The sequence below is a fragment of the Arabidopsis lyrata genome, assembly GCF_000004255.2.
Source record: "Arabidopsis lyrata subsp. lyrata unplaced genomic scaffold ARALYscaffold_5, whole genome shotgun sequence".
Taxonomy (NCBI): domain Eukaryota; kingdom Viridiplantae; phylum Streptophyta; class Magnoliopsida; order Brassicales; family Brassicaceae; genus Arabidopsis; species Arabidopsis lyrata.
In genome coordinates, this window is record NW_003302551.1 from 10,431,261 (window position 1) to 10,535,698 (window position 104,438).

Below are 104,438 nucleotides of genomic sequence, written 5' to 3' on the forward strand. Positions count from 1 at the left end.
TAGTAGCATATGTATGTTTCTTCCTGGTGTCATTTAAAAGTCTATTAAAAATTAATATATAGTTGGTTAGCAGCATTAAAATATACTGTATTATTTTAAAGACTCTCCTATTATACGAGTCCTATATGCAGCCAAACGCAAGTAAATGATTTAAGTAAAAAAATAATTAATTTGGAAGTTTTCTTTTTGTTGTTGTTACTATAGCAGAGTATGTGCTTGTTGAGCAAACCAAGAACTCTTTTTATGTTAAAAACATGTTCTTTATGTTAAAAAGGACAAAAATTTTTTTTTTTTTTTGAAATTTATGATATATTAATCATTATGATAAACAGTAATGAAAAAAAAAACATTACTTGATTTATTTCTGAAGTTTAGCAGTTCAATAATCTTTCCAAATTTCACTTGCAACATTGTTAATCAACAACATATTTGCGTATATATGTCTTTAAAATATTGCTTTTTCTTTCATATACTGCCGATTATAAGTGGACAAGTCACTTACTGTTAAAAACAGAAAAGAAAAGAGAGAACCACTTGCAAATCATGACGTATCAAACGAAGTTATCTATTGGATTAATATGATATTGATATGAATGTCTCTATGTTCGTTGTCTTCTTTATGGTTTATCTATTTAATGAACCAAGTTTAGTGATAGGACTTTACTTCCCATCACTAAAAAAAAATTAAAAAAAATTTAAATAAAAATCATTATTGAGTGTTTCAATTCCGGAAATTATTAAAAAAGACCCTCTATATGATTTTTTTTTTCTTTTTTTTCTGTCAACTGCCTCTATAAGTTAAGCCATCAAAGGGCTTGATGATCTCCACCAAGTACACTTCACCAAAAGAAAAGTCATTGAAAACCCCCCAAAAAAAAGGTGAAAAAGAAGAAGGTCAAACAAAAAAAAATGTCAGAAGAAGAAGTGGTGGTGTTGAACTTCTGGCCAAGCATGTTCGGAGCAAGAGTGATCATGGCGTTAGAGGAGAAAAAGATCAAGTTCGAGTATAAGGAAGAAGATGTGTTTGGTCAGAAGACTGATCTATTGCTCCAAAGCAACCCCGTTCACAAGAAAATCCCGGTTCTCATCCACAACGGTAAACCTGTATGCGAGTCCAATATCATAGTCGAATATATCGATGAGGTCTGGAAAGACGATAAGACTCTCCGTCTACTACCTTCTGATCCATATCAGAACTCACAGTGTAGATTTTGGGCTGATTTGATTGACAAAAAGGTACTACTATACTTTCTGAATTATTTAGGCACTACAACACTTTTTTAATTATTTGAGTAGTAGGTGGGCCGGATCCGCATATCCGGCTTTTTTAGGATAACCGGATCCGACTTTTCATTATCCGGATCCGGATCCGCTCCACCCAGATATCCGGCGGATATTCTGATCCGGATCCGCTCCACCCGGAAATCCGAATTTAGGATATCCGTAAAAATAGCCGGATATCCGGCGGATATTCGGATCCGGATTTCTTTATATAATTTTTTTTTATTAATATAAAATTAAAGAAAAATATTAAAAAACAAATAATTTAACATAAATAATTAAAAATATTATTAAAAGTATTATTATTATATAAAAGATAATAAAAATTATTAATAAAATTTAAATAATAGTAATAAAATGTTTAAAAATATTATTATAATATAAAATATTCTGGATCCGGATATCCGGCTTTAATTTTTCTATTATCCGGATCCGGTCGGATCCGCTTTTCATTATTCGGATTCGGATCCGTCCCACCCGGATATCCTATTTTTCGGAGCGGATTCCGGATCGGATCCCGGATCCCGGATAATTTGGTCTCAGGGCTAGTACTACATGGTCATCTAATTACTAGATTTATGTGTGGTTGAAACTAGTATCGTCCAAAAATTTAACGTTTTGGTCAAAATTGAACTATGAGAATAACACGAGATATACAAAAGATAAGGAATTTTTAGCGAAGTGTAATTTCTTTGTTGGTAGTAAATTTAACATGGGGGAATAGCATAAGAAATTTTCTGTTAACATTATTTTTTTGGTTTGTGTAACTTCTTCTTGATACTTAAAAATAACAAATACGATCTACTATATACTTCATAATATTAAATGTTATGGTGTGTATATAAAAAGTTCAACGAAAGGAGAGACTAAAAGTTCAATGTCTTTGTGATTAATATATATAAATAAATAAAAACAGGTTTTTGACGCTGGAAGAAGAACATGGACAAAGAGGGGCAAAGAACAAGAAGAAGCGAAACAAGAGTTCATAGAGATCTTAAAAGTGTTAGAAAGAGAGCTTGGAGATAAGGTCTACTTCGGAGGAAACGACAACGTTTCGATGGTGGACTTGGTCCTCATCTCCTACTACCCTTGGTTCCACACGTGGGAGACGATTGGTGGTTTTAGTGTCGAGGATCACACTCCCAAGCTAATGGACTGGATCCGTAAATGCTTAACCCGACCCGCTATCTCGAAATCTTTACCTGACCCGCTAAAGATTTTTGATCGAGTCACTCAGATCATAAAGGTCCATGAGTTCTTCTATGGTTATTGATTCTCCAAATCGTACGCTATATTTATGTGAAGTGGTTGGCGTGAAAAGTTATGTTTCATTTGATATTTTAATTGAAAATAAAATGTGTTTGCATGTTGTTCTTAATACAACTTCCCGACCAGACATTATAACTATTTAACTTTAAGTTATTTTTATAATTTTATATATATTAACTTGGTAGCTTAATTTGTTCTTTCATGAGACTAAACTAAATGGTTTGAATCCAAGTACATAATCGTTAGTACCAATCTTTTCTTTATGCTCATTATGTAGCCTATATATAAGGTTAATCCCTGGATATATACAAGTTCTCTACTATTACCTTCTCCCTTCTCCCTCTTAGTTATTGAAAGGACAGTGAGCTATAGAATTGAGCAAGAATGAGAGCGATGGCAGAGGAGATTCAAACGGCTAGGAACGCGATGCGACTCGGGCTTTGCGGGTTTAAGCTGGATCATTTCTTTCTCATTCTTTTTTGCATTTTCGGTCTTCTTCTTTTTCTTTTTCTTCTTCTTTTTCTTCCTCTTCTTTAGCATTTTACTTGCGCATTCCCAAACATGACTGAGAACAAGAAACAATAAAAAAAAAAAAAAAAAGAGTTGTTGGTTTCTTCTTTTCTTTGGGTTTAGAGATGAGATGAATTGGACAATGCCAATTTTGTTCTGTTTCTTTAGTTCGTCGCCAAAAAAATAATAATAATTCAACCCTATTATACTTCCATTTTATGGAGGACTTTTGACTATATCAAGTGATTGCAGAAAAAGAGTCTTAATTATTACTCTAAAAAGTATGATTGTATAGAATAATTTTCTAAGAAAATAAAACTTAGGGTACTATTAGTATAGTTGATACAAATACTAGAGCTGTGAAAGCCCACAACCTTTTTAACAGCCTTATCAACCATACCCTTGGGCCTTTAGTGGGCGATTGAAATAGACCCCCAAAAAAAAAAAGACATTATTAAAACGAAAAAATGTGTTTAGCTGGAAAAAAAAGTATTTTTATTTGGAAAAGACAAAATTATTTTCCTCTTTCTCTGTTCTGTTGAGTGGTAAATTTACTTGAAGTGGTTTTTGGGGAAAATCATTTTTTCGTTAAATTTTCGTTAGACCTTTTCATCATTCAAGAACTTCTACTATTGTTCTTGCAAAGACACTAAATTTTAAACAATTACAGTTCACGTTTGCAACTTGTAAGCTATTTTTTTTTCACTATAATTTCAGTTTCCAAATAAAGACAATTAGTCATTTCACAATGAACACGAAATATAAAAGAAAAGAGAGAATAATAATATCAAATGGTCAAGAGACTAAAGCAAACTTTGAGTTCAAACTTCACGGACATAACAAAACCGAAGATGAAGGAAGAAGCAATCAAATAAAGAAGAAGCAACGTTACCAAAAAATTACGACCAACAAAACAAACAACGAAGCAAATCTCTCTGTTTCTTTTGGTTCAATAAATTACTTTTCTCAGTTTAAAGACGGAAATAAATAAACAGACTTGGGATTTCGAGGGATAAGAAGATTCTCACTTTGCCATCATGACTTTGACGAACTCCTCATAGTTGATCTGACCATCACCATCGACATCAGCCTCTCGGATCATCTCATCGACTTCCTCATCCGTCAGCTTCTCCCCAAGATTTGTCATCACGTGACGAAGCTCAGCTGCCGAGATGAAACCATTCTGGTCCTTGTCAAAAACCCTGAAGGCTTCCTTAAGTTCCTCCTCTGAATCTGTGTCTTTCATCTTACGTGCCATTAGGTTCAGGAACTCCGGGAAATCTATTGTCCCGTTCCCATCTGCATCTACTTCGTTGATCATGTCCTGAAGCTCAGCTTCTGTTGGGTTCTGCCCAAGTGATCTCATCACAGTCCCAAGCTCCTTTGTAGTGATGCAACCTGCAACCAAACCAAAATTGGACACAACTTCAGATTTTATAATGCAAGAGTTCCGAGCATACATAAGTTTGTGAACTCTAATATTGGCAACAAGATCAGGAAGATGAAGAAACCAAATATCTTGACACAAGTAATAGGTCAAGTTTTCAAATAAAAGCACAACTCAAAATGCTCTTTGTAAAATACTCTTACACTACTAACCCCAATCATAGTATATTTCGGTTAAAAGGACGAAGATACGACAAGTAAAACTGATTCTTCGGGAAACCTCTACCAAGTTAACAAAGACACTTCTTGCATACAATCCATCAAGAAACCTTTAAAACCTCTTTCTAATCAAAGGCCAGGAGATGCACAATGTTCTAAATATGATAGTTTGGCCAATAAGCATCACAAGATGCACCCGGTGCTAAGAAATTCGCAAGTTCTCGACTGATACAAAGCAGAACAACGGAGATGATATTATCAACTTCTTTCTCTATTTTCCATTTGGCAACATCACAGAATAAACGAAATTTCGTTTTTAGATTTTGGGTTGAAACATCTGCAGATCTATCTACATTTTGTGATACAAATCCGCATGATTAAATCACAGGATTGGTCCAGAATCAAAGCAAATCACAGAGAAACAACAAGAAAAATGATCTTCACTGTTCCATTGTACGATTTAAACTGATAATTGCAATTATACAAGGATCTAATAATGTTTAACCTAATTAAACTAGTTTCCATAACTACAAATCTTAGTAATCATCAACAAATATACTAAAGGAGATTCTATATATTCTATAGATCCTTCTATAGAAGCCAAATCAACCCTAAACACTATCGAGATGTGAGCAAGAAAATACTGAACGAATCAAAACGAGATCGTTCTTCAATCACATGAAACAACAAACGAAATGTGCAGAAAATCACGATCTCTCCAAAAAAAAACGAGAAGAGGAAGAGATCTGAGAGCAGGGAAGAAGAAGAGACCATCTCCGTCTTTGTCGAATAGGCTGAAAGCTTCCTTGAACTCGGAGATCTGGTCATCGGTAAGCTGATCCGCCATTTTTTTTTGCTTCGGATTTTCTCGAGAAAATTTTGCTGTGAATTTTTCTTGTTTCTGAGAAAGTTGAAGCGCGTGAGAGTGAATGTTCTTCTTTATAAAATAAGATCTCCCCAGCTACAGGTAGATAATACTTAAATTGACAATTTTGCCCTCCAAAACGTCTTTTTAATTTCTAGTTTTGTTTTGTGAGAAATTTGTTTTTTTTTTTTTTAGTTTTGCAACTTAATTTTACTAATTTAGGCTAATCTATTAACTACTTGTGTCCATATTATGAACTTTCTAATTTTAATAATCGTAAAGCCGGACTCGATTTTTCATTTTGATATGATTTTTGTTTTGGAGACTCACAAAAATGCCCATTTTTTAATACCCTTTTTCAAAAATGCCCCCTTTGCCTGTCCATTTTTAAAAATACATTTTTTTATGTACCAAATGACTAAATTACCCTTCTTTTAATAAAAGATATCACAAATATATAAGGAAATATAACAAAATAAGGTCCACAAAATACAAAATATTTTTTGGCGGGAAAAGTGATCCCGCAATTTTTCCCGCCAAAACACTTGTAAAAACCTTTAAAATACCTTGTAAAATTTTTTCCCGCCAAAAAATTTTTTTTGCGGGAAAAGTGATTCCGCAATTTTTTTGGCGGGAAAAATTTACAAGGTATTTTAAAGGGTTTTTACAGGGTATTTATAAGGTTTTACAATGTATTTTAAAAGGTTTTACAACGTATTTATAAGGTATTTATAAGATTTTACAAGGTATTTTATAAGGTTTTACAAGTTTTTTATAAGGTTTTACAAGTTATAAATACCTTATAAAACCTTATAAGTACCTTGTAAAACCTTTTAAAATACATTGTAAAACCTTACAAAACACTTGTAAATACTTTGTAAAACCTTTAAAATACCTTGTAAATTTTTACCGCCAAAAAAATTTCGCCAAAAAAATTGCGGAATCACTTTTCCCGCAAAAAAAAATTTTTGGCGGGAAAAATTTTTACGGGAAAATTTTACAAGGTATTTTAAAGGTTTTTACAAGTGTTTTGGCGGGAAAATTGCGGGATCACTTTTCTCGCCAAAAAATATTTTGTATTTTGTGGACCTAATTTTGTTTCAAATAAGGGTAAAATTGTCATTAAAAATTAAAAGAGGGCAAACTTAAAAATGGACTCTCAAAGGGGACATTTTTGAAAAGGGTATTGAAAAAGGGGCATTTTTAACTATTTCTTTTTTTTTATATCTTTGTATGCTTATACATTAAAGTATAACCAGATATTGCATATTTTATATGCATATAATCTTTTGAAATTTTATTGTCCAAACATTGGTCTACACGATTTGATAAAATTCGTTCTCTATTTTCTAAGTTTTGTATCACATTTCAAATATAACACAAGAAAGAAAATAGTTGGACAAGAAACATTAGTATACCATTGAAAGCAAACCATAATTAGTCTTGTGAATGTCCAAATCAACGCAATCATGGCCATACTTATCTTGTTCGCATTAAGATTGGTGTTTTGAGGTGGATATCTCAATCCTCTTATTATTTATATTGTTCGAGAGAGAATACAGATTTATGGTTTTTTTTTGCTAATTCTATATCATGCAACTAGATTTTAAACCGCGGTACACCGCGGGATGATTTTTTTTAAGTTAGTATATATAAAATTTTGCAAATTATATCTCTTTATATATTTTATAGTTTACAATTGTTATTAAGTAACGGTATATCACGAGTCTACGGGACAATTGTTAATAAGCTGAGGATTTAATCCGTATTAAAGCGGCATGTTAATGATATTTAAAATTTTTATAAATATTGATTCAAACCCGTCCGCCATATAAAGGCGTTCCGAAATATAACCCGTCCCGTAATTTTTTAATCCGTCTCATGATTTATTTTCTAACAGTAATGATTTTAAAATTTAATGATTATTTATTCTATATAAAAATTTACAAATCATTCTCTAAGACATATATATTTTAATAAAATAAAGATTTAATCTGTATTAAAGCGGTATGTTAATGATATTTTAAAATTTTATAAATATTGATTCAAACTCGTCCACCATATAACCTCGTTCCGAAATATAACACGCCCTGTAATTTCTTAACCCGTCCCGTGATTTGTTTTTTAAAGTAGTAATTAATTGTAGAAATTTAACGATTATTTATTATATATAAAAGTTCTAACCGGTCTCATGTTCAACCGATTGTACTCAATTTGAACCTCATGTTCAACCGGTTTGCCAAGAAGGGCTAACTGGTCAAAGCGAGTTGTCAGACCTTGCATATAGACGTCGATATATTTTTCACCTTTCGAGTAGTGCTTCAATTGGATCCGAAGTTGTTGAATGTGACCCCAGCTTGGATTGGCATATGTTTTGGATATTGTTTTCCACAGATCGGCAGATAACTTGGATTTTGAGACTAGGGATTGAGCTGATGATGAGAGAGTACCAATAAGTCCACTGTAAATGAGCTTATCTTGGCGTCTCCACTTGGTATAGGCTGGATTTGTGGTTGGCTGGTCGTTGACAGTGATTTGTTGATCCGGTGGAACTGACGATCCATCAAGGTACCCAGCAAGGTCATAACCATCGAGAAGAGAGTGCACTTGAACGCTCCAAGTGATGTAGTTGACAGAGGTGAGCTTTGTGATATTCATCATGTTGAGTTGTTGACATTAAGGAGAGAGGTTGTGTGGTGTCAACGGTTTCAGCAGCAGTGGCCATAGTAAGTAGAGATGAGATTTGGAAGAAGAGAGTTGCAGAGATCTGAGATCTGATAGAAGAGAAAGAAGAAAAAGGAGAAAGGTGGGGCGGCGCAGAAAAAAAATTATATGGCTCTTGATACCATGTAAATAATGTTTATTTCACATGTTTTTCAAAGACTTACAATGCTCTGTTTATATACAAAGTACAGAGACTTCTAGGTTGAAGCTAATATAGAATGTTTGTTAAATAAGGTAAGAGGATATCGAGGTAATGAAGTCTGATTCCTCTATATCCTTAACAGTATGTTTCTTGCTTGCTTTCTGTTTTTTATAATAAATGAGACAACAAAGAAAATATGATTAATTTTTTTTTTCTTTTATTTTTGTTTTAAATATTTTTTTTGAAATAGATAAATTAATGAAAATACAAAACTTAAAAATGAAGGGATGCAACGAAGTGTGGGTATTTTATTTGACAATACTTTGGAAAATTTGTCTTTGTAATATTTGTTGTGTCACATATAGTACTTGGATATGAGATATATTTCTTATTTAATGTGAAAATCTAAAAATTACAAGCGATTAACTTAAAAATAATATTAAAATCAAATTCAAAAATTTCAAATAAACACTATATATTTCAAAGGTTAAGGAGACTTATTTTTGATATTATACTCAAGTCATAAAAAATGACACCACAACCAATATCTCTCTTCCTCCTTTCGCTCTTGATACCTTGTAAGACTCGAAGTCTCTCACAAGTATTTTAAGGTTGAACTAAACATTTGTTGGATTTATACATATATAGCATATCTTAGTTTGGACTGATATGTTTCGTTAGATGTATGGATGTGAGGTATACCAACCGCAACAGCTCAGTCTGCTCAAATGTTTGCCCCTTGCCGACAAGAGAAGAAAGCAATCCCACCAATTGTGCAAGCAGGGAAGCTCTATGCATAAGAGAAAAATGCCATTTTATCGGTTCATCAACTTATCTTGCGAAACTTAACCAACTAAGATGGTGGAAGATTTAAACTCGTACGATAGATTGAAGACTTATAGTGATTCTATCTTATGATAGATTGAAATCCATAATATCTTATTTGTGTTTTGATGGACTTTGTTCTACATAATATAGCATATATACATACACGTAGAACTTGGTGTAATTATAGGAAAAAGTAGTTCTAATTGCAATTGTGTTTTGTTTTACAAGATGGAAGACTTTGCATCTATGATAATTGATCATTAAACCTAGTGATTTATATGTTCAACGACAGCTAGCGTCAACCTATATCGATTAATAAGACCAAGTGGGTTTATATCGCAGTGGAATTAATGTTTTTTTCCTTAACTAGATTACACATTTTTTTATATATAGAAATTCTCCTAAATTTAAATATTTTGGATTTCCAACAACAAAGATTTATTTCCAAGTATTCTTAACAAGATAAATATTAATTAGATGATTATACAACCTCTTTCTTGGAAATACCTAAATAATTCCATGTGTTTTTTTTTTTTTTTGATAACCCAGGTATCCCAACGCTTCCCGACATGGCAGGGGTCCACGTGTTAGCTATCGGATATCCGGCAGAGCAGGGGTCCACGTGTTAGACTATCGGTTCGCATCAGACTAGCCACGTGGTTGGCCAAATGGCACTCCACGTCGGCTCCTGGACGCTGTAGCCCGCATATGAATACCGCAGTAGCCGGGGTTCGAATTCGTGATGGCGGGTACCTCAGCTGAAGGTCCTTTACCACCAGAGCTAGAGGCTCCGGTTTCCATGTGTTTTCTTGCAAACACAATTGGCAAATAACTAGATTTTTAACTTATCTAGATTACAATATCAGATCTGTCTTGTAACACCATAGCTTGGGGAATGGGGACTTCGTAACTTAGTGGAAGTTTTATACTTATAAATTTCTCTAAATATAAATCTTTTGGATATATTTCCAACAACAATTATTTTTTTCCATGTATCATTATTGAGACCTTTCTTCTTAAAAACGAAGCTAAAACCAATGAAATCACTTGACGCAACAAATGTTTAGTGAGATATCAAAAGGATCGTCATCATCATCACATATTCACATGTAGTTATTCTTAACTAGATAAATTCCACATATTTGATTGAAATATTTATTCTTAACTATATAAATGTTTAATGGTGCAGATGATAATTAAACGTAAATTCACTATTTTAAATGTGGTGGTAGTATTTTTTTCCCTTTTTTTTAACAAATGTGAGTGACATTTAATATTAAACTAGATCATCACCCGTACTAAAGTACGGGTTGAATTTTATTTATTACAAAATTTATATAATATATATATTAGAACTAAGTTTTAATATATTATAATAGTAAGTGAAAAATATTAATTTTTTTGTCAGTCCCTATATACAATATTAGAATTAGAATAAATATAGATTTTTTTCTATAATACTCAATTGTGGATAATTTGTTTTTTTTTTTTGGTGTGTTGGATAATTTGTTTTTTTAAGATATGAAAACGGAAAATAATTTTATTTTTTAAAAAAGAAATATTTTTTGAACAATGAGTTAATTTATGTTAACAACCACAAAATAGGATTGCATATATTTCAGTTAGATCAAAAATAAAAATATCATAAATGAATCGCATATCAAACATAGATTATTTTGAACTAATTAAGAAAATTAGCTATTATTTTGAATTAATTGAGAAAATTCCTTTTCAATTTATAATTCTTTGGTTGTTGAAATTGAGATTTGTTTGAGCTAATCTAATTACAGAATTTGTTTGAGATTTATAACTACGGAATTTACCAATTATTCGCATAATCGAATATGTTATAAACATATATTTAGTATATAATAATACCAAAATCAACCTATGCGTGGAGTCTATATTTTTATTTTAGAATCTCAATATTTCATTTTAAAATATTGCGTGCACAATCTATTATTCGTTAATTCTAAAATTGCTTGCGGAATCAAATTTTCAAATATTTAGAGGTCTCAAACCATATTTAAATGTTCTACACTATTTTTAAATATTCCAAATTAAAATCTTTAAATTTTTTTTGTAGTTTCTAAAAATTATGAATTTCAAAAAACAAATTATATGAAATTAAATATAACTATTCAAATAGTTATAAGGATCAAAACTCATTTCATCATATAATATATTATATTTAACCCGCTACCTATTATAAATATTTTTAAAAATAATCAAATTAGAGTATTTATAATTTTTAACTTTTTGAACTATTATGTATTGATGATATTCTCTAAAAATATCAAGTAAAACTTATTTTAAATGATGCAAATTAAAATATTTAATTTTTTTATTGTAGTATATAAAATTATACATTTCAAAAAAATAAATGTATGAAATCGAATATAAATATTCAAATTCTGACCCATTGCTCAGTCGGAATTTTTGTTGAATTTATTTTTTTCTAAAAGAAATATATTACTCAAGTCTGAATTTTTGACCCGTTTAATTGTTTCCTTTATAGATTGAACAATTTATATGCGTTTTTAAAAATTCAAATCTTGGCATATGCAGAAAAAAAATTACTTTTTTTTTATTATGTAGATGATATGATGATTTATTTGTTTCATATAAATATAATCATATAAAGATGAGAGGTGAAGTTTAATGATTAATAACAAATTAATATGGTAAGTTAGATATCAAATCTTATATGTTCATTTTGATTGGTCATTTAAAAAAAAAATAACAGATTTTCGTTTTATAATTTAATTAAATTAATTAAATGACATAAATTAGTATTTTACTTGTTTATCCTTAATAAATTGAATGAAATTTGTTCTAAAATAAGATTTTTGTAATGGCATTCTTAAGTAATTTTTTACAAAAGGAAAGGTTAGTTAAGGGTATCTTATAAAGTGTACTCCCCAATTAATAGTATAGGATATTTTTGAAAGTAAAAATTATACAAGAGCGAGTTTGGTTTAGTTAAATTGATGACTCTCTCTTCAAATGGTCATAAGTAAATCGTGGATGCGAAATAGAGATTTTGTGACCGTTTGGATCTCTAAAACCTTGAAATCACCCACTTACTTTAGAGAAATTGAAGAACTCTCTCTTCTCTCTGCCTTAAGTAAGACGGAACGGTCTGATTTCGATTCAAAAAAACTTTTCTTATTTTTGTGTTTCTATCTGGAACGAGAAGATCGTCGGAGAAGATTGTCGATGAAGGATAACGCCGCAATTCAAGACGGAATTGAAAGTCGAAATTCAAAGAAGGTTGTTTCTGATATTTGTGATTCTCTCCTGAAGATGACGGAACTCTTCATTGATGAAGGGAGTGATAGAGGATTGACTCAAGGAGGAATTCGAAACGCATAAGGTGTGGGTGCAAATCTGGAAATTCCCGCAGATTCTTTCTCAATACCATTTCTAACACTACTCGTACATTCCAAAATAATTGTTACTCGAACATCTTTACCCTTGTCCATGAAACCTCCTTTGGATTTTTGATTCACCTCAATCTTCTATTTTAATTTTAGGATTCAGAAAAAACAAGAACCAAAAAATAGAAACCGTTAATTCTGAAATATTTCATTACAATGAATATTTTATTAATTAGTGATTAAATAAAAATAAAATAATTCAAAATCAGAAAGGTCATAGCTACACAAAATTCAAAATTTCGATAATCTAACACAAACCCGTATAAGAAAACACCAACCAAATCAGCCCGAAATTCTCTCATTTATCTTAGTCAGAGTTAGGGCATGTGTTTATTTTAAAGTTTTAGCTCATTTTAACATCCCTAGGTTTTGTTATTGTATATGCAAAAAAAAAATCATAGTGTTATTTTCTTTTTTGAGTTCGATCCAAAAAGTGACAAACGATTATGTGTCATTGGAATAGATATATTTCCAAAATTGATAAATATAATCTTTTTGTTGATCCAAAAGTTTCAGTTTTAATAAATTTTCTTCAGCATTATTATTATAAGTTGATATTTATCGTGATGTCTAATCTCTCTATATGAAAAGAGTAATCAACAAACTAATGAATATAAGTTAGAATTAGTTGGGAAAATTATTTCTTTATACTGATAAATTATCCAGAATTAGACAAGCGATCTAGCTTCACGAATCATATGGAAGACACAGTTTTAGAGTATTTTCCCTCAATGTAAAGTTTAAGGTATTTTTATTTATTTTGTGATTTGTTGCCCATTAGTGCTGTATTTACTTACTCTACAAGACTTTTCTTCAGAAATTGAAATCCTCATTTTCAGATGTTTAAAACACTAGGTTACTAGATTTAGCTTAGGGTTAGATCCACTCTAAATACACTATATTCTTTGGATAGCTATACATTTTTTAAGTTAATGAAGAACACGAGACTTGTTTTAGTAGTTAATTATAATCACACGAATTTAGAAATTAATTTTTTAGTATAAATTCTAAAAACTAATGATATAAAGATCAATGAATTTAATGACAAAGAAATTGAGATTGATTTCCCTAAAAATTTACCGATAATGAAATGAAGGAATATTTAAAAAATTTTATAGAAGGTAATACTCATAGTAAATTTTAATTCTTTGTTTTATAATTTTTTTTTTTAAAAGATCGTGTCCAACAAATCTTAGTGTGGATACGCAGAGCAATAATGATTGACACGTGTGCCAAGAAATCTAACGGTAAAAAAATCTCAGACGAACCTGCTGTAATCTCAGACTCTCTACTCCACCGTTGATAATCATTTATTCACAAATTGGGTTTCATCTCCACCGTCAGATTATGAAATATTATTTTTCTTCTTCTCTTTAAATGGCTTGATCTCTAATTATTATCGTTTGATCTCAATATTGCTTTTGTTAATTCAGACGAGAATTGCTTCTCTAAAACGATCATCATCATCATCATCATCGTTCGTTTCCACTAATCGCATGTTCTCTAAATTGCAATCGCCGTTTTCTAAATTTAAAGGAGAAATTTGCATGTGGTGGTGATTGAAGTTCCTAAGTCACTTGCTGTGACTGATCATCGCTCTCATCTTCCTCAGGAATTACCAAAGCTTTTGGGTTTCTGGTTCTCTTTCTTAATTATGTATTAAATTTGATGTATGATTTTAGGGTTTTCTTTTCGTGTATGTATCTGATTCTACCGGTAAATTGCAGGTGACTGAGTCTAATTGGGTTGCTTCGAGCGGTGATAGATCAAGAGATCAAAGTGAATCGGAAGCATTTTTTTTTATCAGTCATCATCATCGTTATCGTTTTGGGTCTCTTCTTCTTTCTTCCGAAGTAGCTAACAAGTGAATGAATCTTCATAATGTGGAATAGACTTGAAAGGTTTTGTGTGGAGTTTCGTAATAGATAGAATTGTCCTTAGTTTTAATCTTCAGTGTTTCGATGACCTTTCAACGTGTGGTGCTATGTTTTGCAGGTACAGGGGATATCACGTTTTGGTCTCTTTCTTTCTCAAAGTGAGAAACACTTCTACTATAGGTTTTGGCTCTTTCTTCTGTAGATGCAGTGGTTTAGAGTTATGAGGTGTCTGACTTGGCTGCTTGAGCATTGTGTTATGGTTTCATGGGTTTTACTCGTTTCCTACCTTACTTTAGTTTTGGATCTCATTGGGTTATTAACTGTTTTTCTTAAAACATTTTGACAGCAATTGGCAACCCCATGTTATCAAACCATAATTTGTTTGGCAGCAACATGTGATTCTTTTGATTGCATATGATTACTTATCTGGATACCTCAGATTTTGAATCTGAACTGTTATTCTTTTGTAATAATGTTTGTCATTTTTTATTTGGATAACTCCAATGTTGCATCTAAATTGTTATTCTTTTGTTGTAGAAAGAAAGAAGCTAGTGCGTATAGTGTTAAGGATCTTGCTTCAAATAAATCTTTCTATGTGCAATCACCTTGCCATATTTTGCTCTGCATATTGGCCATCTCTCTAGTGAAGCTGGAAAGTTTTTTTTGTTTGGTTGTGCTATTGGTCTTAGCACTGCCTCAAAGAGACGTGCATAGGTTTTTTTCATGTTCTTGGTAAATGTAAGTCAGGATATATATATACGAATCAGTTTTCGAAGGGGTTTAAAAAAGAGAGAGTAATTAGTATATGGTCAGAATCAATATGGTGATTTGATAGCATGTAGGGTGCGCTAGTAATTGTTTTGGTATCATGTTACATTTGCTAACAATCTTGCAGTAATTCTTTCACTAGTTTTTAAGCGACTGTCTTTGGATCAGTTTCTTTGTTTTATAATTTATATCTAAGCTGCTTTAATTAGTTAATTTATGTGTTACATCTCTTGGTTATAGGTTGTCGATGATTCTAGATACATATAGATTTTGATGTTCCAAGATATGGATTTTCAGGTTCCTTCTGTTCTTCAGAGAGATAATGTTATGTTGAAAGTTTTTTTGTGATTAGTTGGCCAAAGTGATTGTATAGATCAGTTTTTTTTCCGGCTCTTGATGTTGTGGGTTCACTTCTTTGTGTTAGGTTCTCTTTATTATAGAGAGTTCATGTTTTCGCTCTTGCTTTAGGTCGCTTAGGAGAATGAGTTTGTGTTAGTTGTTTCCTGAACTCTCTTTGGTTGTTTATGTTCTTTGACTAAACGTTTTCTTAGAATATAAACCATAGTCACATATTCTTGTTGGAGGCTTCTCTTTTTATTTAAATTACTTCTTATTATTATAATTGATTTGTATCAGTTATTTGTTCCTCTTGACTTGTTGTTGTTGGATTCTCTCTTGTATGCTCATGTGTTCCGTTCAGACTTATTTCGCTTTGCCATTATCTGATTAAAATTCTGGTTCTGGAAAACTTTGGGGACTCATGAAAGGCAGAGTGTGTGTTGCTTTCTTTCTTCCCTTTGCTTGTGGATTGAAGAGATAGAGATGTTACGAGACTAGTCCTGGTAAAAGTGATCCTAGATTTGAATTCTGTGTTACTTAATGTTCAATAATTAGTTGCCTAACTTCAATTTTGTTTTTCAGGAGTTGGAAGCATAACTTCATTGTTGTGACTGATCATCGCTCTCATCTTTTTCACTAATTACCAAAGTTTTTTGTGTTTCTCGTTCTCTCGTCTATTCTTGATTCTATGTTATTTGATGTTTGGCTTTTCCAATTACTAACCGCAATTTCAATTTTGACTTTTTAGGAGTTGCAAACATTATGGAAGAAAGAGGAGTCGAAGAAAACTTCCTCTGTTTTTCATTTTGATGGGCCTCAGGTTCTCTGTTGACTTTTTGGTACCTAATTGGTGGCTCAACAGATAGTATGTATCTAAACAATCTCTTTTTGTGACTACTTTTCAGATATAAGCTTGTTATCTCTGTATCAGAGTAGGAAAATTGCATCTCATACCATCAAAAACATTCAGGTAATGCATTGTATTTAATTTCATTCTCAAATTTTCATGACTAGCTTTGATATCTATGAAATGTACTAATGTAGCATAACCTTCTTTGTCGTGTCTTCAATTATTAGCTAATTCAGTATTGGGAACCTCAGTTGTTAATGTCTAAACGGTCTGGTTTGTGGTAGCATGCATTGCCGAAGACTACAGTCCAGTTTCCCTACGATGTATCATTTTTGCTTTCATCATCTCTATAGGAACAATCTAAGCTCTTCCATTTTCCAGCAACAATGAATTTGGTGTACACTTCCCTCATGTTAAATATTATTACTTATCCTAATTTTGATCTGCCCACTCCTTGTTAATTACTCATTGGATCCTTGTTAGTTACTCGTTTATTTTTGATGTGAGACATACAGAAAGCCTGAGAGGATTTGGTTTGTGTGAAGGGATCAAGAGCAGATGGAGATTCCAACCAGCTTCCAGGAATTTCTGTAGTTGCATCCTATGATACCTTCGGAGCAGCTCCGGTATGTAATGTGAGTAGTGGATCATCTTACTATTGTGGTATATCAAGTATGTACCTGACTAACTTGTGTTTGTAGCAGCTGAGGAGGATAAGTCATCTGAGCCTAGTCTTGAGTATTGGTACACGTCTCTTCCCTTCTTCTCTTTTGTCCTTTAGCTGCTTAGCTCACAGTATAACTGAGCCAAAACTTGTGACATATGTGGCCTTCTTGATGAAACGATAATGTTTACCTGAGATTTTGAATTCACTAACCATTAAGAATTACCATTATTTCATGAACATAGAATACCCATATTGAAACTAAAACATATGTCTGGTAGTGATCTGTTGCTCGTTTTTTCATCCAAGATCTCATGAACCTAGAACACTTTCTATTGAACCGCTGGCCTTGACAGCTTTGTGTTTTTTTCCCAATGAAATGCAGTTTTTCATATTCCTGGCTGTTCTGTTTTTTCTTTTCCTTATTCAAAACATCAATTTGTTGAATGACTCTTTCAGATTGAGAACTGCATCTCACTCCAGGATCTGAAAGCATCTAAACTTTCTGAAAATGTTTTCAATATACTTCAACCTGAAGAAATTCATGGCATTTGAAACTCGAGACCCTTTTCTCATTCGCCAGGTAATTCTAGCTTTTCTATAGAGTTCTCCTCCCTTTGGTTATCCAATCTTGGTTTAATAGCTGTTGAAACTTATTACTACTGAATATTTATTTGGTTGCAACATGAGCTGAAATTCATTTGACAACATGAAGGGAAGACCAGTGCAGGTACCTTGTTTTGTTATTGTAAGTAATAGCCACTAGCACTGAAAGATTGTTGAATAACTTGATCTTCTTGCAGGCCCGTATATTTGAGGGTAAAGAACCTCCACAACTTGTTGCACTTTTCAACATATGGTGGTCCTTAAGGTATTTCTTTTGATTGTTATTGATTGTTGCTGCAAGGAAATCTATTCGTAATTGATATAGTTACATTAACTTTTAGGGTGGTTTGAGCTCTGGTTACAAAAATAGAATGACAGAGAAAGGTTCATCAGACGAAACCTACACGATGGAATCAATTGCACTTATTCAAGCATCTGGAACTGGAGGTCACAATAATAAGGCACTACAAGTTGAAGCGGTACTTTTCTACCTTATTTCTCTCTTGCTAAGTGCTTTTTCTACTTTAGACTGTTCAAAAACTTGGCTACCTATTCGTGACCGTGTAATGTTAGAATTTTCAAACGATGCCTGGATGTTGTATAGTTTGTATTAAGAATGACGCATTTTACACCTTGGTTTCAGTATTTAGCACAACAGGAAAAAGTGTTGATAAAGCTTCAGCTCTAATACGTAGCTGGCCCAATAAATATCCTTTATTCCTATCTGCGTGTTCTATTTATTTTATTCATATTTTGGTCCTTCTGGTTGTTTTAGTTCTTAGCTATCCAGTGTTGATTTATGTTGATTTTAATTTCTCTTCACCGATCATATTTGCTGGTTGATTTTTTTCTACTTTTTGATTCCTTATTGCATTCGTTACCTTCATTGACTTGTTGAAATTATTTCTTATGCAGATACATGGGATATCACGTTTGCTAAAGAAAAACTCTTGCTTGGGTGTTTGCAATTTACCCTTCTACTGCAGGATCAGTCTAGCAGTGGGAACCAAGGACCAAGGAAAAGGGCTGCTGCTTTAGCTGCCTTGACTTCTGCATTTAATTCTTCTTCCGAGAAAACAAGCGCTCCGGTAAATAGTATAAGCTCATTTTTGATGTTTCTACTAGATTTTTTCTCATACATATATGAAGATATTGACATATCATGTGAACTTCAATGAAGGCTATGGATCTCATATTCAATGAGGTTCTCTGTAGTGGAAATAATATATGGCTGAAAACTTGTTGTGCTTACTGCTTTTCATCTTAGGCACAAAACGTAAATCTTAATTTCCATTCTCTTGTTTCAGTTGATGGCTGAAAAGATAGGATTGGTGGTTAACGTTGACTGTTTCATAAAAGTCGAGAGAGAAGCAAAGTAAAGATCAAAGAGAGCACAAAGAAATGAGGTCCAATGTTTCTCTCCCTCTGTACTTTTTATTTTTATGGTTAATTGATGCTGCACTAACATGAGACGATGGTCTAAGTTTGAAATTACAGTGTCTATTTACAAATATGCTGATATCAATTTTTTCCTCAGCCATCTGGTATTGGTACATAAACATTGCTCAAACTGCGATTCAGAAACAGCCAACAGATGATCCTTTTGAATGTATGTGGTCACAGGTTTGTCCTTTTTTTGTTTGGATAACTCAGATGTTGCATCTAAATTCTTATTCTTTTGTTGAAGAAAGAAAGCAGCTAGTGCGTATAGTGTTTGAGGATCTTGCTTCAAATAAATCTTTGATGATCCATCCGCAGGCTTTTCTATCGAACTTCGAGATATTTTTAAGAGACTATAGGAGCTCATATTGTCAACAATTTTACTTTTTGTTATACAGTTCATGGTGAAGAAAGGGTGTGGACTTACTCCTCACCAGAGCAACTGTAAGAGAGAACATTCACTTTCGTTTGTTAAGAGAGCAATTATTTTTAGTTCTATTATTTTCTTTCTAGGTCATGGAACTTGTGGTGAAAGAGAACTTCAACTTAGAAGAAAGAAGAATTAGTCTCTCCGAATTCCATATTGCTGATGAGGTTCCTACAGCCTACAAATGATCAGTTTTATCTGTGCCTCCCTCTTCTCTAGAAAGATCTAACATTGGTTTTGTTTTTTAGGTATGGACAACAGAAACTATTGGAGAATTTTGCCTTATATGGTGGTTTCTCAAATTTGGATTCTACTTGTTTTCTTTTTTTGTCATATGTCAAAGGAGTTATGTTAATTAGGATGTTCTTTGCTCTGACCTGTTTGTGTCTTAGAATCCGACTGATCAACACTTCTTTATGTTGTGTCTTGGAGGATAGTAAGCTGTCCCAGTAAATATCCTTTCTTTGTCTCGCTTTCCTTATTGAGTCTATTGGCTTTTCTATTCTTACTTTATAGATTGTGCCTTTCCAAAGATATAAGGTTATACCAAAGGTTCTGTTTAGTTTCTCTTTTTGTTTTATTTTATGTTGTGGCGAAGTCTTTACTCTGCAACATTGGCCTCTTTTTGAATTGTGGCCTACTTGTGGTTTCCATTAGATTTGACTTGGCTATTTATTCTCTTGTTTCAGTTGATAGCTGAAGAGATAGGATTGGTGGTTAACGTTGACTGTTTCAGAAAAGCCGAGAGAGAAGCAAAGTATAGATCAAAGAGTGCACAAAGAAATGAGGTCCAATGTTTCTCTCTCCCTGTACTTTTTATTTTTACGGTTAATTGATGCTACACTCACATGAGAAGATGGTCTAAGTTTGAAATTACAGTATCTATTTACAAATATGCTGGTATCAATTTTTTCTGGCAGCAAGCTGGTATTGGTACATCATTGCTCAAAACTGCAGTTCAGCAACAGCCAACAGATGAATGTATGTGGTTACAGGTTTGTCTTTTTTTTATTGGAGAACTCAGATGTTGCATCTAAATTCTTATTCTTTTGTTGAAGAAAGAAAGAAGCTAGTGCGTATAGTGTTAATGATCTTGCTTTAAATAAATCTTTTGCTCTGCATATTGGCCATCTCTCTAGTGAAACTGGAAAGTTTTTTTTTTTGTTTTGTTGTGCTTTTGGTCTTAGCACTGCACGAAGAAACGTGAATAAGTTTTTTGCATGTTCTTGGTAAATGTAAGTCAGGGTGTATATGTATGAATTGGTTTTCGATGAGGTTTAAAAAGGTCATCTTATTTCATGCCTTTATCAGTATTTGTTCGGAATCAATATTTTGATTTGATAGCATGTAGGTTGGGCTAGTAATAGTTTTGGTATCATATTACATTTGCTAACAATCCTGCAGTAATTCTTTCACTAGTTTTTAAGCGATTGTCTTTGGATCAGTTTCTTTCTTTTATATCTAAGCTGCTTTAATTAGTTAATTTTTGTGTTACATCTCTTGGTTATATAGGTTGTCGATGATTCTAGATACGTATAGATTTTGATGTTCTAAGATATGGATTTTTAGGTTCTGTTCTTCAGAGGGATAATGTTATGTTGAAAGTTTTTTGTGATTAGTTGGCCAAAGTGATTGTACAGATCAGTTTTTTTTCGGCTCTTGATTATGTGGGTTCACTTCTTTGTGTTAGGTTCTCTTTATTATAGAGTGTTCATGTTTTTGCTCTTGCTTTAGGTCGCTTTGGAGGATGGGTTTGTGTTAGTTGTTTCCTGAACTCTCTTTGATTGTTTATGTTCTTTGACTAAACGTTTTCTTAGAGTCTAAATCATAGTCACATATTCTTGTTGGACGCTTCTCTTTTTATTTATATTACTTCTTATTCCTATAAGCAAAAGAAGTTGCTTTCAGACTTGATTATTTGATTTATGATTCTTCCCCATTATTCAAAACTCTTACGTTCTTGCTAAGGATTACAGAGGTTCCAACAGAGAACTGCATTGGGTTTCTGCTTAGTCTCATGAGATGGCTTTATCATCCCGCGGGCTTCATCATTTCCATAGGTTAAGGTTTAAGTTCTAATCATACATGCTTTGATGGTGTCTTTTTTTTTTTTTAATATGATTAACTTACGTCACTATAGGTATGTCAAAGATGCAAAGGATGGATGCGTACCTCTTAGACGGTACCCCTTTCTTTGATTTTAATCCTATCTTAAATTGATGATGTGATGTTGACTTATATATTTACGCAAGCTCTATGCTTTAGAGTATGCCAAAAAAAATTTGTTATAGATAATTGGTTTCTTCAGCATATGACCTTTTCCATTTTTTTCTCTATTCGCTATAGATTGTCGGAAAATCCAACAACCTCATGGAATCAAAAACAGCCTCATGATCGCTGGATTTCTTAGTGTCGATATACAGTGATCTCTGTCAGATGGGAACACCACCAGCAGTCATCAATGCGGATGAGCTTCAGCGAGATTCCGAGGTTTTGTTTCTGTAATATGTAAATTTTAACTAAGATTTATTTTTCTATTACATGTTATGCCATGCATATATACATGCAGACTACACTACTCGGTCTTTGTGATGATTTGAAACTTGTGACCCTTTTTTCATTCGCCATGTAAGTCGAGCTTTTCTATAGAGTTTTCCTCCAATTGGTATTCAATCCTTGGTTTAATAGCTGGTGAAACTTATTACTGCTGGATACTTATTTGGTTGCAACATGAGCTGAAATTCTTTACATGAGTCACTTGGTTAACACATTCAAATAAGTTCCTTGAACCTTTTTTACTCAATTAGTTTGTGTTCCTTTCACCTTTATCACGTCTCTGATGTTCATTATTGTTTCTTTTAACAGGTTTTCTATTAAATGATCCAGGAACCCTCACAACCCCTTCTGTCTTATATTACAAGTGATGGGTTTTATTTTTTCATCGCTCTAACCAAGAAATCACGATGTCCGTTGATGAAATTTTGCACCTTGGAGATTGTAATTCCGTAAAGTCTTGCCCTTTTTGGGGATTCTTATAGTTACACAACTTTTGTCTATCTGCTCTTTTTTTTTTGACAGTTTCTTTGGAAGTATAGGTTCACTTAAGGCCTTAAACATTCTGGAGAGGAATATGGTAGACAAGCTAAATACTGACCAGTGTTCTCCATGATCAGGTAAATAATATATGATATTATGTTAAGATTTTACAGGACACGATAAGCAGTTGCCCTTTTGTGTAATGCTTTTTCTGCAAGTTCGTGTGGGTTTTAACACAGAATAATTTTTGGCTCCTAATTGGTTGACTTGAGCGACAACTTCCTTATCTCTTTCTTCTGATGGTCTTCCGGTTTCGTCTGTTTTTTGCTGATAATGGTTTAGACTTTAGAGTAACTTTTACTTGATTTAGATTTTTGATAGTTTCTCAGAGTGAAAAATACTGTCAAGAAGGTACTATATTATATTTTTTCTTCTTCTGATTACATTGCATCTTATCACCTTTTTCTTACATAGTAGATGGTTGACTTCATTTTTCAACCAAATATAATTTATCCTCATGTCTTGTTGCGTGTTTTTCAGATTTTTTTCAACACTCACTTCACGTTGATTCTCTTGTTTCAGTTGATGGCTGAAGAGATTGGATTGGTGGTTCGTTTATTGTTTCAGCAAAGCGAAGAGAGAAACAAAGTAAAGATCATAGAGTGCCCTGTGCCAAGCCAAATTTGTTCCAACGTTTCTCTCTAATGTAAAATTCGTTGAAGGGAAGACCAGTGCAGGTAAACATTTTGCCTTATTTTGGATTTTACTTGTATAACTTTTCTTTATCTTGTCTAATGTGTGCAGGTTAACTATGAGAGACGTAAACCCATCGCTAACAATCAGACATGCACACATCTGTTGAATTTTTCCCTGAAGGTATGTATATTTTCTGTTTGCTTTAATTTTTACTACGAAACCTTAAAATTATGTCTTGAAAATAGAGATAAATTTGATTTTTCCTGAAAAATTACAATTTGACTTTTTCCATGGCAAGCTGGTTGATCCTGAATGTTAGAGAAATATCGATTAGGACAATCTGGATGTGTTTTTCAAGAATGAAGGGTCTAAGAGCAGGGCTTGCTGAATCCAAACGCTAAGAGAATCATAAGGGGAAGTAAACTTTTAAATTCATTCTCTTACTATCCATTTTTAGCTTGAGTTCTACTAAATTGTACAGGTTTTTCTGTTTAATGCTTATTACTTATGTTTTTTGTAATATATTATTGATGTTTGCATCGGAGAGAGGAAAGCATTGGTCCTCTTAGGGTATGGCTTTAGGGGTTCCTATTTTCTTAAGCGTCATTATTTCCTAGGATTAAGTTCTTATGAGATAGGTGTGTTTTCATCAGTATCTTATTATTTGTTTTTTGTCAGATTCAAATAGGTCCCGACTTCTTTACATAATATTTTGTATGTGATCAATACTTATGCTTGTTACAACCATGGAGAGTGAAATCTCTGCCCTGTTCTATTTCTCACTCTATATGTTTGTGCTTTCCTTTGTTTTCTTCTCTTCTAGATTGTGTGTTTATAAATCGTTGAAGTTCCAAGAAAAACATTTTAGATTAATCTTATGTTTACATCAAAAAAATTGTTAGGTCAAAGGAATTATGTTAATTAGGATGTTCTCTGCTCCGACCTATTTGTGTCTGAGAACCCGACTACGATAAAACTCTCATCGTTGTTTTTTCTCTATTTACTCAGAATGTAAATTTCTAAACTAATGAGTGATTGATGCATGTTAGAATTTTTTTCTTTCTAAAAATTATGTGTTCTTTCTTAATTTGCATTCCCTGTTCTATGGTACTGATTCCCATGGAATTGTTGTACAGTTTTGGAGATGACAATAGGCTGTTTAAGAATATACAGAGAGTAGTGTCTTACAAATTCTGCCGACTATCAAATTTTCAGTTGATGCAGCTATCTTGACGAAGTAGGAGTGACATGCTATATCACAACCGCTTCTAATATTGGTTATACAGTTATTTATTTCTCTTTGTACACTGACTTCTTCTTGTTGGAGGCTTCGCTGACTCTTTTTGATGTTTGTGATGGTGGCTCTTTTTGTATAGGTATGTGGGAAATGGGGAAGATGAGGATTTGACTTGCGGGATATATAGCTTTGATCTGTGTTTGTTCCCCGTTATTGTTTTGATGGTATATTATTGCATTAAGGTTAAGGTGTTTGCGTTCTCATCGTATAATATCATAGATTTTCTGTTTGTTATTGATCATTTTGTCCTTCGTGGGTTCATATGTTTAATTTTTAAATTTCTTTTTCTCTCAATTGTGTTTGAGATTGCCTCTGGTTTTATATGAATTTCTTGTCTATGTATAGGTCTGTGGAATTTACAGTAGCAAGTCTTGTTCGGGTTGCATCTATATGCTTTTTTTTTTGTTGTGATTGGGTGCCTCGAGGAATGTTTTCGGGCTATACGAAACTGCTTCTTTCACAGGGGTTAAGTTTTCGTTGCTAGCAAATTTTATGAACTAGCTTTCTTTATCACCGGTATGTAGACGACGCTGAAGCAGTTCTTTTCAGACTTGTTCGTCTTCATGCTTTTTTACTAATCATTGTTTCTAGTTATTTCCTATTGCGTTTGCTTTTTCATCATATATATCATAGAGCTTTGTTTGGGCCTTTATTATCTCTTGATATCTTCTTGTTTTATATTGTCTGGGTATAGGTAAAAATTGGTTCTTTCTTGAACATCACCAAAGGTCACTTTATTTATGGCCGTAGTTTTTTAAGGATGAAACATGACTTCAATGTTGGCTTGCTTTATAGGAATCTAAGAGAAGTGCTTGCTGAATATTTTGTATTTTTCAAGAATGAAGGGTCTAGGAGAAGTGCTTGCAGAGAGGAATAAAATTGTTTTTTCTGTTTAATGCTAATTTCTTATGGTTTTTCCGTAGATTGTTTGAGGTTCGCATCGCAGAGAGGAAAGCACTGGTCCTCTTAGGTTATGGCTTTAGGGGCGTTCATAGTTTGTTAAGCTTCATCATGAAGTTCTTATGAGATAGTTATGTTTTCATTTGTATCCTTTTATTTGTTTTTTTGTTAGATTCAGATAGGTTCCTACTTCTCTAGGTAATTTTTTGTATTTGTGCTTGTTGCAATTATGGAAAGTGAAAGCTCTGCCCTGCTCTATATTGCACTATATGTTGTGTTTTCCTCTGTTTTCTTATCTTCTCGATTGTGTGTTTATAAATCTTTGAAGTTCCAAGGAATTATGTTAATTAGGATGTTCTCTGTTCTGATCTGTTTGTGTCTGAGAAACCCTGAGGAGTGAGGATGAAGTTCTCATCGTTGTTTATTCTCTGTTTATGAAAAATGTATATTTCTAAACTAATGAGTGATTAATAATGTGTGTGGCGATTTTTTTTGTTTGCAGGCACAAAAAGTTCAGAGAATTGCAAGAACACACGCCAGAGTAGATTATTTCGAACTAGTAAAAGGGCCAAAGTTTTGATCACGTTGGAAATTCTATTCGTCACTTTTGGTATCCATCTTTCATTCATCGATTAGATTTTTACTATGAAATTTCATTCATCGATTAGATTTCCAAAACCTCTACAATGAAGAAAGCACAGAGGATTTCTCTCATCATGACTGGTTTTCAAGTGATTCCGTTTTCGTAGAATACTAGATTGGTAACTTCATTATGTTTAATCAGTCACTTCACTTGGTCCCTTGAACACATTCATATACATTCCAAACGTCTCAAACTTTGTTATGTAACTTTTCTGTTTATTTCTTGTCTGCCATTCATGTTCACTACTTTTCGTTCTATAGATTATCTGTATCTGATCAACACTTCTTCAAGGGATAGCAAGCTGGCCCAATAAATATCCTTTCATACCGTAAGTTTAGATATGAAATGTTTTTCTTTCTTTGTCTCGTTTTCCTTGCTGCTTCTATTGGCTTTTCTATTCTCACTTTAAATATTGTGCCTTTCTAGGGATATAAGGTGATACCAAAGGTTCTCTTTAGTTTCTCGTTTGTAATTTGTTGCAGCGAAGTCCTTATTCTGTAACATTGGCCTCTTTTGAATTGTGGCCTACATATGGTTTTCATTAGATTTGACTTGGCTATTTATTTTATTCGCCGTTGTTTCTCTGGTTTTTAAGCGATTGTCTTTGGATAAGTTTCATTAGTTTGATATGTAAGCTGTTTTGGTTGATTTCTGTGTTACATCTCTTGGTCATAGGGTGTCGATGATTCTAGATACTTGTAGATTTAATGTTACAAAATACTCTTTAAGAATTTTTAACATTTCTCAGTGTTCTTCAGCGAGATAATGTGATGTTGAAGGTCTTTGTGATTAGTTGGCCAAAGTAGTTGTAAATCAGTTTCTTCTCCTCTTGATTATATGGGTTCACTTCTTTGTGTTAGGTTATCATTAATATTTTGGCTCTTGCTTTAGGTTGCTTTGGAGGATTGTTTTGCAATAGTTGTTGTTTCCTGAACTCACTCTGGTTGTTTAGGTTCTTTGACTAAATGTTTTATTAGGGTCTAAGTCATAGTCACATATTCTTGTTGGAGGCTTATCTTTTTATTTAAATTACTACTCATTATTATAAGTATGTGGTAGACGCAAAAGAAGTTGCTTTCAGACTTGCTAGCCTTGATTTCTTTCAGACTTGCTAACCTTTTTCGTCTACTTTCAATCCATAGAGCTTCTTTTTGCTATGGATGATTATGTCCTTCGTGATTTCATAGGTTTAATTCTAGATACCTCTTGGTTATGTGTTACATCTCTTGGTTATAGCCTTATAGGGTGTAAGATCATTCTGTCCTTCGTGGGTTCATAGGTTTAATTTTAAAATTTCTTTTTCTCTCAGTTGTGTTTGAGATTGCCTCTGGTTTTATAGGAATTTCTTATTTTGTCTTTCCTTATTTTCGATTATATGAGGCTGCTTTTTTTGCAGGGTTTAAGTTGATTTTGTTGGCATATATTATGAACTAGCTTTCTTTATCACCCGTATGTGGAGGACGCTGAAACAGTTCCTTTCAGATTTTTTCGTCTTCATGCTTTTAATAATCATTGTTTCTAGTTATTTCCTAGTGTTGTTGGCTTTCTCTGTTTAATGCAAAATACTTAGTTTAAGTTTTTTGAGGTTTCAAGAGAAAAGCATTGGTCTCGTCGTCGTCGAGGATGGCTTTATATGTTAGGCATTTTTTATTTCCGAATCTTTAATCATACATGCTTGTGATGCTGGCTTCTCTTTTTTATATGGTTGACTTCCCCTTCATTATACGTATGTTGAAGATCCAGAGGGATGCAACCTCCATTGTGACCTTTTCGAGTCGAAGGAGGGCTTTGATCTATCCTTATTCGTCCCTTTCCCTGTTTTAAGTCCTATATTATTATCTCTCGATTTCGTGTGGATCAATATGTTCTTTCTTAATGGATGGATAAATTAAAACGCAGGACATTGAACATCATCGGAGATCGTACATTTCTGGCCATAGGGATCATAGGGTAGTTATAGAAGGCTGAGAAGGGACTTTAATATTGACTTGTTAGATCATTATCTTCGTATTCTACTTGTTTAAGGATACAAAGTAACATGACATTAGTATTTCTTGTTAGATTATTATTTCAGGCATTGCCTCTCATGGAAATGTGACACTGTTCCAAGAGTTGGTCAGACTTGTACGGTTTCAGCTAGATCCACCTTAACATTGGTCTGATTCCTTTATACTTTTGAGTATAAGGAGTCAAAAATTTGATTTGATCGATCATCTTTTCTTCTTGGTGTAACATATTACTTCTTCTCTACTGTTTAGTTCCTACTTGCATTGGTTATCTTTTTTACTTATTGAGTTTTGGTTTCCTAATTAGTTGATTCGAGCGGATACTTACCCGTTATCTTTTGTTTAAATACATATTATTACTTGATGGCTGTGTAGAGTAACTTTAACTAGTATTTAGAGCTTCTAAGAGTGAGATGCATTGTTGGGAGGTACAAAGGAAATTTCTGACTACATTATTATACGTCTTTCTTTTTGAAACTTCTTATATTTTAATATTGAAATACACCATTTTCTATTATTTAACCAAAAAAAGTTTAACATGGAGTTAAATTCTATAAGAATGAGCAAACAAATTTTTGTTTGCCTTGTGTACTTTCATGTTCAAAACTTGGTTTTTTGAAAATGAAGTTATGTAATTGTAACACATTTGGCTATATTTAACATTTGAATTGTAGATTGGCTGCTTGAGAAGTTTTAACTTTCATGGTTTTCACTTCTGCTGAATCTCGATGAATGATTTTGATTTTGCTGATATAGGTTGTGAACTTGCTGTACTAGTTTGGTAGTGTTTTTTCACTTTCAGTTATTCTAATAAGCTGTTTTTGTTGAGAGTCTATAGTTTGGTTCTTTGCATTTGACGTGTTTTGAATGCGCTGTTCTACCAAGTTCATTTTTAAATTATGATACTCCATCGCCAATGGACTAACATCCTCGATAACCGGTCCGAAAGGTATCCAACTCTTTCTTTCTTTGTTTTCGTTAGTGCGGCTTTGCCTATGGGGATTGGTCGGATAGATCAGATCATCAGAATAGTAGTGATTAGAGGGTATTTCTCTTGCCGATCTTTCTGAAATGTTTGTTTTTTACGATTTGATGCAACCTTGAGTAGTATACATTTGCGTATATAAGAACAATATTACAGTGGCTAGGGATGATATGATATTTTGGCCAAACTAGAAGAATCCCAAAGCTGTCTTATGTAGTTATGCATGTGTTTCAAATTTGGCAACAGTACGATTCAACAACTTCTTGCATGTGTAGATTCATGTAAGGAGGAAGTTCGAACATTATTTTCCATTGACTTGGTTGCTGAAAAAGATAATTGAAAATGGAATTTGTAGTTAAAAAAAAAACAAGCGTCCATTTACACACCTTATTGATTTTCTGATTCAATCTGGCATACGTAATGGATGCGAAACTGATATTGCAGAGTCTATGGTCTCTCTTTTTCTAACTTAGTCACTGCGAGTGAAAACTCTACAATATTCTGTTTCTGAGATTAACCTCATTTCCTTGTTAAAAATTGCAACTAGATAGAAACACCTCCCTAGTCGTTCCTCATTCTAGAGTGGTCACATTTTCAATCCCAAAGCAAATATAATGCAAAACGATAGTGACTAGTGAGACAGGGAAGCACGAATGTGCTATGTCTGCATGTCTTTAGATACAACCTCATCTTCAAATTACTCAAAAGAAATGTTCAAAACCCTATAAGATGGATTCCAAATCTTATCCATAATTCTTCTTACCATATTTCTTAATCCATCATCATCTCTTAACTGTTCATCTCTTAAATGTGTTTCTTACGCTTGTGTGCAGCTTTTAGCGACATGTTTTGAATTATATTTAGCAAAACTAGAAGCAACTAAAGAGGTGTCCGCTTAGCTATGGTAGTTCGCAGGCCATTTTTCACTACTTCCATACGTACTTCACAATACTGAAATTTCTGTTCATTTTCTTCACCATGATTAAAGGTAAACTCCCTACCTATTAAGAAAATCTTAGGTCAAAAGATAAATGAGAGAGTATTTGTGGCCTATTGAGACTATGATTCTAGCTATCTTAGCTAAACAGCCATATAACACAAGATTATTTTATTGCAAAAGTCTAAATAATGACATTTAAAATCCAAGGTGTCCGAGTTAGATGAAACATCTAGTCAACAGACTTGCAAGTCTTTCTCGAAGAAAGGTGTGATCCCAAGAATCGGGTTTGATTCAAAGAAATTAACCGGTTTAAGTTCAAAGCTAGCTGCTATCGTTGGCATAATCGGAAAGTCTTCTTGGCACGGTACGTGATGGAACCCTAATGTATACCACAACACTATGTCCTCATTCTCAATCGAACGATCCCTGATCATTACACAAACAGAAGTTAAGATAAAGCTTTTAGTCAAAGAATTAACCAAGAAAGTAGGTTCAATTCAGTAGCAATTTACTCAAGTGCGTACCGGTCCGACCAAACTTGTAGCGTGTCTTCACCACGGCTCTGGTACATCAAAAGGCCACCAGCCCATTGCTCTGACCGGTTATACCGTGTCACCCATATCTAAACCAATTGATCCAGCTTCATCAATTATACATCAATTTTTTTGAACCATGTCAAACCAAACTTAACCGAGTACCCGGTTGTTTGTGAAAGCCCCTCTAATTTGTGGCGGATCATCATGATCAAGCAAACTAGCAGCATTAGCACCATGTACAAGCTTGTAACCAGCCGGGTTCCCTAAACGAGATCGACGAGTAGGGTTCACAAGATGGAACTCGTAGGGGTCGTACATGCTCAACTTGATCTGAGCATCTTTCTCAGTCTTGGCTACATATTTCTTGGCCTTCAAGTAACTCTTTCTCCTTGATTCACCAGGCGGAAGTCTCTGCTTCTCTAGATGAACCTTGACGAAGGAGTTGTTGGCGGGCTCGTCAATGTCTATGTCTAGATGAAACGTTATGAAATGATCATGGACGACTCCTATAACGTTTTCTGAGATCAAAGGTCCAGAATCAGCTTCTTTCTCACCCAAGTCTTGTACGTTTGTGTAAGGCGTCCCTTTCACCATCAACATCCCTGAGGCTGCGACCTAATTTATAACGTTTTTCATTATGACAACTTTTAAGAGAAAGTTTGAAAGGATAAGCATATATAATGTATGTAATCATACCGTAACGCGAATCAAACCATCCATTTGAAACTCCCAATCAAACGTATAGTCATAGTTCCCAACCGAACACGCCATTCTAGCCACCAATGTCACCTTTGCCCTTGACTCTCTTATCTGTCGATATTCAAATTACATTTTCATAAGCACCGCTCCTCGTATCATATTATATATATATAAAATAATAATCATGTTGTGTTATAGAACATTACATTTGTACCAGGGAGAAGAATCTCAGAGTGTCGCCAGCTAGTGTCGCCGGCGTAGCGTTCAAACAAGCAGATCATGTTAGGCTGAAGGATGGGATCGCCTTTAGGAGAAGCGAAGACACCGTCAATGTAGTAAGCGTTTCGAGGACAGTCATTGAGTGGCACAAGCGGCATTGAAGTAGGTCCTAAACCAAACTCTCCAGCATCCATAAAAGCTTTGGAGTACCAACCTTCCTCTGGGTCCATGTATGGTACATACAACTCCGACGCAAAACCTTTGTACATCACACTTCTTGCTTCACCTGTTGGAGAAGCGAAGATACCGTCAATGACTAAATTCAATGGGCTTCTTTGTGATATAGTTTATTGTTATTTTAATGTTCTTTATTTTTTTTTTGGTTGGCACACAAATACGCAATAATGATACAAAAATGCAAATCAAGTAAATGTGTTTTTTTTCTTCTCTAATGGAATGTTATATCAAGTAAGTGTGTATTTTGAGACGTTACCTGTCTTGGAATCACGAACTGAAGCCTGTGAGATGATCATACCGGCACGTTGGTCCGGTTTAATATGAAATTTCCAATTCGCCCACTTAACCAAGTATCCATCTTCAACCTTGAAACTTGGACCGTCAGGCTGCTCCATCGACATTGGGTTGACGCGGTCCATATGTACTGTTTCATTCAAAAATCCATGTCTATATTCTGTACCGGTAGACTTGGGGACTGGAACCAGGCCATTGTCAACAATCTTGATGATTTCTAATTTGTCCATATCGACCGTTAGATAAAGTCCTTCAATGGGTCTCATGTAGAAATTGACGGTGTCTTTCTTTGAAAAACATTGGATCTTGATGACTCTTCGCCCTTCCTCGTCCGGTCCAAACCATCCAGCTGCAGGTGTTATACATATCAAATCGGAGGACGGAATCCCACGCGCCTCGATTGAACGATTGAACTCCACACTCTTGAACGGAACCTACATGTTGGGGAATTTCGGTTAGGTTTTTTGGGCAAAATACATGAATCCTAAGAACTGAATCGAACCAAACAAAAAAATAACCAAAATTTTTGATTAGATCCTTGATACCGGAACCGAACAAAAAAAACTGAATTTGATACCCAAAATACAATTAAACTAGATTTTAACCCAAAATACACTGCGGGATGATTTATTTTTTTAAATTAGTATATATAAAAATTTTTAAATTGTATCTCTTTATAAAATAATTATATTTTATAATTTACAATTGTTATTAAGTAACAGAATACCACGAGTCCACGAGACAGTTATTAATAAACAGAGGATTTAACCCGTATTAAAGCGGTATGCTAATGATATTTTAAAATTTTATAAATATTGATTTAAATCCGTCCGCCATATAAACCCGTTCCGAAATATAACCTGTCCCGTAATTTTATAACCCGTCCCTTGATTTGTTTTCTAAAAGTAGTGATTTTTAAATTTAATGATTATTTATTATATATAAAAGTTTACAAATTGTATCATTCTCTAAGACATTTATATTTTAATAAACTGAGGATTTAATCTGTATTAAAACGGCGTGTTAATGATATTTTAAAATTTTATAAATATTGATTCAAACTCGTCCACCATATAACCCCGTTCTGAAATATAAGCCGTCCTGTAATTTCTTAACCCGTCCCGTAATTTGTTTTCTAAAAGTAGTAATTTTAAAAATTTAACGATTATTTATTATATATAAAAGTTTGCAAATTGTATCATTCTCTAAGACATTTATATTTTATAGTTTACAATTGTTATTAAGTAACATTATACTACGGGACAATTTTTGGTTTTATACAATCTTTTCTAAATGAGACTGATTTGATATGTCTAATATTGGTGGTACTAAAAAAAGAATTTAATCCGTATTGAAGCGGCGGATTATTGATATTTTTTTTTATTGTTGATTCAAAAACATGTCCCGCCAAAACCGTTCCGCCAAAAAACCCATTTATTTTATTGATGTTGATCTTATTTATGATATGATTCTGAATCATTGTCTAAATATTTTAGTCTATGTGGAACGTTGAACACACATTTTTCTTCAATTGGATAATATATGTCCGTTTTTAAAATTTCGAATCACTGTATATGCAGGAAAAAAAAATTATTTATTTATGTATTATAAGGTGATTCAAAATAATTTTTAAAAAATCAAACAAACATGACAGGAGAATCATAATTCTAAATCTTAATAAAATCTTCTAAATATATAAATTATTAAATATAGAATATTCAGTGTATGAGTTGGGTTAAATATAACCCGACCCAACAAACATTTTATGACCAAAATTTGTAAACGGGTCGGATACTCATTGTATCCAAATGCATTTTCCCCCACCCGCTAAAAATGTACTTCAAAAATACTAGTATAGATACCTAAAACGTTTTAGTAATATTTAGATTTGAAATAACTGCAATACCCTAACTATAAATTCAAAGATATTAGTTATGTTTAGATTTGAATAATCAAAATATCAAATATCTTTAGTTATATTTGTCAAAACGAAACAACTTTTTGAAAATTGAACCAATTTTTTTTCAAAACTAAGTGGGTGATTGGTTCGTCTGTAGCTGTAGATTTATTGTTGTAGATGTGATGACTGTAGCTGTAAGTTTATTGCTGTGGAAATTAGGCTGTACGTTTTATTAATATAATATTTTTATTTAAATAAATTTGTTGAAGAAATAAGATTTTGGTTGTATATATTTTAAGAAAAAAATAAGATTGGTAAATATAATATTGTTCACAAATATCCATTTAAAAAATGTATGTGTTATATAATATTGTTCACAAATATCCATTTAATAAATATGATATACATATATATTAAAAAAAAAACAATGTGAGTTATATATATATTTGCCCCAAGAAAAGAGTTATATATATGTCATAAAGTACATATTTACCTACTATTTATATCCATAAAAATAAATTTTTATAATATATTTATGGATGGAAACTATAAGACGTTTTTAAAGAAAAGAAGAAAATAAAGTGGAAAGAAGAAAAAAAAAAAAAGATAGAGCCCTTCTAAAGACCAAAAGGTTGTGCTGTAGAAAAACTTGTACTTACAGCCAAAATAATTAAAAAAATATTGTTTGGACTGTGAGAAAAAATAGGAAAAGTACATCATGATTGTTTTAATTTTGGTGCTGTAGCTTTTTAGTGACTTTATAAATCTCCTACAGCCCAACCAATCATGCCTTAAAACGATCTTGTAGTTTTATTTTATTGGTATTTCAGGTTGTTCGAGTATTTCGGATGGTACGGGTATAAAATTAGTAATATTTAGACTTTAAATAACCCCAATACCTTATCTATCAATTCAAAGATATCAACTATGTTTAGAGTCGAATAACCTAAATATCCAAATGTTTTTACATATGTTTGTCAAAACTAAACAATTTTTTGCAAAATTAAACCAAATTTCCTTAAAACTAAAACAATCTTTTAGTTTTATTTGATTGGTATTTCAATTGTTCAAATATTTCGGATAGTTCGGTATACAATATCAGAATATCCAATACAGCTACATACCTAAAAATTTTAGTTATATTTATGATAAATAATTTATCCTATATGGCTATATATATCTTAAACCTTCTAACCAAACAATCCGGAACCAAAAACAACCGATCCAAACGTACCTATTATCCGAATGTCAATGCCTAATTTGGATAGTGGAAATAAATAAACCAATTTGCTCAGATTTGGTACGCATTTAAATAATAAACCAGGTCAATTTCCGGTTTACGGTGATTTGGATTCGAAGTTAAACCGGACGGACCTGCGAGGCAGCGACGATGTCATTCATGGTAAGAATCGGGTACCCAAAAGTCGGGTTGACCAAATCGGAAACAACCCGACCGGATTTAAGATCCACAGTGAGCACGTGACTCTCGCCGTTAGACATCGCAAGAACCTCCGCTCTTCGCGGTGGGAGACGATCACCTTTCTTCCACCGGACGACACGTTGCTTCTCCGGCTCGTCGAGAGCCATGGCGTGAATGATGGCTGACCCGGACCCGAAACCCGGATCATGACCGGAGAGAATGGTTCGGACTCTCTTTATTTCATGTGACGTTAGTGGGTCAAGCGGGTGGTGAGGCTTCTCTAACGAATACTTGAATCGGGTCCTGGAACTTGACCCGAAAGTTGCGAAGAGGAAGAGGAAGCTTAAAAGTAGGGTGAGAGCGATTCTATGGAACAAAAGGTCCGCCATTGTTGAGAGTTGACTTTCAAGTGCTTGTAGGAAGATATGTAATAACTAATAAGTACACTATCGTAAATTTTATTTGCCTTCATATAAAAAAGGAATTAAAGTACAAATGGAATATGAATCATATGATAATGACTATTATAGGGCAAATTGCAAAAAAAAAAAATCATATTGTTAATTTCTTCCGTAAGTTCGATCCAAAAACTGACAAATATCATCTTTTTGTCCATCCAAAAAGTTCCGTTTAAATTTATTTTCTTTTGTATCTTCTTTAACATTGCTTAGTAAATCTAGTAAGATTTAAACGTCTGATATTCGTATACATGTTGTATATAAGATGATACATTATCTATTCTCTGTTGATGACTTGATGTTAATGTAACTCATGTATGTTTTGATCATTCCTTATGTCTCGCAGTGCCGGCGTTTGGGGCGTGCAAGTGGAACAATTGTTCCGGATCCAATTTTTTTGGGTAAATTTAAGGGCCCAAATTTTTTTTTCCGTATAGAAAAAAATGTAATTTTTAAAACTTTAAGATATCTTTATTATAAAAAAAAACCTAAATATTTTATTTAGTATGAAAGTGGTTAATTTTTAAGTTTTTAAAACATGAAAAAGACCCAATTTTTTTTTTTTTGGTATGAAAAAGGGCCAATTTTTAAGATTTGTACCGGGATTCAAAATTAATTGAGCCGGCCAATTTTTAAGATTTGTACCGGGACTCAAAATTTTTAAGTTTTAATGGAACAGGGGGACTTGAAAGACTTGAAATCTCACCGATCCATAATTTAATTAATGCAAGCAAATTAAGGCTTAAATTTAATGGTTTAATTCGAGTTCCATGTAATTGTTTCGTTTCGATTGGCGGGTTTGATGCCAAACCAAACTCCAATAGTGTGATTTATTTAAAAACCACTATTAATAACGGGTTTCAAAAACAAACTAACGGTCTTTAAATATGTTTTGAAAATAAAGATTAAATGGTCATTTGAATCTTCGAAATAACGAAATATCTCTGCCTAAAATCAACACCATAGTGACCCCAAGCTAAAGTAACGAAATTCCTCAACTCCTTCCTCACCAACGATCGATTATGTGCCTTCCCAATCTCTTGCAGCCAACACACAATGCTCCAACACTTGTTTCTTAGGGGGTGGCGACAAGACAATTGTTCCTCATTCCCAATTAACCTTCCTGCTTCCCATCAAAGGGCATTCTGCAGTCTCTAGACATGTGTCCGGATACACCACACCTGTAACATGTCACATTTAGACATCTTCTCTTACTATGCGCGGTTTGGCCGTACGACAAGCATGATCCCTCTGCGACATTTTCTTGAGCGATCCTCTTCTCCCTGGCCTCTTCTTCAAGTCCTATCTCCAGCGAAGCTGCCTTCTCAACCAAGTCAATCATGTCGTGGTAGTCATGAAACTGGCAACAAATGCGTATATCCACTCTCAGCCCCATGATGAATTTCTGAATCAACTCCTGCTCTCCTCTTTTTCTTCTCGCAAATCTTTCGAGATTGTTAAACTCTTGCTCGTATTCTCTCACTGACTTGGTACCTTGTTGCAGTTTAAAAAACTTTATTTCCAGCTTGTCTATGGCCTCCTCTGGGAGATATCTTCTGGTGAATTCCTCTTTGAAAAAAGCCCATTGATCCACACATCCAACTTGTGCTCTCCTCATCACACGTTCCCACCACTCATTTGCTTCACCTCTTAGGTAGCAAGAGGCTAGATCCCTTCAAAAGTCAACTGGGCACCTCATGGACTTGAATTTGGACTCCATATTTCTCCAGTTATATGCTTTAACTGGGTCTGTCCCACCATTGAAAGTCTCTATATCTAAATCTCTCATGAGGCTCAACATCTCCCAATAAGAAGAGGAGATCGCAGTGGAAGAGGAGATCCTCTTCTGTTTTCCTTTCTTTTTGTTTTCTAAGGTTTTCGGGAGACTTAGCTATAGGGTTTTGGACTTAAAAGAGACAAACAACCGAAAAAAAATATATTATTTTGTGGTAAAAAAATGATTGCCAAAAGGAAAATGTATATATTGTTATTATATAAATATATAATATGTAATTGAAAAATGTATATTTTGTTGATAAAATTTTGGTAATATAGCAAAATTTACATTTTCTTTTTGAAAATCATTTTTTACTACAAAATAATATTTTTTTGAGAAATTGTTAAAAATGCCCCTTTTTCAATACCCCTTTTCAAAAATGCACCCTTTGAGAGTCCATTTTTAAGTTTGCCCTCTTTTAATTTTTAATAACCATTTTACTCTTATTTGAAACAAAATTAGGTCCACAAAATACAAAATATTTTTTGGCGGGAAAAGTGATCCCGCAATTTTCCCGCCAAAACACTTGTAAAAACCTTTAAAAAACATTGTAAAATTTTCCCGTAAAAATTTTTCCCGCCAAAAAATTTTCCCGCCAAAAAATTTTTTTTGCGGGAAAAGTGATTCCGCAATTTTTTTTTGCGAAATTTTTTTGGCGGGAAAATTTTTGGCGGGAAAAATTTACAAGGTATTTTAAAGGTTTTACAGAGTATTTACAAGTGTTTTGTAAGGTTTTACAATGTATTTTAAAAGGTTTTACAAGGTACTTATAAGGTTTTATAAGGTATTTATAACTTGTAAAACCTTATAAAAAACTTGTAAAACCTTATAACTTGTAAAAACCTTATAAAATAGCTTGTAAAATCTTATAATATCTTATAAATACCTTGTAAATACGTTGTAAAACCTTTTAAAATACATTGTAAAACCTTATAAATACCTCGTAAAAAACCTTTAAAATACCTTGTAAATTTTTGGCGGGAAAAATTTTCCCGGCAAAAATTTAACGCCAAAAAAATTGCGGAATCACTTTTCCCGCAAAAAAAAATTTTTGGCGGGAAAAAGTTTTACGGGAAAATTTTACATGGTATTTTAAAGGTTTTACAAGTTTTTACAAGTGTTTTGGCGGGAAAAATTGCGGGATCACTTTTCCCGCCAAAAAATATTTTGTATTTTGTGGACCTAATTTTGTTATAGTTCCTTATATATTTGTGATATCTTTTATTAAAAGAAGGGTAATTTAGTCATTTTGTACATAAAAAGGGGTATTTTTAAAAATGGACAGCCAAATAGGGCATTTTTGAAAAGGGGTATTAAAAAAGGGGCATTTTTGTGAGTCTCCCTATTTTTTTCTTCTCGGTTGTTCGACGTTGAATACCACAAAAATGATTTTAAAAAAATATGTGTATTTTGTTATATTACCAAAATTTTATAAATAAATATAGCACAAAATCAAATTTATGGACTATTTAGTGGTATATTTAGTTATATTACAAAAATATATGCCAAAATTTTGTTGCATAATTTTTTTGTGGTATATTTTGTTATATTTAATTTTGGCCTGATTTGTTATATTTTAAAGTAAAATTATGTAATAATTGTTATAATTTTTTATCAAAAATAAATTTTAAAAAAAAAATTGTTATAATTTTTTAAAGTATGCATGTGTCATTATGTGATGACGTCTCTTTCGTGTAGCTGACAAACATTTTCCCTACATATAAAGTCTAATATTGATCTCCTCTTTCTTTCGAATTGTTGTTAAATAATATCGAACTGAAATATTTTTCAATCATGATTTTATCCCGCAGTACATCGCGGATAGATTTTTTTATAACTAAAAATTTTAAATTTGAGATAGTATTTGTTTTGTTAATATTGTTTGTTTTGTTTAGTATTTAAAATTGTATAATTATATTTTTGATTGTTAATATTAGGATTTCACCCATAATAGACTGTCTCGTATTAATATCGACCCAAACCAGTCCTACCGTATAACTGCGTCTTGTGAAATTAAATATCATTTTATTATTTACCATTTTAATAATACTTTTATTTAAAAGACATATAATTCGAGTCAATTTAAAAGTTTATTTTTAAATGGTTCCAATAATATATATCTTTTTAAATTTTTATAGAGTTCAAGCATTTAGAGCATGGTCATAGGTGATACTCATAACGTGACATTAAGAATTTTTTAGGAGATGCCACGTCAGATTTTTTTTTTTCCCCTTCTTTTGGCAAAACGCGATCAATCAGGAGATGCCATGTCAGATGATACTATTGAATCAAGAGAAGAAAAGGAAGAAATGGATCACTAGTCTTCCAATCGGTCTTGCCGATCGGTTGCATAACCGATCGGGTCAGCTAAGGTTTTGCCGCACGGTTGTGTCAATCGGTTGCACAACTGATCGAAGCCTCGTTACACTATCGATCGGTTATGCCGATCGGTTGCACAACCGATTGAAGGTCCTCGCCCGTACGGCCAACTTTTGGTCCGTCCGTACCATTGAAGTTTTGTCTCGACCCACAACATTTTCTCTCGGCCATTTAGCCTTGGATCCTCTCCAAGATGCTTCTAGAAGCCTCCGGATCCTTCCCCAGCCTTCCTAAGCTTATCCAAAGCTTCACCAAGGTTCTAGAAGACTCTAGACCCTTCCAAGAGAGCCGTTGCTCGTTCGAAGGAAGAAGAAGACAAGAAACGCTTTATGACCACCTTTATGACGCGTTTTCTAGCTCATGACCGTTGTACATAGTGAATATCCTAAGGGATATTCCTTTTGCTTTGTCCTTAAAAAGGAATCTTTGTATTTACCAATTTTAGTAAGAAAGAGAAATAATCTTTCCCATCTCTCAAATCTCTTCACTCTCTATTTCGTTTACACTTTTCCGATCAAGTTCTCATCTTTTCCGATTATCTTCTTGTCCCATCGAAACCTAAAGCTCCATAATCTAACATGGTATCAGAGCCATAAGCTCCATATCCTTCATTCAACCCACCTCATTTACTTCCGCACCAAAGCTCTCTCTTTTCTTTGATTGTGTTCGATGAGTTCGCTTTATGATGAGATGAGTTCTCTACACTCAAAAATCATTCCGGGTATCCTCAAGGGAGGAAACTACTTGCTGTGGTCACGAACCACAAGATCTGCCTTGTGTAGTCGGGGACTTTGGAACCATATCGTGAACGAAGAGGCGCCAAAGGAGACGACCACAATAGATGGACAAGAAATCGTTCTTGTTGATGAGGGGAAATGGTTCCAAGAAGATCAATCGGTCTTGGTCCTCCTCCGAAACTCGCTTGAGTCCTCAATACTCGAAGCTTACTCCTATTGTGAAACTCCTAAAGAGCTTTGGGATACTCTCTTTAATGTGTTTGGGAATCTCTCCAACTTGAGCCGGGTGTTCGAAGTGAAGAAGGCCATCAACGATCTCTCTCAAGGAGACATGGAGTTCACTCAACATTTTGGCAAGTTTAGGTCTCTTTGGGCGGAGCTCGAGATGCTAAGGCCTAACACCATTGATCCGGCGATCCTCAACGAAAGGCGTGAACAAGACAAGGTCTTTGGTCTCCTTCTCACCTTGAACTCCACCTACAATGATCTCATCAAGCACTTACTCCGAGCCGAGAAGCTACCTAACCTAGAAGAAGTGTGCTCTCAAATCCAAAAGGAGCAAGGATCTCTTGGTCTCTTCGGAAACAAAGGAGAGCTTGCTACAGCCAACAAAGGAGAACTCACCACCGCCAACAAGGGAAGCTACAAGTCCGAGAACAAGAGAGGCCTAACTTGTGACCATTGCAAAAAGACGGGTCATACCAAGGAGAAGTGTTGGATTCTTCACCCCCATCTCCGACCAAGTAAATGGAAGGATCCTAAAGCTCATCAAGCGAACTGGAGCCAAGAGACTCAAGACATCTCCGGACCCGGACCCTCAACTCAAGCTAATGGTGTTGGAGCGGCAATGATGGCGTCTTCAGAGTATGTGAAGAAATCTGACCTCGGTGCTCTTATTAAGGCTCTTAAGGAGTCATCCGGTAAATCCTATCATGCTATTGCTCATACTCTAAAACCTCTTATTGTTGATTCGGGAGCCTCTCATCACATGATTAGTGATTCTAGGCTAATGAACAATATTGAACCGGCTTTAGGAAACGTGGTAATTGCTAATGGGGATAAAATTCCGGTTAAAGGAATAGGTGATTTAGAGCTATTTGATAAGAAGTCTAAAGCCTTTTACATGCCAAATTTTACTTCTAACTTGCTTTCCGTTAAAAGAGCAACGACCGATTTAAATTGTTATGCGATATTTGGACCTAATGATGTTTACTTTCAGGATATTGAATCAAGTAGGGTGCTTGGTCAAGAAGTTACAAAGGATGGTCTTTATGTTCTAGAAGACACAAAGCTATCCGAACCTTTATCTTCTCATTTTAGTTCAAGTATTGTTGTTGCGAATAGTGCTATTTGGCATGCTAGACTAGGTCATCCCCATCCTCGGGCTTTAAGTTTAATGCTACCAAAAGTTTCATTTCAAAGTCTTGATTGTGAAGCTTGTATCCTTGGTAAACATTGCAAAGCTATTTTTCCTAAGTCTTCTACTATTTATGAAAGTTGCTTTGATTTAATTCATTCGGATGTGTGGACTTCACCTTGTTTATCAAGAGAAAACCAAAAATATTTTGTCACATTTATTGATGAAAAATCAAAGTATACTTGGCTTACTCTCCTTCCTTCAAAAGATCGTGTTCTTGAAGCTTTTAAAAACTTTCATACTTATGTGACTAACCAATACAATGCCAAGATTAAGATTTTTAGATCCGACAATGGTGGGGAGTATACAAGTCAAGCATTCAAGGAGCACCTAGCATCACACGGAATCATCCACCAAACAAGTTGCCCTTACACTCCTCAACAAAATGGTGTATCCGAACGCAAGAATCGACACCTAATGGAGATTGCAAGGTCCATAATGTTTCACACCAATGTTCCAAAGAGATTTTGGAGTGATGCCGTGATGACCGCGTGTTACTTGATCAATAGAACACCAACAAAGATTCTACAAGACAAGTCTCCATTTGAGGTACTCACTAAGACTAAGCCTTCTCTTGATCACTTACGTGTGTTTGGTTGTGTTTGCTATGTCTTAGTTCCCGGAGATCAAAGGAACAAGCTCCAAGCCAAAAGCACTAAGGGAATGTTCATCGGGTATTCAACAACTCAAAAGGGTTACAAGTGTTATGTACCAGAGTCAAGGAAAGTATTGGTGTCAAGAGATGTGAAGTTTGTGGAAGACAAGGGATTCTATGACAAGAAGGATTGGGAAAGTCTTAAGGATCTGTCTAGCTCACCATCGGATAGAGCTACTAACCTTCGGATTATTCTTGAGAAGCTTGGAATTGAGAACTACCAACCTTCACAAACTCAAGCTTCACACCCGCCACAAGGACAAGAGACTCAAGAACAAGAAGAAGAAAGTCTTGAGGAAGAAGTCCAAGACACTCAAAATGAAGAGAATGATCTCAACACTCAAGAAGAAGATCATATACCCGATGGTGATGGCTCCAACGAATTGAATCAAGAGGAAGAAGACACTACTCAAGAAGTGACTCAAGAAGTGATACCTTTAAGAAGAAGTGAAAGATTGAAAGACAAGAGAGTCTACTACAATGCCAATGCGGTAGCTCATCCAATTCAAGCCGTATGCACTCTTGCTCACCTACCCGAAGAACATCAAGTCTACCTTAGCAAAGTTGATCAACATTGGATTCCCACAACATATGAAGAAGCCATGCAACATCAAGTGTGGAGAGACGCTATAGAAGCCGAAAGACAAGCCATGATAAACAACCACACATGGGATGAAAAGGATCTACCTAGAGGAAGGAAAGCCGTGACCTCTAAATGGGTATTCACCATCAAGTATAAGAGTGACGGAGAAATTGACAGGTACAAGGCTAGACTTGTAGCAAGAGGCTTTACCCAAAAATATGGAGAAGACTACCTTGATACTTTCGCCCCGGTGGCCAAACTTCACACGGTTCGAGTGGTTCTTTCATTGGCTACTAACTTGGAATGGGATCTTTGGCAAATGGATGTCAAGAATGCATTCCTTCAAGGAGAATTAGAGGAAGAAGTGTATATGAGACCACCACCGGGCCTAGAAGATAAAGAAGCACCCGGGAAAGTTCTTAAGCTCAACAAAGCAATCTATGGCCTTAAGCAATCTCCGAGAGCTTGGTATCACAAGCTTAGCACCACACTTCTAGGAAGAGGATTCAAGAGATCCGAAGCTGACCATACACTCTTCACTCTCCCTAGCCAAGAAGGTATAGTAGTCATTCTCGTTTATGTAGATGATATTATCATCTCCGGGAATGACAAGGTTGGTATTCAAGATACTAAAGATTTCCTTAAAAGTGTCTTTGATATTAAAGATCTTGGAGAACTAAAATACTTTCTTGGGATAGAAGTATGTAGATCAAAGGAGGGTCTCTTCTTATCTCAACGAAAGTATACTCTTGATCTTCTTGATGAAGTAGGTAAGCTTGGCGCTAAACCAGCAAAGACTCCCTTGGAAGATGACTACAAAGCTAGACGAAAGGGGGAGCATGATAACAAGCCTTTCGAAGATCCTACCAAGTATCGGAGGCTAGTAGGTAAGCTCATCTATTTAACCATCACTAGGCCTGATATTTGCTTTGCCGTGAATGTAGTGAGCCAACAAATGCAAGCTCCAACTCAACACCATTGGAATATGGTGAACCGCATCCTCAAGTATCTCAAAGGCGCTCCGGGTCAAGGCATTTGGATGGGATGCAATAGGAACACGGAGCTTGTTGGGTATTGTGATGCTGATTACGCCGGAGACAAGAATGATAGAAGATCAACAACCGGCTATTGTACTTTCATTGGTGGAAATCTAGTGACTTGGAGAAGCAAGAAGCAAAAGGTGGTGTCTCTTTCAAGTGCCGAAGCTGAGTACCGGGCCATGAGAAAGCTTACTACGGAGCTAATGTGGCGAAAGGCTCTCCTCAAAGACTTTGGTATAGACACGCCCCAACCAATCACCATGCATTGTGACAACCAAGCCGCCATTCACATAGCAACCAACTCGGTGTTTCATGAGAGAACGAAGCACATTGAAGTCGATTGCCACAAAGCACGAGAGCAAATCCAACTTGGAGTGATCTTGCCACATTATACCGAAAGTGAAGAACAATTGGCTGACATCTTCACCAAAGGAGCTAGCACCAAGGTGTGTGAATACATTCACCAAAAGTTAGGTCTTGTTGACTTAACTCAGCCACAATCCCCTTAGCCAAATATCCCATACTCTTTTTCCCTAAGTGTGGTTTTATCCCATGAGGTTTTCTACACTTAGGTTTTTAATGAGGTGGTTGAATTTGGATCCAAGTCTAACCTCCATCTTTCTCCGGTTAGACTTGAGGGGGAGTATTGAATCAAGAGAAGAAAAGGAAGAAATGGATCACTAGTCTTCCAATCGGTCTTGCCGATCGGTTGCATAAACGATCGGGTCAGCTAAGGTTTTGCCGCACGGTTGTGTCAATCGGTTGCACAACTGATCGAAGCCTCGTTACACTATCGATCGGTTATGCCGATCGGTTGCACAACCGATTGAAGGTCCTCGCCCGTACGGCCAACTTTTGGTCCGTCCGTACCATTGAAGTTTTGTCTCGACCCACAACATTTTCTCTCGGCCATTTAGCCTTGGATCCTCTCCAAGATGCTTCTAGAAGCCTCCGGATCCTTCCCCAGCCTTCCTAAGCTTATCCAAAGCTTCACCAAGGTTCTAGAAGACTCTAGACCCTTCCAAGAGAGCCGTTGCTCGTTCAAAGGAAGAAGAAGACAAGAAACGCTTTATGACCACCTTTATGACGCGTTTTCTAGCTCATGACCGTTGTACATAGTGAATATCCTAAGGGATATTCCTTTTGCTTTGTCCTTAAAAAGGAACCTTTGTATTTACCAATTTTAGTAAGAAAGAGAAATAATCTTTCCCATCTCTCAAATCTCTTTACTCTCTCTTTCGTTTACACTTTTCCGATCAAGTTCTCATCTTTTCCGATTATCTTCTTGTCCCATCGAAACCTAAAGCTCCATAATCTAACAGATACTAGTATCAAAAATATCATTGGGCTGATACGGATCAGGCCCATTCTAATTGTTTTGTCCATATAAAAATAATTTTTGCGCTTGTGATACTCTAAAAATATCACTCATGTACATGGTCTTAGTAGGTAAATATTTTTTCAAAGGATGTATCAAATATACTAATCTCTATTTTAATTAGCGCTATTCACATAGTTATATTTATAAGCTATATAAAACAAGATATTTAGTAGGTAACTATTTTTCCTAAGGATGCATAATTTATCAATATTTTTAATAATTACCATAAAATTTTATATTTTAAAAACATTCATGCATTTTTTGTTTACTCTTTTTTTTTTAATATCTTAGGTTTATTTTATAACTTCTACTTTTGTCTTTCTTTTTATTGTTGCTTATACAATATTATGCTCATGTTTTGCTTATGTTTTGCTTACTTTTTTTTAATTTTTATCGATTGTTTTATTTTTTTCTTAGTTTATTAGTCAAAAACACAGAAAAATTGCTACCATATTGTGACTTTCATCCTTAAAAACTAGAGAAATTGGAGAAATAAGTGTGTTGGAACATAAAAAATGAGTAGAGATTTGGTGTGTATATGGTTTAAGACTCATGAATGCATACGGCCTGGCCCTCCATAAAATATGTAACCAATCATCTCTAAACATGGCTCTGATGTTGTAGAACTTAGGGTCGTCTACTTTTACTGGTGTGTCTTAAACGGACTTGAATATGTTGTTATCTACGATCTCCAAGTTGTGAAAGTAGCTAACTTTGCTGAAGCCTTCGTCGGAGAAACGACCAGATCCCATCTGTGTTGTCGTGTGTCGGCCAAAACTTTGCGAATTCACGAACTCAACACCCCATTGCACTCGTCTGCATAAGCTAACTTTTGGAAAATTGCAGCTGGCCAATATCCTATCAATGAATGCTTGGATCCCAAACTCAGCCACTAGTTTCCGGACTGCTGATCCTATACATATTTATTTATCAACGATGATATTTAACTTTTAGTTTGGAAATTTAAAACTCATTATGTAAAAATATAAGTTTTTTAACAGTAACCTAACTAACCTTCCATACTAATATGGTGATCTCAAATTGTTTTCCTTCGAATGTAGAGACGGGAGTAATGGTGTCTCCAAGAACAATGTTGTTACTTGTTTGTATGAAACCTGGACAGTGAAGGTTGTAGGATCCGGTTACATTATAAGTGTCGCTTTGAATATAATTTTATATTATTTTTTATAAGTAAACTTATCAAAATCAGGTTATTGTACATGGTTTTAAATTACGTATTTCAAAAGAACCAATGCACTAAAACTCTTAAACTTATATGCATTTGAAGAGGAACTAGGGAAAATTTAACCAATGATATTTTTTCTTTTTTTAGAATGATTACTAGGAAATGAAAATTTTAAAATGATAATAAATTTGGAGTGTAATTGATAAGGATGGGAGTTACTATTTGCATTCTAGATATGTCATAAATGTCAATAAAGACAAGGACTAGATTAAAATCATGTTATTTTATATCCCAAATCCCTATACCATTTAGTTCATTAGTCAGAAACACATAAAAAAAATTGCTACCAAATTGTGACTTTCATCCTTAGAAGCTAGAACAATTGGAGAAATAGGTGTGTTGGAACATAAAACCGAGTAGAGATTTAGTGTTGATATGATTTATGATAATTTTATTTCAAAATGGAGTTTAAAAGGAAGTTGAATTATCTTTTCCCATGTAAGCTCTTCTGTAGCGGACCGTCCGTTTCTAATTTGAATGGATGAACTTATTTTGCTGTCAAAAAAAAAAAAAGTGGAATGATATTAATTTAGTTATCTAAATGGCCAACATATGTAACATAAATAGGGGATACCAAAAACTTTTAAAACTTTTTTTAATATTTTTTTATTTTCTTTTTCATCATTTAGAGTGATATATATATAAATAAAAAAAATTCGATAAATAAAATCAAATAACTCCATGACACATCTTTTATATTTTTTCTTTGTTTTATTTTCACTAAAATTAAAAATTTAACCGGAAAACTGTAAGAGTTTGGGTGAGTTTGCCGAAAATAGTGAAAAAATGTTAGTAAAGCTGTTCGATTCGCATAGCAAGATACAACACTACTTGGTGGAGTCATCACACGCAAGTGAGACTTTAATTTTATGGTGAAATGGTTCACAAATAGCAAACCTTGTAGGAAAGGGAAAGTGGATTGGGACCATTTCCATGTGTTGAGGCTAGACAAAGAAGGAAATGCTCTCTATACTAAAGACTTTGGAGGTATTCGCATTTTTGTCTCCAAAGCTGAACCTCTTTTTGTCTCCCAGCTTCTTGATTATATGACCAATGCCCATACTGTAGATATTACTTAGGGAACCACGACGTTGGAATAAAATGCATGGACGATGAAGAGTACAAGACAGGTGGATCCGAAACTTTCACTGCCCGATAATGGTTTCCACCAAAACTAGACTAATATATGTCACATTGTTTAACATGTTTTGTTTCCATTTTTCTTCTATGAACATGTAGAATTTCTAAATTCTCTTAGACTCCATAAAGGTGTGAGAATGAACAAGCTAGACGATATGACAAGCGTTTCTTTATTTCTCATGTGGATTTTATAATTTCAACGATGATTTTAGTGAGACTAATTGATTAATCTATTGGCATATCTTTGGAGAAAAAGCAGTGACTGTGATGTTTAATATAATTAAGAAAGAATGTATAAACTAGGAGGTTGTGAATAGCGTAAACCCTGAAAGCAAACTATGTAAGTAAACAACAATGAGGTCTTTGGAACATTTTTGCTCTCTTTTTAGTAAACAATAATGAATTTTAATAAACGAGGCTTGCAAATAAGCACAAGTATTTCCTACTGAGAACAGAGAATGGAAATGCTCTAGAGAGAAGAACAACAACGGGGAGGGGACATGTACTCTTCTTCGTAGTCATGTTTCTTGTTTTGGGGGAGGGGTCATGCACTCTCTCCCTACAATGTTTTAGCATCAACCAAATTAAGTCAGCAAATCAAAATAATGCATTCTATTTCACATTAGGAATCTCTCCAAAGATACTAAAACTTGCCTCTGGTTGCTTCCTCTTCATCATCCGAGGAGATGATTCAGGGGAAACCTGATTAACAAAAAATATGCACATCTAAGTGGAAAAATTTAGCATGGGGGTCCAAAACTAGACGTAAGAAAGGAGGTTGTTGAATCAAATGGTTACATGAACATGAGTTTTGAGATGCTTGATGAAATTTTCAAAGCCTTGTTGGTCAGGAAGACAACATTGTCCGCAAACCAAACCCGGCTCCTTCTCAAGTACCCCTGACTCAATTGCATCTATGGAAAAAGTAACTGATTAGTTCAGAAACAACAACAACTTTATTAAGAGAAGGAAGACAAACACCTACCTGGCCTTAAGCTTGCCAGAAAGTTTTCCCAGACGCGGGACGGTACAGGAGTGGAGTCTACGTCTTGTTGATCAAATGGAAAGTTCTGAATAACAGTGTGTCCTGCCTCTTCGAAGAACCTATGATTCCGACGGAAGATCTCATCACCGGATATGAGCATGAAATTAACAGGAATTGGATGTTCTTTTATCCACCACATCAGTTCAAGAGTAATCCCTAAGCGTTCTGTTTCAGAAAATAAATAATTAAGACTCTTTCTCTATGTAGAAAGAAAGACACAAGTGATAAACTAACCGGAACTGACGTGAGTAAGAGAGACTCCAGAGGAATAGACAGCCTGCAGGACGTCGGTATCGATGTCTGTTAGTATGCCAATTGCAGTGAGGGTGATACAACCAGAGTAGCCTAAATTCTTCAACGCTCGTTTTATACACGGGCCAACCCTACTAGCAACATCTGAGGAAGAAACCGGACAAGAACTTATATCCCAAAATATCCATGTTTCAGCCTCTTTCGTCGCCATTATCGTTCAAACCCTTTTTAACCCTAAAAAAAATCCAAAATTTGGGCAAACAAATCGCAGTTACGTGTGCGTGTGCGGTGTGCCTTTAGATCATCACCCGGAGGACGTTAGAGAGAGGAACAAGGCCGGCCATATCTTCTCATTAGGTCAAATATGTAAACTTTGCAGCTTTCTCGTTGTGTTGGGTTGGTTTATATGGGCCCATAATCGTGGCCCATTAGGTAGGTGTTTTCTGTTTTTAGTTGTGTGTTGATTGTCTACAGATAGGGATGTCAATCGGGCCTCTAACCCGCGGGCCTGGCCTAATATGTCACTTAGCAGGGCGGGCTTGGGCCCTTAAATGGATGCCCATAAAAGAGCGAGTATCGAATTGTTATGAATAATGGGTTATTATGTAGATGCCTATTATAGATCCATTAGGATATTCTAAAAAATTCTATACTATTTGTTCTCCAAGCTAAAACTCTACGTATCGCGGTCTAGACCCATACGGTTTGCGGGTCAAACGGATTTTGTCCTATGCGGGTCGCGGGTTTGCGGGTTGTCCGAAGTTTCGTTCATCTCCATCCTTCTTGATTCAAATCTTCTGGAATTCTCCATTAATCTGAATTTATTTTTAATTTTTTGCTTCCATTCTTCTCAAATTATCGATTAATTGAAAGAATTGTAGCCATCCTTACTTCACATGATTCAGTCGAACAAGGACTATGGTCGAGTAGTCGGGCAAATCCAATCATCGATTCTAGACAAGTATATGTTTGGTTTAGGTTTGTTAATGGTTTAGAGTCTGAACCATTCCCTTCTTGTTCTTTATCTTTAAGACTTTAACTCGGATAAGAATGCAAAGTGAATGCATTATCTTTGCATCTGAGTGTTGTGAATGCGTTATTCCAACTTATGAGTATCACTAATGCACCTTTCAAGTTTGATACAACATCACTAATGGAATAACATCCTAGAGAACCGGTCCAAAAGGTATCGAGTTCTTTCTTTCTTCGTTTTCGTCATGTGATGGAGTATACAGATAGATCTGAATAATAGTGATTAGATGCTCTTTTCTTGCCCATCTTATTGAAAATGTATGTATTAATTTAATGCAATCTTGAGTCCATATTTGTGTAGAAAACAACAAATGTTACAGTGGCTAGAAATGATATGGCATTTTGGCCAACAGAGCAGAATCTCAATGCTGTCTTATGTGGTTGTGTGATTTGATTGACGAAATCCAGTTGAGTTGATTATAAATTTGGGAAAAATACAATTGGGGAACTTCTTGAATGTGGTAGAGTCATAACTTCTTGTATGGTCCATTGACTTGGTTGCTGGAAATTGATGATGAGACTAGAAAATGAAATTTTTAGTTCGAGTGAAAAAGGCGTCCATATACACACCTTGTTGATTTTTTGTTTCAATGTGGCACACGTAATGGATCCGAAATTGATCTTGTAGAGTTGATGATCTCTCTTTCTCTAAGTTAGTCACTGCGAGTAAAAACTCCGCAACATTTCTATGTTTCTGAGATTTACCTCAATTTCTTGTTAAAATTCTGAGATTTACCTCAAATTCTTGTTAAAAATGCATTTAGATATATACACTTAGGCCTGGGCAAATAAACCGAACCGAATGTACCGAACCGAAACCGAAGCAAAAAAAACCGAACCGAACCGAACCGAAAATTTGAAAATAACCGAATGGATACTAAATTCTATAACCGAAATAACCGTAACCGAATCGGTACCGAACCGAAATATTTTGGGTAACTGAAATATTTTGGGTAACCGAAATACCCGAAGTACAATTATATTTTCAAAATAATTAGTTATTTATAGACCAAATAATCAAAAATACTTGAAAAATATATAAAAATAGTAAAAAATACTCAAAAATAACCGAAATATATCCAAAAATATCCGAAAATACTCAAAAATAACCGAAATATCCGAAACTATCCTAAGCAAAATAACCGAATGGATACTAAATTTTAAAACCGAAAGAACCGGAACCGAACGGAAACCGAACCGAAATTTTAAAATATCCGAATGAATACTAAATTTTGAAACCGAAAGAACCGAAACCGAATGGACCCAACCGATAACCGAACGGTTAACCGAAAGCCCAGGCCTAATACACTTCTCTAGTTCATCGTTCTAGAGGGGTCACTTTTTTTTATGCCAAAGTAATTTAATGCATAGTGATATCGTTTTTTAGTCGTAGTGACGCAGGGAAGAACAAATTTGCTCTGCAACCAGAAAAACCCATTATTGGTCTCACAATATAAGAAATTTACATTTTAACTTCTATTATGTTTTAAAATTTATTTATTTATTTTTAAAATCTGAAAATATGAAAAAAAAACAAAAACAAAAACAAAAATACACTCAGATATTGAAAGACTGGTATCGTATTTTGGAGAAAAAAATCTTTGGCTTTAGTTAATTAAAAGAGTTTGTATCAACATATATAGTTTGATATTAATATATTTTATGGAAAAAATCTCAGAAAAGTTTTAGAAGTAGTTTACGTACATGCACTTGAAACTTTAAAATAATGTTCATTCCTACAAAAAAAAATTCCAGAATACACATGACAATCTTATTTATATCATCATTTTGAATTTTGATCCCAGAGAAAGAAAAACAATCCCCAATTCAACAGCAAAGTTAACGAAACAGTTAATCTATATGACAATATTTGTCAGAAAAAAGTATTTCATATAATTTATATCATCATTTTAAGTATATATATACAACACATCTATTTATAAAATTTTCACCTGAATTTCAGTAGCTATTTTTTTTAAAAAAAGAGATTTTTACTTGTTTAAATAAATAAGTGTGGGTTCTCTCTCTGGCGACTGAAAAAGCGATTTGTCTTGCTTTCGATGAATCCGAGGGAGATTCAATTGCTTCAAATATTTTGCCCGTGAATTCAGTGATGATGATAATTTCTGGAGTTTCTTTTACTCTTCTCTCTTTGTTCCTCGTCTCAATCCACCGTAACCGTTCTTTATCTCAAGTATGTCTTCTCGTCGCGGCGGTTATGGTTCTTACTCATTTTCTGATTCTCAATGGCTCATCAAAATCTGGCGAATTTTCGCTTGTAATTGCTGATGGTGATTCAGTTTGGGGATTGGTGAGCGGAACAATAATTTGGCTTTTCAGTTGCTCTCTCTTTCACTTTGAAACTTTTTCATCCGCTGGTAATGGTTCATTTTCCTTTGCCCGCGATGTCTTTGGCGACGCCTCTCTTTCAACGGATCAGGCGATGATTTCTCTCAATTTCCCTAAAGGAGATTTGAATGTTCTTCCGATTGATTATGTGTGGATGATCACAATTATCGATGGTTTTCTTCCGACGGTCTTCGGCGGCTACTCTCCGTTTGATTCATTTTCAAACGGCTGTGATTTATCGGTCCAGTTTCATGATGAAATTTTGACTGCATTATTGTGGAAACAACCGCCATGGAAACCACCATGGAAATCAATGAAGCATGTGATCTCTGTGAAGAGTTTATCAACTCTCCATGATGACCGACATTCCCAATACTTTATTGGGATTGACAGTGAAGGCGAATTAGAGAGGTGTTTCATGCATACACCGGTTCATAGCAACAGTTCGAGGCAGTGTCTAAGGATATGGTGGAGAGAGATCATGTTGTCTTTGATGTTACGAGTATACCTCGGTAAATTTTTGCCGAGGATATCATTATTGATCAAGAAATATGAACGCTCAACAATCGTTAATTTCGACGCGGGCCTTTGGGGATGTCTACATGGAACGAGATTCAGAAGATGGTACTCACCATTTCAACAATTATGGGCACAAGCTATAACCAAGAAAGATGTCATCTCTTATTGTTGGAGATGTTTTAATGGGAAGCGATGTAACAGATGGATCGCAACCAATGATCGTTTTAAAGTTTATTGGAGTTTCGTCAAAAAGACGATAGCCAAACAAGATGATCATGTCGGATTAAGGAAGAAGACGAATAAGGAAGATAATAGATTTGATAATCTATTAGCGTGTAAGGCTTATGAAAGAAAGCGGCGTTTAATTCACTTGTTCGATTGTATTTTCTTCTTAAACGTTAATCATTTCTTGATTATATGTGTATGTCTAAGAAATAACTATGTATCTCTGTTTCAATTTTAATAAAGTAAAGTAAGATGTTAAAAAATTAATAAATAAGTGTATACAAACAAAACCATACGAAATTACGAACATACGCATATGAGGAGGAGGAGAAGAAAAAAAAGGAAAAGACATAGTAAAAAAGGAAAAGACATTAGGATTTGTAATCTCTATATATGTTGTGCCTTGCCTCTACTCTTTTTTCACTCTTTCTCTCTCTTTTCACGTTTCCATTATCTCTCTTATTTTCTCTGTAAGAAAAATGGAAAAAACCCTAATAATGCCGTCGAAGGTATCTGACTGCACGATGAGGAAAAGAGGAACAAAGAGAAAGATTGAAATTCAGAAACGCTTCACTAAACAACAACGATCGGTGGCTTGCAGCAAACGCCGTCCTACACTCTTCTCCAAAGCCGCTGATCTTTGTCTTCTCTCCGGAGCCAACATCGCCGTCTTCGTAACCTCTCCGGACGAGAACTCCGACATTGTTTACTCCTTCTCCGGCTACTCTCCTGCCTCTGAAATTGTTGATTGTTACCTCAACGCCAAGTCTCCTCCCAATATTATTAACCCTCAATCCAAGTTAGGGTTTTGGTGGGAAGACCCTGATCTCTACCTTTATTGTGACGATCTCTCTGAGTTAAGTATCATTGAAGATCGTATGATGAGAACGAAGAAGCATCTGTTGGATTGTCTTGAGAAGAAAGAAAAATCACAATTTCTTTCGAAATCCGATCAAAACCCTAACACCGACGAGATATTCAATAATGGTGGGTCTTCTTCTTCTTCTTCTTCTTCTCAAATTGCTTCTGATTTAGGTCAAAACCCTAGCACCTCTTCTCCGTATTCCTCACACATTGTTTCTTTTGATCAGAACTCTTACTCCTCCCTTGACAAGTTATGTGGCGAGCCTTCGTCACAAGTTACTTGTTATGATCAAAACCCTATCTTCTCTGTTGGCGAGTCATTATGTGATCAATCTCGTTACTTGGTGAATGAAGATCCTGGATTTGTTAACTGCTTATGTGAAACAGGGGAGGAGAATAACGGAATGAGTGTAGCCCAAGAAACACAAACACAATCGATGCTCATTGAAGATCAGAGCTTTTGGGAAAACCTACTTAAAGATGAGGACAACGTGTTTGGTCTTCTTAACGACAACAACCTTGAGGTTCCTCTTCAAGATCGATCCTCAACCAACGAAGAAGACGAGTTTATGATCGATATCAGTGAATTCTTAAGCGAAGAAGAAGAATTCGAATGGCCCCTGTTTTAGTTAGTTCTCTATTAAGCCAAGTTAATTAGGGTATTAATCTATCTTAAAACTCTAACTTGATCTGTTCATTAGGTAATTACCATTTATTTTGTTGTGTGTAACGATCTCTAGATTCATGTTGTTTATTGTTTTTAATCTTCGAATTATCAGATTTTGTGTCGTCGAAACAGAGTTTCTTGATGGTGAAAATTTCTGTTTATTCTACAATTTTGATTATATATCTCATATTCGTTTTGATTTGTTGAGATCGATTGATTAAGCTATACATTGCCTTGTCTTCTCTTGCCGTTCTTGTTGAAATGTTTGCTTTTTATGGTTTTGATGCAATCTTGAGTAGACATTTGTGTTGAAAAGAATAATGTTGCAGTGGCTAGGGATGGTTTGATTTTTTGGCCAAACTAGAAGAATTTGTAAATTTGGCAACAATAAGTTTCATAACTTCTTGTATGTTGTAGATTAGTGTAAGGAGGAAGTTGGAACATTAGGGTCCATTGACTTTGTTACTAGCTAAGATATTCAAAGATAACGCATTTTGTATTTCAAGTGAAAAAAGCGTCCATATACACACTTGTTGATTTGTTGTTTCAACGTGGCACACGTAATGGATGCGATATTGATCTTGTAGAGTTGATGATCTCTCTTTGTCTCTGTTAGTCTTTGTGAGTGAAAACTCTCCAACATTCTCTGTTCTTGAAATCAATTTTGCCTCGCTACTAGTTTTTTGTTTCGTAAGTTCTGTGTCAGTGAATTTGGATTTTGTGAATTTGTGAATCTCAAAATCAACATTTTTCAGAGTTCAATTTCGAAGCTTACAGGAACCAGTAGGTATCAACACGCGTTTCAAAGTTTGTTTCAGTTCTGTCTCATTGATTCATTAACGCTAACGTGATTAATTATTGAAACCAGCATATGAATATATATCTTACTAAAGCTAATTCTCCTACACCAACAAAAATATAGTTAATGTTAAGAGAAAATTGAAAAGTAAAAGACCTGAATGAAGATGAGGGAAGAACAGCTACGGAAGAAGCGAGGACGATGGCCATATACCAATAATTGAAGAGAAAGATGTCTTTGATGCTTTAATCTCTTCCGGATTGGCCTCTCCAAACAGGTCAGCTGCGAAGGTCGTGACGCATGGTTTATGCCCTCCTTCTCCAACCGCCATCACATACAATACCATCACCGACTAGTCCTAGTTTCAGTTTGAGATCTTGAAAAATGAGTCAAGGTTTATGCTTGGTAACGATATATAGACCAAGAGATAGATGAAAGAAGTCAAGAGAACGGTTTTGAAGCGGCCTAGGATAGAGTCGGCTAGAAACGTCCCGAGAATGGGGAACATGCAAGAAACACCGATCCATGTGTTGATGTGTTTTGGCTGCGGTGGTCGTGGACTGGCCAAGCTCGTTTGATAGAAACGTTATTAGGTTGCTTGCACGACCGTAGAACGCAAATGTCTCGGCCATCTCCACAACTGCAAAGATTAATGAATTAATCACATACATGTAGAGTATCAACTTCTCTAAAGACTCGACAGAAATTACTTAGGTACATTGAAATGATCGTTCGAAATTTGAAAGAAAATGTATCCAAATCAGTGAGAGTGTTACCGATATGATGAAAACGGCAGCGTGCCAGCCTCCTTTTGCTAATTGAAGCGAGGCAGAGGCTCGTTTGCCACTGAACCGGAAATTGTAATCACGCCTGCCATTTTGGAGTCTGCATGCCACCTCTCAATAGGATAATACATTTTTACCCTTAATGAATTGAATATCCTTTAATTGAATTAATTTTAAAAAGGGAAAAAGAAAAATTGAAATCGAGAAATGAATTCTCGATCCAATCTCGAAGAGCATCTGTGTCATCTCTCCCCCGACATTGTTGAAGCTTCTCCCCGGAGCTGAGAGCTCGAGAAAGTGACTGACATTTCTGGCGCAACAGCTTTACTTTTCTCCGCCATTGTTACTTTTCAGCTCGTCTACTCCCGAAACGCTCCTCCTCTGTTTTGGTTGAGTCATCCATTTCGCCGGCTGTCGCCACCTCCGTCGCAGCGTCTTCTTTCTTCCCCTCCATTCTTGGATCTCGATTGAAGCAAGTAAGTTCTTAGAAGTGTAGGTATTTGCAATGGTAGAGTTTGGCAATGGTAGATGTAGAAATCTCTAGATAGTAGGATTTATGAGTTCAATCGTGTTGAATCTGAGGGAAATTAGAATGTAGCTCCTCCTTTGTATCGTTTGTTGCAGAAGGTAATGGTACAACTGAAATTGAATAATACAACTGGTACATATATGATAGTGTAGTTCGACTGGTACAATTGGTATAACTGTTACAAGTGCTGTATCGAAATTAGTGATTTATTTTGTTCTATCTGCAGTGTGATGAAGAAGAAGATCCACACAAACATATATTTTGACTATGGAGGGTACTATTCAGAAGAGCATGAGTGGAATTGCAACAATTCACTATATGCTATAATGTTTAAGACAACATCTTTGGAGAGAATAACATATCCGGTGTTAGTAGATAAGATCTGTAAGAAGATTGCTATAGACGGAGAGAGAAGGAAGATGAAATTGAGTTACATGATATGTAAATGAGGGAGAGAGTCTTATATTTTAGATGATGAGAATGTTTGTATATTCTTAACATCATTGGATAAAGAGGGATTTAGACCAGTTTTGCATGTGGAGTTATGCAATCTTGAAAGTAATCAGATGGTGGAGCTAGTACCAAGAGTAGAGAGAAGAAGTTCATGCGGTTTATATTATGGGGAAGTGGTTGCCAATGATGTAAGGGCTGATGATGTAAAGACTGATGATGTAAATAATCAAGCAAACTTGAGTACTTTTAGATGGGGTGAAGGATCAGAACAAGAGAAAGAGCCTGCTATAGTTAATGAACCGATTATTGAACAGCTCATGATAGAGAATGGTGTAAATGAAGATTGTGAGAATGATGTTAGGCATGAATATGTTGAGCTTTCACGACCTTTACAACCAAGTGAGGAAACAGTTAAAGAATGGGAAGATGGTTTGGTTTTGGAAAAAGATCAAGAATTTCCTTCTAAGGAGGCAGTATGGGATTTGGTTAATAGAGCTGCAAAGGCCGAGTTGTTTGGTGTGAGATATGTGAAGTCGGACCCGGTGCAACTTATGATTGAATGCAGTCAAGCTTTCATGGGTTGTGAATGGTATTTAAGAGTTGCTAGAATAAAGAAATCTGATTTTTGGAGTGTAAGAGTTCACAAAAACATGCATACATGCTCTAGGTGTGAGGAGAGTACTAGATATTTTAAACAAAAAGGCACACCACGATTAGTAGCAAGTGTTTTGCATGGCGACTTCCGTGGTCAATTGAAAACACCGGATCCTAAAACCATCATGACTCTTGTTAAAGGAAGACTTGGTTTGGATTGTTCCTACTCCACCGCCTTGAGAGGGAAAAAACAACATGTTAGTGATATGCGTGGGAACCCTGAAGTTTGCTACACAATGTTGTATGCTTATCTCCACATGTTGAGAGAGGTGAATCCTGGGACAGTAACGGAAGTGGAATTGGATGCAGAAGAGAGGTTCAAGTACTTATTTATCGCTTTAGGAGCAAGCATTGAAGGTTTTAAGGTAATGAAGAAAGTGTTAGTGATTGATGCAACTTTTCTAAAAACTGTATATGGTGGGATGTTAGTTATTGCAACAGCTCAGGATCCTAATCGTCACCATTACCCCATTGCGTTTGGTGTAATTGATAGTGAGAATCATGCTAGTTGGAATTGGTTTTTTGGAATGTTGAGAAAGGTAGTACCAGATGAAGATGGTTTAGTTTTCATAAGCGACAGACATCAAAGCATCATCAAGGGAGTGATGGATGTGTTTCCAAACGCATCACATGGTCATTGTATATGACATTTGTCCCAAAACCTTAGGCCAAATTTGACTGGGGACAAGGACATAGGTGTTGAAAAATTCAAGGAATGCGCTCATGTATATACTAAGACCGAGTTCAACATTCAGTATGGTGATTTTAGGAGAAGGTATCCTAGAGCTGCTGAATATCTGGATAATTCTATTGGGGTTGAAAAATGGGCTAGGAGTCATGCTGAGGGAGACAAGTACAACATAGATACTAGCAACTCCGCAGAGTCAATGAATGTTGTGTTTAAGGAAGTACCATCTATTACCGATGATTGATGCGATATTGGAGAAGTTTTCCGAATGGTTCAACAAACATCGAAAAGATTCTGCCAATGCATCGAACACAACGCAGGTGGTGCATGATGTGGAGAATATATTAGATATCCGATGTCCTATAGCTGCGAAGTTGATGGTCACTGAGCTTAACAGCTACCGACGCGAATATAGCGTAATTGGAGTTGATGGTTTAACATATTTGGTGGACTTGGATATGAAATCTTGTACTTGTAGGTGTTTTGATATAGACAAGGACCCTTGCATCCATGGTATAGCCGCAGCCATTAAGCATTGTCGGAATGAATGGAGAACAACGGAAGTAAGCGTATATGGTCTTTGTTTGACATATTACTTGATCGAGACGTGGGCATTGGCATATTACAAAACGATTTACGTTGTGCCGCATGAGTCTCAATGGACTTTCCCAGCTGACTACGAGGAGAAGATCACAAAACCGCCGGATTACAAACCAAGAAAGGTAGAAATCAAGAAACCCGGTTTCCATCCACCGGGGAAAAGCGACGAAAGAGGACCCAAAACAAGGCACGGCCTGGCATTAACTTGGAGAGTTGGTTGCAGCCCCCTCCCAATGATGAGAATGGTTAACTTGAGTTTCTATGTTTTACTTGTATTTCTCGCATGTGCATTAACAATTCAGCTAGTTCAACTGGGTTCAGCTAAGAACATGTCTGTGTCTCATTTGTGCATTAACAATTCAGCTGGTTCAACTGAGTTCAGCTAAGAATATGTATGTTTGTTTTAAGTTGTATTTGTATTCGTTTATATACTGAGTTCAGCTATTACAAGTAAGTTTCAATATGTTCCATAAGTTTTGCATTAACTATTGAACTGGTTCAACTTGTACAACTTGTACAGCTACGATAGTATTATAAAACAACAATTTTTATAAAAATAATGAAATAAAAGAATAATTATATTATATAATCATAATATAATTAACTTTTAAAGAAAATTTAAACATTTGAATACAACTTTTACAAAAATCTAAGGAAAATGATGTTCTCACACAAACAACCCCTTCTAGTATAAGGGATACTTACTATAAGATAACCTAAATCATAGTGAAAGATGTGAAAACAATTATTTGGTAAGTATAATATTATGTAAACCTTGGATATGCCAAATAATTCAGAGAAATCAGTTATCCAACTTATATTTAATTATTTAAATACTAGTCCAATTGCAAACAAGAAAAAGTGTTAAAAGTCCAACTATGTTGCTCGTAGTACAACTGGACAACTATGAGTATATTCAGCCATCATGGGTCCCACTATTAAATAAGTACAGCCGCCAAACTCATTTTTTATTAAAAGAATTTTTGTTTTTAAATATTTTTTAAAAAAGAAAAGGAAGATAGATCTAGGGTTTTCGAAGTCTTCTCTTACCTTAAATATCTTCTCTCTCTTACTTTAACTCTCGAGCCTCTCTCTCTCTTTCATTTGCGAAGAAAACCCAGAGCTTTTTTTTTCTAAAATTTCCGGCGGCGAGAGCGTACATTCCGGCGAACAACTGCTTTCTAACAAGGTTGGTGGTTAATTGATTTCTAATTTCTAGATCTAGGGTTTTCTTATTTGATTTCTAAATCATAGATCTAGGGTTTTCTTAATTGATTTCTAATTCCTAGATCTAGGGTTTTCTTATTTGATTTCTAAATCATAGATCTAGGGTTTTCTTATTTGATTTCTAATTCCTAGTCCGTTTTTTTATTTGTAATTCATAGATATAGGGTTAGTCGATTCGGATTCATAAATTTCAGATTCATCTTGATTTTCTGCAGTGACAATGCCGATCTGCTATACTCAAAGTTCAGAATCGGAACCGAGTGAGGATATGAGTTGGGCAAGAGCTGACGGTAATTGGGGTATTCCGAGATAGTGTTTCTATGGAACCTACGTTAAGCTTGTTGTGTGTACCACTGGCAATAATCAAGGAAAAAAGAAATACAAATGTCCAAATTATGAGGTATGATGAATTTTTTGTAATTATTGTTGATGATGAATTCGTTTTTCTTATGATTGATGATTGATGCTTATGCTTAGGATGGTGGAGAACACCTTCAAAAGTGGTGGGATGATGCGGTTAATGAGAAGTTTAGTGTTGTGCATAACAAATTTGAAACCCAGAAAGAAAATCCACCACGCTTACCAAAATCCAATGTTGGAGTCACTTCGCGAGTCTGTTCGAATTATGCGTGCTCAACTCGATGATCTTGAGAAGCGTTTGGAGGAGAAAGAAACGGAGATTAGCAAGCTGAGGGATTTGCTAGCTAAGTGGTAGTTGTTGTATGATTATGTATTTCTCTTAATATTGGTAGACTTCTAAAGTTTCTCATTTCCCTATGTAGACTAATTAACTAAAATTGCCTAAACGTTTCAAAAATTGTATGTTTTATTCTATTGATTTGGTCTATGTTTTCACCAAATTCACAAACAGCTGTACCGTGAATACCAGACAGTTGTACCGTGAATACCAGGTAGTTGTACCAGGCAGTTGTACCATTTATACCAGGCAGTTGTACCATGTATACCAGACAGTTGTACCAGGAATACCTAGGAAGTTGTACCATGTATACCAGGTAGTTGTACCAGGCAGTTGTACCACGTATACCAGGCAGTGTACCATGTATACCAGACAGTTGTACCAGGAATACCTAAGAAGTTGTACCATGTATACCAGGCAGTTGTACCGTGAATACCAGGCAGTTGTACCATGTATACCAGACAGTTGTACCATGAATACCTAGTTGTACCATACACACTTGTACCTAATACTTTGTACTATCACTTAAATAGTTTCAAATTACCAAAATATAATATTAAGTATTTAACAAAATAATCCTAATAGTACCAAACACAAACTTGTTCAAAAAACAAAATAATGTTAAGGTTTTTCCCACCAGACAACAACACCAGACAATCATTACTTCTTTCTCCTTCTCTTCGGCTGCACTTCCACAAATGGTGTCTTAATATGTTGGGAAGCTGCCCTTGTTCGCTTCTGTCCGGTTGCTATTACAGGTCCACCCTCTTGCTGCTTCTTCTTCTTTGTCTTCTTGCCCTTCTTCTTCTCTTTTCCTTTCATCTCTTCCTCATTCTTTTTCTCATCCTCATTCTTTTCCTCCTCCTCATCACCTTCATACAATGTACAAAGAAAACAGTTTATTAGTCCACTTTAAAAGTTCAATAAATAACCAAGAAACTTCTACACTCACCTTGTTCCGGAACAGTTGGAGAAATGAGATTATACAAAACTAATTCCATGGTTTGACTCGGCTGCCCACCCTCAAAATCAGTTCTTGTCCTATATTATGTTTCCAGAGGCGACCCATATGGCGGAAACACCGGACTATGATATCCCTGAGCTGCCACAGACACTTCAAGAGTCTTCACTCTAATCTCCATGTCCCTAAACTTCTCCTCAATGGCATGAAAGCCATTGTTCACCACCTCTGTTAGTGAGGCAAGAGATGCAACAACTTTAGCAATATCAGAACTCTCTTTCTCAGGGACTTCTTGCTCAGGGGGTTCTTGCTCAGGGTCTTCATTCTCAAGAAACTTATTACCAATCTCTCGGGACGCCTGGTCCAGCTGGTACATTCCTTCCCACCATATCTTTTTCTTCTTTTCTACTAGACGCTCTCTCCAACTGTCAACAATGATATCAATCTGCCCTAGGCCATCATCAACATTATCTTCAATGATTCCAGCCAACAGAGATTTCTCATATTGGTCTGGTACCAAGATGCTCTCAATATCCTGTGAATACACATACATACATTTAACTTAAACTCTTTATCAAATACATGACACAAACCAAATAATCAAATGAAGACAGAAACTCTAACCTTGCTAGTCCCAAGCTCTTGATATATTTCTTCCAAAGGGATACCTTTCATGGCAGATTCTTTAAACTTGTGCTTGCACATCCTTGGACAGTCATTTGCTGCACGTACAAGTACTCTATATTTCAGTCCAAGATGTGGAATAGACTCATAAGCCAGAATCTACAAAAAAACACACAGTTAATATCATAAAACCATATATACAACTTCAAATACTCAGACATCAAAAACAAAGGATTACCTCCAGAGGTACAATGAATCCACTAAAGCTAGGTTGAGCTTTAGGTTTGACAGACCCATTCAAATTCTTCATCATATTCCTGATCCCTTTCATACATTCTGAGAATGAATACCTGTCCCATGGATATGTCTCACATGCATCCAAATCATCAACAATCCTTAAGAGAAATGATTCTATGTTTCCATCACTTTTTGAGCTTGCTTTTAGTACCTTGCATAGGAAATACAAGAGTACTAACTTCTTCTTATCAGCTCCTTTCCAACTCTTCTTCTCCTTCAACTTAACTAATATATCAGATGTCTTTATCTTCTCAGTCCTTTTGAAGATTCTCTTCACAAACTTCAAATTCCCCATTTCCTCATGCTTCTCCGGGTATTCCTAGCAATTAAACCCAGTTAGCAACGCATGCTCTTTGATGGAGTACCTAATAGGTACTCTATTAACCACAAACCAGCACTCCCTCTCAAGATCTGTGTCAACTGTGCGCAGCATAAGCATCCACATGCCTTGAGTCATGTGGTTTGGCTCCCTAGGCATGTGGAATACATGCTTGAACTGAGAGTGACTTGTAATCCATATTGCCTCGTCTTTAAACTCTCTCTCTATCAAATTCAATGTCTCAGTCACATTACACCTAGTTCCTATTTTACACCCTTTGGTGTATTCTGAACTATCTAAGCACATATTCTCTGGCGGCAGTGGCTGGGAATCATCTTCATCATCATCATTACCAGAATCATCATCAGCTGTTATAACAGAAATGTCCTTACTAGCTTCAGCAGCCTCCTCCTCTATACCATCTTTAGCAGCAGCCTCCTCCTCTATACCAACATCCTCTTCAGCCTCTATACCATCTTTACCAGTACCAACATCACCATGCTCATCCTCTTCACCAGCAGCATCATCCTCTTCCTCATATGTATCCTGCATATTCAAAACCCAATCGCTAAGTTTAAGTTGTTAAACTACTTATATCAAAACACACAATTCAAACAAATATATAATCGGGAGAGGTTGAACTAGTTATATCAAGACACATAAATTCAAACCTATATATTCTCCGATTCAATTATACCAAGAACCAGCATGAAAAGTATATATACTTATATTCAAAGACAACCTAATTCACTAGTTGAACTAGTTGTACCTTGAATACCATTATACCTGAGCAGTAACGGTCTCTTCCTCTTCCTCTGATGCATCAACGAGTTCCTTCTCTGCAGCCTCTACTGCTTCAGTACTCGGTTCTATCGGACTCTCTTTTCCAAGTTGAATATCGGAATCATCAACTGCTACTTGTCCTTCAGCATCATCCCTTTCCAACTCGACGGTTTTGTTTCCAGGTTGACTCTCGGAAGCATCAACTGCTGCTTCCTCTGTCGGATCAGTTTGCATCCCGACGGTTTCACTTCCAGGTTCAGCATCTTCTGGTTCTCTTGGATCTCCGGTTTCTTCTGTAGGGTCGACCACGGTACTTGAATCTACTGGTTCTATCGGATGCGCCGCCGTAGATTCATATTCACCTAAGGCGTCTTTAACACGAGCCATACCAAAATTCCCCAGAATTTCAACGGCGGTGCAAAATGTCGACTGCGACAGAGATAAACGAGAAGAAATCGAAGAAATTGGAGAGAAATTGGAGAAGAATATGTTAAATCGGAAAAGTTAGGGTTTTTCTCTTTTTTCGGAGAAGAAGAGTCGGGAATGAGAGAAAAGGAAAACGAAACAGTTACCGTTTCGTTTTTTTGTTTTGTCTTATCTCTCTGTTGGGCTTGGTGGGATGGGCTTTCGATCGCAATAATCAGTTTCAAAAATTGGGCTTGGATCAAATATATAGAAACGGGTCTAACGTTGGATATTGACTTGGTTTTTTGGTCTTTTCATAATACTCGATTTAAATCTCTTTACATTTAATTCGTATAATAAAAATAAAATAGAAGAGTGGCATTCCAGCCTATTTATCCCCAGAAAGTGCCTTTCCAGCCATTGTTTCAATTGAAGCACCGAGAGATTATAGTGAGTGAATCTAGACGTTTAATATAATATATATATCTGAAATTTGATTCTGATCTATAGGTAGGTTTTTCTATTTCATCTGTTTGTTTAATATAGGTTTCCAACGATTTAGCTTTAGTTTATAAGTTTTTCTTTATAAAATGCATGATGATGGTGGCTAGGTGTGATCCTTTTCAATTAATAATATTTAGAAATTTTCTATTACTTATGTAATCGCAAAAAATATATATCAAGCATGAGGAAATATACAACAAACAAAGATTGTCAGTAAAATTGTTGATGTTGAGATTATGAGACTATGACTAAAGTAATCTAAACGGTGTAAGCAAATGAAGAAAAGACTTTCTTAACCAAACAAACAATTAAACAAAAAAAATGAAGGGAAGACTTTCTTAACAAAATTATTTTTAAAAAATGCAGGAAAGGAACATAAGGAAGCCACCATCATATCTTGAATGAACCTAGGCATATATACCAAGCTTTTTTTACTTACGAGAGTGAGTTGAAAGATGTAGGGGACAATAATAAGCCAAATTTTGGAAAAGATCTCTTGTAGCATGATCAGCTAGGAAATAAATGCTTTTAACTCTAAGGTTTGTGATCTTAATTGAGCCCACAAATATTTCAGTCAAACGTCACACATATAAAGCACATATATATGAGCAGTTTGAACTTAAGAGATACAAAGTTTTCATACCCGTGCCATATATTTTTCTCCACGAAAATCTCTTTAGTAAAACGCTGCTCAAGATAATAGACGTTCCTTCTCACCTTCCTAAAGTCAATATTCCAATAGAGAACAGGGAAGTCGACAGTCGTGACCATCTCTTTCTGGATGGTCAAAAAGCCTTCACACCACAATGTCATCAAATCATCTTGAAGATCTTTTCCAATCCCCATTGCAGACTTGATCTCATAATCCTGAAGAAATGTTTGTTCCTTTGATAAAAATCTGAAAATCTTGCATGACTCATCCCCAAGTTTATCAGTGATTACCGCTTCCATCTTATCCTTTTGAGCTAGAGTGATGATTTTGTCAAAATCTAGGTTGCCTCTCTTATTTTCTTCCATGAATTTTTGTCTCAAGCACTTGATGAATTCTGCATAATTAACACGATAAAACTCCTGATCTAATTTGCTGAAATCAGAAGAAAACCCGATTAGATCTGTAGGAGTTGTTTCTCTGAGAACCGCTTGCTCCACAAACTCAGGAGATTCTTTAATAATTTTCGTGGTGAGTACATGAGTGTAAATGGTAACATAAAAAAAATATTCAGCCAGATTCAGCCAGATTCAGCAATTCCGCAGTTACCATTTGCATTAAACTAAATTCAGCCAGATTCAACAGTTTTTCCAACATCAACAGATACATAGTATGTTCATTTCAGATAAAAATTTGGATTGTAGCGATTCACAACTCGAATTAAAATATTTTTGGCTATTAAAAATTACACATCAAATTTATATTTTAAAATAAGTTAGATCATACAAATACGATATATGAATAATTCATACACATAAAATCATTACCAGAATAGACAAGAGACATATTTATGTTCAGATATCTATAGATAATTTTAGATAATTTAATAAATTTTAGATACTTAAATATAATTTTCCAATTTTTTGCAAAAATAACTCATACTTATGCTAAAATAATATTTAAAATATCAAATTAAAAAAAATTGTTAATCATCCTAATCATATTAAGGCTTTAAACTACTAGAGAACAATGAAAAATCAATAAGATAATCTATACTATATTATCATGTTTATTTTTAAATTAATTTTTCAATAAAACTTTGACAAAGCTTTCTATTAATTAATTATATCTTTTTAATAGTTCAAAAATTAGATTTGGAAGAACAACTCAATTTTGCTAAAAAGGTATTAATTCTAGTATTTATTTATTGGTATAAGAGTTAATTAGACTATTAGATAATTTTATCTATTTTATTTAGATATTTTTCTTTAGTTATTCTATTAATATTCGTAATTATTTGACGATATTTCAGTTAAAGTCTTAATTATTTCGACAGATTCCGCTGAAAAGCACAAAAAAATTCAGTTAGATTCAGCGGTTACCATTTGAAAATGTAAAAATTCAGCCAGATTCAGCTAAAAATCACTAAACATTCAGCCAGATTCAGCAATTCAGCCGGATTCAGCCAGATTCCTCGGTTACCATTTAGAAGGGACACGCTCAACAAAATATGCGGAAAGCAATTTCATTATAGACGATTTGATGGTTGACGTGGCATCTTTGGAATCTGGTTTTGTTAAAAAAAAAACAATACAAAACAGATTAGCTATCCATTGTTACTAATGTGAACAAAACGAGAGACACAAGGTATATAAGATATGAGGACTCACTAAAGTTCTTTTTCCCTAAAATAATGTAATTGAAGAACTTTATTTATAAAATACGTACTTTATAACAAATACTACACCCTAAGAACAAGTAGAAACCGACTAAACCCAAACATAACGGATAAAATACATATTAAATTGTATTTTCATCACCTTGAAAATGGCAAATCCACATATGCCACTCCAAAAAATTGCAAAATCATAATTGATTATTTTTGTAAAACTCCATTAAAGTTTGTTTTTAATTAAAATATATTATAATAATCAGAGAAGATAATGACGACCAAAAATCACTGGATTAATTAAGAAAAAGACTAGACATGACATAAAACACTTAAGAAGTTGTGATGGTTAAAACAGTTGTACAAAAATGATAGAAAAAACACTTTAGAAGTTGTGGTAGTTAAAAAAGTTGTACAAAAGTTGAACTACATAAATTTTACAAGTATAAATATGTAAATTCTTCTTGATATTGTGCAGTTACAACATATATTCAAGAATCTAAATAGTGAGGCAATTAGAATTTACCAAAATACAAGTTGTCTCATTTGATATAGTTATGTAGGATTTGCATTAATGAAAATCTTTAGTCACAATTTTGAGAAATGTGACTTTATCTAACCTCATGAGTGGCATTATGTTTGATATTTGATGAGTGGCATCGTGGTATGTAGTGATTTCTCATAAAGGAAGAGTGGGGTTAATAATTTTACTTTAAAACAGTGGTACGATACCGTTTTCAAGCTGAACTTATAATCTCCGGATAGTCTAGCTTATGACCAATTTTCATTGAGATTTTTCTCTCCATGCCAGTACAATATTTTCATGCCTTTAACTTTTCTTGAGTTAAAAACGCAACTTGCAAATGCTTATACTTTTTGCCACAAATGTATTATGGCACTTTTAATGCTTCAGAGCTTCAGGATTAATGGAGGTGGATCAACGGAGGAGAGATTTTTCATCGAATTTCCAGTATAAGGTACATTGGAGAAAGGAGACTTGACTAATATCTTGAAACATAGGAACTAGCATGTAACCCGCCTTATTGAAATGACCACACATATCTAAGAATGTCAAGCTCTCTTATCAATTTCGGAAATTCCTTTACGTGGATTGATATTAGAGAGTGTTGGTGTCGGATTCCGAACTCCCAGTTCGATCTCACTCGAAGATTGATATTGGACACTAAATCAACCTAATAAAAGTCAACAGATGAATTCTCGAGCTGAGACATCAGACTAACGTTGAACGAACCAAAGAGCTCGGAGATTCCAAGTAAAGTGAATGAAGAGCTCGGATATTTTAAACCCGGTGAAGAAAGAGTTATGAGTTGGGACTTGGGAGGTAGGCCGAGTACCCGTAGGCCCAACAAAGACTATAAATGGTTCAAACAAAACGTTACACATTGATGATAAAATAAAAAAAGACACATTTAATGAGAATTATTACATTAATTAGGTAATTAATGTATATCATCGTGTATAAATATATAGTCTCATAGACCAAAGGGAAACATCGAAATCTTGCGACATTATCAATACCATACTAGTTTCTCTTTATACTTTGCATACATTATCATACTATATATTTTCTGTACGTATTTTTCTTGTACTCTTGATCTTGAGATTTTAACCCACGAATAATATACAAATACTTAAGTGTGCGAATCCGACATCCATATTTTGGCGTTGTCTATGCGAACGCTAAGTTCTCAAGCCGTTCAGAAGTTTCAAGGCACGAACAAGTCATCATGGCCGATCAAACAATTGTCGATCCCCTTAAAACGTTAACTTACTTGGTGACTACCATGTCCGGGAAGTCCAAAAATTTAGAGACTTTTGTAGCTGATCTGCAAGCAGCCTAGGTAACTCTTTTTGAAAATCAAAATTTGTTTCTGCTCATGTGGAATCTTTGAGTGCAAGAACAAACCAGAGAGTCAAGCGAGGACTACTTAGTTATCCTAATTCGCGTGTCGGCATAACTCTTGCAGCCAACGAGACACCAACAGCCAGAGACCAAGGAGGAGAACCAGAGTTCATCCCCGACAAGAGAACCTAGATGGGCTCGGAAATGACGATGTCCAAGATGGGGAAGAGCTCGAGCGAGGTGGGAGTGACCATATCCCTTTTGCACCTTCAGCTGATTACGAGAAAGTCCGCATTGAGCTAAGAGAAATATAGTCAAAGTTCCATGAGGCCACCAGTTCGGCTTCTGATATCGACATGTTGATCGAAGAAATGAGGCGTACTCCATTCACCTCGCAAATCAATTTGCCGACTTACGATGAGAAATGTGACCCGAAAAGCCATTTAGCAGCTTTCCATATAGCAGCTGGCAGGGTTGACCTAGAAGAGCATGAGGAGGCTGCGGGTTTAGTAATAGTAATTAAAATTAATTTAAACTTAAATTATTAGTAATTAACCTCTTTTATCAAATAGGCTTCATAAGGGTTTTATTGGTTAGAATAATTGACTTTATAAGCTATTTAATATAAATTGAATAATTCTGAAATTATTTGATTTGATTTTGAATAAATTTGTTTTCAATAACGTATGTTTCAATATCATTGTTAAATCATTTTAGTGGAGATTATATTTATACTTTCAATATAAATAAGTTAATTTTAGTTCTTCTTAATTTAATTTAGTTTATTGGATTCTGTTTTTAATAAGATGTATTAATAAATTCTATGTATATAGTTTTTCACAAAAATTGTTTTGGAGAGGTATTTTTCTCTTTTCACTTCTTTTTTACTTGTATAGACTTGGTTGTACAGCCCGTTCTCCTCAATTTAGGAGTCTTCAAAGATCTGAAGTAGTAGCTCTTCACATTAGAAAGCCACATAAAAAATGAACTTCATGTGGAGCGTTTTGATGTGTGTTACAGCTTCAGTTGTAGTAGTGATCAGCAAATGGTGGTACCGATGGTCAAATCCCAAGTGCAATGGCAAGTTTTCTTTTTAACATATGTGTCTTAGCACCTTTCAAGTTTGATGATTTAGTCTCCAATTGACTATATTGCTGGTCTAAAAGGTATCTACACTTGAAATGTATTTGCAATTATACACATAAACTAAATAATTGAAATGTACATTGACTCAATATATACAAGCCAAGTCGTTTCTATTGGTGAATAATTGGAATGCAACTAAACTTGAACAGAGTAATTGAGAAAATGTTATTGTTGAGTAATTGAAATGCATTTCAATGGTGATACTTATCTGTTTTCTTCTTTGTTTATAAGTGATATGAGAATATGAATGAAACTATTCGTTTGAATTTTCAGGAGAATTCATTGGTCCTTGTTATTTCTTTCTCAGGCGAATATGGAATCGGTTAAGGTTTTTGAAAATATTGATCCGCGAAGAAAGTCTGACCTCGCGAAGATAGAATCAAGCAAGTTTTAATGATTTGGATCTTATCATCTTACCATTTGGGATGTGGCGACTTTGGATCAATGTTGTATGTGTTTTGTACAATATAACCCTTAGTGTTACTTTGGCTCGAATCATGGAACGAAATGACGGACAAAGTTCGTTGTTTAGATCATTGTGGAAGTCGAAACTAACACAATCAAGATTTATCTAGGGTTTTATTTTAGGGATACAATAAACGCGAATTCTCAAAGAACAACAGAACGGATCGAAACCAAAGATGGTGTTCTTGATATTATTAAGAAAAAGATAGCTTTGATTGTACAAGAGTCTGATCGTAAAAGAAAAAGTGTTTTGCTTAAGAGCCTTGTGTAGTCTAAATTCTAGAGCGATATTGCTTGCCCTGTTGTGAGAGCCTTGAGTCTCTTTATATAGCGATGATAAACCGCCTCTCCAGCGATATTCTCGGAAGATTTCCATTTATCTTGAAGTCGGCTAGAATATCGCGGATTAGGATACTTTCCTTATTCTTCGGGGTTTTTTGGAAGTTTTCTCGATTTGAGTTGATCCTTCGAGATTCTCCCTTATCATTTCCGGGTATATCGGAAATGATGACGTCTTATTCCAGAAGTGGTATCGAAGGTGAATATTTCACCAAGTCCTTGCCTCGGGCAACCAATGATTTGACCCCGGGACATCCAAACAACGGATGGCTCGGATGTCTTGGTGCCGGACTGGCTCGGGCAGCTAAGTTGCAGACGGGCTCGGGAATCTGAGCGGTGAACTGGCTCGGGTACCCGTATGGACGGGGCTCGGGTACTCGAACAAACCAGCAAAGTCGCGCCCGAACCGATTAGTTCAATACCCGGGCCGACGAGTCATTATTCCCGAGCTGATGGAAAATTGCTTCCGAGCCGGTTGAGGAGGAGTCCCGAGCCGAACGATACGGAGTTCCGAGCTGATCAAAGGGACGTCCCGAGCTGATCAAAGGAACGTCCCAAGCCGAATAACGTTTTATCGAAGTTTGGCTCGGTCTTAGTAGGGGATAAAATCCGACCCCAACAATCATACATTAGAAGAAGAGTTGCTATATCTTTTATTAATCTTAAAGAATAAGATGAAAATGTTAAAAGAAACAAAAAGTGAAGAAGCATCTGATTCCAAAGAATAGTTATGTTAATGTCGGATGGCAAACCAAAAATATATATTAGATTCTCACTAAACAGGTCAGGTTCTGATCCTTCATTTACAAGACATCTGGTGTTTGAACCAAACTGGTCTATTCACACAAAGCTTTTCTCCCAAACCAAACACCTGAGTTCTCAGCCAATTTCTTGCAAACTTAATCTCGTCCTTCCCAAGAAATACAGAGTAAAAATTGTAAAGTCTTGAGAACCAAACAACAAGAAGATTTTGGAAGTCAAGGATCTCTCGATTCTTGATGTTGTATGTGTTTTGTACAATATAACCCTTAGTGTTACTTTGGCTCGAATCATGGAACGAAATGACGGACAAAGTTCGTTGTTTAGATCATACATTAGCACATGCTAAAAATGAAAAGCAGTGGCCATAAAAAGAAGAAGAATAGTTGCTATATCTTTATTAATCTTATAGACTAAACAGAACAAATTGAAAATGTTAAAAGAAACAAAAAGTGAAGAAACATCTGATTCCAAAGAATATTTATGTTAATGTTGGGTGGCTAACCAGAAATATATATTAGATGCTCACTAAACAAGTCAGGTTCTGATCCTTCATTTACAAGACATTTGGTGTTTGAACCAAAGTCAGGTTCTGATCCTTCATTTACAAGACATTTGGTGTTTAAACCAAACTGGGCTGTTCACACAAAGCTTTTCTCCCAAACCAAACACCTGAGTTCTCAGTTCAATTCATTTCTTGCAAACTTAATCTCGTCCTTCCCAAGAAATACAGAGTAAAAAATTTAAGTCTTGAGAAACAATCAAGAAGAAGAAGAATTTGGAAGTCAAGGATCTCCCGATTCTTGATGGAAGGATCGAGGTTTACATTATCTAGGAAGTTTTTGGCCATCAGCTTGTCAGTACTAGCCGTGCTCTCACCGCTCTACATAGATAGTTCATCAGACGACGATCAAGAACCTGAAGACGAACCCTTGAGCTTTTTCTTTACCCTCTCCTTGCTTCTGCTATTCTTGATCATGGCCATTGCCTTGTCTCTGTACTGTGACCAGAGCTTGACCAGGTTTGATCCCTATTGGATTCACAGGCTTTGTGGCTCCTTTGGTGGCCTTCTTGCGATCCTCATCCTTCTCGCTTTTGTCTTGAAATGTAAAAGCTTCTGCTTAGAACATAACACAAAGACAGTAAAAAACTTCAGATTTATTAATTAAAGAAGATGGAAACATTGTCAAGCATCAAGCATTCAGACCAAAAATTATAAAAATTAAATTATAATGTGGGGTACAGTTATAATTATACCCTATGTTGCATGGAAACTCTCTTCGAGGTCCGTTTCCCGTTTTCGAAACGTTTCGGAAACGGAAACTCTTCGGAAACACCAAAAACGTCACGGAAACGCGTTTCCTAAAAATTTATGTTTGGAAACACGATGGAAACTCACGTTTCTAAATGGAAACGCGACAAATCCTTTTTATTGACTTTGGAAATTTAATAAATAAAAGTTGAAAAGATTAAGATTTATAATACATATAACTAATTTTAGAAAACTCTGAGTTTTAAGATCTTTTTATCGACAAACTAGATTTGGAGGCATCTTTATATGATCTACGATGAAACTAATGAAAATGAGAATGAAAATGTTGGTCTAAATTAAATATTTGAACTTGAACCTTTTAATCTTTTTTCTTTTAGAAGTTTAGTTAACCTATTTAAATTTGATGTTTTGGACTTGTATTGTTTAATTAAACCATTTTTTTATAGTTTTATGTTAATGTTATATATATATATATATATATATATACATATATTATATATGTGTATGCGTTTCCAAAACGTTTCCAATCCCTAATTTTAGAAAAAAATCGTTTCCCGTTTCCGAAACGTTTCCCTTCCACGTTTCCGTTTCCGTTTCCATGCAACATAGATTATACCTTCTTCTTTTTTTTACTCCCTCCGTTTCACAAAGAGTGTCGTTTTAAGGTTTTAATCTCGTTTCACAAAGAATGTCGTTTTGTGTTTTCAATGCAGTTTTAAAGACTAATTCTCTTTTTTGTCCCTACTATTTTAGCTTATTAATTAGAAAGAGGGTATTATTTAGTGTATTAATAAAGGGTAGAAATGAAATTTGTTTACTTTTCTTAATTTGTGTGAAAAATGCTAAAATGACACTCTTTATGAAACAGATGGAGTATTTATTATTAGCAACCAAATTCATTTCAATTATTTCCTCATTATGTATCTTAACATATAAAAGTATGTTTCATTTTGATTTCCTCTATAAAAGTATTCTTAAGAACAAAAACCAACATAAAAAAGGAAGTATATATGTCTGATTTGAGTTTTTTTCGTTACTGATTGAGTTTTTTTTGTTACTGATTGAGTTTTTTTTTTTTATAAAAAAAATCATAAATCATAACACATTGTAAACCGTTCTGTTTTCGTTTTTTTTTGTTTGGTAGGGTCCGTTCTGTTTTCCTTAGTGATTGAGGTTTTTTTTTTTTACATTTAATTATATGTAGTTTATGAAAAAAAAACTTCATTATGTTGACTACATAATAAACATTTGTTTAGAGAATTTTTTGGTAAGAAATCGTAACTGTCGGGGATTGAGCACACGCTTTTGGCAGCACCTGCACTTCTATAATTTAATTATGTTGACTACATTTGTATTATAAATGACTTGTTAATAATTCAAACCCATTTTGAATAGGAAAAAAAAAAAAGAGATAAAGTGTTGAAGCTCTATAACAAAAAGAAAAAGTGTTAATTTTCACACACAAAAGTGATATATTCAAAAGTAATAATTTTCTTCTTAATATAATTAAAGCTTGAGATGTAACATCAATGTAAAATTTCCAAAATAATTCCTCAATAACAGAAAGAAAATAAATAAAAAAGGTCTAACAAAAAATCGATGTAATTAAATTTAGCAAATAATATTATGGATGTTGCTACCCACCGCCGTCTGAAAACACCGCGGCGAATCAACAACGGGAACACAATTACCCAAAGACCCCTTTCTCTGCCTCGGGAGATTCTTATGATACTTCCCCGGAGGCGGAAGAGAATCATCACCGGAGGAAGAAGAAGAGTCTCCTTCTCTTTGACGTATCGCCATCACGGCCACCGCTAAAACACTCTTGACCGGTTTCTTTGAGATCCCACCACGACTACGTATCCGGTGACTGAGAAGATTCCTCCGCCGGCGACTATAAGGATTCTCCAGTTTCGTCAAATCCTTCACCGGCAAAGATGCTGTTTCCGATAAGCTCGTGAACGACTTCGACTTCCCTTTGTAAAACTTCGATATCCCTCTCCTAAAATGAAGTCAACATTCAGACACTAAAACGTGTTCCATGTTCAGACATTAACCCTAGAGAACAATCAGACAAAAACAATTATACTTACTTGATGGGCAAGGCTTCTTCAAGAGACTCCATCATATCAAGAGGACCTTTGTAAGCAGACTCAATCTCATTCTCTCCACCTTCATCGTCCTCACTGTTCTTCCCGATCGAATCAAAAGTCGAAGACGTCGACGATAAGCAAGCAAATTCTTGATCCGCCGTGAAAGTCCGATCGCTCTTGTCAATGACCCTAAACATTTTTCACAGAAATGGTGAAAAATCTTTGTTAATCCATAGAGAAATAGAAGATATGAGATCTTATAGATTTGAGTTTCTGTTTCCGTTTCTATGTGCTCTTCTTGTATTCTCCATAAAGGAAAATAAATATATAAAAATCTTTATTATTATTACAAAGAGAGAACAAGATAAGAATTGAAATATTTTAGCTCTTATCCTAAGCCAACTCACTCCTTCCTTGATATATGCAATTATGCATTTATCTATCATTTAAACATTTTTGTTTTCCCATCAAATCTTATGCCCATTTACGGGATGGGATCTATGAGGCCCACTAGAAACGTTTGTATTTTTCTTAGAAAGTCCACCACATTTCAAATTTTGTGGCTCCACAAACCAGGGGTAAATAAAAACAATTAAAAAAGTAAATATTTTTTTTCGGAAAAATATCGATAAATAATAACGAAAAAATTAGATAACGAAAACAATGGTGGTATCATTTTCTGCACCACTAATTTTTATCGTTTTTGTGATTGATAAACATATATCAAAGTGATATACTTCTTATTACTGCTATCTAGTAATATACTTCCCCAACCGAATGGCCGGCCTTCTCAGTGTATTTAGAAGATTTACAAAGAGACAAACAGGAATTTTCAAGCTTCTCTTTATCTTTAATCCCTCGAAGTGCAAATGTAAAAGCGGATAATTTGGCGCGAAAAGTTCGCACCGAACCGCATCACATCACATATGTAAACAACGTTCCTCAGGATTGGTTCTTTTGAATTTTTAATTAAAAGCTGTTGACAAAAAAAAAAAAAAAAAAAAAACCCAAAAATAGAATAGAATTACTTAAAAGCGATAAAATAAAGTAGTAAGAGATAACATTATCTGAATTTTTTTCCTAGTAATTTGATCTCCGCTTGTTTAATTGGTATGCTAGCGGAGGAAAGAATAGTTAGCTCAATCGACCGCTGATTTCCCGCTGTTGAGGCCAAGGTCATCTGCACAACCTAATTAAACCTCAATCTCAGCATTCCTCATAAAAAAAAATCCAGACGAATGATGAAAGTTTCATCATAAAACACAAATGAATATGAAAAAAATAAAATGTGAAAGCATGAAAAGAAAAAAAACACACCAACGTTTTTACGAGTTAGGCTAGATCAGTATGAATTAGATTAATCCAACAATATCCACTATATGGAAACATTATTACATGTAGCTCATACAACAAGAACAGAGCTCAAGAAAATAATTAGAATCAATAGATCAAAATAATCAGAGAAGATACTCTTATCTACTTTGTTTTCCTTTAAGAAGATCTTTTGTGGTTAGTCTTTCTTCAGCCTTGTCTCTTAAACTAACCAAAAATAGCTTTCCCCGTTAACACATTGAGCTCACAGCCTAATTGAACCTCTCGATCTCATCCTTACTCACAAATCAAACTATTTTTTTCTTTTTTGATAAAACACAAATAAAAGAAATAACAACATCAAGGATATATATATTTTACAAGTTCGGCAATCTAAATATCCATCATATGATAGTGTTACAAAAACAACTGAGCTCAAGATTCAAAAGATGAAGTTAATCAAAGTAGATACCAAAGCTAACTTATATTATTATATTATTATACTAAATATAAAACTTATGAATATTTAGAGACTTATCATATGTTTTCCTTTTAGCAGACCTTTGCTTATAGTCTTTCTTCAACCTCATAACTCAAATAAACCAAGCAACAGTCTAAACTTAAGTTCCCGCTGCACGAGTATAATGAACTTAAGTGGAGGAAGATAATTAAGAATCATGGAGGTGTTAGAATGTATAAATTGAAATTCTTATCGAGTCTAGTTGCTGCCTCATATTCGAACTTCCAATGTATTCAGACTTCAGTGCTCAGCGTTTCTTCCCATTTCATGAGGTAAACATGAAATGTATCTTTCCTATTCACTCTAGGACTTGATGTAACGTGAACTACGAGAAGTCCCGTATTTCTGGTTAATATATTGACCTCAAAGGACTAAGGCGAATTGAATCATCACTAAACACCAGTCGTTTATTGAGCATGATTCTCTGTAAAATTGGGCGGGCCTACATACGTTCATTGAATACTCAGAAAATTTATCATGCACTACTCTGAAATAACGGCAGAAACGTTTTTGGCCAATATAATAAGAATTTCTATATCAACTTTGTCCATAGAGATCTTATGATATTTTTCACAAACAAGGTTTCAATAATTGGGTTGACCTTTGGGCTTTGGCCACGGATGTTGTAGTTGTACTACCGTCTGAAATTTATTCATGTCCTCTTATTTTTCTTTAAAATCTTTTTTTTTCCCAACGATAGACTAAATTACGTCTAACCATCCGAAAAGGAACAATGTATGATCTAAATTAATCGAAAATTCTAAGAATCCAATCACCTTTATTTAGGATCTTACAAATTAGAAAAAAAAAAAAAACAAGAACAAAAATAAGACAGAAAAAACTAGTGACCGATGGATGTGAATCTCTAAGTCAAGATTAGTAAACCTAAACTTAACCTTCTAAGAAAATTTCTATTATAAGTTTCCCCTAATCGTTCCCGCCATCTTAAAAATATATAAAACCGGAGGAAGAAGTAGAAAAAATAAAAACAATAAAACAATAAAAAAAAACAAGAAAAAACGAAAAGCATGCAATTGTTTTTCGTTTTTTGTTGAAACAAAAAACAAACAGAACTTCACAAAAAAATACAGAGAAAAAAAAAGATTCAGTTTCCTTTTCTTTGTTTCCACTTCTTATATAAGAGTTGGCATTTTTATTACAAACATTACATTTGAAATTATGGGTAATTATGGGGATAAAGGAAGAGGAAATGTTGTGATTAGGGCCATATTGTTGGGTCTCTATGGAATCATAAGCATTGTTTGTGTCAATGGTACTAACATAAACTACAAAGATGCTTTAACCAAATCCCTCATCTTCTTGGAGGCTCAAAGATCAGGCAAACTCCCTCCTAACAATAGGGTTCCATGGAGAGGTGATTCTGCTCTCGACGATGGCAAACTCGTAAATGTAAGTTTGGATTATATTTTTACCTCGAACAAATCATGTATATACAGAAATCAGATTTAAGGTTACAAGAAATAATGAGATAATTATTTATGTATAGGTGGATTTGTCGGGAGGGTACTATGACGCAGGAGACAATGTAAAGTATGGTCTTCCAATGGCGTTTACGATCACAACGCTTGCTTGGTCTACCATTACCTATGAGAAAGAACTCCGAGCCACGGGAGAGCTCGAAAACGCTCGTGCTGCTATCCGTTGGGGTACAGATTATTTCCTCAAATGTGCTTCTCGCAAGAACCGCCTCTATGTTCAGGTTTCAAACGAATAATCAAATTAGTATTTTGCAATTACATCATGCTAGAAAGATGAACGTACAATTTAAAATGGTTGTGCCTATGAATATGATCAAATAGGTTGGTGATCCAAACGCGGACCACCAGTGCTGGGCGAGACCCGAGAACATGAAGACGCCAAGGACGGTGTTGGAGATAAGCGATAAAGTTCCAGGAACCGAGATCGCTGCGGAAGCCGCCGCTGCATTCGCCGCTTCCTCCATCGTTTTCCGCCATGTTGACCACAAATATGCACGCCGGCTTCTCAACAAAGCCAAATTGGTATGCTTATTAATTTATGCATTTTTTTATACATAAATACTTTATTGTTTTAAACTCTTTTGTTAATTTTTAAAATAAAGACTAATTTGTTGATTTTGGTAGAAAATATGATATATTTTTGTAGAGAATTCCTTTAATCAATAAAAGAACTAAAGATCTGATCAAAATCTCAATTTCAGCTTTTCAAGCTAGCCAAAAGCCACAAGGGTACATACGATGGAGAATGCCCGTTTTATTGTTCTAACTCCGGTTACAATGTAAAACTCATCTCTAACTTCTAAATCATTTTTTCCTTCAAATATCGCTTTTTGTTGTCTTTGTTCATGTTGTAATTGATATTAATTTTGACAAATAATGTGAAGGACGAGTTGATATGGGCGGCAACATGGCTATACAAGGCGACAAGGAATGATTTGTACCTTAGCTACCTCAAATTCGAAGCCATAAGCGCTTACGTCGCTGAATTCAGCTGGGATCTCAAATACGCTGGTGCGCAGATCCTCATCACTAAGGTATATATAACACATATCAAAAGTTAATTAGATTTTCTTTTTTTTCGAAACCTATTTATGTATAAAAATATATATGTAAATGCAGTTGATCTTCGAAGGCGCAAAAGGACTTGATCTATACAAACAACAAGCAGATAGTTTTGTATGCTCTAATCTTCCCGGAAGTCCTTACCACCAAGTTTTTACTACCCCAGGTCTTGCCTCCATGCATTAACATATATACATATTTGTAAAACTTAATATATACGGTATGATTAATCATAGTGTGATCTTCTTGATTAACATATTTAGGTGGTATGATTCACTTGAGGGATGGAGCCAACAGTCAATATGTCACCGCCACCGCCTTCTTGTTCTCAACCTACGCTGATATACTACAGAAACACAACCAAAAGATCTCTTGCGGTAGCCACCAATTCGATTCAACACACCTCATGGCTTTCGCTAAAAAACAGGTATTATATATTTTTCCATAAGAATGCAAACCAAACATACACAAAATATTTATGTGTTTCCTTATTTTTCACATATGAATTATGAAGTAATATATAATATGTTAGATATATATACCTAATGTGTTATCATTATATGCATGTTACAGATTGACTACATACTAGGGCATAACCCACAAGGAAGATCGTACATGGTTGGGTTCGGACCAAACCCACCAAAGCAAGCCCATCACAGAGGAGCCTCAGTGCCCATGCATGAAGCCAACGCGCCGTTAAGTTGCCCATTGAGCTTCGTGAAATGGTACAACAAGAACGTACCTAACGCTAACGAGCTCACCGGAGCCATCTTGGGAGGACCTGACCGTCAAGACAAGTTCCAGGATCTCCGATGGACTTCCGTGTACACAGAACCTTGCACTTACATCAACTCTATCGCCGTTGGTGTTCTCGCCAAGCTCGCTGCGGCTTAGAGCCTTTTGTACCACATTCGAGACTACTTTGATGAAAGTATTCTTCTAGGGTTTCCCTTACCTACTAAAATTGCATACACCTGTGTGGCCATGCAATGTAATTCTATTTTTCATTTTCTTTTGCCTTTGTAGGTAGCTTTTTGGAATCATGTTTTCTCCAAAATATAAAATTGCATGGGTATAATAATAAGCCCTAATGATTTGAAACAATAATTAAGTGAAATTAATGAATAGCCGGAAGGATAAAACTCATTCCGTTTCACGTAGATTGTTGTTTTAAACTAGGGCTGGGCATTCGGGTATGCGGGTCGGGTTCGGGTAAAACCCAATCGGGTACGGGTCTTTCGGGTAGAGGAGTTTAGGACCCAATAGGGTAAATCTAAAATATCGGTTCGGTTTCGGTTCGGGTCCAATCGGGTTCGGGTTTAGATTTTCAGAACCGCTAAATACCTAAAAAAATCGGGTACCCTTCGGGTTCGGGTATTTTATACCCGATTATACCCAAATACCCAAAAATTTACCCAAATACCCGAAAATTTTACCCTAATATCCAAATTTTACCCGAAATTTTACCCTAATATCCTAATTTTACCCAACATTTTATCCGAATAACCGGAATTTTATCCAAATATTCCAAAAATTTACAAGTATCTCGCATATAAATATATTTAGTCTTAAATATTTAAATATAAGTATATTTAGTTTTTGGTCATTATTCTCGGATATTTGGAGATAAATGTATTTAGCTTGAATATTAGATATATATAAAGTTTTTATATGTATAAGTATATATAATTTCGGGTAATCGGATACTCGTTCGGGTATCGGGTTCGGATCGGGTTTTACCCTATACCCACGGGTACGCCGTTACAAGACCCAATAGGGTAAATAGCTAATACCCGTACCCGCCCCGAACCGGTTTTTTCGGGTCGGTTTCGGTTCGGGTACTCGGGTACGGTTTTTTTGCCCAGGCCTATTTTAAACTCCATTTTTTTGTTTTGTGTAGAATGATGTTTTTTTTTTTTGGTTAATGTCTATGTAGTAATTTGCATAACATTTTCTAATATATCTTTTAAAAATAATTATTTTCAGTTCTAATATGTATTAAAATAAATAAATAAATTAAAATTTATGATTTTAAAATACTAACAAAAATACTATTATTATTTTTTGTCAAAGGAACTTACTAATCTGAAATATTTATCACCTTTATATGATGAAGAGAGCGAACAATGAATTAAAGAGTACAATCACGTCTTAGAAGATCATGCGAGCAGAAACTTGTACTGCCGCCCGTGAGGAGTCGCTCCTTTTTGGTTGGTACGGTCAACTTGGCGCCACTCAAGCCGGCCTTGATTCCTTGAAACCATGAAACTGAAGCAGCCTAATTTCGCTAGCTACATAAAATGATTGGGAAAAAGGCATATTTAACAATTTTTGTCGTACTCTTTTATACATAGATTTTGATACCGGGGTAGTAATTTGAACAATTTTTTTTTCTCAAATAAACTAAATGAAGTACAAAACTTTAGTTGAAATCAATGAAATTTTATGTTGGGTTCTCTCTCTCTTTTCCTTCACTAAACGAGGATGCAAAGACTCAAGAGAATGCTGCTGGGCCAAACTGGATCATTGGAATTGACCCTGACTTGTCCGGAGCTTTGGCCTAGTTGAAAAATGACATGGGATCTTGTTCTGCTTAGGTGAATCTCTAAAAATAAAATTGTTTACCTCTTTCTTCTTAAACCCTAGACATATTTTTTCCTTCTTTCTTCGAGAACCATGGTTCGTGACGTTACTTGATATTCCGTTGGTTACGTTATTAGATGATAGAGAAATTATATGAAAATATTTGATGTTATTAATGTGTGTTAGAGAGAGGTACGTATGTGTAAATTACTAAATTATATTTATCTATTTTTGAAGTTGGGTTGTTTTAGTGAAATTTTATTTTATGTTGATAATGTCGTTCATGTGAGTCATGTTGGAAAGGTAAAGCGGAATATCTTTCTGGGATGTAAAATCATACTTGTTTAACTAAAAAATATTTAAACCCTTTATTCGGATTTGTTTTGCATAAATTAAATTAATAAATATAAAAAAAAATTAAAAACCCTAACACGTAACAAATAAGATTATTTTAAACATTAAATAGTGACTCGTTTCGTTGCTTCAGATAATATTTTCTAGATCGATCGAATCTTATAGGGCAAGGAGTGATCAAACAAGAGAGCAGAGCATATTCTCATATGCCAATTTTCTTACTCACAATAGTGGATTTCGTCGTATCTGAAACGATCTAGCTGCGCACAATCAAGTTTCATGTTGTTTAATATCGTGTTTTGTTCAGAAAATTTCTGTTGAAGTATAAGAACTAAACGAAACAGTGAAAGAGGAAAAAGAAGTAAGTTCTTATTCTTTTCGTTTGAGTAATATTTAACTTTGGGAGACATAAGTTCTTTTAGGCTCCAATGAATCTATGAGACTATGACGTATGTACAAAAAAGTTTTTAGATAATGGTTTGCTTAGTTCTACGTTTGCGGTCCATTATTACAAACTTTTTATGAACGTGAGTTGATTACTTTTGTGCTTAATTACTTTCCTTACTTCCATGATTCGTGTAGAGACTCTAAGGGCAATGACTCTCTCCTCTAAGCTCAAATCTTTCCGTTCTCGATTTTTCTCCTCACATGATAAGGCCAAAGAGAAGGCTTTGATGAAGCAAGAATTGTTGAATCCTCTCTCTTATTCTTCACCAAACTACGACGAGGCGATTCAAGAGAATTTTAAGCCACACTGGATCATTGGGATTGACCCTACCTTGTCCGGAGCTTTGGCTGTGCTGAAATTCGACGACAAGGGATCTTGTTCTGCTCAGGTGAATCGCTACTAATTTATTTTCTACTAGAATTATGACCCGTGCGAGCACGGGTTGAATACTTGATTAATATTTTTGCTTATTAGTTCTAATATTTTTCTTTAAGCTATAAGGTTAGAGTGTAACTGTAATAGAAACGAACAATGGAGGAAAAGTCTTATACCTCACAAATGGTAATGAAATTACGTAAGAAATCATAACTGGTTTTTTTTAATATGGTAAGTGTCAGAACGTAAACGATAGCTATTAGCCTAGATCACCTCTTAATGGAGTTTCTGGCCAGATTAGCAACCAAAGATCTCTTACAACTATTGCTTCTAATTCTTGTGCCTTTTGAAGACATAAAATCCTTTGCTCTCTATCCTTTTAGTAAATCCTGAGACATCTTCCTACTGTGATTGATAAAATTAGAATTAACATGAGTTATAGAGAAAATGGATGAATTAATGAATGAATAGGAATAAAGTTTAAGCATTAACCTGAATAAAATTTTAACCTTTGGTTTCTATGGCAACCACAAGAAAAAACGATGGAGAGGAATATAGAAAAAAATCAATTAAAGAAGAAGTTGAATTGATTGGACTTAAATAGGAGATGAATCAGTTTAAATCATGCCATGATCTGAGTTGAACGTGTTGTTAGTGTGAGCAATTTTAGGGATATAGGTTTTTTTACAGTTTTTGTTTCGTTAAAATATCAGTTTATTTTAATTTTTTCCTTTTCTTACACGATCTCTAATTTCTTTTAGAATTGTTTTTTTTCTAAATAAAATTATAAATAAATAGAAATCTATGTGGCAAAATTTTATTGGTCTTGTGACTTGTGCTTTATAATATAAAGGATAGGAAAATTGTTTTTCTTCTGAAACCCTAGAACTATATAATAAAGAAAAAAAAAATACTAAAAACCCCTAGAACTGGGAACTACGAGATTGTAGGCTTTGTGAAGTTAATTAAGATATTCCACTTTTGGTTAATCATAATTTATATTTACAAGGTTCGATTGTTATCTATAGGAATTATATGAATGAAAATAATATTGGATGATAGAAGATTTACGATTAATTAACCTGTTTGTAACTAAGACATGCTTTGTACACTGTTTTCTTGGTGAATACTGGAAATTGCACTTTAGTCATTTTGATATATCCGTCAAAGTTGATTGAGTTTTGTGTGTTAAATCTGTAAAGGTATATGATACTCCTCGGCGGCAAGTTGTAGTTCAAAATATCCCAAGATCTCGTTTCAAAGAAAAATCAATGCTAGAACTGATTCGTACTCTAGATGTTCCATCCGGTAAGAATGATATTTCACTGTGGTTTTGTTGCGGTGTTCTTTGCGTTAGACTTAAATTCAATTTAGTGTCTTTAATGTTGTAGGAACCAAGGCATTTGTAGCGAAAATGATTCTCTATGAAGACGACAATATCATGGTAAAAAATTACTCATCTTTTTCTACTTCAGTATTTATGATATGGATTCAATAAACTAAAACATGATTGTGTCTTTATATCTTAGGCTGCCTACAATGCAGGACTTGGATATGGATTATGGACAGGAATACTTCTCACATCTAACATTTCTGTTAGTTCCGTTGCTCCTTCGACATGGAAGAAACATTTTAAACTTAGTATTTATAGCCGGGTGATGAATCCTCACTCTCAAAGTTTTATGATTTCATGTCTAACCTCTCATCAGTTGCAATAAAGATTTTATTTTCTTCATAGGATGGTGGCAGGAAACTCGCATTGAAAATGTTTCCATCACTTAGTTCCCAATTGACAAGGAGAAGGGACTATGCTCGAGCTAATGCACTACTCATTGCTGCATATGGTCATGCTACAAGTGAAACAAAATATTACTCATTTTCTCAAATTTAGTGACATATCTAAAATATCTGAAAATGAGTAATATTTTGGCTGGTTTCATTTATATGTATATTGCCTCTCTCTTCTTCCTTTGGCTTTGAGAAAATTCTTCACTAATTAATTTGCAAAACAGTATTTTTGATTCTTCTTCTGTGTTCGAGTTCTATAGTAGTATTTATCTCATTTTCAAGCTGGGTGTTGTTAATGTAGTTAGATTATGTTTTGACCCGACCTTCCTGACCAAAAACTCGACCCGACCGAAATCCTCCTGACCCTACAAATTATAAATAAGCTCCGACAAAACAACTTAAAAGTCACATTAGAATTAGATGATCTTAACACATCCTTCAGCTTGCACACTGAAGAAAAGTTATAAATCAGCAGTATATATCCAATATAAATCTTAAAATCTGGAACGACAAAATAGAATGAGTCAGGTCAGTGCCGGCGTTTGGGGTGTGCAAGTGGAGCAATTGTTCTGGGTCCAATTTTTTTGGGTAAATTTAAGGGCCCAAATTTTTTTTTTCTGTATAGAAAAAAATGTAATTTTTAAAACTTTAAGATATCTTTATTATAAAAAAAGCCTAAATATTTTATTTAGTATGAAAGTGGTTAATTTTTAAGTTTTTTTAACATAACAAAGGCCCAATTTTTTTTTTTTTTGGTATGAAAAGAGCCAATTTTTAAGATTTGTACCAAGACTCTAAATTAATTGAGCCGGCCCTGGGTCAGGTCCATTGGGATTTAGAGCACCATTATCGGTGGATCTAAATGGATGTATAAAAGATAAAAGATCTAAAAATAAATAAAAAAACTAAATAAAAGAAATAGATCCGGTTACAACTTTGGATATTTCCACCAGATTTAGACTTGCATACGTGTCACTTTTTGGTTGGTAGAAAATATGTGTAAAAAGAAAAAAAAAATTAGGCCTGTGTTTTCTCTCTTTAACAGTTTTCCTCGACTCTTCCTCTCTCTTGTTCATCTATCACTGATGGCGAAATCGGAACCCAAATCCGTCGATTTGAGAACCGAAATGAGTCTCAAATGGTGTTGTCTGAGTGGTCGTTCTGCTGTTGTCTTCATTTTCCACCGACTCTGGTTCAAATCGGAGAGTTTGGTTTCTACCGTTCGAGAATGGTTCACCAAATCGTGAGATTTGTGTTCAAGGAAGCTCCAATTTCTTTCAAATGGTATGAATCTATCTGATTTAATGTGTAGCTCGTGATAGAATCTTCCATTTTATGCAAATCGAAATAAGGGTTCTTTGAGTTTTAAAAAATTAGGGTTTTTCATTTTAGCTTGATTAGCTTAATTTGAAAGATTAAGCAGTCTCTGTTGGTAGTTATTAGCCATGATTGAAGACGAATTTAGGCAGTCTTGCTTGATTTCGATAAGTAATTGCTTCATTCTCTCTTTGAGTATTGTTTAGTTTCGAAAACTGCAATCTCTAATTCTTGCTTGTTCTTTGTTGCAAATTGAGGTTTTTGGGTCATACAGGACAAGGCTTTATCTTCCAACAAGTGATATAGATGTAAGGGTTAAACAATACTTTTGTTTCATTTAGTCTGTTCGTTTCGTCGCCGCAGGCGGCAGCGGCGGCGGCAAACACTACCGCAGGTTGTTGTTCGTTTCGTCACCGCTGCCGCTGTCGCATCTGTTCGTTTCGTCGCCGCTGCGACAATTTTCATTTAATTCTTATTTTATTTTTATAAATTTGTATAATTAAAAATAAAATGTAATTTAAATATATTTATATCCATATGAAATATTTGTTTAGGTATAATTTAAATAGTCATGAGCTAACAGTGTTTCTTTTATTATGGAGTTTATAGTATGTGAATGTGATTGTTGAGAAATCTAACAAATAGTCATGAGCTTACAATGTTTCTTTAATATATTACATCACTTAATATATTACAAATTAACCTTATTTGTAAGAAGGACAAGATTTAATATATTACAAATTAACCTTATTTGGGTTCAAAAGGTTTCATCACTTAGAATTCAAGCTCACACGAGCAAATCGAGTACCAAGACAAAATACAGGTTTTCACAAATCTGACTTTCCTTACACACTGTTTTTGATACACATAAAGCTCATAAGGTACATATTTCTATTTTTACATTCATTAGTTGGAAGGAATAACAATATCGCCAAGTGAGTTGCTAGGTTCTCCAATGGTCCAGTCCCCGGGTAAGCCGACTGTTGCACACAGAATCCTATAAACGAAGACTAAACCTTTAAGATAAACATCACACACCAACTCAATTAGATTAAACTTAACAAGACTAAACCTTTATGATAAGACAAAGATTGGATAATGAAACTTACAACAGCGAGCATAGCCCATCTACAGTGGATGAGCTCTGATTCTTTGTATCTCTCAAGGTTCTCTGGAACTTCTCCAAGTCCAAGTGGGTCAAATCCAAAGTCACTGCACAATGTTGTACCCAATAACTTGTCATAAAATAAGGTTTCAATACATTTATCTAGATTCTCTAGATACATATCTAAAAGACCATCAGTTTTGAGCTATTTTCTACAACAAAATAAACCCAAGACAACAGCTTTAAGCCTTTAACGTCAGAGATTATATATCAATACTACTACCCTTTAGTTGTACTACTCATTTTGACACCTAAAGGTGGACTTTACTTTCGTGAAGCAAGAGACAGAATCATAAAGCATGAGACTCAATTAACAAGCGTTAGTGAAGACATGAAACAGTAACTAATATGAACTCTTCTTAAACAAAGTCTCTTATGAACTACAATACTGTGAACCCTTGACAAGTTCTTCAAAACAAACTTTCTTATGAACTACAATGGGAACATAGCAGATGACACAAACAACAAAAAGACTAGCTTTTAGCTAAAACCTTTAAAATTTGTAGTGAGTGTTGTTAATTCAACAAATGATAAATAGATCTGCAAGTTCAAATACCCAATTCTCAAAAATCAATAAGTAAGCTCATCTAATGCCTAAAGTAAAAACTTTAGTTAGAGAAATCACTATGAAACAACTCACGGAGAAGATGGGTTTAAAAAGGACTACTTGAAATCGAATAAACCCATATTACAGAACATTCTCAATACAAAAATCCATTGAATGGCAAAAACGTAAGCATGAATTAGAGATATAGATTGAAATTAGGAGGGACTAAATCCAAATTGCAAACGAAATCAAATTTACCTTTGAAGTCAGGAGATTGATGAACAGAGGAAGCTGAATCAAGAACAAACTCGTCTGGGAACAAACTCGAAATCGCCGAGCTTACTTCTCTGTTGTTTCAGTAAGAGAGATCGAATGTGTAAAAGAGAGAAGAGAAGAAGAGAAGCGTAGCTTTTTAGGGGGGGGGGGTATTGGACGAAGGAAATTGATAGAATTAAACAGAATTTGAATTCTAGTGTTATTCATTTTGACTTTTTGTAGATTCTATTAAATTCTTGTGTTATTGAAATAACTATTTGTAACCATTCTTTTAAAATATTTTTAATTCTAGTGTTATTCAATTTGTTGAATTCTTAGTTCTATTAAATTCAAGTGTTATTCAGTGTTATGTAAAATTCTATGACACCATTATTTGACAAGAATTTAATAGAAAAATTAGTGTAAAATGTATTGAACAAATTCTGAGCCTTTATGTTGTGATTTCGGTGGAAAAAAAAAAGACGTACGGACTTCAAATGGTTCTTCTTCTCATTGTCATCTCTTCTGGAGCCAAGACCTCAACAAAATTTCCCTCAAATGATTCATCTTAACATTGACATCTCTTCTAGAGCAACCAAGAGCCTCATGTGCGAACCATTAGCTATGAACTCATGTGCAACATATCTTCTTTTCCACCTCTGATCTGCTCCAAGCTTGATCCTTCACCACCATCGAGAGTTTCCACAACCATGACATGTGCTAATAGAGCCACCAGTGGTTTCCACCACCTATGCGACTTCTCCAACTCTCTCCTTTTCTTCATGGCTCTCTCTCTCTCTCTCCTCTTCTCCCTTTCTCTCTTTTTTGTGTTAACGAGATTACTGTCTCTTTCATCACATCTCCACATGAGACCTCACTTCTCATGTTTTCTCGTATCCTCCAGAGATGCCATGTGACCATGTCTTAGCCGTGTCTCTCTTTCCATTTGACGGAGTTGATCGAGAATCAACCACGGTGAGTCAAAATGAAACAACGCCAAACGACGGCAACGACACAACAACTTCGGATTGATCTCCATATCATCGTGAGCACAAGCTAGGATGACAATGACACGCTTGCTTTGGTAGCTGCGACATCTGCAAGGTTTCGGGTGTGCTCGTGAGTCGTGAATCGTGATCTCTGTTTTTGTTAACGTGAGAACAACAAAGCAAAAAAATTATTTGATACTCATCAGTGCTGAAGCATGTTTGTTATTTTATTCGTTATGGATATGCTCCAATTTTATTAGATAAGAATGTTGTTGCTAGATTTTCGATACTTTTGAAATTTATTAAATTAATTATTGTTTATTATAAAATCTTGGATGCTTCGACGGTGAACACACACACTTCTTCTTTCCATCGCCACCGTCACCACCGCTACGGTGACCAGCGGTGGCTTCCACATCTGTTGCCACCGTCATTTCTGCCACCGGGGTAATTTCGTGGAAGCTCTCCGGAGGGATAACAAGAGGTAGAAGAATTTTGTAAATATATCTTTTCAATTCTATTGAAATTTCTTTTCAATTCTATTGAAATTTCTTTTCTTTTCTATTAAATTGTTGTAGAATATTCGTAGAATTTGAAAGAAAGATTTTAAAAAATCTTTACAAGTACTTGTAAATCTGTATTTATGTCTTTAATTCAATTCTATTAAATTCTATGACATTCTTTGCTTCAATACCCCCTCCTTAGGTTTAGGTTTCTTTGTGATTTCTTAAACATATTAAGGGTAATATTGTCATTTACCACATAGATCGCAGCTATTCAATCGTTTGACGCTGAATTTAAATAGCGTCCAAATTTTTTTGCCGCAGAACGCAGCGTTATGCCGCAGGTAGTTGCGGCAACGAAACGAACATGGATACTTACGTCTGCCGCAGCAGCAGGTAGTTGCGGCGACGAAACGAACATGCTAATTGTCTCTGAAACTTTATTTTAGCAACTCTCTTCTTCTTCTCTCTTTGTTGTCTTCTACAAGTGATATACATATAGTCCTCTGTAAGTTAAATCTCATGTTTCAATTTAGTCATCCACAAGTAGAGATTATTGTTTTTTTTCTAAGGGTTTTTTCTTATCTTCTTTCAATGTCTTGATTTTTCTTTAATCTCAATAGTTTCCAAAACAAGTTTGCTTTGTTTAGTAAACTGTCTACATCATGTTTTGTTTATGCTTTGTGTATGATCAATGCTTGTTAGGTTAATACTTATCTCTCTTTCGTCTTTCTTTATTTCTTTGTGTCTATCCACATGAATTTGATCAAGTTTGCTCTGTTTTGTTGAAGTTAATTGGAGAAGTAGCAAGAGATGATCTATCTGCATGAATTTGATCAATGCTTGAGGTTATTACCAATGAAGCAAGGTAATTCTTCTTCCTTGGGACAAGGTAGGTCAATCACATTTCTGAAATGTAAAAGGCTTCAACAAATGAGATCAGACTCTGTCAGTGAAACAGTAGGCTTCAGCACAGTAGCTAGAAGTGGTGGTGATGCTTTGAGACCAACTTCATGAATGGAGACGAGTTCTTCTTTCTTTTGTACCAGGGGACAAAGATGAACTTGTGTCTCAAGTTTTTTAATATGATAAATATAGTTTATGTCTCAAGTTTTGTAAAAGACTTTTACAAATTTTTTCAAAAATTTAAATTTTTGGATCCTCAATTTTGGATCTACCATTGGAGTGTGAAAAAAATAAAAAACTAACTAAGTGTCTAAATTTCAAATTTTGCATTATTTACAATTATAAATATGGTTTGGACTCCTAATGTGAGTCCAGCCATTGGAGATACTCTTAGAGGCCTAAGAGCGACAATAATGGTGGAGAAATATTTATAAGAGCAAGTCCAATGGTAGAGTCTCTTTGAACAAATATTTATAAGAGCAAGTCCAATGGTAGAGTCCTTAGAGCATGTTTATCAATAAACCCTAATGAGTATCATAAGCCTTTTTTTAGTATTAAATTAAGAAAACATTGAATTATACATATATGTCCCTATTTAATAAGTGATTTATGATTCAAATTTAATGAAAAGTAGCTTTAAGTTAAGGGTAAATCAAGAAGTTTTGTATAAAAGTTACATTGAAAATATGGAATGACACTCTTTGTGAAACAAAAATCAAACTCTAGAATGACACTCTTTGTGAGGGAGCATAGTGTTGACTAAATTGTTGATGCAGTTATTTTTTTCCTAATTAAAATAAAAATTAAATACACATTCGAAACTCATGTTCTGTCTCATAGTTCACTTTGATGCAGTGGCAGTGCAGGTTCAGAAAAAGAGAAAAAGAGAAAAAGAGAAAAAAGAATCACTTTTTATTTTCTTCTCTCAAAGTCGAAGCGGATTCAACCACAAAACCCAAAATTCGAAATTCCTCTACTCGTTAAAGTGTGTTCCTTTTTTCTCCGTTCGTCATGCATTCCTCGTTGGAGCCGGAGAAAATGGAGGAAAATTCACAACAAGGAAGCAATTCGCTTAAGAGGAAATCCTCTGAAATCGATGGAGATCAAATTCTTGCTTCTGTCTCTTCTCCTACGATGGTTGAATCTAATGGGTATATCTTCATCTTCCTCTCTTTGTACTTGATTTTGGGTCTTATGGGTTTTCCTCTGAGTTTCTTACAAGGGTTTTAGTCTAATTCACTAAAAGTTTACTCTTTTTCTTCTTGTGCAGTAGTTATGAATTGAAAGTGTACGAGGTTGCTAAGAACAGGAACATAATTGCTGTTCTTGGGACAGGAATTGATAAGTCAGTGATCACTAAGATGCTTATCAAAGCCATGGGTTGTTCTGATACAGATAAAAGATTGATAATTTTCTTGGCTCCAACTGTCAATATTGTTAAACAGGCAAGTCTCTTGTTTGATTGATATATGTAAAAAGAAAAACTTTTTCTTTTGTATGGTTATTTTGGATTTAATCATTTTGAGTTGATGATGTTGGCAAATGAGTCGCCTTGGGAGCTTATTTTTGAATGTTTTATTGTTGTGTGGTTTTAGCAATGCTGTGAGATCAGAGCGCAAGTGAATTTGAAGGTTGAAGAGTACTTTGGAGCTAAAGGAGTTGATAAATGGACATCTCAGCGCTGGGATGAGGAAGTTAGCAAGCACGATGTAAGTTTGTGTTTCTGTTTGGATCTGTTTTGCAAGTTATACGCCAAAAAGTGACTTGCTAGTAGTTTTGGTGAAATATATCATGATTTCTTTTTGTGTGGTTAGTGAAACTTTGGCAGAATGTTGTAATCCACTTTGACCAGCTCATTGTTGTATTTTGAGTCATGAATGTTCTCTGAGGTTGATTCTTCGTTTGTTTACCTGTTTAGTTAAAAAGCCCATTCCAATTTGTTAGTACATTTGCTCCCTATAGTTTTGGGGTTGTTTCTTCTTCCATTGTTCATTCTTTCATAATTATTTTGTTTGAACTTGTTTGCTTGAGCCATTGACGTAGATTTTTGACTGCAATGATCTCACTAACAGCTATCACATACTTATTTTCTGTTGCCAAACACAAGGGATCTGTCTATTATCTGCAATGACATCGTGTTTTGTCTAGTTCAGATTCTGGTTATGACTCCTCAAATACTGTTGGATGCCCTTAGAAGTGCATTTCTGAAACTAGAGATGGTATGTCTTCTAATATTAGACGAATGCCACCGCACCACTGGTAATCATCCCTATGCAAAGTTAATGAAGGTGTGTTTTTTCAGTAATGATAAGATCTATTAGTTTTTCATAAATAGAGTTTCCATAATTTGTCAACAAACAGATTCTTTCTTGTTGTCATGAAGGAATTCTATCACGAATCCACTAACAAACCGAAGATATTTGGATTGACAGCATCAGCCGTCGTTAGAAAAGGCATGCTATTTAAAAGTTTCTTATTTCCTCTGTTTGCCAAACCAAAGATCCTGCTTTTTGTAACTAGTTTTTAATGTTTCAACCTCATGTATGTAATATAAACTCATACTGCAAGTGTTTTGTTAGCCGCCTCTAAAGTGTTTCCTCTCCCTCTAACTATGCAGGTCAAGTATCAGAACTTGAGAGACTCATGGACTCAAAGGTACTTTGCTTTTGTGTTACAAGGAAACATATATAGTTTACAAATTAATGTTACGCAACTTTTACTTTGAATTCAGATTTTTAATTCTGAAGAGGGGAAAGGGGTAGAAAAGTTTGCTAAAGCAGTAAAAGAAGGTCCAATATTCTATGACCCATCACCATTCCGTAGTTTGGAATTGAAAGAAAAGTTAGAGACTTCACACCTCAAGGTATTTACTATATGCTCACTGAATATGAGCCAGAACATGACTCTTTCCTATTATGTTTCAGAGTGCTTGAAAAAGATTCTGTTTTTTTTCCTACAGTTTGATACTTCTCTTAGAAGGCTTCAAGAGTTGGAAAAAGGCAGTTTTCTCAACATTGATAATAAGTTTGAGACATATCAAAAGAGATTGTCCATCGACTACAAAGAGATTTTGCATTGCCTTGATAATCTTGGCCTGATTTGCGCACACTTGGTATTTTCTATCACATACTACCAGTTTTGATTTTATTACCAGTTCATCATTTGCTTACTCATTGTTAGTTTTTTCTCCCGCTACCACTACATACTGGGCTGATTAAAATTCTTTTCTTTCATCTTGCTTTCGTGATAGGCGGCTGAAGTCTGCTTGGAGAAAATCTCAGATACGAAAGAGGAAAGTGAAACTTATAAAGAATGGTCAATGGTGTGCAAGGAATTTCTAGAGGATATTTTATCCACAATTGGGGTGTATTTGCAGCAAGGTACTGTATTCAAAGCTCTATATTTCATTGAGGAATCTACTTCTAGACATTAATTCAATCTTTTTCACTGTGCCTCATTTGTGTTATTTAACAGAAGATAAGAATTCGGTAGATTTGCAGCAAAACCGTCTGTCAGCAGTAAATTCTGGACATGTATCTCCAAAGTTAAAAGAACTCTTTCATCTATTGGATTCATTTAGGTAAATTTAAATTGTTTTTCCAACTCCCAAGATTGCAACAAAATCTCTATCTGTTCTGACGATTTCAATTTGCTTGCAGAGGTGAAAAGCAAAAACAGTGCCTTATTTTAGTTGAGAGAATTATAACTGCGGAAGTGATCGAAAGATTCGTGAAGAAAGAAGCCTCTTTATCTTACCTAAATGTCTTGTATTTAGTCGGAAACAACCTCTCCACCAATGCATCAGCACAGAAAACGCAAATTGAAATCCCTAATTTATTTCATGAGGGCAAGGTTAGCTGTTCTTCATCACAGTAAGATGTTTTATAGATTGAGAAATGTTTATATTTTGTCTTCTCTGAAAGCTTTTTAATGAATGCAGGTGAATCTTTTGTTTATCACGGATGCGGTTGAAGAGGGATTTCAGGTTCCAAATTGCTCATGCATGGTGTGTTTTGACCTGCCCAAAACAGTGTGTAGTTACTCGCAGTCTCAAGAACATGCCAAACAGAGTAATTCTAAGTCTATCATGTTTCTTGAAAGGTAAGAAGCAATCTTGATTAACACAAAATGTTTACAAACAGTGCGTTCTTATGTAGCTCATTTTTTTAATACTAATTATTGTAGGGGGAACCCGAAACAAAGAGACCATCTGTATGACCTTATGCGAAGAGAAGTCCCAATTCGAGATCCAGAAGCTCCAAACTTGAAATCGTGTCCACCTCCAGTGACAAATGCCCATGGCGTGAAGGAGATTGGAACCATGGTTATCCCAGATTCTAACATAACTGTATCTGAGGAAGCAGCTTCCACACAAACTATGATTGATCCTCCTAGCAGAAATGAGCAGTTACCACCATGTAAGAAGTTACGCTTGGATAACAATCTTTTACAATCCAACGCCAAAGAGAAGGTTGCCTCTTCTAAAAGTAAATCATCTTCATCGGCTGCAGGTATGTTTTATTTTGTTAATTCGTCGATTAGTTGGTGTCGGTAATTTTAGTCTTTAATTCCTCCATCAGTCGCTGTTGATTCACACACACACACATACACTGACACACACCAGCATATGCATATGATATGTCTGTCTAAGGTCATGTAGCTTGTCTTAATTTGTTTATTTATGTATACATTCCTTTTTTTTTTCTCTGGACAGGTTCAAAAAAACGTAAGGAGTTGCACGGAACAACCTGTGCAAACGCATTGTCAGGAACCTGGGGAGAAAATATTGATGGCGCCATCTTTCAGGCTTATAAGTTTGACTTCTGTTGTAATATTTCTGGCGAAGTATACTCGAGTTTCTCTCTTTTGCTTGAGTCAACACTCGCCGAGGATGTTGGTAATGTTGAGATGGACCTTTACTTGGTCAGGAAGCTTGTGAAGGCTTCTGTCTCACCTTGTGGCCAGATACGTTTGAGTCAAGAGGAGGTACACAACTCTGATCCGTAGGATTTGTACAGTTTTCTTGTTTCATGGTTTGAACTTAATGTCTTCTTTGTGTGTTTGGATGCAGTTGGTCAAAGGAAAGTATTTTCAGCAGTTTTTCTTTAATGGCATGTTTGGAAAGTTGTTTGTTGGATCTAAGTCACAGGGAACAAAGAGAGAATTTTTGCTTCAAACTGACACAAGTTCTCTTTGGCACCCTTCCTTTATGTTTCTACTGCTACCAGTTGAAACAAAGGATCTAGCTTCGAGTGCGACAATTGATTGGTCAGCTATCAACTCCTGTGCCTCAATAGTTGAGTTCTTGAAGAAAAATTCTCTTCTTGAACTTCAGGTTAGTGATGGGAATCAGTGCAACACCTCATCCGATCAGGAAGTCTTACTTGACGATAAAATGGAAGAAACGAATCTGATTCATTTTGCCAACGCTTCGTCTGATAAAAATAGTCTTGAAGAACTTGTGGTCATTGCAATTCATACTGGAAGGATATACTCTATAGTTGAAGCGGTAAGGGATTCTTCTGCTCTGAGCCCGTTTGAGTGCGACGCCTCGTCAGAATATGCTACTTATGCAGAATATTTTAATAAAAAGTAAGTGATATTCTTGATATGGCTGTTCTCTCAATCTACTTATGATGACTCTCTAGTTAATCTTATTCCCTTTAATCAGGTATGGGATTGTTTTGGCGCACCCAAATCAGCCGTTGATGAAGTTGAAGCAGAGTCACCATGCGCACAACCTTTTAGTCGACTTCAATGAAGAGAGTAAGTTGATTCGTGAAAATTTCTCTGACACATGGATACATTGTATATGCTCTCAGGATACTGTAGTGCATGAGCTCTAAGATGTTGTTTCCAATGTAAATGGACAGTGGTTGTGAAGGCAGAACCAAAAGCTGGCAATGTTAGAAAAAAAAAACCAAATATCCATGCACATTTGCCTCCAGAGCTTTTGGCCAGAATTGATGTACCGCGTGCTGTTCTAAAATCAATCTACTTGCTGCCCTCAGTGATGCACCGCCTAGAGTCTCTAATGTTGGCTAGCCAGCTTAGGGAAGAGATTGATTGTAGCATCGATAACTTCAGTATATCAAGTACATCGGTATGGTTTTTGACACTATCTGTCATTAAGAGATGAAACTAGATATCGAGATTGTCATGAAACTTTTGTATTGGTTCAATAAATCAGATTCTTGAAGCAGTAACAACACTTACATGCCCCGAAGCATTTTCAATGGAGCGGTTGGAACTGCTGGGGGATTCAGTCTTGAAGTATGTTGCGAGCTGTTATCTATTCCTTAAGTATCCTGACAAAGACGAGGGACAACTATCACGGCAGAGGCAATCGATCATATCTAACTCAAATCTTCATCGCTTGGCAACCAATCGCAAACTACAGGTATCTTCTAACATTTGTAAGTATTGTATTATATCAGTCAGAGCACTAATGAAATATCTTATAAATGGGATTGGTTTGATAGGGATACATAAGAAACGGCGCTTTTGAACCGCGTCGCTGGACTGCACCTGGTCAATTTTCTCTTTTTCCAGTTCCTTGCAAGTGTGGGATTGATACTAGAGAAGTACCATTGGACCCAAAATTCTTCACAGAAAACATGACTATCAAAATCGGCAAGTCTTGCGACATGGGTCATAGATGGACAGTTTCAAAATCTGTATCAGATTGCGCTGAGGCCTTGATTGGTGCCTATTATGTAAGTGGTGGATTGACTGCTTCTCTCCATATGATGAAATGGCTCGGTGTTAACGTCGATTTTGACCCAAACCTAGTCGTTGAAGCCATCAGTAGAGTTTCTCTACGGTGTTACATCCCTAAAGACGATGAGCTCACAGAGTTGGAGAGAAAGATCCAACATGAATTCTCTGCAAAGTTCCTTTTAAAAGAGGCTATCACACACTCCTCTGTTCATGAATCCTATTCATACGAGGTATGACTTCATCATTTTCACCCTGCATTATTTGGCTGACTTATTCCCAGTTTTCTAATCTCATGCTATCATTTTGTTCCTCAAACAGAGATTGGAGTTTCTTGGCGATTCTGTACTGGATTTTCTAATCACTCGTCATCTTTTTAACACCTACGAACAAACGGGGCCTGGAGAGATGACTGATCTTCGTTCTGCATGTGTAAATAATGAAAATTTTGCGCAAGTTGCAGTGAAAAATAATCTGCATATCCACCTTCAACGCTGTGCTACGGTTCTTGAGAATCAAATAAACGAGTATCTGATGTCCTTCCAAAAACCAGATGAGACAGGTAGATCAATCCCTTCAATACAGGGCCCTAAGGTAAAACACATACTTGCATGACCATTTAAAGTCCCTGCATGAGATTTCAGATTACAAAGAGAGCAAATAAGTTGACATACTTGCCTGCTTTGGTTTAGGCTCTTGGAGATGTGGTGGAGAGTATCGCTGGGGCATTGCTGATCGATACAAGGTTAGATCTCGATCAAGTGTGGAGAGTCTTTGAGCCGTTGCTTTCTCCACTTGTAACTCCAGATAAACTTCAGCTTCCTCCGTACCGGGAGCTCAATGAGCTATGCGACTCTCTTGGGTATTTCTTCCGAGAGAAATGTTCAAATGATGGTGTCAAGGCACAAGCCACGATCCACTTGCAGCTGGGCGATGTTCTTCTAACTGGAGATGGATCTGAACAGACAAATAAACTGGCCTTGGGAAAAGCAGCTTCACATCTGCTTACGCAACTTGAGGTATATATATTCTGATGTTTCCACTTAGCGTGTTGGTGTGTGTGAGATGTTTTCATGTGCTGAAACTTTCTTTGGGTTTTCAGAAGAGAAACATTTCACGTAAAATTTCGATCGGGGATAATCAAAGTTCCATGGATGTCAATCTTGCTTGCAATCATAGCGACAGAGAAACTCCGACTTCAGATTCTATTGAAATCCAGAGTATAGTGATTCCAGGTAAGCACTGTTATATACCTTTAGAGATTCTTCTTTTCTTATTCAGTTTTTTGTATCCAGGGTTCTGCATTTCATGGTTTAATAATTTTCAGTTATTGGACCTATAAACACGAAGAAAGGCGGGCCTCGTGGAACTCTACATGAGTTCTGCAAGAAGCATCTTTGGCCAACGCCTACTTTTGATACCTCGGAAGAGAAATCCAGGTGACTTCTCATTTTGGTTCCTTTTTTCTCTGCTCTCATGTGTCCTGACCAATCTTAAACTGATAACTTTCTTGTGTCTGCACAGAACTCCGTTTGAATTCACAGATGGCGATGAGAAGCGAACTAGCTTCAGCAGTTTCACATCGACCATAACCCTAAGGATACCCAACCGTGGGGCTGTGATGTATGCTGGAGAAGCCAGGCCTGACAAGAAAAGTTCCTTCGACTCTGCAGTCGTGGAATTGCTTTATGAGCTCGAGCGCCGCAAGATCGTCACAATACAAAAGTAGAATAATGTCTACTGTTAACAATTTAATACTACATTTGGTGATCTCGAGCAGATCTTGCAAAAGCAAAAACTCCCAAATAATCCAGTTAACAAGTTTAACCATGGAAATGTCTAGTGTGTCAACTAGGTTTGTATTTTTGTATCTGAATATCTAATTTATCTGTCAACTGTTATGCCTTAATGATAAGCTCATAGACATTACTACAATTGAAGCTACTAACACGTTTAAGCATCTCAAAGCCTTTCCGGGATCCAAGAAACTGAATCCGTTTGAATACAGTCTTCCCGCCTTTCATCATCGAGTCCACTGCTCGGAGCTTTTCACTCTGCCTCGAGTTGGTGTGAATTGCTGCTTTGATTTCCTCCTCAGACATATTTTCCTGAGAAAGTTGAGAAAGTGCATACAAACACAAACTGCTTTGAAAGTGGTCTCGCCAACGAGATCCTGACACTCATATTATATATTCGGACATTGCTACCTGATAGAATGCATAGATGTGTTGTAGAATCTGCTGACATGTAAAGCCGGTTTCACTAAAATACGACCTGGAAGAAGGTCCCATCTCACCATACCAATCAATTGGAAGTAGTAATGTTATAAAATGGTTTTTGTATACCAATTCCATTCTCTCACTGTTCATGCCATAACAACAAAAAACGACATGAGATTTACATAACTAAAAGGGTAGCTTGGATATATATAAAGTTACAGAGATGAAAAAGAAAATGGGAACCTTTCTGTGAGCAGTCTTATGGAGTGAGGGAATGAATCATTGGTTTTATCATCAAAGAAGGCAGATAAAGATTTTCTTTCGATATCTTCGTTGTTGTTAAAACTATCTATGATAACACTAGCTGTTGAGGTTGGTTCAGATACTGTCCAACAAATAGAATCTAGAAGGCTGGTCTGATTCGGCTGGATCAGCATCTTGCCCATCTGTTTGAAGAACAAAGAAAATAGAGTGCGGTTTAGCGATAGGTTGGTTTCCGAAGATGAAATATAGAGAAGATGAAATGCCTTTGCGTGGTGATTTGTGACAGCCTTTTTGGCGGATTCCACAATCTTCTGCCTTTCTTTGTATGTTGTCGTTCTATTTCTTAACATCGAGGCATCTTCAAGAACACATTCCATGCGGGATCCCTATACAAACACAACATTAAAGGACTAGAGACTTCATGAATACTTGTCCACAGACAAAATAACAACCATAAGATACCTTCACAAGATTCTCAAGCATTGTTATAACATCTCTTGCCAAATCAGCTGACATTCGAACAACATTTTGCATTGGTTTCTCTTCCAACGTCTTCTGAAGCCATACTGGCTGAAACAGGCGACATTTTACACAACCAAAAAACGGATAATTTGCGGTATATGTAACAATGGAAGAGTTCTTATTAGCTTACTGTAACCAAATTACTCGAGTGACCAAGATATCTCAGGACAGAACCAGCTTCACATACAACATGACTTGCATTACATCCAATGAACCATTGATTCATAAGCTTGGCACCTCCTTCAACAGCCACCTGTGAAACCTGCAAGACTTGGAATGTAGCCGTTGATCCACGGGCGTTGCAACAATCTTTTAAAACTCATAAGGTGTTTAGGACTAACCCGGCGTCTCACTTCTTCTGAAATATCAGGATCGATAAAAACTGAATAGCCTGACAAGGCCAAGTCCTTGCTTCCTGTGAACTTTGTTCCTTGCATTCCTCTAGGTGGTTTTTCTACCGCGTAAACCGATTTAGATCCATCTACATTCACCTTAGTGTCTCCAAGCTTTTTTACCGCGTAGAAAGACTCACCCAACTTAACTACAATCAAATCACAACTAGTTTGATAAACTTCATGATAAAGTATGCGCAAACTCGGTTAAAGACATACTCACCATTTCTACGGACACTATCCACAAACCAGCCAAGCGTAACGATATGCAAAGTCTCTCTTCTTCCATGTTTCAAGGCATGCTCAAACTTGCATCCATCATAACTGTAAACTCCTTTTTATGTTAAGAAAAACTAACACAAAACTACAGAAATGTTCATTTTATTATTTCCAGAGATTACTCAAATTCTTTAGTAACAAAAGGATATCTGAACAACCAAATGTGTACATAGAGAATGCAAAAGAGGACTATATTCACCACCAAGTCTCTCTGTAGCTTCCTTAACCTGTTTCCTTGCTTCTGCATACAAGAATTGATTCTCAATTCAAGAACTAGTTCAGATTTTCATTACAAATACGCCGATTGATTTTGGCAAAAGTTGAATTATCCAGATATTAATTTATCGAGCATTAATTTATAGATGTTTTACTGTACCTTTAGAGAGACCAGTTACACAGATGATTAGACCAGAGAAAGGTCCGTCGGATCGAACTGGTGGTTGGAACCGGGAGGAAGCATTGGTGGTGGCAGGAGAAAAAGGCTCCGATATGCGACTGCCACGTAGTGAAGGCGTGAACTCCACGCGCAGCTTCGAACATCTCTTGGTAACGATCACCTCTGCTCTTCTAACACCTTCCATTTTTTGTCGGATTTTGGTAGAAATTTTCAGAACCAAGAAAATATGTTTGAATCTTGGTGTTCAAGGAAGAGGACGAAGATTGTATGAGGGTAATTTTATCAAAACATAATAAACTAATAAAAAGAAAAGAAATTTTCACGTTTGGAGGGAAAAAAAGATTTTCTCTCACAGATTGGCAAACTGAGATTTCAATCTCATGTTTTGACAGTTACAACATTTAATGACGAAAATGCCCCTAACAAATTAAACCAAACCGCACAGTTACTGACCGGTTTAGTTTCTTTAGATTTTTGTTGCGGTTTTAAAAAAAAAAAAAAAAAAACTGTCGAAGAAAACGAAGAAGAAGAAGGAGAGAGAGACGGAGAGATTGGATAGAGAAGTTGAAATCAGTTCGAAATTCATTCATCCATCTTCGTTTTTCGACATCACCGTTCGAATTGTTGGATACTTGATTTGAGGCATCGCATTGAACTCCAAAAACCGGCGAATAGAAAGTTGAAGTTTTTCCGGCGAAGACGACTTGAGAAACCTCCGGCGAGATAGAAACCTTCGAGATGGCTGGGAATAAACAAAACGACGAAGTACCGAGGAAGCAGCATACGCGGGAAGGCCCCGAGAAGGAGAAGCGGGTACTCAGAGTATCCCCGAGGAGGAAACTCTCTCCGACAAAGCCGCCGGAGGAATTGGGTAAGTTCTGATATTATTTCGTTTGTAGTTTCTTTGGGTGTATCGGAATCTTAAAGCTTGTTTAATTAAAGGGATAGAAGTTGCCGGATTTTGCTAAATCTGTAGTTTGAAAATTTGAGAAGATGAATTGGAAATCTCTTTTTCCGCCAAAATTCAGATGTTGAGTATATAATGATGATAATTACTGTGTACGTACACGAATTCATACATCCGTACTTAATTGTATATCACTTGTAATTGCAGGCAGTACAAGCGTGGCTCCGACTGAAGATCTTATAGTTGAAGAGTTACCACCTAGACTCTTTGCCCTAGACCGGTACCCTGTGAAGACGAAGATGAACGCGTACTCCAAACCGGAGTACCTTTCTGACATAGCACAAGTTCTTAAGGGAAAAGAGGAGATGAAGTTTCTTCTCGAGTCTCCATTTGGGGACCTTTTTAGGATACCTGCTAACAAGTCTTCCTTCTCAGGTAAGCTTGTTCTTGGACTAATATGTCGTCAGTTAGTGACGAGTAAAGTGAATGAGATGTGGATGGTCTTCGGCGGTCATCCAATAAAATTCGGATTAAGAGAATTTAGTCTGGTAACTGGTCTAGAATGTGGGACATATCCCAACAAGAAAGACGTGAGGGATGTGCTAAAGGTTAAAGCTGGTAGTCAAAGTGTCTGGAAAACTCTGTTTGAGGAGAAGTTTGGGGAGAAGGCGAATCCAACAGTGAATGATTTGGTGGTCTGGCTGAAGGAGGAGGAAACCATGGATGGGTGGAAGCAGCTGGCCTTATCTCTTATAATCTTGGTAGATGGTGTGATAGGGTGCCATAATAACCCCATAAGGCCTTCTGAGTTCACTGTTGAGATGACGAAGGACGTGCAATTCTTCTGCAAATACCCTTGGGGAAGGGTGTCTTTTACCCGTACTTTGGAGAGGATAGCAAAATTCCAAACCCCTTCAGATGCTCAAAAACTGATAAGGTGTGTAAAGGATGGGTCTTATACACTACATGGATTCCCATTAGCACTCCAGCTGTTTGCGTTCGAAACAATCACATCCCTTGCTAAGCTAGTACCTGATGATGAAGCTAACAGGACATTTACTCAGAGGTCTATCCATCATCTTGCCTCTCTGCGGGCAATCAGGACATCCAGCATCTTGGAGTGTGAGGCTGCTGAAGAGGTATGTACAATTGTTTATGTACGTACATTATTTAAAAAGTAAGTGTACATTCTCTAAGTGGTTAACAAACTTATTGGTGTAGGTTGAGGTAACCTATCTTGTGAAACCAGAGGACAATATTTGTCCTCCATCCCTGTCATGGGATGATGAAGTTGAGGATCCAAGAGTTGCTTACATTGAGCGACTGTT

The 104,438-nt window shown here is 35.2% G+C and overlaps 12 protein-coding genes and 4 long non-coding RNA genes across 56 annotated transcripts; 9 read left to right on the forward strand and 7 right to left on the reverse strand.

The window, feature by feature from the left end:
• Nucleotides 1-753: 753 nt before the first annotated feature.
• On the forward strand, nt 754-2,712 carry LOC9311693 (glutathione S-transferase U27). Its single transcript, XM_002875579.2, has 2 exons — nt 754-1,236; nt 2,198-2,712. The coding sequence occupies exons 1-2, from the start codon at nt 910-912 to the stop codon at nt 2,552-2,554; spliced, it is 684 nt and encodes a 227-aa protein (XP_002875625.1). The 5' UTR covers nt 754-909; the 3' UTR covers nt 2,555-2,712.
• A 1,110-nt stretch (nt 2,713-3,822) lies between these two features.
• Nucleotides 3,823-5,603, reverse strand: LOC9311694 (calmodulin-7). Its single transcript, XM_021024651.1, has 2 exons — nt 5,437-5,603; nt 3,823-4,458 (listed from the first exon to the last, which is right to left on the reverse strand). The coding sequence occupies exons 1-2, from the start codon at nt 5,510-5,512 to the stop codon at nt 4,085-4,087; spliced, it is 450 nt and encodes a 149-aa protein (XP_020880310.1). The 5' UTR covers nt 5,513-5,603; the 3' UTR covers nt 3,823-4,084.
• Nucleotides 5,604-14,020: 8,417 nt separating this feature from the next.
• Nucleotides 14,021-28,439, forward strand: LOC9313365. 37 transcript variants are annotated; one of them, XR_002332253.1, is made up of 29 exons: nt 14,025-14,302; nt 14,392-14,565; nt 14,660-16,151; nt 16,231-16,468; nt 16,554-16,618; nt 16,726-17,124; nt 17,203-17,242; nt 17,622-17,745; nt 17,878-17,892; nt 17,966-18,033; nt 18,110-18,247; nt 18,412-18,606; nt 18,684-18,856; nt 19,076-19,174; nt 19,306-19,391; nt 19,607-19,652; nt 19,722-19,802; nt 20,325-20,423; nt 20,556-20,630; nt 21,612-21,701; nt 21,776-21,817; nt 21,982-22,640; nt 22,731-22,808; nt 23,254-23,408; nt 23,476-23,547; nt 23,666-25,180; nt 26,067-26,174; nt 26,468-26,535; nt 26,634-28,439. It is a non-coding gene; the product is annotated as an uncharacterized LOC9313365 (long non-coding RNA). The 37 variants fall into 37 exon arrangements; XR_002332259.1 differs by adding an exon at nt 19,884-19,924 and having other exon boundaries at nt 26,067-26,775; XR_002332254.1 differs by having other exon boundaries at nt 14,027-14,302; nt 23,666-24,644; nt 24,744-25,180; nt 26,067-26,775.
• Nucleotides 28,440-30,291: 1,852 nt separating this feature from the next.
• LOC9313366 (primary amine oxidase) lies at nt 30,292-35,876 on the reverse strand. Its single transcript, XM_002877252.2, has 7 exons — nt 35,398-35,876; nt 32,086-32,557; nt 31,580-31,878; nt 31,371-31,484; nt 30,837-31,289; nt 30,663-30,760; nt 30,292-30,564 (listed from the first exon to the last, which is right to left on the reverse strand). Exons 1-7 carry the CDS (start codon nt 35,830-35,832, stop codon nt 30,372-30,374), a joined length of 2,064 nt encoding a protein of 687 aa, XP_002877298.1. The 5' UTR covers nt 35,833-35,876; the 3' UTR covers nt 30,292-30,371.
• Nucleotides 35,877-48,531: 12,655 nt separating this feature from the next.
• LOC9313368 lies at nt 48,532-50,005 on the reverse strand. The gene is made up of 5 exons (XM_002877254.2): nt 49,536-50,005; nt 49,242-49,466; nt 49,055-49,170; nt 48,911-48,958; nt 48,532-48,815 (listed from the first exon to the last, which is right to left on the reverse strand). Exons 1-5 carry the CDS (start codon nt 49,762-49,764, stop codon nt 48,801-48,803), a joined length of 633 nt encoding a protein of 210 aa, XP_002877300.2. The 5' UTR covers nt 49,765-50,005; the 3' UTR covers nt 48,532-48,800.
• A 2,591-nt stretch (nt 50,006-52,596) lies between these two features.
• LOC110228019 lies at nt 52,597-53,945 on the forward strand. The gene has a single exon (XM_021024054.1). The coding sequence runs from the start codon at nt 52,699-52,701 to the stop codon at nt 53,914-53,916; it is 1,218 nt and encodes a 405-aa protein (XP_020879713.1). The 5' UTR covers nt 52,597-52,698; the 3' UTR covers nt 53,917-53,945.
• Nucleotides 53,946-54,020: 75 nt separating this feature from the next.
• LOC9313369 lies at nt 54,021-55,976 on the forward strand. The gene has a single exon (XM_021026488.1). It carries the CDS (start codon nt 54,158-54,160, stop codon nt 55,169-55,171), a length of 1,014 nt encoding a protein of 337 aa, XP_020882147.1. The 5' UTR covers nt 54,021-54,157; the 3' UTR covers nt 55,172-55,976.
• Nucleotides 55,977-62,679: 6,703 nt separating this feature from the next.
• On the reverse strand, nt 62,680-63,585 carry LOC110228701 (uncharacterized protein At3g43530-like). Its single transcript, XM_021026755.1, has 3 exons — nt 63,465-63,585; nt 63,227-63,385; nt 62,680-63,137 (listed from the first exon to the last, which is right to left on the reverse strand). The coding sequence occupies exons 1-3, from the start codon at nt 63,555-63,557 to the stop codon at nt 62,688-62,690; spliced, it is 702 nt and encodes a 233-aa protein (XP_020882414.1). The 5' UTR covers nt 63,558-63,585; the 3' UTR covers nt 62,680-62,687.
• Nucleotides 63,586-74,583: 10,998 nt separating this feature from the next.
• LOC9313373 lies at nt 74,584-76,130 on the reverse strand. Its single transcript, XM_021024209.1, has 2 exons — nt 75,792-76,130; nt 74,584-75,700 (listed from the first exon to the last, which is right to left on the reverse strand). Exons 1-2 carry the CDS (start codon nt 75,986-75,988, stop codon nt 75,310-75,312), a joined length of 588 nt encoding a protein of 195 aa, XP_020879868.1. The 5' UTR covers nt 75,989-76,130; the 3' UTR covers nt 74,584-75,309.
• A 2,445-nt stretch (nt 76,131-78,575) lies between these two features.
• On the forward strand, nt 78,576-81,343 carry LOC9313374 (endoglucanase 16). The gene is made up of 8 exons (XM_002875583.2): nt 78,576-79,032; nt 79,130-79,342; nt 79,443-79,643; nt 79,823-79,900; nt 80,006-80,155; nt 80,241-80,349; nt 80,447-80,610; nt 80,757-81,343. Exons 1-8 carry the CDS (start codon nt 78,802-78,804, stop codon nt 81,075-81,077), a joined length of 1,467 nt encoding a protein of 488 aa, XP_002875629.1. The 5' UTR covers nt 78,576-78,801; the 3' UTR covers nt 81,078-81,343.
• A 2,265-nt stretch (nt 81,344-83,608) lies between these two features.
• On the forward strand, nt 83,609-85,966 carry LOC9311698. The gene is made up of 5 exons (XM_002875584.2): nt 83,609-83,956; nt 85,146-85,251; nt 85,335-85,387; nt 85,473-85,598; nt 85,682-85,966. The coding sequence occupies exons 1-5, from the start codon at nt 83,690-83,692 to the stop codon at nt 85,832-85,834; spliced, it is 705 nt and encodes a 234-aa protein (XP_002875630.2). The 5' UTR covers nt 83,609-83,689; the 3' UTR covers nt 85,835-85,966.
• Nucleotides 85,967-87,021: 1,055 nt separating this feature from the next.
• Nucleotides 87,022-88,385, forward strand: LOC110228004. Its single transcript, XR_002331603.1, has 2 exons — nt 87,022-87,305; nt 88,191-88,385. It is a non-coding gene; the product is annotated as an uncharacterized LOC110228004 (long non-coding RNA).
• Nucleotides 87,771-89,295, reverse strand: LOC110228003. Of its 2 annotated transcripts, none has more exons than XR_002331601.1 (3): nt 89,019-89,295; nt 88,158-88,260; nt 87,771-88,064 (listed from the first exon to the last, which is right to left on the reverse strand). It is a non-coding gene; the product is annotated as an uncharacterized LOC110228003 (long non-coding RNA). The 2 variants fall into 2 exon arrangements; XR_002331602.1 differs by having other exon boundaries at nt 87,771-88,045; nt 89,019-89,292.
• Nucleotides 89,296-91,312: 2,017 nt separating this feature from the next.
• On the forward strand, nt 91,313-91,806 carry LOC110228677. Its single transcript, XR_002332147.1, has 2 exons — nt 91,313-91,399; nt 91,469-91,806. It is a non-coding gene; the product is annotated as an uncharacterized LOC110228677 (long non-coding RNA).
• Nucleotides 91,807-92,307: 501 nt separating this feature from the next.
• Nucleotides 92,308-100,065, forward strand: LOC9313375 (endoribonuclease Dicer homolog 3). 3 transcript variants are annotated; one of them, XM_021024733.1, is made up of 24 exons: nt 92,308-92,564; nt 92,687-92,858; nt 93,009-93,122; nt 93,567-93,701; nt 93,797-93,866; nt 94,031-94,068; nt 94,145-94,276; nt 94,373-94,525; nt 94,664-94,793; nt 94,888-94,993; nt 95,073-95,265; nt 95,354-95,514; nt 95,599-95,924; nt 96,128-96,399; nt 96,485-97,005; nt 97,085-97,179; nt 97,287-97,516; nt 97,604-97,813; nt 97,896-98,363; nt 98,452-98,724; nt 98,823-99,149; nt 99,233-99,365; nt 99,458-99,569; nt 99,655-100,065. In XM_021024733.1, the coding sequence occupies exons 1-24, from the start codon at nt 92,425-92,427 to the stop codon at nt 99,857-99,859; spliced, it is 4,716 nt and encodes a 1,571-aa protein (XP_020880392.1). In that variant the 5' UTR covers nt 92,308-92,424; the 3' UTR covers nt 99,860-100,065. The 3 variants fall into 3 exon arrangements, with proteins under 3 accessions (XP_020880392.1, XP_020880391.1, XP_020880393.1); XM_021024732.1 differs by having other exon boundaries at nt 92,309-92,564; nt 92,684-92,858; XM_021024734.1 differs by having other exon boundaries at nt 92,312-92,564; nt 92,684-92,858; nt 94,906-94,993.
• LOC9311702 lies at nt 100,029-102,500 on the reverse strand. 2 transcript variants are annotated; one of them, XM_021024735.1, is made up of 9 exons: nt 102,183-102,500; nt 101,956-102,047; nt 101,751-101,853; nt 101,477-101,676; nt 101,266-101,397; nt 101,076-101,183; nt 100,593-100,999; nt 100,338-100,491; nt 100,029-100,238 (listed from the first exon to the last, which is right to left on the reverse strand). In XM_021024735.1, the coding sequence occupies exons 1-9, from the start codon at nt 102,385-102,387 to the stop codon at nt 100,029-100,031; spliced, it is 1,611 nt and encodes a 536-aa protein (XP_020880394.1). In that variant the 5' UTR covers nt 102,388-102,500. The 2 variants fall into 2 exon arrangements, with proteins under 2 accessions (XP_020880394.1, XP_020880395.1); XM_021024736.1 differs by lacking the exons at nt 100,029-100,238; nt 100,338-100,491 and having other exon boundaries at nt 100,748-100,949; nt 101,066-101,183.
• Nucleotides 102,501-104,438: the final 1,938 nt, after the last annotated feature.

Coding starts and splice junctions, on each gene's coding strand:
- LOC9313374 (XM_002875583.2), top strand. CDS start 78,802: ATGGGTAATTATGGGGATAAAGGAAGAGGAAATGTTGTGATTAGGGCC. Junction 79,033..79,129: donor ACGATGGCAAACTCGTAAAT/GTAAGTTTGGAT, acceptor ATTTATGTATAG/GTGGATTTGTCGGGAGGGTA. Junction 80,350..80,446: donor CCAAGTTTTTACTACCCCAG/GTCTTGCCTCCA, acceptor TAACATATTTAG/GTGGTATGATTCACTTGAGG.
- LOC9311694 (XM_021024651.1), bottom strand. CDS start 5,512: ATGGCGGATCAGCTTACCGATGACCAGATCTCCGAGTTCAAGGAAGCT. Junction 4,459..5,436: donor ATTCGACAAAGACGGAGATG/GTCTCTTCTTCT, acceptor GTTTGGTTGCAG/GTTGCATCACTACAAAGGAG.
- LOC9313368 (XM_002877254.2), bottom strand. CDS start 49,764: ATGGCGACGAAAGAGGCTGAAACATGGATATTTTGGGATATAAGTTCT. Junction 49,467..49,535: donor TCTTACTCACGTCAGTTCCG/GTTAGTTTATCA, acceptor TTTCTGAAACAG/AACGCTTAGGGATTACTCTT. Junction 48,959..49,054: donor ATCTCAAAACTCATGTTCAT/GTAACCATTTGA, acceptor TTTGTTAATCAG/GTTTCCCCTGAATCATCTCC.
- LOC110228701 (XM_021026755.1), bottom strand. CDS start 63,557: ATGAAAGGGATCAGGAATATGATGAAGAATTTGAATGGGTCTGTCAAA. Junction 63,386..63,464: donor GATTCATTGTACCTCTGGAG/GTAATCCTTTGT, acceptor GTTTTTTTGTAG/ATTCTGGCTTATGAGTCTAT. Junction 63,138..63,226: donor AAGAGCTTGGGACTAGCAAG/GTTAGAGTTTCT, acceptor GTGTATTCACAG/GATATTGAGAGCATCTTGGT.
- LOC9313375 (XM_021024732.1), top strand. CDS start 92,425: ATGCATTCCTCGTTGGAGCCGGAGAAAATGGAGGAAAATTCACAACAA. Junction 95,515..95,598: donor TCTATCATGTTTCTTGAAAG/GTAAGAAGCAAT, acceptor TAATTATTGTAG/GGGGAACCCGAAACAAAGAG. Junction 98,364..98,451: donor ATGAATCCTATTCATACGAG/GTATGACTTCAT, acceptor TTCCTCAAACAG/AGATTGGAGTTTCTTGGCGA.
- LOC9313366 (XM_002877252.2), bottom strand. CDS start 35,832: ATGGCGGACCTTTTGTTCCATAGAATCGCTCTCACCCTACTTTTAAGC. Junction 31,879..32,085: donor AGTTCGTGATTCCAAGACAG/GTAACGTCTCAA, acceptor CTTCTCCAACAG/GTGAAGCAAGAAGTGTGATG. Junction 31,485..31,579: donor TTCTTCTCCCTGGTACAAAT/GTAATGTTCTAT, acceptor GAATATCGACAG/ATAAGAGAGTCAAGGGCAAA.
- LOC9313369 (XM_021026488.1), top strand. CDS start 54,158: ATGGAAAAAACCCTAATAATGCCGTCGAAGGTATCTGACTGCACGATG.
- LOC9313373 (XM_021024209.1), bottom strand. CDS start 75,988: ATGTTTAGGGTCATTGACAAGAGCGATCGGACTTTCACGGCGGATCAA. Junction 75,701..75,791: donor GAAGAAGCCTTGCCCATCAA/GTAAGTATAATT, acceptor ACTTCATTTTAG/GAGAGGGATATCGAAGTTTT.
- LOC110228019 (XM_021024054.1), top strand. CDS start 52,699: ATGATGATAATTTCTGGAGTTTCTTTTACTCTTCTCTCTTTGTTCCTC.
- LOC9311693 (XM_002875579.2), top strand. CDS start 910: ATGTCAGAAGAAGAAGTGGTGGTGTTGAACTTCTGGCCAAGCATGTTC. Junction 1,237..2,197: donor CTGATTTGATTGACAAAAAG/GTACTACTATAC, acceptor AAATAAAAACAG/GTTTTTGACGCTGGAAGAAG.
- LOC9311702 (XM_021024735.1), bottom strand. CDS start 102,387: ATGGAAGGTGTTAGAAGAGCAGAGGTGATCGTTACCAAGAGATGTTCG. Junction 101,854..101,955: donor GTACACATTTGGTTGTTCAG/ATATCCTTTTGT, acceptor AAAGGAGTTTAC/AGTTATGATGGATGCAAGTT. Junction 100,239..100,337: donor ACATCTATGCATTCTATCAG/GTAGCAATGTCC, acceptor CAACTTTCTCAG/GAAAATATGTCTGAGGAGGA.
- LOC9311698 (XM_002875584.2), top strand. CDS start 83,690: ATGATTCGTGTAGAGACTCTAAGGGCAATGACTCTCTCCTCTAAGCTC. Junction 83,957..85,145: donor AGGGATCTTGTTCTGCTCAG/GTGAATCGCTAC, acceptor AAATCTGTAAAG/GTATATGATACTCCTCGGCG. Junction 85,599..85,681: donor AACTTAGTATTTATAGCCGG/GTGATGAATCCT, acceptor TTTTCTTCATAG/GATGGTGGCAGGAAACTCGC.